The sequence below is a fragment of the Oncorhynchus gorbuscha genome, linkage group LG18 (genome assembly GCF_021184085.1).
Source record: "Oncorhynchus gorbuscha isolate QuinsamMale2020 ecotype Even-year linkage group LG18, OgorEven_v1.0, whole genome shotgun sequence".
Classification (NCBI taxonomy): domain Eukaryota; kingdom Metazoa; phylum Chordata; class Actinopteri; order Salmoniformes; family Salmonidae; genus Oncorhynchus; species Oncorhynchus gorbuscha.
The window spans coordinates 30,326,174-30,470,352 of NC_060190.1; the positions used below are offsets into that span (position 1 = coordinate 30,326,174).

General features: G+C 41.9%; 5 protein-coding genes and 1 pseudogene across 10 annotated transcripts in view; 4 read left to right on the forward strand and 2 right to left on the reverse strand.

Moving 5' to 3' along the window:
* LOC124003767 (solute carrier family 12 member 5-like) overlaps positions 1-1,900 on the reverse strand; it is a 328,893-nt gene extending 326,993 nt beyond the window's left edge. The window contains exon 1 of one of the 2 annotated variants that reach the window (XM_046312326.1): positions 1,434-1,900. In XM_046312326.1, the coding sequence (XP_046168282.1) occupies positions 1,434-1,584 (151 nt within the window). In that variant the 5' untranslated portion in view covers positions 1,585-1,900. The remainder of the gene's footprint in view (positions 1-1,433) is intronic. The other variant, XM_046312327.1, reaches the window with a different exon arrangement.
* An 11,936-nt stretch (positions 1,901-13,836) lies between these two features.
* On the reverse strand, positions 13,837-25,783 carry LOC124002353 (1,25-dihydroxyvitamin D(3) 24-hydroxylase, mitochondrial-like). Its single transcript, XM_046309726.1, has 12 exons — positions 25,377-25,783; positions 25,024-25,214; positions 24,812-24,905; positions 24,630-24,723; positions 24,266-24,357; positions 23,650-23,761; positions 21,170-21,321; positions 20,327-20,493; positions 19,261-19,339; positions 18,956-19,153; positions 17,474-17,585; positions 13,837-15,047 (listed from the first exon to the last, which is right to left on the reverse strand). The coding sequence occupies exons 1-11, from the start codon at positions 25,635-25,637 to the stop codon at positions 17,475-17,477; spliced, it is 1,551 nt and encodes a 516-aa protein (XP_046165682.1). The 5' UTR covers positions 25,638-25,783; the 3' UTR covers positions 13,837-15,047; position 17,474.
* A 16,580-nt stretch (positions 25,784-42,363) lies between these two features.
* Positions 42,364-46,063, forward strand: LOC124002999 (nuclear factor of activated T-cells, cytoplasmic 2-like). 2 transcript variants are annotated; one of them, XR_006833181.1, is made up of 4 exons: positions 42,364-42,521; positions 43,928-44,050; positions 44,582-45,698; positions 45,901-46,063. XR_006833181.1 is itself a non-coding variant. In XM_046310887.1 (3 exons), the coding sequence occupies exons 1-3, from the start codon at positions 42,455-42,457 to the stop codon at positions 45,454-45,456; spliced, it is 1,065 nt and encodes a 354-aa protein (XP_046166843.1). In that variant the 5' UTR covers positions 42,364-42,454; the 3' UTR covers positions 45,457-46,063. The 2 variants fall into 2 exon arrangements, 1 of the variants encoding a protein (XP_046166843.1); XM_046310887.1 differs by having other exon boundaries at positions 44,582-46,063.
* On the forward strand, positions 45,607-53,382 carry LOC124004136 (annotated as a pseudogene).
* A 445-nt stretch (positions 53,383-53,827) lies between these two features.
* Positions 53,828-67,596, forward strand: manbal (mannosidase beta like). 2 transcript variants are annotated; one of them, XM_046310890.1, is made up of 3 exons: positions 53,828-53,962; positions 66,670-66,839; positions 67,106-67,596. In XM_046310890.1, the coding sequence occupies exons 2-3, from the start codon at positions 66,690-66,692 to the stop codon at positions 67,214-67,216; spliced, it is 261 nt and encodes an 86-aa protein (XP_046166846.1). In that variant the 5' UTR covers positions 53,828-53,962; positions 66,670-66,689; the 3' UTR covers positions 67,217-67,596. The 2 variants fall into 2 exon arrangements, with proteins under 2 accessions (XP_046166846.1, XP_046166845.1); XM_046310889.1 differs by lacking the exon at positions 53,828-53,962 and adding an exon at positions 66,246-66,407.
* Positions 67,597-73,160: 5,564 nt separating this feature from the next.
* LOC124003729 (proto-oncogene tyrosine-protein kinase Src-like) lies at positions 73,161-113,344 on the forward strand. Of its 3 annotated transcripts, XM_046312274.1 has the most exons (14): positions 73,161-73,544; positions 74,616-74,954; positions 84,518-84,790; positions 86,315-86,414; positions 87,499-87,516; positions 90,749-90,847; positions 91,551-91,654; positions 95,926-96,075; positions 96,524-96,679; positions 100,000-100,179; positions 100,530-100,606; positions 100,834-100,987; positions 111,638-111,769; positions 112,144-113,344. In XM_046312274.1, the coding sequence occupies exons 3-14, from the start codon at positions 84,526-84,528 to the stop codon at positions 112,350-112,352; spliced, it is 1,644 nt and encodes a 547-aa protein (XP_046168230.1). In that variant the 5' UTR covers positions 73,161-73,544; positions 74,616-74,954; positions 84,518-84,525; the 3' UTR covers positions 112,353-113,344. The 3 variants fall into 3 exon arrangements, with proteins under 3 accessions (XP_046168230.1, XP_046168232.1, XP_046168231.1); XM_046312276.1 differs by lacking the exon at positions 87,499-87,516; XM_046312275.1 differs by lacking the exons at positions 73,161-73,544; positions 74,616-74,954 and adding an exon at positions 82,344-82,853.
* The last annotated feature ends 30,835 nt before the right edge of the window (positions 113,345-144,179 follow it).

Genomic DNA, 144,179 nt, shown 5'->3' on the forward strand with positions numbered 1-144,179 from the left:
ATACTGACCATCTCATGTTATAGACAGAAGCGTTCTACATGGCAGACCAATCTGAACTCATCTCTCGGCATGTCCAGCCCACTCATTATCTCAGCCAATCATGGCTAGCGGGAAGGTTGCTGCCTTTTTCCGTGGCTAAACCAACTAGGCTGGTAATTTAACAATTGTATTCATATTTTATTATTAAGGCACATGAAAGTTCACATGTTCAGGAAGGAATTTTTTTAAATTAAGATTATGTTCACGTCATCACTCCTGTGAAGTAGTGACGTGCGACATACGCCTAGTTTCCTGAAACGAGCCACAAATGGCAGCATGATTCAATAATAATTTTTATGCAGTAAGCAGACCTATATTTGTTTGTCTACTGCCTGGATACAGGAGGTTTTTATTATTAAAACTGGAAGAATAAATCGGTAGGGGACATTCTACCTACCACTTGTAGAGTACTCAAAACCATTCTAAACCATGTTAAGATTCATTAAGTACAGGAAAAAGGTATGCACACACACACACACTGCATTCATACTGCAATGCAGATCTGATTGAATTCACCCTTGGGAAGTGATGAATGAGCAATCAAAATCGAATTTGAAAATCGAATTTGAAAAAGTGCAATCTATGTGTATCTTTAGTGTTTACCCTGAACCAGCCCTTAAAGTATATATTGGTCTGTTCGGAAAGAATTTATATGAACTGAACTGTACAGGACCTGAAAACAACTGTAATCTATAGCATGTTGCCTCTGGTAATGGTGAACTGCTAGAATCCTTAATGGACAATGTTCTAAATTATGTTGTAAAATTGACTACCATCAACAGATATTTGAAAACAAAGGGTTTTCTCATTTCAATTTGAGGGAATGGGTTTGTATGGTAATGGAAGGAGATCATTGCAATGCTTGGAATTACCATCCACCTGTCATGCACCCAGACAATCTCAGTAAGATTAACGCACACTCATGGAGTCTCAGCAAGTAAGATACCATGCTTGTCTAGCTGCATGGCTTAGCTGCTGTGACTCAACATTCTAAGACACCATAGTTTTAAACCAAAAGCACAATATTGCAACTAATCATTAATGTGCAACAAACAGTTCCATAATAATGCATGTAAATTATGTTATTGGGGCAGTTATTTGCTATAAAAAAACATTTGTCTGTTTTCTCTGTCATTTCAATTAATTTAAAAACAAAAATATGTATATAGAAAATGCCATTAGGTTGACATTTTGCGCAATGCACCTGTGGCTTTATACCCTATTGCAATAATGGCTGCAAATAGGACATTGTTGACCGTGTGCCCCTGCGGTCATTTAAAATTCAAGTCACACACAGACAATCTGTTCACAGACACTATGGTGGCACCCAGCAAACCACCAAGAGTCCAGGCAATACCATGTAGCATACAATACAGTAGCAGCGTGCATCCTACCTTCCACGACCACCACCTCCGTATTGAAAGACACCTCTTTATTTGAATAGCTCGGCGTGGGTTCATCTCCCTCGAACAGTTGGTTCACCTCGCCCTGGATGTCTGACATGTCGCTCTTGGAAAAGGCTGTCACTGTAAACCTCTGGCTCATGGTGTCGTCGGCAGTACCTCACAACGTTGAGACAAGCGGCGGGTCTCCTGCCTTGGCGGCGACACGGTGGAGGAATTCACCAAGGATGCAGATGCAGACAGACACTCCTGTCAGCTATTAAGAGGGCTGTTCACCGACTCAAGTGATTGTCCTTGGTATTATTGACCAGCAACAACAAGTTTTCCTCTGTCTTGTATTTGGAAACTGCGGCTTTTTGTTCGTTGATATATGAGATATTGAATGATGAGAATTCTATCACGTCAACCGGTGTCTGGAAACGGTTACGCATATGGATCCTAGAGGCGGTGGATCATCAGCAAAGATGTAGGATAGACAGTAGCCTAAAGCCCGACAGATGGCGATATTGAGTCGTTCCAAAGGCATCCTATGCAGCCGGCAATACACTCGCCCTCTGAGCACCGGGCCAAACCAAAACCATAATTGGAGGCGGGGGGATCCAATCATACAACTAGGCTAGAGTAGTACTACATATTATAAAGTCAGTAGCTACGGTGGGAAAATAATTTCCAATCCATCAATTTCATCCTGATATATTATTCAGGAAGTTGGTCTCTCTAAATGGAAATGATGTTCCGGAACTGGTCCACGGGGGCCTTGGATTGTGAAGGGGAAAAACAATTGCGCAAGGCGTGTAAGGGGAACTGAGCAATTGCTCATCTCTCTCTCTCTCTCTCTCTCTCTCTCTATTCTTAACAAACCCTTAATTCTGTGAGCTAACGTGTAACAAATAAAGAAGAACAGGGACATTTAACATGGTAAATTCAAAAGCACATAAGAATTGTATAGAAAATTATATTTTTCAAATAGAGAAAGTTGTTGTGAAGTGACAATCTGTGCATCTTGAGTGTGTGTAATTTCTTAAAACAAGTGATAATTGGTAATGGTTATATTGGGCTCATTCTTGAGAGTTCAAGAGTTCAAAGACAACTTTGGTAGTATTAGAAACTTGAAATACCAAGCGTTGTTCCTTTCTGAACTGTTAGATTTAGACCAACAGTTTAAAGTAATACAACAATTATTGGTATTTCAGTTATCTGGAAAGTTTGGGATGTATTTTCCATTCAAAATTCCCCAGAAACCACATATAAATTTCCTATATTAAAAAAAATGTTATCTTCTGAAGTCCTGGGGAGGGTGTTGACCCCGGAACCCATTGAACCTGGCCCCACAATGTGCAACGCAAAGTTACGTCCTTGGGTTCGTACATAAAACATTCTTCATTCCGCCTGCAAAGGTGTTAATTGTGCCCCACGTTCAGCCACGGGTAACTTACTGTAGCATGAGAGAAACTAGATCCCACACATTGTGGTCTTGACGAGAATTAAAAAAAATGTTGGGGGAGGTTCTCTTCTTCCATTTCCTCTGAAAACCGGAACACCCGTTTGTTGACGACCCTGCTTAGGCTAAGCCAGGGAGAAACAAGACTGCTGCAACCTGATTGGTTGAACGCAACACCTGGGACGAACATTCTTAGATATTAGACATTAGGGCCAAAGCCACATATGAGGACACTGAGGTCGGGACATCTGTCATTTTTTTGTTATTTTGTTATATTTTGGGGGTACTCAGGCAGGATCTCAACTTGTTAGAATACACAGGGTTGCAATTTCGAAACTTGGTTGTGCATCAGTAGTTTTCCTTTTGTTATACGCCACTCCATCACTGACAGTCACTAAAATTAGCCCATGTCAGTAAAAAAAAAAAAATTGGTAAATTATTCTAGTTAGTCTAGCTAGCTGTCTAAACTTGCAGTAATCATGGCCGAATTAACGACACACACCCAGGGGCCCTGACCTCCAGGGGGCTCTCACTAAGATATCATATTAATATGGCATAAGTCATGGCAAAATGTGTAGAATTGCAGGAAATTAGCTTTTAAAACTGCAAAAACATCACCCCACCCCATGGCAAAATGTTTAAATTACAGGAAATGTACTGTACAACTGCAACAACAACAAAAAGTTCCTTTTATTACATTTTATTAATAAGATACTTAATCTGCTAACAGATCCCTCTATACTTATTACCCTAACTCTTTTCACACACCAATACGTACTCTCCTGAATGGATGACAATAATATCCCGAGTTACCATTCTGAAGATCGAAAAAGTCATAAATTCAGCAAAAAAAGTAACGACTCTGGGGGTGAAAACATGTGCACGCATCACTTTTCGGTTTTACATTTTTTTTAAATTGAAACAAGTTTTTTTTTCTCCATTTCACTTCAACAATTTGGACTATATGTGCATGTCCATTACATGAAATAAAAATAAAAATCAATTTAAATTACAGGTTGTATTGCAACAAAATAGGCAAAATAATAGGCAATGTATGTACTATATACATACAGCAAAAGGTGGCGCTACAAAGCATTAACTTAAGGGGGCTGAATAATTTTGCACGCCCAATTTTTCCGTTTTTGATTTGTTAAAAAAGTTTGAAATATTCAATAAATGTCGTTCCACTTCATGATTGTGTCCCACTTGTTGTTGATTCTTCACAAAAAATACAGTTTTATATCTTTATGTTTGAAGCCTGAAATGTGGCAAAAGGTCGCAAAGTTCAAGGGGGCCGAATACTTTCGCAAGGCACTGTACTATTCACACACACTACATTGACTCACACACACACACTACATTGACACTCCCACACAAAACCCACACACATTCAAATATACACACACACATACATAGGGGAGAGCCGGGATGGAAGTAACACTTCGTGTTATTCCTATTTGCTCAGAGTTTGATAGAGCTAGAGCCACCAAATTTTATGACAAACAAAATATGTACCGTATACTATATACAGTGCCTTGAGAAATGATTTGTACCCCTTGACTTATTCCACATTTTGTTGTGTTGCAGCTTGAATTAAAAAATATATTAAATAAAGAAATTATAATGACTGTCACGCCTTGGTCATTGTATTTTGTGTTTTTGGTATATGTTTGGGTAGGCCAGGGTGTGACATGGGATTATATGTTGTGTTTCGTATTGGGGTTTGTATTTATTGGGATTGTGTATGATTAGGGGTGTGTCTAGTTAGGCTTGGCTGCCTGAGGCGATTCTCAATTGGAGTCAGGTGATTCTCGTTGTCTCGGATTGGGAACCGTATTTAGGTAGCCTGAGTTCGCGTTGTATTTTGTGGGTGTTTGTTCCTGTCTCTGTGTTGTAGTTCACCAGATAGGCTGTAATAGGTTTCACGTTCCGTTTGTTGTTTTTGTATTTTTGAGTTATTTCATGTACCGCAATTCCTTCATTAAAGTCATGAATAACCTACACGCTGCATTTCGGTCTGACTCTCTTCATACAACAGACGAACGTCGTTACAATGACAAAGTGCAACATGTTTTTGCAAATTGTAGCAAATTTATTGAAAATGAAATACACCTGAGTTAATACATGTTAGAATCGACTTTGGCAGTTGAAGTCTTTCAGGGTACGTATCTAAGGCTTTTGCAGACCTGGATTGTACAATATTGGAATATGTTTTATTTTTCATTCTTTATGATCTGTCTATTTGGTTGTTGATCATTGCTAGACAGCCATTTTTCAGTCTTGCCATAGATTTTCAAACCAATTTAAGTTAAAACTGTAACTAGGCAACTCAGGAATAATCAATGTCGTCTTGGTAAGCAATTGCAGTGTATATTTGTCCTTATGTTTTAGGTTATTGTCCTGCTGAAAGGTGAATTTGTGTCTGTTGGAAAGCAAACTGAACCAGGTTTTTTCTTAAGGATTTGCCTGTGCTTAGCAATGTTTTATCCTATACCCATAACATGATGCAGCCACCACCATGAAAATTGAAACTATGAAGAATGGTACTCAGTGATGTGTTGTGTTAGATTTGCCCCAAACATAACACTCTGTACTCAAGACAAAGTGTCATGCAGGTGAAAGAGGACCCAAAAGCGACTTAACAGAAACAGAGTTTATTTAAGTCCAAACAGGGAATAACAGAAATCCTCTAGTCTGTAGAGGGGAATAACTGGAGAAGCGGCCACAGACTGCAGGTCGCCCGGGTTTGCTCACACGCAGCATCTGATGAAGGCAAAAACACGACAGGACAGGGCGATACACAATCACAGCAAAAACACGACAGGACAGGGCGAAACGCAATCACAGCATGGTGAATACTAAACAAGGAACCGACGGGACAGGAACGGAACACAAAGGAATAAATAGGGACTCTAATCAGGGGAAAGGATCGGGAACAGGTGTGGGAAGACTAAATGATGATTAGGGGAATAGGAACAGCTGGGAGCAGGAACGGAACGATAGAGAGAAGAGAGCGAGAGAGTGAGAGGGGGAGGGGGAGAGAGAGGGATAGAAAGAGGGAAAGAACCCAATAAGACCAGCAGAGGGAAACGAACAGAATGGGGAGCACAGGGACAAGACATGATAATAAATGACAAACATGACACAAAGTTAATTTCTTTGCCATATATTTTGCCATTTTACTTTAGTGCCTTATTGCAAACAGGATGCATGTTTTGGAATATCTGTATTCTCTACAGGCTTCCTCCTTTTCACTCTTTCATTTAGGTTAGTATTGTGGAGTCACTACAATGTTGTTGATGCATCCTCAATTTTATCTTGCCACAGCCATTAAACTCTGCAACTGTTTTAAAGTCAGTATTGGCCTCATGTGAAATCCCTGAATGGTTTCCTTCCTCTCCGGCAACTGAGAAGGAAGGACACCTGTATCTTTGTTGTGAATGGGTGTATTGATACACCATCCAAAGTGTAATTAATAACTTCACCATACTCAAAGGGACATTCAGTGTCTGCTTTTAATTTAAATTTTTACCATCTACCAATAGGAGCACTTTTGTTTGAAATTCACTGATCGATTGAGGGACCTTACAGATAATTCTATGTGTGGGGTACAGAGATGAGCTAGTCATTCAAAAATCATGCTAAACACTATTATTGCACACAGTGAGTCCATACAATTTATTATGTGACTTGTTAAGCACATTTCAACCCTGAAATTACTTAGGCTTGCCATAACAAAGGAGTTGAAATCAGGAAGCATTATGTCGCACGGCACTACTTCAAAGTAGAGGCATTTTTCCACTTAGTTTTTTATTTGTAACAAAATGCGTTTTGGGGCAGAAATGCATTCTGGGACACATTAACTTTCATGTGTCTTAATAATTTTAAAAAATGGGATGCCAGCAGTAAATACGAATAAAATGGTTAAATTACAAGCCTAGTTGGTTTAGCCACGGAAAAAGACAGGAAGTTTCCCGCTAGCTTGGCTGAGATAATGAATGGGTTGGACATGCCGAGAGATATGTTCCGATTGGTCTGCCATATATCAGGCTTCTGTCTATAACATGAGCTGCTCAGTATGTGTAGATTATCATTGCAACCACAACTTTTTTTATAGATATAACGTTAGCCATGGAAAACTGCAAAAACATTGTTGCCCTGAATTTAGCAGGTGCTATTGGCAAAGATCAGTTGGAAGAAGTTGTGATGGACTACTTTCTACACATGGTCAGTGGGAACCAGAGTGACTTGACACAATGCGGGCCAATCAAGCTGTACAAACAAAACTGAGTTACAGCGCAGCAGTGCTGCGTCTCCAACAGCACCCTGGAGAAGCACCCTGGGCATGGACAAGCTAAATATTTTGCATCCCTGCCTTTGGCAAAGTGGGCACTGCTTATCATGGGGCAGGGTGCTGTTGGAGACGCAGCACTGCTGCGCTGTAACTCAGTTTTGTTTGTACAGCTTGATTGGCCCGCATTGTACAATACAATACAATAATACAATAATAATAATACAAGCTTATTAGTCTCTTAGTCAAGAGCACATAACTCAAACTCGGTAGGTTCTGTGTGCATGGGTTTCCATAGGCTACAGCATGGGCTTGGGTCTCCAAATTTAAGCCCTGCAAATGATGAAGCCATAGGCCTAAAAATTGTATTCAGAATAATGACACAGCTATTTATACTTCACTGTGGAAAAGAGGCCGAAATATGTGCCATGTCAGCCTGGTCTCAGACTAGATGTAACATAGTAAATGTAAATCCAGACACTTAAATTAGTATATGTTAATTTGGTATGGTTACATTAGATATACGGTTACTTAAGGCAAAAATTAACATTGGTTGGGGTGTATGGGTTGGTGTATAATGTGAACATCGAGCAACCCAAAGGTTACGAGTTCAAATCTCATCTCGGACAACTTTATCATTTTAGATAATTAGCCACTTTTCAAATACTTATTACTTTTGATCTATTTTGCAAATACCTCAAACCCTAACCTTACCCCTTTTAAGCTAACCATTACCCTAATGTTAACCTTAACCCTTTTAGCTTTTAGACGAGATGGCCTACGGGGAGGAGGTGAGGGCCCTCGGAGTGTGGTGTCAGGAAAATAACCTCACACTCAACGCCAACAAAACAAAGGAGATGATCGTGGACTTCAGGAAACAGCAGAGGGAGCACCCCCCCTATCCACATCGACGGGACAGTAGTGGAGAGGGTAGTAAGTTTTAAGTTCCTCGGCATACACATCACGGACAAACTGAATTGGTCCACCCACACGGACAGCGTTGTGAAGAATGCGCAGCAGCGTCTCTTCAACCTCAGAAGGCATCCAATCGAGAGCATCCTGTCGGGCTGTAGCACTGCCTGGTATGGCAACTACGCCGCCCAAAACTATAAGGCTCTCCAGAGGGTAGTGAGGTCTGCACAATGCATCACCGGGGGCAAACTACCTGCCCTCAAGGACATCTACACCACCCGATGTCACAGGAAGGCCATAAAGATCATCAAGGACAACAACCACCTGAGCCACTGCCTGTTCACCCCGCTATCATCCAGAAGGCGAGGTCAGTACAGGTGCATCAAAGCAGGGACTGAGAGACTGAAAAACAGCTTCTATCTCAAGGCCATCAGACTGTTAAACAGCCACCACTATCATTGAGTGGCTGCTGCCAACATACTGACTCAACTCCAGCTCACTTTAATAATGGGAATTGATGTAAAAAATATATCACTAGTCACTTTAAACAATGCCACTTAATATAATGTTTACATACCCTACATTACTCATCTCATATGTATATGTATATACTGTACTCTATATCATCTACTGCATGTTGTCATCTTTATGTAATACATGTATCACTAGCCACTTTTATGTTAACATACCCTACATTACTCATCTCATATGTATATACTGTGCACGATACCATCTACTGCATCTTGCCTATAACGTTCTGTACCATCACTCATCCATATATCTTTATGTACATATTCTTTATCCCTTTACACGTGTATGTATAAGGTAGTAGTTGTGGAATTGTTAGGTTAGATTACTTGTTGGTTATTACTGCATTGTCGGAACTAGAAGCACAAGCATTTCGCTACACTCGCATTAAAATCTGCTAACCATGTGAATTTGACAAATAAAATGTTATTTGATTTGATTTGATCGAACCCTAACCTTAACCCTTTAACCTAACTCCTGAACTTAATCCTAACCCCTAGCCTAGCTAACATTAGCCGACTAGTTCAGATCTCATCATGGACAACTTTAGCATTTTAGCTAATTAGCAACTTTTCACCTACTTAGGTGTTAGCTAACACTAACCTTAACCTTAACCCTATTAGCTAACCATTCCCCTACCCTAACCTTAACCCTTTTAGCTAACCATTCCCCTAACCCTAACCTTAACCCTTTTAGCTAACCCTAACCCTTTAACCTAACTCCAAAACTTAATTCTAACCTTAACACTAACCCCTAACCCCTAACGTCTAGCCTACCTAACGTTAGCCAGCTAGATAACATTAGCCACCTAGCTAGAAATCGTATCATTGCATATGTTTAGAAAATTTGTAACATATACTATGATTGTCAAATTCGCAACATATTGTACGTTTTTAGAAAAATTGCAACATTTAATACGAACTGTAATTCGTAGCATATCATACGAAATGGGTGATGGACATCCACAAATTAATACACACCATACCAAATGTGATATATCATTCTAAATGGTGTGTACAGATTTACATACAGAATAAGTTCAAATGCTCTGAGACCAATTTGGTCATGTTGACATGCTATCAAATATGACTGGTTTCACACTTGTCTCCAGCAATAACAAGGTAAATTATCTAAAACAATTGGAATTTATATTTACAATCCCTTTATACAAACAGATTACTAGTTTACCTAGCTCTTATCAATAGCTCTTATCAATTTATAAATTACAGTGCATGGAGATTGGTGTTATTTAAATTGGAAAGAAATAAAGTATGTTTTTCCACTTGGGCAACCTTATTCATCATTTCCTCACGCATAAAGGTGATGGAACGGCATATTTGTATACACACCTATAGCCATGGGAAGTAGTTTCGGGGTGGAAGAGCTGCGATTACAAATCAGTGCAGTTTTGGGCAATGAATATCAGATAGACATTGCAAATGGTTTATTTGTGGTTATTATTTTTGCTTAAGTATTTTGAAGTACACTCTAGAGAAAAGGGTTCAAAAAGGGTTCTTCAGCTGTCCCCATAGGAGAAGACTTTTTGTTTCCAAACTCTTTTGGGTTCCATGTAGAATTCTCTATGGAAAAGGTTCTACATGGAACCCAAAAGGGTTCTACCTGGAACCAAAAGGTGTTCTTCAAAGGATTTTCCTATGGGGACAGGCAAAGAACCCTTTTTGGTTATAGATAGCACCTTTTTTTTCTAAGAGTGTACCGTGAAATTAAATATAATTTAATATAGTCATATTTTTCCACACTGGAAACTTCTCCCTATAGGATCCCAATGGGTTGAAAAACCATTGAATATAATTCATATTATTCTTATCAGTAACACTTTAAAACAGAAGTTGTATCAGTGTGTCAGATTCTGGTCTAGTGGTAGTGTTGTCAAACTTTTGATCACACATTGCCCCTTGTATTCCTCTACCTATCACTCTCCCCTCATTTTACAAGATGTTATATCAGTAAGATACATGCAAATGCTATAGTGGGCTCCCTCAAATACACTAATTGGATAGGTTAACGTTTATTGTCATGAATCTTGCCCTGGAGGCAGAACTGACCGATTTCCACTAGATGGGCCAGCTGCAAAGTCAAAATTGTCTACATCTTAATTAAAAATGTTTGAAAACAAAAATGAGATTTTTGGTCTTAATTTAAGGTTAAGTTTAGGATTTAGGGTTAGCAGTTTGGTTAAGGTTAGGGTTAAGGTTAGGTTTAAAATGTGATTTTCTGACTTTGTGGCTGTGCCAGCTACTGACCACTCTGCAGAGCTGCCTCCAGTACACGGGGCATGATAATAAATGCCAAACTGCTTCATAATGACAAGACCTGGGTTGAAATAGTATTCGAATTTTGCATGTTTGCTCGCGCCTGCCTGGAGTGTCAAATGGGCTTTACTTGCATTTTCGGAACTGTTCCTGTGCATTGTGCAAAGGCAAGCGCAGTTAATCTAGGCCTACATCTACATCACTTTCAGTTGCATACAGCATACTCTTATTATGCATAGCCTTGTACTTGCAAAGCAACAAATTATATTTGTTTTGAGTACAGCTCCAGACACATTTCAGGTGAATGACACTTGGCAGCTACTACACTGTGCAAAGCAAAGACCATGTTGAGAAACCAAGGTTAAAGATAATCTCACCTGTTTTATAACACTTGCCAATGTTTTTGTGTGCTTTCCGTCAAAGGCTTTGAGTTCGAAACTTTTGAAATACCAAAACATGAGGATCATATTGAGTCTGTCAATCACGTGGTGACAGGCAGTCCCTTTGGGAATACATATACTCTAAAGGCCTTGTTTGAAGGTAAACATGGTACATGTGTGCACAGTGTGATATTTTCAAAGGGGAAATCATGTTTTTTTGTCCTTAAACATGCCCTGATGGAGATCTGGTCCACTTAAAACTGGACTTTAGTTAAATATCATGATAAGGTGAATACACTTAACTTAAGAGGTCATCAATAAGGTACACAAATAGTGTAGAACAGTGTGATGCTTCAAATGCAGTATGTGTTTTTTTACAAATTAAAATACAAGACATTTTTCACTTGATGTGTTATGACTCAACTTAAAAAGACAGAATAAAAACATTATATGCTCTGTAATGGCATACAGTTGAAGTCGGAGGTTTACAAACACTTAGGTTGGAGTCATTAAAACTTGTTTTTCAACCACTCCACACATTTCCTGTTAACAAACTATAGTTTTGCCAAGTCGGTTAGGACATCTACTTTGTGCATGACACAAGTCATTTTTCCAACAATTGTTTACAGACAGATTATTTCACTTATAATTCACTGTATCACAATTCCAGTGGGTGAGAAGTTTACATACACTAAGTTGACTGTGCCTTTAAACAGCTTGGAAAATTCCAGACAATTATGTCATAGCTTTAGAAGCTTCTGATAGGCTAATTGACATAATTTCAGTCAATTGGGGGTGTACCTGTGGATATATTTCAAGGCCTAATTTCAAACTCGTGCCTCTTTGCTTGACATCCTGAGAAAATCTAAATAAATCAGCCAAGACCTCAGAAAAAAATTATAAACCACTGCAAGTCTGGTTCATCCTTGGGAGAAATTTCCAAACACCTGAAGGTACCAAGTTCATCTGTGCAAACAATAGTACGCACGTATAAACACATGAGACCACGCAGCTGTCATACAGCTTAGGAAGGAGACACATCCTGTCTCTTAGAGATGAATGTACTTTGGTGCGAAAAGTGCAAATCAATCCCAGAACAACAGCAAAGGACTTGTGAAGATGCTGGAGGAAACAGATACAAAAGTATCTATATCCACAGAAGAACGAGTCCTATATCGACATAAACTGAAAGGCCGCTCAGCAAGGAAGAAGCCACTGCTCCAAAATCGCCATAAAAAAGACAGATTACGGTTTGCAACTGCAAATGGGGACAAAGATCATACTTTTTGGAGAAATGTCCTCTGGTCTGATGAAACAAAAATAGAACTGTTTGGCCATAATGACCATGGTTATGTTTGGAGGAAAAGGGGGAGGCTTTCAAGCCGAAGAACACCATCCCAACTGTGAAGCACGGGGGTGGCAGCATCATGTTGTGGGGGTGCTTTGCTGCAGGAGGGACTGGTGCACTTCACAAAATAGATGGCATCATGAGGGAGGACAATTATGTGGATATATTGAAGCGACATCTCAAGACATCAGTCAAGATGTTAAAGCTTGGTCGCAAATGGTTCTTCCAATTGGAAAATGACCCCAAGCATACTTCCAAATTTGTGGCAAAATGGCTTAAGGACAACAAAGTCAAGGTATTGGAGTGGCCATCACAAATCCCTGACCTCAGTCATATAGAACATTTGTGGGCCGAACTGAAAAGGCGTGTGCGAGCAAGGAGGCCTACAAACTTGACTCAGTTACACCAGCTCTGTCAGGAGGAAAGGGCCAAAATTCACCAAACTTATTGTGGAAAGCTTGTAGAAGGCTACCCAAAACGGTTGACCCAAGTTAAACAATTTTCAAGGTAATACTACCAACTACTAATTGAGTGTATGTAAACTTCTGACCCACTGGGAATGTGATGAAAGAAATAAAAGCTGAAATAAATTGTTCGCTCTACTATTATTCTGACATTTCACATTGTTAAAATAAAGTGGTGATCCTAACTTACCTAAAACAGGGAATTTTTACTAGGATTAAATGTCAGGAATTGTGAAAAACTGAGTTTATATGTATTTGGCTGAAGTGTATGTAAACTTCCGACTTCAACTGTAACTAACTATATTATACTGATAATACTAATACATTGCTACAGAATTAATTTGACTATTTAATAATTACTAGATATATAGGACATCATTTTCTTTCCTGTATCACATTTATTGAATATGGCTGAATACAAACAGTGTAGTTCTTCCCTCTGTAATGCAATCAAACAAGCAAATCGTCAGTACAGAGGCAAAGTGAAGTCGCAATTCAACGGCTCAGACACGAGACACATGTGGCAGGTTCTACAGGCAATCACGGACTACAAAGAGAAAACCAGCCACGTCGTGGACACTTACGTCTTGATTCAGACACAGAGCCTCGAGCTTAATAAAGAGCTTGGAAGGTACTATGGTGTTGAATGCTGAGCTATAGTCAATGAATAGCATTCTTATATACAGTGAGGGAAAAAAGTATTGAATCCCCTGCTGATTTTATATGTTTGTCCACTGACAAAGAAATGATCAATCTGTAATTTTAATGGTAGGTTTATTTGAACAGGGAGAGACATCCTTAACATTTACAGTGAGATAGACATATGAAGTCTAATATAGTAAAAAAAAAACAACTCTCTAGTCCATGCCGATAGCAAGCATACTCATAACATGACGCAGTCACCACCATGCTTGAAAATATGAAGAGTGGTACTCAGTGGTGTTGGATTTATGCCAAACCTAATGCTTTGTATTCAGGACATAAAGTTAATGTCTTTGTCACGTTTTGCCGTTTTACTTTAGTGCCTTATTGCAAACAGGATGTGGTAGTCAGATGATGTAGTCATAAAATAAAATGGTTCATATTATACCCGTCTATTACCATACAGCTACTTGTAATATTAAAGACAACTGTAGAAGATCACTGAATGGCAGAGGGGGGCAGTGTACATGACCTTTTATCGCTATAATATGTTTTGTTGCAAGAATAGACGTACGTAGTACTACGTACTATGGTGTGTGGATAGTTTAAGTAGCTATTGCTAATGCAGGTTTCACTTGAATAGGAGCCCTGAGCTGAGCAAAGAGCTGGTAAGATTACCATGGAGCATTCCATGACATTTTCACATGCAAATAGCACTTGATTACTATGATATACCAAAGCCATAAATCATTAGGTCCTTAGCTTTGGTGTGTGGCTATGATACAGTTGTACTAATCTTAAACCATATTCCGCAGAGTAATTACAATTTCAAACATTGAAAATACTGCAACAAAAAGAAAAAGTGGATGAAATATATTCTCTCTAAGAATTACAATGTCTTAAATGTACATCATGTTGACACTATTATTGCACTTCATACACAATGGAAAAAAAATACACAAGTAGCCTTTATACATGTAATGTATATACTTTAACATACAAAGACAACATATACAAAAGTCATAATTTATTTAACATTTTCGACATAAGAACAGTTGTTTAAGATTAGTGGGCAGTAAAGTGCAGTTGTCTTACAACACAAGCTAAAAGTTATTGGTCAACAAGTAGGCTAACTCTCATAGTTAATAGTATAAATGAATTTATATTAGTTTGAGGTATATGTGACAGGATTACATACAAATATATTTAGATCTGATATTTTCTCTTTGTTATTTACAGAGCAGCAATAAAGGGAGTCTCTCTGGACATTCAGGTCTAGAACTATTATCTTTCTGTAGTGAGGTCCAAATGATCTGTATTTGAAGCCTGTTTTGGAGAAAATAACACATGGAATCAAATACAACATTTCACAACCTGCTAATATATGCTTTCTTATTTTTTTGGAGATGAATGTACCTTTTTATAGTTATACATTGTGTGTTTATACAACGGGTGTGCCTAATCCTGAATGCTGATTGTTTAAAACCGCATTCTAGCTGGTGTCTATTCCACAAGTGTGTGTGTGTTATATTAATTTGAGATATGAGATATATATCTATTTATACAATATACAGTACCAGTCAAAGGTTTGGACACACCTACTCATTAAAGGGTTTCTCTTTATTTTTCCTCTTCTCTACATTGTAGAATAATAGTGAAGACATCAAAACCGATGCTCATGTGTCTTGGCTGTTCTTGCCATTATATGGACTTGGTATTTTACCAAATAGGGCTATCGTCTGTATACCACCACTACGTTATCACACCACAACTGATTGGTTCAAACACATTAAGAAGGAAAGAAATTCCACAAATTCACTTTAACAAGGCACAGCTGTTAATTGAAATGCATTTCAGGTGACTACCTCATGAAGCTGATTGAGAGAATGTCAAGAGTTGGCAAAGCTGTCATCAAGGCAAAGGGGGCTACTATGAAGAATCTCAAATATAAAATATATTTTGATTTTATTAACATTTTTTTGGTTACTACATGATTCCATATGTGTTATTTCATAGTTTTGATCTCTTCACTATTGTTCTACAATGTAGAAAATAGTAAAAATAAAGAAAGTAGGTGTGTCCAAATTTTTGACTGGTACTGTATATATTGTCTTTACTCTGATTTACAGTGCATTCGGAAGGTATTCAGACCCTTGACTTTTCCCCCAAAAAATTGTTACAGCCTTGTTCTAAAATGGATTAAATATTTTTTTCCCCTCATCAATCTACTCACAATACCCCATAATGACAAAGCAAAAAACAGGTTTTTGGACATTTTTTTAAATATACAAAAAAACAACTCAAATATCACATTTACAAAAGTGTTCAAACCATTTACTCAATATTTTGTTGAAGCACCCTTGGCAGCGATTACAGCCTTGAGTTTTCTTGGGTATGACACTACAAGCTTGGCACATTAATATTTGGGGAGTTTCTCTCATTCCTCTCTGCAGATCCGCTCATCCTTTGTCAGGTTGGTTGAGGAGCGTTGCAGCACAGATATTTTCAGGTCTTTCCAGGTTCATGTCCGGGATCTGGCTGGGCCACTCAAGAACATTCAAAGACTTTTCCCGAAGCCACTCCTGTGTTCATGGCTGTGTGCTTATTGTTATTGTCCTGTTGAAATGTGAACCTTCACCCCAGTCTGAGGTCCTGAGCGCTCTGGAGCATGTTTTCATCAAGGATCTCACTATACTTTGCTCCGTTTATCTTTGTCTCGATCCTGACTAGTCTCCCAGTCTCCGCCGCTAATAAACATCCCCACAGCAAGATGCTGCTACCACCATGCTTCACCGTAGGGATGGTGCCAGGTGTCCTCCAGATGCGACGCTCGGCATTCGGGCCAAAGAGTTCAATCTTGGTTCCACCAGACCAGAGAATCTTGTTTCTCATGGTCTGAGAGTCTTTAGGTGCCTTTTTAGCAATTCCAAACGGGCTGTCATGTGCATTTTACTGAGGAGTGGCTTCCGTCTGGCCACTCTACCATAAAGGCCTGATTGGTGGAGTGCTACAGAGATGGTTGTACTTCTGGAAGTTTCTCCCAACTCCACAGAGGAACTCTAGAGCTCTGTCAGAGTGACCATCAGGTTCTTGGTCACCTCCCTGACCAAGGTTCTTCTCCCCCGATTGCTCAGTTTAGCCTGGCGGCCAGCTCTAGGAAGAGTCTTGGTCGTCCCAAACATCTTCCATTTAAGAATGATGTAGGCCAATGTGTTCTTGGGGATCTTCAATACTGCAGAAATATTTTGGTACCCTTCCACAGATCTGTGCCTCGAAACAATCCTGTATTGGAGCTCTACGGACAATTCCTTCAACCTCATGGCTTGGTTTTTGCTCTGACATGGACTGTCAACTGTGGAGCCGTATATAGACAGGTGTGTGCCTTTCAAATGATGTCCAATCAATTGAATTGACCGTAGAAACATCTTAAGGATGATCAATGGAAACACGAACACCTGAGCTTAATTTTGAGTCTCATAGCAAAATGTCTGAATACTTATGTAAATAAGGTATTTCTGTTTTTTATTTGGAATATATTTGCAAAAATGTATACAAACCTGTTTTTGCTTTGTCATTATGGGGTAGTGTGTGTTGATTTCTGATTATTATTAAAAACATGTATTCCATTTTAGAATAAGACTAAGGTAACAAAATGTGAAAAAGTCGAGGGGTCTGAATACTTTCCGAAGGCACTGTAAGTTTCAGTATATGTATGATTTTGAGGTATATTCAAGGGTGAATGTTATTCTTACCTCATCGTCTAATGAAAGCCACAGGGAGTTCACGGTTGGGAACAAGTGTCCCCGAATGGATCGTTTCAACTGGTTCACTATCTGTCGCCACAATTTCATAATCTCTGATGACCTGATAGAAAGACGGGAAAAATGAGCAATCATTAGATTATGAAGGGCATCTAAAAGGACAACCAGTATCAATTGAGGTAAGACTCACATGGTGACATAAAACAATTTTTCAAGGTTAACACACATTGCAGGACAAAGTCTTCTTGGAACCTAAAGTTATAACAGTGCCTTCAGAAAGTATTCATACCCCTTGACTTTTTTAACATTTTGTTGTGTTACAGCCTGAATTCAATATGAATATAATGACAAAGTGAAAACATGTTTTTAGAAATGTTTGCAAATATATTGAAAATTAAATACAGAAATATCTCATTTACATAAGTATTCACACCCCTAAGTCAATACATGTTTACATGTTAGAATCACCGTTGGCAGCAATTACAGCTGTGAGTCTTTCTGGGTAAGTCTCTACAAGTTTTGCACACCAGTATTGTACAATATTTGCACATTGTTATTTAGAAAATTATTCAAGCTCTGTCAAGTTGGTTGTTGATCATTGCTAGACAGCCATTTTCAAGTCTTGCCATAGATTTTCAAGCCGGTTTAACTCAAAACTGTCACTAGACCACTTAAGAACATTCAATGTCATAAGCATCTCCAGTGTATATTTGTCCTTATGTTTTAAGTTATTGTCCTGCTGAAAGGTGAATTTGTCTCCCTGTGTCTGTTAGAAAGAACACTGAACCAGGTTTTTCTCTAGGTTTTTACCTGCGCCTAGCTCTATTCTGTTTTATCCTAAAACAACTCTCTAGTCCATGCCGATAGCAAGCATACTCATAACATGACGCAGTCACCACCATGCTTGAAAATATGAAGAGTGGTACTCAGTGGTGTTGGATTTATGCCAAACCTAATGCTTTGTATTCAGGACATAAAGTTAATGTCTTTGTCATGTTTTGCCGTTTTACTTTAGTGCCTTATTGCAAACAGGATGTGGTAGTCAGATGATGTAGTCATAAAAAAATTATGTTCAACACTATGATTGCACACAGAGTGAGTCCATTCAACTTATTATGTTACTTGTTTAGCAGAGGTTTACTCCTGAACTTATTTAAGCTTGCCATAACAAAGGGGTTGAAAACTTATTGAGGCATTTCAGCTTTTTATTTTGAATGAATTTGTAACAATTTCTAAAAACATAATTATTGGGGTATTGTATATTGGCTAGTGACACAAAATATAAATTGAACCCATTTTCAATTCAGGCTAGAACACAACGTATGTGAAAAGGGACTGTACACATTGAAACCTGACGCAGGAAGACGGAGTAATATACTGTATATCGCCCACAGGTGTTAAGCCCAACCTGCGGTAATACTACAATGTTGGCAACTTGGTGGCCACTTTGGGGGCACAGGAGGTTGTTCTTACCCAGCAGAGTGCCAACTGCAGCTGTAGCTCTGCCAGACGCCGCCCAATACACATCCTCTTCCCAACACCAAACGGCACATGGGCAAAGGGGTTGATGGTACTGCTCTCTTTTAGCCAACGCTCTGGCTTAAACCGGCTGCTGTCGTGGAAGTATTCCTCATTGGCACCCTGAGCATGGCTGTTGATCATCAACACTGTCTGCAAATGAAAAATAAAAATCAATCAAATCAAATGTTAAATGAGCCGAGACTGTAATCGCCCCAACATGAGCTCTTAAATGATGGAAAACGAAGTAATCCATTTACCCCCTTGGGAATGGAGTAATCCCCCAACACAGTGTCTTTGTCTAAGGTCCGACTCGTGAAGGGAACTGACGGCGATAACCTGCAGGAATTTGAAAAAAGTGTTTGGAAATATAGTCTTGAAGCAGGAGGATACATGTACGTGTAAGCTATTTAGGATCAGTTAAACATACTCAAACCTTTTTTTAAAGACCATTTGAAAGGAAAATAGCTCATTTGTCAAAATTCATAGACATTATCTGTGTGAGTTTCTGCATTAAACAACAACAAAAAACACTTATAAATCGAAATGTCTGTATATTAAAAAGAAGACCGATTAACCCTAAAATATTTTTCTTTCAACTCGCCAAATTGAGCCCCGTTTCAAATTTTCACTCTTTGAGAATAACTTTTCTCAACGCGAGATGCGCATCACTTCACACTGCCAATTTTTGTTCATTCGAAAAAATATTCTGTTCTATTTTATTCTGATATATCACATAGTTTGTTTTACTATAAATTAGGTGTGTGTTGCTGACTGTGATAAGGGCTTGGGAAATAAAAGTGTATTGTCTGCTAAATTAACAAAACAAGGCTATGCCATTGCACAGTAATAGGCTTCTACAAGCAAGCTCCACTGCTGAGGTTACTGCCTTTTTGAAGATTGTGTTCCACAATATAATATAACTAGTTGACTTTGTTGTTTCAATAAATCAGTCTTAAATGGCACTTGTTTTTTTATTGACTGAATATATATTGTGCAATTTAGAAATTAGGATTTGTTATCTGTCATGGTTACGATAAAAAGTACTCAAGTTCAATATATTTAATATGGATTCCCCCTGTGAAGAAACAGTGTAGAATTGCAGGAAATGGTTTAAAAATTGCAACAACAAATATTTGATTTATTTTTGTGTTTCATTAAAAATTATTGTCATTTTTTTTGCGCACCCACTTTCAGACAAAGTCAAGCGCCCATGCCTCAACTAATTTGTTTTGGACTTGTGTACCGGTTTGAATGACATACAGTACACGATGACTGCAGTGTTATTGTTTTTGCGTCACATCCCAGTGGAATGTCTTACTGTACCTCATGGATTCCTTGAGGCAGGCCTTGATGTAGGGCATTCTCTGGAGGTGCTTGGCACTGGGAGTCTGACTAGCAGGCAGAACCTCTCTGATTTCTTGGAGCAGCTTCTTCTGAACGCAGGGGTTACGGGAGAGGTTGAAAATAGCCCACAGCATGCTGTTGGCAGTCTAGAAAACATCAACAGAGAGAGAGAGAGAGAAAGAGAGAGAGAGAGAGAGAGAGAGAGAGAGAGAGAGAGAGAGAGAGAGAGAGAGAGAGAGAGAGAGAGAGAGAGAGAGAGAGAGTCAGACTCATTCAGGGAGATACTATATACTGCATTCCATAGAGGGGGTCCTACAGTAGATGGAGCTGAGGAATGTGAGGGGTTCCTCAAGGGCTGTTTCTGTCACATCTGTCACATCTGGACTGCAGACCAGATGACCTCAGCCTTTGAACCACTACTATTACAGTTTGCACCGGTTTGTTTCTTCTCTCACAGGGAGGGAATACCACTTCAAGCGTAGAGTAAATTAGTTAAAACAATGTATGGGAGCAAGAAATGAAGTAAGGTGAAAGTCATCAACAATAAAGGAGTGTCGTGTTTTCCCCTCTTATTTTTCAGAGCAAAATAGGCGCTGGTGCAAGTGAATGATAAATCTGTCCCTGTTCTTGTTTGTAAAACCGAGATTCAAATCCGGGTCCCGCTAAGCTTAAACCTAGGCATTAAGCAAGTCTTCAGGTGACAAGCAATGTAACTCATCACAGTTCCCTGGAAAAATTTGAGGACTATCACAAGGAAGGATGCTCATCATGCAAGTGTGGTTCACCGAACCATCTCTGTTACATTTGTCAACTGATCCTTACCGTCTCCACTCCTCCGATCTGGAGCTCTGTGATGGCGGCGTACAGCTCTTTCTTGGACAGGTGACTGTGGCGGTAGATGTCACACAGGAAGTCGTCACTGGGCCCTGTTGCCCCTGCATGGCGCTTTATCTTCTTGTCAATGTAGACTTTGGCTGAGGACAACAACAAGAGACAAACGCGAAATAATTAACTGAAAGATATTTTTTTTAAAGCTAGGTAACAATGACTGCATATAGTCCATTTTTAAAGCCACTCGAAATGGTCAACTTTATTCACCAAAACATGGATTCTATTTGTGAAAAGCTGTAACCAGTCATAAACAATGATAATTGTAAACTTCTACAAACAAGTAAACAATATTTAACAAGCCATAAAATGCCCTCACTTCCATTCCCTATCGCAACTTTCAAAAGCCCTCAACCATCTTTTATCTACTGAACCTGGCCACGAGGATCATTTTTATTCATTTAACCTTTATTTAACTAGGCAAGTCACTTAAGAACAAATTCTTAATTACAATGACGTATAGGAGGGGAATGAGAGTTGAGCCCCCTTAAATGCAACACAAATCAAAATAATGCTAATTCTTTGAACTGCTACAATGGTAAAAGCGTTTTCAAAATCAGTGGAACCCAAGACTGTTCCCAGGGCAGGCCTGGTTGTAGCTAGATATGTTCGATTTGGCATCGGGGACAATTTTAGGATTTTACCAAACCCTAACTTGCTTCGTTAATTCGCCTAACCTGTCATGTTAACTAGTCTAACCTGCTGTGTAAGTACTCTTAACCTGCTATGAAAAGTCACTTCTGCAAGTCAAAACTGGCGGACCTGCCCTGAGAGCAGTGTGAGTATACACTAATGCGATACAGCCCACCTCTGTGGTTTAAAAAGACAAATCCCATTGTGACTGCACTTGTCATCCCGTGACAGTCCTGTATTTTAGTCCCTTTTCATGTGTCCCGACTTTTATTTTTACAAGAAGGTTGTTTTGTCACCAAGGAGTATCGATCAATCCAGGCTACAAGAGTGAAGTTCTAATGACAATCGCCAAATGTCATTACACTTTGTGTTTTTGATTTTATGCAGGAATTATTTGGGTGGACTGAATGTGTGTAGGTAGCCTACTTTTTTAAGTGATTTGTTTGACAATCAGATGAAAACATCAGGACAGGTTGTGTTTTTCCTTTTTTTCCAATGACATGTCTTGACAATTAGGCCTTAAAGCCACACACACACACACAAAAAAGAGCCCCCCCCCCCCCGCACCTGTGTATATACATATATGTGTGTGTAAGAGAGGGTGGACAGGTGCCTACAAGCCACCGGCAAAAGCAAGCAGCACAACAGACGATCCGTAGCAAGTCCCTGAGCCAACATTCCTCTCCCACGTATCCTCCTCCCCTCCATCCCTGTTCCCGCTACTACAAATATTTGGCAGTGTTCTCCCCCTTAGGTCATTCGGTTTACTACAACTCTGATTGTGTTGTGTAAGAGGGGGTGAGCCAAGTGCATGGATCGCAGACAGTGGTGTAAAGTACTTAAGTAAACATGCTCAAACACTACTAAAGTAATTGTTGGGGTATCGGTACTTTATCATTTATATTTGACAACTTTTACTTCAGTGTATTCATAAATAAAATAAAAATACCTTTTACTCCATACATTTTCCGTGACACCCAAAAGTACTGGTTACATTTCGAACACTTAGCAGGACAGGAAAATGGTCCAATTCATCCCTACTGCCTCTGATCTGGCAGACTCACTAAACACAAATGCATCATTTGTAAATTATCTCTGAGTGTTGGAGTGTGCCCTGGCTATTTGTACAAAGTAAAAACAAGAAAATGGTGCTGTCTGCTTTGCTTAATATAAGGAATTTGAAATGACTTTTACATTTTGATACTTAAGTATATTTTAGCAATTACATTTACTTTGATACTTAAGTATATTTAGAACCACATACTTTTAGACTTTTACTCAAGTAGTATTTTGCTGGGTGACTTTTACTTGAGTAGTTTTCTATTAAGGTATCAATACTTTTACTCAAATATCACAATTGAGTACTTTTTTCCACCACTCATTGCAGAGGCACCCGGTTCATATCTCTCTCTCTCTCCTATCACCTGACTGGAAATTTGCTCAAAGCGGTTCTTGGGTAATACGTCATCTGGACACGCTCCGGGTGGAAGGATTGGGGGGTGTCAAGAGAGGGGTTGGAAGTGAACGTGGCAGGCATTGAGGTTTCATCAGAGGGAGAGATGACATGGAGATGAGGTCACTTAGAGGGAGGGCAGTTGGAAGTGACTAGGGGGGGTGCTTTAGCGGTGGTTGGGTGCAATGTGGTTTCTTTAGTGGTGGTTGGCAGCGAGATCAGAGGGCATTGAGGTTTTAGGGTGAGAGAGTGTACATGGAGGGGAGGTTTCTTTAGAGGGATGGGGAGGGGACCGAGAGTCGGGGGGCATTGTAGGAGGAGTTTTTACCTGTACTGAATATACGGTCCCATGCCGTGGTGTGGTCCTGCCATGTTTTGGTGTTCAGTTTTTTGTGGAGCTCCACTGGCGTGACCATCATGGCGCCAAATGTGCTCATCATCTACACATCCACAGAGAGAGAGAGAGGGGAAGAGAGAGAGAGAGAGAGAGACTTTAAATGTAACAATCAAATAAAGACATACAGTACATGACAATGTAACAATTTCTAGTTGCAACCAGTCATTTTCAAAGTCTACCTCCAGTGTTTCAATATCAACTTATAGCACAGGACCATGGTTACTATAACAAAATGTTGTTTAAAAGATGTTGTAAATACATGCATGTCTCCTGGCTGCTGAAGATATTAGTTTGCCCCGGTAAATTCCTGCCTGCCCAGAGACCAGTTTCAGATAGTCTACTGATTCATCAGTAATTGTAGCAGTGGTGATTAGCCCACTCACTAAAGTGAACTGCACTCTATCTATAGGCTCAGAGCGATATCGCAGCTCTGTCACAAAAAGATCACTAAGATCATCCCCAAGCCAGGGGTTTTCAGCTGCACCCACAATAACTGTATCACTATATGCAGATAGTAACTGGATGTGTAAAATCAATGACCACTTACCGTCTTTATGGATGTGATAAAGGTCATAGCCTCCTCATTGACATTGTCATGCAGAAGTCCGAAGCGTTTGTCGTAGAGCACGAGGCAAATGGCTGTAATTAGATAATAAAACATTGAAAACATGAATTGAGCAACAACATGCATTAATGTGTTATTGATTAAACTTTTCCTCAGTAGCAAATCAATTATAATGTTCATTCATTCTAATAAGACTTTTACTTAATTAAAAAAAAATGCAATTATCATTAAAATAATTCAAAATGATTTAATACATCCACATTACATATAAGCAAAAATCTATATTGTAAATATGTATATCTAGCCACAAATATGTTATTTATATTATAAACAATAGGCTACTTACTCTCCATTGACCATTTATTCAATTCGAAGTACAAGTCCACAAATTGTCCATTGTCAGTCACTTGCCCAATTCTACTAACGAAATCGGCCAACACCTACATTTTGGAGACAATAAAAAAACATTATTTGATCAAATTCACCTTGAAATGTGCAGTTTTAACGCAGTTAAATTATCTTACAAACCTGGTTTATTTTTCCATCAAGTTTCGCGACTTCTGTGGGTTTCATAAATTTCTGCTGAAACGTGCTTCTCACCCTCTGCCAGTCTTCCCCTTCCCTGAAAATAATCAGGAAATATATTCATTAGTAGGCGACGTCTGTTAAAATAGATTACCTGTGTATTTCTGTTGAGCAAATATCATGATATCATAGGAATACTGAAAAGTGCCAATTACAGAATAAGAAGTCCATATGCCTCGTCTCTTAAGTCTCGGTATGCTTTCCAGGGTTTGATCTCCAGACGCTGTGGGTAAGCGCTCTCCTTTCTGTAGAGTGCCTCCACTAAGCAAGGTGCGCCAATATGGACCGATTCAAAGGCGCCGAGTTTCATGCGGAAAATCTTTCCGAATTTCTTATGGTAATCAATCTAAAAGGAAGAAATATCAGACACAAAACATTTAATCCACAAATAAAACAACTTAATTATTTATTAAAATGTAATAAAATAAAACATCTGTCGAATTGTTTTTAGTTATTATTCTTCATCGTATTATTCTTCTCGTTATAATATATTTTTGTTATAATTTACCAATGCATTGTGTTGTCTTTGCAGCCCTCCTTTGAGTAGCAGTTCTATCAAACTGCCAAATAAGGGCCAGTTGGTGGGTCCAGGTATCGAGTCCAGGCTCTGAGTCTGCGAGGGAAGACTGTGTCGACAAGGCGCAACCAATGTAGCATCCTTCGGGTTCAGGACGCACACTGAAGATGTTGGCTTGAAGTGCTGCAAACCAACCGTTTTCTTTTTTAACAATTCTACTATCTGTGGTACCTTTTGGATTTGTGCCCTCATTCTCGTGCTGTGATGGGCTAATAAAGAATAAATACTGGGACACGAATGAATGTATTTGCTTTGTTGGAAACTTGGAAGTTTCAGTGTTCTCGTTTCTTGGAACTGTGACGCCTATCACAATATATATACTCTAACAATGTTTATCCATAACCAATCAGGGATCGGGCTTGCATGGTGTGGCGGGCGAGCCCACACCATTCATTTATGGATCCAAACTGTGAGGATCGCATGACCCCAGACAGACGCAGAAAGTGCGCTTGCCTCATCACTTATAAATAAACATATCGGCCTAAACTGAAGGTGACGCAGTTCGCTTGAACCATCAGCAGTCACACTATGAGGGCATGTCAGCGATGAGGATGGCATGTTTTTGGTACCATGTTGTTGCCCTATAAAAGTGCTTACTCACTGAGTGTCAGTTGCCATCGTAATAACCTTGAACCTTGAGAAATGTTTGCTGGAGTGCTTAGGGGGAGCATGTGGGTTTTGTAATCCCCTAACACAGGAGCACACACATGGGTACAATCATAGTGCACACAAAACACAAACACACATGCATGACACTGACCAGTGGCGATTTTAGCATGTCAATTTTGGTGGGGCCAGCACAAAAAAGTGGGATGCATGCCAGCACTGCTACACCTGGTTATCAGCAGAGCCCTGTCTGACAGCGAAACAGTTCATTCAGCCTCGTTTCCCGCTTTAAAAAAACATAGCTGATATGGCTGACTTGCTTAAATACATGTGGTTTCTAATGACAATTAAGATGTACTTGCTATGCGTAGTCAATATAACTATTTTTTCAGCACTTTTGAAATGTACAGCAACAGAATTCAGATCATGGGCCGTTCTTACAGTGTTCTCCCTGTACACCAAGTCAGAACCATAGGATAAATAAAGGGGGCAAATAAGCAGCCAATGAAAGCTCTTACAATATTGGATGACTACATCCAACATACTACATATCTCTAAAACAGGTTATAGGCTACATGTGCACCACCAAGTTGGAACAGTAGGTGAACTTAAGAGGTGAAAAAATACCAAATGATTCGGGGCGGGTACATTGAACGCTGTTTGGGTATTTGGATGTCAGAAAATGTAAACGTCAAATAACACTATTTGACTAATTAAATAAGCTTTTATTTTGACACGTCAAATAACACAATTCCATTATAGAATGTTGTGTGTGCTGAATTTGCACAAGCAAGCCAAGCGCCACCACTACTATCAGTAGGACTGTTAAAGCTGTACAAAAGAAAGTCTGCAAACAATCACACACTGGCCATGAACGATGTGTTTACAATACCGCATTGGTGAAAATAGACCAAATTATTAGTGTGAGGCACATGGCTACTAACAGCATACAACACAACATACACTTAGTATTACTTTCTTATACATATCGTATACATATCGAATACATATCGCCCTGGCATATTACATCATTTAAGCAGCAGCATACAATACATTTTTTAAGGATCGTAACATTTCTTTAATTTTTGCCTAAAATGACATGCCCAAATCTAACTGCCTGTAGCTCAGGAACTGAAGCAAGGATATGCATATTCTTGATTCCATTTGAAAGGAAACACTTTGAAGTTTGTGGAAATGTGAAATTCATGTAGGAGAATATAACACATTAGATCTGGTAAAAGATAATACAAACATAAAAACCTGCATTTTTTTCTCCATCATCTTTGAAATGCAAGAGAAAGGCCATAATATAATATTGCAGTTTAGGTGCAGTTTAGATTTGGGCCACTAGATGACAGCAGTGTGCGCGCAAAGTTTCAGATTGATCCAGTGAAGCATTGTAATACTGGACAATATTTTGTGTCAAGTCTGCCCAAATGTGCCAAATTGGTCAATATACATTTTCTCCTGAGCCTTGACATATACACTCACTTTCACACATCTAGATGGCCGGGCGGGGTCGGTGTGGAGCCAGAAACAGCAGCGGTTCAAACTGTAGAACCCAGTTCCTACATTTGAATAAAAAATGGATTTTATCAAACAAAACTATGCTACATTTTATCTCTGGGACCCTCATGATGACAAATCAGAGCAAGATTACTGAATGTACGTACATGATTTACCTTCGGAGGTGAATGTAACAAACCAGTTGTTTTTTGTTGTTGTGCACTCTCCTCAAACAATAGTATGGTTTTCCCCCTGTAATAGCTACTGTGAATTGGACAGTGCAGTTAGATTCACAAAAAAATATAAACTTTCTGCCCATATAAGACATGACTATGTCCTGGAAAGTTGGCTGTTACTTACAACTGTCATGCTAATCACATTAGTGCACGTTAACTCAACCGTCCCGTAATAGGGACATCGATCCCGTAGAGGTTTTAAATTTGTGGGCAAATTTTGTCATCAAACTTTGTCATCAAAGTCTGGCATTCTCTGTATTTATGGTGGGAACTCAGGGGGAAAAACACAGCCACTCCACTGAATAGCAGGCTAGTGATTGCTTTGCAGTGCTTGCAGTTAGCCACTGATTCCTTGTTGAATTAGTGATTTCCACCTTGTTGTGTAATGGGTCCATGTCCAATGGCCGATGAGCACTGATACGTTTTTGCACCTGTTTCCAAATCCTCGTGACAATTATAGACAGAAATACTCCTCGGTTTCACCAGCTGTCCAGGTAGCTGGTCCGCAGACGAAGAAGCCGGATGTGGAGGTCCTGGGCTCACGTGGTTACACATGGTGTCACGACTTCCGCCGATGTTGGCTCCCCTGCCTGTTCGGGCGGTGCTCGGCGGTCATCGTCACCGTCCTACTAGCCACTACTGATCCCTTTTTCATTTGTCTGTTGGTTTTGTCTTATTAGTTTCACCTGTGTGTATTTTAGTTTAATTAGCGTCCTTATATATAGTAGGTTGTCCCGCCCTTGTTTTGTGCGGGATTGTTTTTGTTATCCTGTTATATGGTGTTTTTTCGTGTGTTTTATTCTCCGGACTATTTTGGTCCTGTGTTTGGGCTGGGTATTTTATTTGCCCTGTGTGTTGGCGTGACCGTCGTTTGTGCGCCGGAGAATAAACTGACAAATAACTGAAACCTGCTCTCTACGCCTGATTCCACCCACCTTCGTAATTCGTGACACATGGTCTGTGGTTGTGAAGCTGGTTGGACGTACTGCCAAATTCTTTAAAACAATGTTGGAAGCGTCTTATGGTAGAGAAATGAACATTCAAATCTCTGGCAACAGCTCTGGTGGAGATTCCTGCAGTCAGCATGCCAATTGCACGCTCCCTCAACTTGAGACGTCTGTTGCATTGTGTTGTGACAAAACGGCACATTTTAGTCCCAAGCGCAAGGTGCACCTGTGTAATGATCATGCTGTTTAATCAGCTTTTTGATATGCCACACCTCTCAAGTGGGTGGATTATCTTAGAAAAGGATAAATGCTCACTGACAGGGATGTAAACAAATTGGGCACAACATTTGAGAGAAGTAAGCCTTTTGTGAGTATGGAATATTTCCGGGATTTTATTTTATTTTAGCGCATGAAACTTGGGACCAACACTACATGTGTTTATATTTTTGTTCAGTTAAATTACCATTGGGGTACAATTAGGACTACAATAATGGTGTATCAGTTTATCTAATCTGCAGTCCCAGTCTACCAAATGCAAACTGAAAATATGTACACAAATGGGTGTGTCATGCCTCCTGTGAATATGATATCAAACATTTGTTTTTTGTGTGTGTGATTAGGAAACATCTTAAGGATTTCAGAAACGTTTCATGTGTTGAGATACTATTTTGGATAGATGTCGAAAGAGGTCACAGAAGACAGAAATGCAAAAGATGTCCCACTTATTCCGATATCATCAAACATCATCGGAGGTCGTTCAACACACTATTAATAGGCGTTTTGCCACCTGACTGAGGAAACAAAATAGATCTCTGTCACCTGTTTTTCCGCAAGGATCATTAACCTTTTGTAGGGTGGCAAGCTTTGACGCTGCATGTTGTCTCGGCTGTTTTGGAAGCACTCCCAGTTTCCCACTCTGTTTTTCTACACGGTCAATGACCCATCGAGTAGGTGTGCTTTCTTTCTCACTTTGAAGAGGTTATGTGACAATGAGGAGAAGAGATACACAGTTACTGACATGGACTGGGGTCTTCTCGAGGGAGTCGTAGAGAATTGACAGAAGAGGCCCATTGAAAGTCACATGCCTAATTTACTGAAGTTAATTCTTAATGTAGCACCAGTGCAGAACGTCATCTGACATGACACACACAAACACAGTATTACCCTGAGAGTGACAGTGCCCACCTCTGTCAGATGTCCTTCTTTCTCTCTTTATGACCGCCTCATTAAAAGATGAAAGCACTTAGGAGCTTCATGTTGCATGCTGGAAAGTGAGGGTTGTTTACCTCATTGTGACAGACAAGTTCAGATAACAGTGTTATGACAACTGGTGTACTGTGTAACATAGCTTACACTTCACATTTAAGCTTTGTTGAGATTCTTCTGTATCTCACATGCTCAGGAACTCACATGCTCAGGAACGCACATGCTCAGGAACTCACATGCTCAGGAACTCACATACTCAGGAATGCACATGCTCAGGAACGCACATGCTCAGGAACGCACATGCTCAGGAACTCACATGCTCAGGAACTCACATGCTCAGGAACTCACATGCTCAGGAACGCACATGCTCAGGAACGCACATGCTCGGGAACTCACATGCTCAGAAAGTGAGATTTACAGACAAAAGAAGACAAACATGTTGGGACAGTACAATAACCCAGCCATGCATATTCCCCACTCAGAGACCCACCATGGAAGCATGTGTGTACATGTGCACCGAAGTGTGTTCCATGTAAGTATAAACACATATACACGTGGGGCATTGTCCCCAAACCATTTTTCTTTCATCATTCATGTGTGTTTACAATCTCCTCTCTGGCAACCAAAAAAACTCCCCACCACTCACAGCACAGGTTAGTTACAACACCTGTCTGACTTTGGTGCTAGAAAGCAGGCAATGCCAAGGCTGTGTTGATATGAGAGGCACAGAAAGTCCTTAGGTCATTCTGTTGATCATATAAAAATGTGTTTCATGCTTTTTTAACTAGCAGTGACATAGCGAGTTGTTTTTAAAGTGCAGGCTGCATCTGCTCAACTCTTCCCACGCAGTTAAGCTTGGGGAGGGTGATGGGGGTGGGGGTGAGGGGGGTAATGGAGACACTACTTTGTTATGAGGCCCTGTGTGTGCGCTTGCGAAGCACCGGGTTCAGGAGGGTGCTTGTGTTCCCTGCTCTGAACTCCTGCACCCTTTAGCGAACGAGAGCGAGAGGGAGGGAGAGAAAGAGGGTGAGTGAGTGAGTAAGATAACATGCACCGTTTGACCTTGCTGCCAACGGAGTGGAAAACTGTGGTGGTGTGCCCCTCCATCTGTGATACGTTCCACACCGGGCCTCTAGCCTAATTTGCATTGATGTGACAACAACACCCATATCCCCTCCCACATTGAAACCCCCTCACCTGTGATAAGGGAGAGCTGGTGCCAGGTGTAACTCCAGAGTAGGAGAAGTCATCCTCTGTGCTCCCCAATAGGAAAGTGTTATTATGCTTTGTGTGCCTATCGCTACGATTACAACATGCTTCCCGCAATATCAAACCAGAACAGGGTTCACTTTGAGAAATACCACCCACCTCTAAGGGAACTATGCAGGCAGTGGGCGGCATTTACTAAGACAAGCATTTGGCCCGCAGGCCGGGAGTTTGAGACCCCTTGATCTACGGCTAAGGATTGCTAACTCTGGCTCTCGTGTCTCCAGGTTGGTGAAGTCATAACTATAACATGAGTGCCGTTGTATTCGGCACAACTCTTCAACCAATGAGATTTTAGTTAGCAGGCTAAGCAAGCTGGCGTTGCTAATAATACGTTATTTGTGATGCTTACAGTTGAAGTCAGAAGTTTACATACACCTTAGCCAAATACATTTAAACTCAGTTTTTCACATTTCCTGACATTTAATCCTAGTAAAAAATTAGGATTACCACTTTATTTTAACAATGTGAAATGTCAGAATAATAGTAGAGAGCATTATATATTTCAGCTTTTATTTATTTCATCACATTCCCAGTGGGTCAAAAATGTACATACACTCAATAAGTATTTGGTAGCATTGCCTTTAAAATTGTTTGACTTGGGTCAAATGTTTCGGGTAGCCTTCCACAAGCTTCCCACAATAAGTTGGGTGAACTTTGGCCCATTCTTCCTGACAGAGCTGGTGTAACTGAGGCAGGTTTGTAGGCCTCCTTGCTCGCACACACTTTTTCAGTTCTGCCCACAAACTTTCTATAGGAATGAGGTTAGGGCTTTGTGATGGCCACTCCAATACCTTGACTTTGTTGTCCTTAAGCCATTTTGCCACAACTTTGGAAGTATGCTTGGGGTCATTGTCCATTTGGAAGACCCATTTGCGACCAAGCTTTAACTTCCTGACTGATGTCTTGAGATGTTGCTCCAATATATCCACGTGATTTTCCTACCTCATGACGCCATCTAGTTTGTGAAGTGCACCAGTCCCTCCTGCAGCAAAGCACCCACACAACATGATGCTGCCACCCCCGTGCTTCACGGTTGTGATGGTGTTCTTTGGCTTGCCAAAGAGTTCTCTGGTCTGATGAAACAAAAATAGGACATTTATCCAAAAAGTACGATCTTTGTCTGCATGTGCAATTGCAAACCGTAGTCTGGCTTTTTATGGTGATTTTGGAGCAGTGACTTCTTCCTTGCTGAGCGGCCTTTCAGGTTATGTCGATATAGGACTTGTTTTACTGTGGATATAGATACTTTTATACCCGTTTCCTCGAGCATCTTCAAAGTCCTTTGCTGTTGTTCTAGGATTGATTTGTACTTTTTGCACCAAAGTACGTTCATCTCTAGGAGACAGAACACAACTTCTTCCTGAGCAGTATGATGGCTGCGTGGTCCCGTGGTGTTTATACTTACGTACTATCGTTGGAAAGATGAATGTGGTACCTTCAGGTGTTTGAAAATTGCTCCCAAGGATGAACCAGACTTGTGGAGTTCGCCATTTTGCTTTCTGTGGTCTTTGCTGACTTATTTTGATTTTCCCATGATGTCAAGCAAAGAGGCACTGAGTTTGAAGGTAGGCCTTGAAATACATCTACAGGTACACCTCCAATTGACTCAAATGATGTCAATTAGCCTATCAGAAGAATCTAAAGCCATGACATCAATTTCTGGAATTTTCCAAGCTGTTTAAAGGCACACTAAACTTAGTGTATGTAAACTTCTGACCCACTGAAATTGTGATTAAGTGTAAAAAATTGTTGGAAAAATGACTTGTGTCATGCACAAAGTAGATGTCCTAACCGACTTGCCAAACTGTAATTTGTTAACAAGCAATGTGTGGAGTGGTTGAAAAACGAGTTTTAAAGACTCCAACCTAAGTGTATGTAAACTTCGGTGCTCATCGGCCATTGGTAAAATATTACACAACAAGTTGGAAATCAGAAATGGTCACGTACTTTCAAAATTGAACCCAGAAGCAGACCAGGACAAGGAGAGTAGGAAGAAGGTGAGTATTTATTTACAAGTGAATGTGAATGGGTAGATTATATCCAGGTGGCGTAGCGGGCAGCGGTGGTGAGTTGATGGGAGTAAATAGGTGACTTCAATGGGGTAGCGGAATCCTCCGATGACCAGGCGGGAATGGGGTAAATGATCCAGGTGAGTAACTGAAGACAGAACCAACGGAGGTAAGTTTAAGGCAAGCAATACGTTAAAAAATATATATTTAAAAAATCTATCCAACTTGAGGCTGATACTATGGCACAACATACTGTTCATGGCTAACGATCCGGCAGGGAATGGATGTCAGGTCCGGGCTTATGAAGAGGAGAGATGATCAGAACCAGGTGTGCAGATAGCTGATGGGATACAGGTGCGGGTAATCAGAACTCCCAACTGGCTTCATTGCCAGGCAACCAGACAGGGTGCGTTCCAGGACGCCGGAAAAAAACACTCCAGGACAGAACACAGGCAAAAAACAGACTCAGGAAACGGGATTCGTGACAGTACCCCCCCCTCCAACGTAGGCCACCGGGCGGACTACCCGGACCGCCAGGGTGGAGGCGGTAAAAGTCACGAAGCAGGACATCGTCAAGGATCTGACGCCAAGGAATCCAACTCCTCTCCTCAGGACCATATCCCTCCCAATCCACTAAATATTGGAACCCTCGACCCCGCCGTCTGGAGTCCATGATGCGGCGTACCGTGTAGACAGGACCACCTCCGATCATCCGAGGAGGAGGGGGCAACAGAGGACTGAGGAGAACCGGCTTGAGGCAGGAGACATGAAAGGTGGGATGTACTCTTAGTGTAGCAGGCAACTTGAGTCGGACCACAACAGGATTAATGATCTTCTCGACTACAAACGGACCAATGAACTTCGGTGACAGTTTCCTCGACTCAGTCCGTAGAGGAAGATCCCGTGTAGCCAACCAAACCCTATCTCCGATGGTATTAGCAGGAATACGGCGACGATTCGCCTGGATCTGATACCGGTCAGAAACCTTAAGGAGGGCCTTCCTGGCCCGATGCCAGGTGCGGTGGCAACGTCGAATGTGGGTCTGGACAGAAGGAACCGAGAGATCCCGCTCCTGAGAAGGAAACAAGGGAGGTTGGTAACCATACAGGCACTGGAAGGGAGACATCCCAGTGGCAGATGAAGGGAGAATATTATGAGCATACTCGACCCAGGGTAATTGAGAGGACCAAGAGGTGGGATCAGAGGAAACAAGACAGCGCAGCGTGGACTCCATCTTCTGGTTGGCTCTCTCCGCCTGACCATTAGATTGGGGGTGAAATCCAGATGTGAGACTGACTGTAGCTCCAATGGCCAAACAGAAGGATTTCCAGACAGCAGAGGTAAACTGAGGACCACGGTCAGAAACAATGTCACAGGGCAACCCGTGGACCCTGAACACCTCCCTAACCAGGATCTCGGACGTCTCAGTGGCAGAAGGCAGCTTGGAGAGGGGAACAAAGTGGGCAAACTTGCTGAATCTATCCACAATGGTCAGAATAACCGTGTTACCAACAGAAGAGGGCAACCCCATGACAAAATCCAGGGCCAGATGCGACCAAGGTCGCCGGGGAATAGGTAGGGGGTGAAGAAGCCCAGAGCTGGCCCGATTGGTACTCTTATTCTGCGCACAAACAGGACAAGCGGCAACAAACCTCCGGGTATCTTCTCCCATGGCAGGCCACCAAAATCGTCTGCGCAGTAGCGCCATAGTCCGAGCAACACCAGGGTGACAAGCTATCTTGCTGGTGTGGGACCACTGAAGGACAGCAGAACAAACAGACTCAGGCATGAACAACTGACCGGGTGGACCGTTACCGGGCCCGGGCTGTGTCCGAAGAGCCGCCATCAACTCCTCCTCAATCCTCCATGTAACGGCTCCCACGACAACGTTCTGGGGAAGAATCGTCTCAGTCTTGGCCCCACTCTCCTCCGTCTTGGAGAACATCCGGGACAGGGCGTCCGCCTTCCCGTTCTTCAACCCAGGTCAGAATGTCAGGGAAAAATTGAAGCGTCCAAAAAACAAAGCCCACCGGGCCTGACGGGAGTTGAGACGTTTAGCCGATTGCACGTAAGCCAGATTCTTGTGGTCAGTCCAGACCACAAACGGTTGCTCCGCTCCCTCAAACCAGTGACGCCACTCCTCCAAGGCAAGCTTCACAGCGAGAAGCTCCCGGTTACCCACATCATAGTTTCTTTCAGCTGGAGAAAGACAACAAGAGTAGAAGGCGCAGGGATGGAGTTTACCGTCAGTGGAGCTACGCTGGGACAGGATGGCGCCCACCCCCACATCAGACGCATCCACCTCCACAAGGAACTGACGGGAAGTGTCAGGTTGAGAGAGAATCGGGGCGTTGGTGAATCGGCTCTTCAAATCTAGAAATGCTCGGTCTGCCTCAGGAGACAAACAGAACTTTCTGGTGCAAGACGTCAGTACAGTTAAAGGGGCGGCCACCCGGCTGTAATCACGGATAAACCTCCGATAATAATTTGCAAACCCCAGGAATCTCTGGAGCTGCAATCTCGTACCGGGCTGGACCCAATCCCGAACCGCCCGAACCTTCTCTTGGTCCATCTTTATCTCTCCCCTGGAGATGATGTACCCGAGGAAGGACGTCGTGTGGGCGTGAAAATCACACTTCTCAGCCTTCGTGAACAGACGGTTCTCCAATAACCGCTGAAGGACCCGCTTGACATGCTGAACGTGGCTAGAAAGCTCCTTCGAGAAGATGAGGATATCATCCAGGTAAACGAACACAAAAATACCAATCATATCTCTCAGAACGTCATTCACCATACTTTTAACACAGGAGGAGCGTTGGTCAGTCCAAACGACATCACCAGGTACTCAAAATGTCCCATCGGAGTATTGAACCCAGTCAACCACTCGTCCCCCTCTTTGATCCGAACCAAATGATAAGCATTACGTAAATCAAGCTTCGTAAAAACCGTAGCACCCTGTAAAGAATCGAAAGCCGAGCTCATCAAGGGCAGGGGATACTTGTTCTTGACCGTAATATCATTCAAACCCTGATAATCAATACACGGTCAAAGAGAGCCATCCTTCTTGCTCACAAAAAAAACCTGCTCCCAGAGGTGATGACGAGGGCCGAATGAGACCTGCAGATAGAGACTCCTTGATGTAGGTCTCCAATGCCTCACGTTCAGGTCGAGAGATACTGTATAACCGTCCCTTGGGAAAGGCAGCTCCAGGAAACAGATTCATCGCACAGTCATAAGGTCGGTGGGGAGGAAGGGACAGAGCCTTCTGTTTACTGAATACTTCACCCAACTCGTGATATGTTTCTGGAACCAGGGACAAATCAGGAGGAGCAGAGTCACTGACTTGACTGGAAACGGCAGGAGAACAGGCAGTCCTAAGGCAGTTAGCATGACAATCAATGCTCCAACTAGTTACCTTACCCGTCTTCCAATCAAATGAGGGATTGTGTTCATTCAGCCAGGGGTAACCAAGAACCAGAGGAACATGGGGCGAGGACAGAATGAAGAAGGAGATAAACTCTGAATGATTCCCCGACAACAACATCTTAACCGGTTCAGTCCTCATAGTGATCCGTGCCAGACTACTGCCGTTCAGAGTGGTTGCTTCAATGGCTTCCGGCAATTGCTCCTTGGAAACCCCCAGCTGTTCCACCAAGTCGGCATCAATAAAGCTGCCATCGGCACCTGAATCGATAAAAGCGTTCATCTCTAAGCGCTGATCCTTATTCACAAGGGTCGCAGGAAAACGGGGTCTGACAGGATCTTTGAGAGGTTGAAACTGGCTCGCTAAAATTCCTCCCAAAACTAGCGAGCAAGGCAGTTTAACGTGCGCTGTGGACAAGCGGAGATGTAATGTCCCGAGCTACCAGAGTAGAGACAGCTGTTGGTCTCACGTCTACGTTGGCGCTCCTCCTTAGTTAGCCCGTGTCTCCCCACTTGCATTGGTTCAGGATCTGGTGGCAAGACCCCTCCACAAATCCCGTGTGGGGAATAACGATCAGTACGTTCTGGTTCACTTCCTGAACCGAATGGTAACCGAGTTGCTGATTGATTGGATGGGCCCCACTGCTTCTCCCTCCTTCTCCCTCGGACTCTATTATCTACCCGAATAGATAAAGTGACCAAGCTGTCTAGGTCACTAGGCTCTGGATAGGATATCAGCTCGTCCTTGAGTTGCTCTGACAACCCCTGGTAAAAGGCCGCTTGTAGTGACTCCTCATTCCAACCACTCTCCACAGACAATGTCCTGAACTCGATCATAAAGTCTGCCACACTGCGAGCTCCTTGGCGAAGAGTGAACAAACGTTTAGCTGCGTCCTTACCTCGGACTGGATGGTCAAAAAGCTTTCTCATCTCTCCCGTGTACTCCTGGTATGAAGCCAGGCAGGTCTCCTGTCGTTCCCAAACGGCTGAAGCCCATTCCAGAGCTCTTCCACGCAGCAGTTCAATAACAAAGGCTATGCTAGCCTTGTCAGTGGCGTAAGAATGGGGCTGCAGATCAAACACTAACCCACACTGCATAAGAAACGAACGGCATCTTCCCAAATCCCCTTCATATTTATCAGGCGTCGGTACCTTGGGTTCACGGAAGGAAACCGCACCAGACACGGCAGGTGAGATGGGTGAAACAGGTGGTGAATGAATCGCCGGCAAACTGAGCTGATCCTGGATTTGTGTCAAGCTAGCAGATAAGTTCTGGATTGAACCCGCTATCTCCTGTAGCGCAGTCTTGTGTTGTTCCAATGTCTTCCCCTGCTGGGTAATGGCATGACAAACGGAGTCCAGGTCCGCTGGGTTCATCCTTGGCCGGATCGTTCTGTCACGTTCTTTCAAAATCAAACCCAGAAGCAGACCAGGACAAGGAGAGTAGGAAGAAGGTGAGTATTTATTTACAAGTGAATGTGAATGGGTAGATATATCCAGGTGGTGTAGCGGGCAGTGGTGGTGAGTTGATGGGAGTAAATAGGTGGATCCAATGGGGAAGCGGAATCCTCCGACGACCAGGCGGGAATGGGGTAAATGATCCGGGTGAGTAACTGAAGACAGAACAAACGGAGGTAAGTTTAAGGCAAGCAATACGTAAAAAAATATGTAAAAAATTATATCCAACTTGAGGTTGATACTATGGCACAACATACTGTTCATGGCTAACGATCCGGCAGGGAATGGATGTCAGGTCCGGGCTTATGAAGAGGAGAGATGATGATCAGGACCAGGTGTGCAGATAGCTGATGGGATACAGGTGCGGGTAATCAGAACTCCTAACTGGCTACATTGCCCGGCAACCAGACAGGGTACGTTCCAGGATGCCGGAAAAAAACACTCCAGGACACAACACAGGCAAAAAACAGACTCAGGAAACGGGATTCGTGACAGAAATTCACTAATGAGTGGTTAGGAAAGAATCAGTGGCAAACTGCAAGCATTGCAAAGCAATCACTAGCCTTCCGGCGCCAACAGAGATGGCCGCCTCGCTTCGCGTTCCTAGGAAACTTTGCAGTTTTTTTTTTTTTTTTACGTGTTATTTCTTACATTGGTACCCCAGGTCATCTTAGGTTTCATTACATACAGTCGAGAAGAACTACTGAACATAAGAGCAGCGTCAACTCACCATCAGTACGACCAAGAATATGACTTTCGCGAAGCGGATCCTGTGTTCTGCCTTTCACCCAGGACAACGGAATGGATCCCAGCCGGCGAACCCAAAAAAACGACTTCGAAAAAGGGGAAAACGAAGCGGTCTTCTGGTCAGACTCCGGAGACGGGCACATCGTGCACCACTCCCTAGCATTCTCCTCGCCAATGTCCAGTCTCTTGACAACAAGGTTGATGAAATCCGAGCAAGGGTAGCATTCCAGAGGGACATCAGAGACTGTAACGTTCTTTGCTTCACGGAAATATGGCTCACTGGAGAGACACTATCGGAGACGGTGCAGCCAGCTGGTTTCTCCACGCATCGCGCCGACAGAAACAAACATCTCTCTGGTAAGAAGAGGGGCGGGGGCGTATGCTTTATGGTTAACGTGACGTGGTGTGGCCAAAACAACATACAGGAACTCAAGTCCTTCTGTTCACCTGATTTAGAATTCCTCACAATCAAATGTAGACCGCATTATCTACCAAGGGAATTCTCTTCGATTATAATCACAGCCATATATATTCCCCCCCAAGCAGACACATCGATGGCTCTGAACGAACTTTATTTGACTCTTTGCAAACCGGAATCCATATATCCTGAGGCTGCATTCATTTTAGCTGGGGATTTTAACAAGGCTAATCTGAAAACAAGACTCCCTAAATTTTATCAGCATATCGATTGCGCAACCAGGGCTGGAAAAACCTTAGATCATTGCTATTCCAACTTCTGCGACGCATATAAGGCCCTGCCCCGCCCTCCTTTCGGAAAAGCTGACCACGACTCCATTTTGTTGATCCCTGTCTACAGACAGAAACTAAAACTAGAAGCTCCCGCGCTGGTCCGACCAATCCGATTCCACACTCCAAGACTGCTTCCATCACGTGGACTGGGATATGTTCCGTATTGCGTCAGACGACAACATTGACGAATACGCTGATTCGGTGTGCGAGTTCATTAGAACGTGCGTTGAAGATGTCGTTCCCATAGCAACGATTAAAACATTTCCAAACCAGAAACCGTGGATTGATGGCAGCATTCGCGTGAAACTGAAAGTGCGAACCACTGCTTTTAATCAGGGCAAGGTGACTGGAAACATGACCGAATACAAATTCCCTCCGCAAGGCAATCAAACAAGCTAAGCGTCAGTATAGAGACAAAGTAGAATCTCAATTCAACGGCTCAGACACAAGCGGTATGTGGCAGGGTCTACAGTCAATCACGGATTACAAAAAGAAAACCAGCCCCGTCACAGACCAGGATGTCTTGCTCCCAGGCAGACTAAATAACTTTTTTGCCCGCTTTGAGGTCAATACAGTGCCACTGACATGGCCCGCAACTAAAACATACGGACTCTCCTTCACTGCAGCCGACGTGAGGAAAACATTTAAACGTGTCAACCCTCGCAAGGCTGCAGGCCCAGACGGCATCCCCAGCCGCGCCCTCAGAGCATGCGCAGACCAGCTGGCTGGTGTGTTTACGGACATATTCAATCAATCCCTATCCCAGTCTGTTGTTCCCACATGCTTCAAGAGGGCCACCATTGTTCCTGTTCCCAAGAAAGCTAAGGTAACTGAGCTAAACGACTACCACCCCATAGCACTCACTTCCGTCATCATGAAGTGCTTTGAGAGACTAGTCAAGGACCATATCACCTCCACCCTACCTGACACCCTAGACTCACTCCAATTTGCTTACCGCCCAAATAGGTCCACAGACGATGCAATCTCAACCACACTACATACTGCCCTTATCCATCTGGACAAGAGGAATACCTATGTGAGAATGCTGTTCATCGACTACAGCTCGGCATTTAACACCATAGTGCCCTCCAAGCTCGTCATCAAGCTCGAGACCCTGGGTCTCGACCCCGCCCTGTGCAACTGGGTACTGAACTTCCTGACGGGCCGCCCCCAGGTGGTGAGGGTAGGCAACAACATCTCCACCCCGCTGATCCTCAACACAAGGGTGCGTTCTGAGCCCTCTCCTGTACTCCCTGTTCACCCACGACTGCGTGGCCACGCATGCCTCCAACTCAATCATCAAGTTTGCGGACGACACAACATTGGTAGGCTTGATTACCAACAACGACGAGATGGCCTACAGGGAGGAGGTGAGGGCCCTCGGAGTGTGGTGTCAGGACAATAACCTCACACTCAACGTCAACAAAACTAAGGAGATGATTGTGGACTTCAGGAAACAGCAGAGGGAACACCCCCCCTATCCACATCGATGGAACAGTAGTGGAGAGGGTAGTAAGTTTTAAGTTCCTCGGCGTACACATCACAGACAAACTGAATTGGTCCGCCCACACAGACAGCATCGTGAAGAAGGCGCAGCAGCGCCTCTTCAACCTCAGGAGGCTGAAGAAATTTGTCTTGTCACCAAAAGCACTCACAAACTTCTACAGATGCACAATCGAGAGCATCCTGTCGGGCTGTATCACCGCCTGGTACGGCAACTGCTCCGCCCACAACCGTAAGGCTCTCCAGAGGGTAGTGAGGTCTGCACAACGCATCACCGGGGGCGAACTACCTGCCCTCCAGGACACCTACACCACCCGATGTCACAGGAAGGCCATAAAGATCATCAAGGACAGCAACCACCCGAGCCACTGCCTGTTCACCCCGCTATCATCCAGAAGGCGAGGTCAGTACAGGTGCATCAAAGCTGGGACCGAGAGACTGAAAAACAGCTTCTATCTCAAGGCCATCAGACTGTTAAACAGCCACCACTAACATTGAGTGGCTGCTGCCAACACACTGACTCAACTCCAGCCACTTTAATAATGGGAATTGATGGGAAATGATGTAAAATATATCACTAGCCACTTTAAACCATGCTACCTAATATAATGTTTACATACCCTACATTATTCATCGTATATACTGTACTCTATATAATCTACTGCATCCTTATGTAATACATGTATTACTAGCCACTTTTACTATGCCACTTTGTTTACATACTCATCTCATATGTATATCCTGCACTCAATACCATCTACTGTATCTTGCCTATGCCGCTCTATACCATCACTCATTCATATATCTTTATGTACATATTCTTTATCCCCTTACACTTGTGTCTATGAGGTAGTAGTTTTGGAATTGTTAGCTAGATTACTTGTTGGTTATTACTGCATTGTCGGAACTAGAAGCACAAGCATTTCGCTACACTCGCACTAACATCTGCTAACCATGTGTATGTGACAAATAAACATTTGATTTGATTTGAGTGGGTGTGTGGTCCAAGTCTGGGTTTACGGGCCTATTTTCCAAGTTTAAAAGGATAAACATTCAACATTGGTCATGCTGTCAATCCAGCATCACTTCTGCTGCACTCAAAACAACTGGAAACTCAGAACTGGGAAATCTCAGACTTAAGTGAGTTCATGACAACTGGGAACTCTGAAAAAGTTAGACTGTAAAAATACGTTTTGAATGGTCATCCAACTTGGAATTCTAAGTTGGGAACTCGGGCCTCTTTCTAGAGCTCCGACCTGAAGATTACTGACGTCATGGATCAACCTTGTTTTTTTCCAAGTTCCCAGTTGTCTTGAAAGCACCATAAATCCAGAGAATGACAGACTTTGATGACAACATTTCCCCACGAAGGACCACCGCTCCAACTTCCTGTTCAAGTGAGCACAGCACAACAAGGTGAGTAAAAACTGTATTGCATGCTGCTGCATAAATGATGTAATATGCCAGGGAGATATGTATAATGTAGCTAAGAAAGTAATGCGAAGAGTATGTTTCTGTAGTAAGCTGTTAGTAGTCCATGTGCCTCACCCTTATTATTTTGTCCCTTTTCCCCTCTTAACTTAACCTACTGTTCTGACTTGGTGGTGCACATGTAGCCTATAGCCTGTTTTAGAGAAATGTCATTGTTTGCTTATATGCCCCCTTTATTTATCATTTGTATCTGACTTGGTGTACAGGGAGAATGCTGTAAGAACGGCCCATGTTCTGAATTCTGTTGCTGTACATTTCAAAAGTGCTGAACAAATAGTTATAATGACTATGTATATATATTTTCACACGCTCATTAATGTCTTAATCGAAATGACAGATTGCCTTTAATCCCCCTTATGCCATAGTTTGTAGGTCTCAATTGACAACAGAAACCACATTTGTTTAAGCAAGTCAGCCGAATCAGCTATGTTTTTTTAAAGGCAATAAATTAAGCTGAACTAATTGTTTCTCTGTCAGACAAGGATCTACTGATAACCAGGTGTAGCAGTGGTAAAGTTTTGGGACTGCTGTTGGGCCTCTGCTGTTGGGACAGCTTTATGTAGGCCCTAACAGTTTGTGGGTACTGTATGTCACCATTATAGTGCAATTATTGTATTGTTTAGTGTTGTGTTTGTTGTATAGTGTCTTTGCTGGCATGCATCTAAACTCTTTTTTTGAGTTATCCCCATCAAGATGTACATGCTAAAATCGCCAATGTGAACAGTAGCACCACCCACTGGATTAGTAACTTGTTGTATGTCATGAATGAAATAGGCCAACAGCTTTCCATATACTGCAAGTTTATCAATTCCACTTGTGACAGAAAGCAGCCAAGTCAGTTATATTATTTTAATGCTTCCAAAATGGAACATGTTTTCAGGCTCAGTCAATCATATCATGTCGCATCTAAAACATAAAGGTAACTGTGTCAAATGATTCTGAAATAATAGGTCTATTAATAGTGAAGTAGTTCTAGAGTTTTGTTACACCTGAAATGCAAAACGCAGTAGCCATTTCAGTGTCTTTTATTTTATTCAGCAACATTCCAAAACATTTGATACAAAGTTGCATCACCACTGAATCATCTGCCTCAATTAGTCTATGCAACAGCTTAAAAGCAGGAAGCCATATCGACAGATTTTGAAAAAATTGTCGCTGTCAAATTTCATTGGAACCATTAGCCTTGACTTTTGATGTTGCAATTTGGTTGAGAGAATGTGCAGTTTATATCATTGGGAAAGTAAACACATTTAATGTAACTATTGGTGTTTTGTCATTCTTTTCATTTTGATAAACAATTTACATGCGTGGGATGACTTCCATCTACGAAGAGAATGATCCAAATTCTTTGGAGCTTGTGGAAGGTCTTGGTCAAGATAACAGTGAAGAGGAGTTGGACTTTTCCTACCTGTTTTTGTACAACCCATCTGAGGATGACTTTCGCGGGAATGAAGGTAAGGCTGCAAGCATTTTCCAGAAGTGCAGTCAATCATGTGTTCCAACGACTCTTTTGGGGTTAAAATAATTAAAGGTTTAAATTGGAGTTTATAACGTGGATTTTTATTCAGGATTTACAAAACAAAAGTAGCCTTATCATAAGTCATATTTTGTACGCTACTCAGAAAAGGCTACAGTCACAAAACAAAATGTAAAATAATATATTTCGATTAGCTTTTTCTTGCTTGTTCAAATCCATGGTTTTGTGACTGAGTTTATATTAAGCCAGGTTGAACCAGTGGTGAATGATGGAGTCACTCCATCAATTAGACATGCTTGCTATTTTAGGAACATGTTTCCTATTATTACGTGTAATTGCTTGATGTCCATAAAAAAAATTGTAAGAACAAAAAATATTGTCACTAAAATGGAAAGCGTATGGTAATTAGTAAAACTAATAAAAATCTCCATTCTGATCGTGAAATGGTGCAATCCACGATGCACTCGCCTAAATGAGTAATCCCTTCATACTTCCATATTCTTGACAGACAACTCAGGGGTTCCCCCTCACGATGATCACAACCCTCCATCTATGGTGCCCTACTCTTGTGAGGACAGTTCCAGTTGTGCCCATATAACCTCCAGTCAGTCCTACTACCATGGGCTTGTCACTGACTGCCTGTCTGGGCCTGGGTATAACTCGCTGGATCTCCCCTCCAGGCCAGAGGGTGCTCCCTCCCCCAGCCCCAGGATTGAGATCACCCCATCTGGGGACCCTCACCGGACTCAGCTCCTGGATGCCAGCCCCAGATCGACGGCCCTGTCTGTGTCTGGCTATGAGAATACAGCCTATCGAGAGCCTCAGTGCCCAAGCCCTGCCAGCAGCAACTCCTCCACGGGCTGGCTGTCCGAGTCTTGTTCTCCCTGTGTACCTCCCAATGGTGATGGGGGGGCGGTAGGCTTGACCACCTTGGACCACCTCCAAGGCATCCACATGTCCATGGCTCACTCCTCCCCAGGGACGTCCCCGTGCACCAGCATCACAGAGGAGACATTCCTGGTACTGCAGAGTCAGCGGTCATCCTCCCAGCACTCCCATACCCACCCGCGCTCTCGCTCCGCCTCTCCTCAGGGCAAACGCACCTACGACCAGTACAGCGGCCCCAGCCTTGGGACCACCAGCCAGCAGCAGCGCTCCCGGAGCCTCAGCCCCTCGCCCCACCACCTCCAAGGACCCCAGGCCCAGGCTGACCCACAGGCCAATGCCCATGAGCAGACTCCCAGCCTTGAAGAGGTGTTGAGCAGCCCCAGTTCGGGCCTGCCCAGGGCGGTGCCCTCCAAGATGGTGCAGCCCAATATGGAGTGCTACACGTACAGAGAGAGCCAGGGGGATGGCTATGTGCACCTCATGGTCCTTCTGTAGCTCAGTTGGTAGAGCATGGCGCTTGTAACGCCAGGGTAGTGGGTTCGATTCCCGGGACCACCCATATGTAGAATGTATGCACACATGACTGTAAGTCGCTTTGGATAAAAGCGTCCGCTAAATGGCATATATTATTATTATTATATTATCATGGAGCAGGGGAGGAGAGGCAAAGCTGGGGCTGAGACCTACATCCTCCCTACATCTGCCTGGCCAGTTCCACTAGCCCACGGAGCAATCAGGTATAATGTGCTATGGGAATGATGATCCCTCATAAGAATGAATATTTAATGACAGGCTATGTAAAGAAGCAGTATTAGGAAAATCCTATTGCATTTGAAATTGTGATTTCATGTTCTGATATGTGTTTTGTAATTCTTGTAATGTTACTAATGATCTTACTCCGCTATAACCAGTGAAATCTCTCTCTTCCCTCTTCTGTAGCATTCCTGTGCCATCTCTGCCCCCTCTAGATTTGCAATTGCCCAGTCACTCAGACCAATATGAGCCCTGTCTGGAGCAGCAGCCTTAACAGCACCGCCGTGCCCACTCTGAGACATAGGGCAGCAGGGGAGCAGTCAAAGCACCTGGTGGAGGACACACTGTGGTTCAGGTACTGGGTGTGGGGAGGGGAGGTGTGTGTTTAATCTAGGTATGTATGTTTGTGGGGATGGGTGTTGACAATGTGCCTGTGTGGATGTTTGAGTGTGTAAATGTATAGTGAAGCTTGATCTCCCGTGTGTATAAATATGTGTCTGTGGAGGTGTTTCCTTGTCATTGTGTCTGTTTGTCTCAGGTGCCCAGCTGCAATATGTATATGAACATCCTTGTATCAGCCTGCGTTATTATGACTACACCCATTCAACCACAAAACCAGCACAGCACAGTTAAACCAACATAGGGTGTTTTCACATATGAAATCGGTTTCCTGGAGTGTTTGTGAGAATTATACAAAATAAGTTTAGCTTTTACAAGACCTAACAATAATTGTTTCGGGGTAGGATTTGCAAGATGCTCATTCTACATGACGTTAGCAAGCTAGCTTGTTTGTAACGAGCAAAAAGTTACACGCGATTCGCACTGCCCCTCACAATACCTAGAACTCTGGTCTTGGATCTTGGACTCACTACTCACGTATGCTTTATAGCACAGATCAGGGTACCAAACACTCGTGGATCCAGATCATACAGGGGATAAGTGAAAACGCCCATACTCTCATGCACTCATCTTTACAATAAGTTATTTACTACAATGTTCTATTCAAGTAGTTTGAGAGGAAGAGTACATGAGTCTTAAGTAAAGGAGACTCCCAGTTTAGTAAGTTGATTTGTGATCTAGCATCTCACACTCAAATCCTGCTGGAATCATCCTTTACTGATGTCAAGGTGAACCCTTTCAACTTATCTCATCCCCAGCAGGCTCTCGAGCAATTGAGCCTTGGATCGAGGTTAACTTTCATCTGATGGGAAATCCAGTAGAAGATATTTCAGGGACATATTGACTAAGCCATGTTGGTTTTGATGTATAGTTACTAAATTAATGAACGGTCTTCTCATTCCATGATGTGAAAGCCAAGGCATTTCTGGGTCCAGGGCAACAGTAGCAACGCTAACCATCCGCTAATCATCAGCCATCCGCTACATATGCAAATAATTATGTCAGAGTTGGCCTTTCGTAACCTAATGAAGTAATTTTCCTTCATGATGTAATGGATAAGAACTGTGATATTGTTGAGTATTTATCCCTCGATGTTCCCTAAGTAATTATAGATGTCTCTGATTTCAACAGTTTCATATTTTGATGTGTAGATGTCTAGAATTAATTGTGCTACTGTAGATTACACATTAGAATGTGGTGCACAGTTCATAATGGGAAAGAAATGGTCAGAGATATGATTATTTACCCTCGTGTATAAAAGCCTAATGAATGCCAAAGCTGTGTAGTAAAGAGGACACAGTACATATTCTGCTGTTCTATCGCACGTGCAATGATGTCGGCGGGGGGAAGAACCGTGTTCGTTGTTTGCGGTAACATCTTTTGTTTTAATAAATAAAATTGTATTTGTCACATTTGCCGAATACAGCAGGGGTAGACCATACAGTGAAATGCTTACTTACAAGCCCTTAACCAACAATGCAGTTTTAAGAAAAATACCACCCCAAAAAAGAAAGAAATTTAAATAAATAAAGAGCAGCAGTAAAATAACAATAGTGAGGCTATATACAGAGGGTACCAGTACAGAGTCAATGTGCGGAGGCAGGAAGCTTGTGGATGGCAGGAAGCTTGGCCCCAGTGATGAACTGGGCCGTACGCACTACCCTCTGTAGTGCCTTGTGGTCGAAGGCTGAGCAGTTGCAATACCAGGCAGTGATGCAACCAGTCAGGATGCTCTTGATGGTGCAGCTGTGGAAACTTTTGAGGATCTGAGGACCCATGCCAAATCCTTTCATGCCCTCTTCACTACTGTCTTGGTGTGCTTGGACCATGTTAGTTTGTTGGTGATGTGGACATCAAGGAACTTGAAGCTCTCAACTGCTCCACTACAGCCCCGTCGATGAGAATGGGGGCGTGCTCGGTCCTCCTATGCTTGTAGTCTACATTCATCTCCTTAGTCTTGATCACATTGAGGGAGAGGTTGTTGTCCTGGATCTACACTGCCAGGTGTCTGACCTCTTCCCTATAGGCTGTCTCGTCATTGTTGGTGATCAGGCCTACCACTGTTGTGTAATCGGCAAACTTAATGATGGTGTTGGAGTCGTGCCTAGCCGTGCAGTCATGAGTGAACAGGGCGTACAGGAGGGGACTGAGCACGCACCCCTGAGGGGCCCCGGGTTAAGGATCAGCATGGCAGATGTGTTGTTACCTATCCTTACCACCTGGGGGTGGCCCATCAGGAAGTCCATGATCCAGTTGCAGAGGGAGGGGTTTAGTCCCAGGATCCTTAGCTTAGTGATGAGCTTTGAGGGAACTATGGTGTTGAACACTGAGCTGTAGTCAATGAATAGCATTCTCACATACAGTAGGTGTTCCTTTTGTCCAGGTGGGAAAGAGCAGTGTGGAGTGCAATAGAGATTCCATCATCTGTGGATCTGTTTGGTCGGTATGTAAATTGAGTGTGGGCCTACAGTTTCTGGGATAATGGTGTTGATGTGAGCCATGACCAGCCTTTCAAAGCACTTCATGGATATAGACATGAGTGCTACTGGTCTGTAGTTAATTAGGCAGGTTACCTTAGTGTTCTTGGGCACAGGGACTATGGTGGTCTGCTTGAAATATGTTGGTATTACAGACTCAAAGGGAAAGGCTGAAAATATCAATGAAGACACTTGACAGTTGGTCAGCGCATGCTTGGAGTACAAGTCCTGGTAATCCATCTGGCCCTGCAGCCTTGTGAATGTTGACCTGTTTAAAGGTCTTACTCACATCAGCTGCGGGGAGTGTGATCACACAGTTGTCCGTTATAGCTGGCGCTCTCATGCATGTTTCAGTATTACTTGCCTCGAAGCGAGCATAAAAGTAATTTAGCTCGTCTGGAAGGCTTGTGTCACTGGGCAGCTCTCGCCTGTGCTTCCCTTTATAGTCTGTAATAGTTTGCAAGCCCTGCCACATCCAACGAGCGTCGGAGCCGCTGTAGTATGATTCGATCTTAGTCCTGTATTGACACTTTGCCTGTTTGATGGTTCGTCGGAGGGCATAGCGGGATTTCTTATAAGCTTCCGGGTTAGAGTAAGGAAACTTTTAAGATATCCCGCTATGCTCTCTGTCGAACCAATCCCAAACGGATGTGGCAGATTCCAGTATTAATGGTTAAACTGTTTGTTTGTTGTTGACAGCTTCATGGGTACAGAGGCAAAGCTCCACTGGGTCTGCTGGTGTTCATCGGAACAGCTGACAAGAGGCTCCTCAAGCCCCATGCCTTCTACCATGTGCACCGCATCATGGGGAAAACCGTCACCACCCCTAGCAACGAGATAATGGTCAATAGCACCAACATCCTGGAGATCCATCTGGAGCCCAAGAACAACATGAGAGCAGTGTAAGGAGAGCTGCCACATTAGAGACAGTGCAGTACACACACAGATGTTTTCAGAGCTAGGTTATAAAATAATTAATCAAATAAATGTTCACTTCCCATGTAAAGGATTGACTGTGCTGAGATCCTAAAGCTGAGAAACGCTGACATTGAGCTGAGGACAGGAGAGACAGACATCGGACGGAAGAATACCTGTGTCCGTCTGGTATTCCGGGTCCATATTCCCCATCCAGGAGGACAGTATGTCTCTCTTCAAGTGGCCTCCCTTCCCATTGAATGTTGTAAGTTAACTTTTGTTCCAGCAACCTGATTTATAACTACTGCAAATAATAATAATAATAAACTGCAGAGCAATTTAATCCAAACCTTTTCTTCAGTAATGTAATGTTATATAAGGATTATATGACTGGAATTTAGTAAACTGCCTTCCTGTCTATGTCTTCCTGTCTTTTTGAAATATTAGTTATTTTGCTCACAGTGATTTGCTTGTGCAAAATGTCACCCCCGGATTGTAAATAATATACTCCTATGGTTCTTCTAATGTTCTCCTAATGATATTCTACTGTGGTTCCACAGCCCAGAGGTTGGCCCACCAGCTTCCCACTGTAGAGAGTCAGGACGTAGATCGCTGCTCGGTTTTAGGGGGACAGCAGATGATACTGACCGGACAGAACTTCACCTCTTATTCCAAGGTGGTGTTCACGAAGAATACACCTGGTGAGGAATTTCCAATCAATCAATTAAATATACAAAGCTCTTTTTACATCAGCAGTTGGGCTTTACATGAACCTGGTCTAGACTCCAAAGAGCAAGCAAAAGCAAGTCATTGTATCTAGTAATGGCATCTTTAGTATGACTCTGCCAGGAATCAAATCCCAACCTTCTGATCTCTGACTCTCAAACCACAAGGCCACTGACTTTGTACAGCAGTAGTTGATAACTATTGTGTAATAGTTGTCCTATTGAGAAGTCAATTCCCAGAACATTTGCTCTAGATAACAGGTTTACAGTGACGCACTACTCCCAAGTTCAAACAGTCACAAAATAGGGATGCACTGCACATGCTCAAATAACAGCAGAAATTAAAATAATGACTAGATCAAAATGTTCTGTAATATTCAATCATATGCCATTTAGGAGACCACTTTTTCAAAAGCAACCTTACAGTACAGTGTATGTATGTGATCCCTGTAGGGATTGAAGCCATGATCTTATGATGGCCAGCTCTATGCTCTTACTAACTGAGCCACATAGGGCCTACATATTGCAATGATTCTTTTCCATCATTGTATTGTCACTACAGGATTATGATGCCTCTGTAGTGTCACGTAACAAGGTGTGGGTGCAGAATATAAGTACCATTATTAGTTTGTAAACTGCTCTCTTGTTTACCATGTGGTTTAGTGCGAGAGGATGTGGTTAGACAAACCACAGATATCATCTTCAAGCAAAGTTTTTTTTTGTCTCACTTTACTCAAAACATGGGCTGTGAGCAGTAGGTAAAAGTTGAGATGGGAATATACTAGAGCAGAGATGACAGAGAATCTTTACTGATACTGCCTTCGTGCCAGTTACTGAGAAGAAACTGGGGGTGGATAGGGGGTTTTCATAAAACCTCACGACCTTGATAGATTTACAAAGGCTTTCTTAACATCCTGAGTATGAAACATGTAATTGCTAAGTTTGTTGCTACCACCACATTACTTTGTTTGTGCCATTTGTGTTTTGGTCGGATCCAAAAGGTTCCATTTGATTATAAATACACTCGTTAGCTCCTGTTTAAGATAATATTTATTAAATAAATACAAGAATGTTACTCCAGTTTTACTACTCTAGCTGCCTTCACATCCCTCCCTGCTAATTTTTAGACTTTGTTCATATCAATCTCTTCTCCACTCCTATTATTTAATTCAATTTATTCCATTTATGCTAATGGAACACTGCATTGCATTATGTTTCTTTCAGATGGGCTGCAGATTTGGGACGTGGAAGCATCAGTAGACCGAGACAAAAGCCAATCAGTGAGTTATTGTCCTAACACATTTATGAACAGTGACATTAAACTACTACTGGCTTTATAAAGTACTACCTAACTCCTCTTCTTCTACATATATACAAAAGTATGTGGACACCCCTTGAAATTAGTACATTTGGCTATTTCAGCCACACCCATTGCTGACAGGTGTATAAAATCGAGCACACTGCCATGCAATCTACATAGACAAACATTGGCAGTAGAATGGCCTTGCTGAAAAGCTCAGTGACTTTCAACATAGCACCGTCATAGGTTGCCACCTCTCCAACAAGTACATTTGTCAAATTTCTGTGCTGCTAGAGTTGCCCTGATCAACTGTAAGTGGAAGTGGAAAGTGGAAATGTGTAAGAGCAACAACGGTTCAGCCACGAAGTGGTAGGCCACACAAGCTCACAGAACGGGACCACCGAGTGCTGAAGCAACGTCAGCACAAGAACAGCACAAGAACAGGTCGTCAGGAGCTTCATGAAATGGGTTTCCATGGCCGAGCAGCCGCACACAAGCCTAAGCCATTGGACCCTGGAGCAGTGGAAACACGTTCTCTGGAATGATGATTCACGCTTCACCATCTGGAGAATCTAGGTTTGGCGGATGAAGTGTAAGCTTAACGCTACAGCATACAATGACATTCTAGACAATTCTGTGCTTCTAACTTTGTGGCAACAGTTTGGGGAAGGCCCTTTCATGTTTCAGCATGACAATGCCCCTGTGCGCAAAGCGAGGTTTATACAGAAATTGTTCGTCGAGATTGGTGTGGAAGATCTTGACTGGCCTGCAGAGAACCATGGGCCTTAACCCCATCAAACACCTTTGGGATGAATTGGAACACCGACTGCGAGCCAGGACTGGAAGCAAGTCCCTGCAGCAATGTTCAAACATATATTAGAAAACCTTCCCAGAAGAGTGGAGGCTTTCATAGCAGCAAAGGGGGGAACCAACTCCATATTAATACCCATGATTTTCGAATACCACATACTTTTGATATTGTAGTGCATCTCACACAGCCTCACGCGACATGGCATATCCACAGTTCACACTGTCGCCCAGTGATACTCTATGACAAATGACTGATGTTCTACTGTACCATATTATATCAAGAGCATGCTGTTTGTTGAGATCCCTCCATATCGAGATCACACCATTTATCACGCGGCTAAAGTTAACTTCTATGTGATCAACGGGAGGAGGAAACGCAGTCAGGCGCAGCACCTACACTCCTTTAACAGGTGAGTCCATCCATACGCCTTATATATTTTTGACGTTCTTAGAACCGGATACGGCCACACCTTAAATTTAAGTAACTTTATCACTATCCCATTGCTTACTATTTAAAGGGATAGTTCCCCCAAATTACAAAATTACATATTGGCAATCGGTGCCGCATCTGCCTAAACACAGAGTAAGCAGCGTGCTGTGTGTAGGAAGTCAGTCAGGGTCTGAACTTACTGTTGAGAGACAGCATAGTACAATACACAACGTGCAATTTAGAAATGTGGTTGTGCATCAGCAGTTTTCATCTCGTTATGTCAGTCAATCAATTAGCCCATGTCAAGGCAAGGCACGTGCCCAGAGGCAACCTAAACCTAAAAGGCTAGAGGGCTTTCTGTGGACAATATATCATTTTGTAATTTGTGTGAACTATCCATTTAACTTGTTTTTAGCGCCAACTGTCATTTAAAACTCAGATCATCCAAAGTCTAATTCTGATTTACTGTTATTTTCAGCTCCCGCCATTAAAACGGAACCCATAGATGACTTCCAGTTTGGCCGGCTGGGTTGTACTGTGTCCAAGGTCCTAGGAGTTTCACCCAAGTCCTACCACAACACCCCCAGTAGCCACCTTACCACTAATAGCCACGAGGCTGGCTTGACAACCTTAGCAGCCTGCCAGCAGGCGAGCCACCACGACTCCATTGTCAGATTGTCAGCCTATCAACAACAAGACCCATCTGTCTATTACCCCAGTAAAATCAGAAGCCTGGGCAGCAGCCCTGTTCTGTTTCAAGATATGAACCACCACCACCTGGTGATGATCCACTATGGCTCCCCATCTGAGATGTCCTATATCGGTAGCCAGCACTACTCTACCCTAGTCTCCCAGCCTTTCAACCACTCTCACTCTGCCACCAATCAGCGAGTTGTCAACATTGCGGACCCATTGGCCCAACACCAGCATGTCACCATGGTGGGTGATGGGTACCGGGCTGCACCTTCATCATGGAAGGTTGATGCCTCACCAGAGGCCTGTTCATCAGAAGGCCAGTACCAGAACTTTATGCAGATGGTGGTGCCACCAGTCTTGGGCACGTCTCCACGACTACCACCACGAAATAGCCCTACCCTGGCCCAGAGGGGTCCAATAACGGGGATCCAGAGTGGGCCAGTCCTGGAGAAGGTGATCAAGCAAGAAAACCTGAACCAAGTCTATCTGGATGATGGTGAGTGAAAAACATAGTGGATACTGCAGAAATGTACTGTACCCCATTTAGTCTTGAGCGATATACCGTTTATACTGTATACTGGGGTATTTTGAAACGGTATGATTCAGACAGTATGATTTTCAATAGAGTTTAATTTAAAATTAAATAAATACAAATTAATTTGTTGAGGGCAGGGGTGCGTGCCACTGCTTATAACTATAGAAATCTAAGATGTGTGAAATAATTTATATCCAGCTCAGGGCTCCAGCTATGCATTTGGTTTGCTAACTTGCTAGCTAAGTGGTCAAGATCAAACGTCTTGGTTACAGCAGAGACATTCAATCCCCTCCTGGATCAAGATCCCTGTTGCCGAAATGGTTTTGAAATAGTGCCCCTTGTGTGCACATTCGGTAATACCGTATACTCCATCCGGTGTGGTGGAAACGGTATGACGCTATGAAAGTCTGTATACCGCCCAACCCTAACTCTATGCTCCTCTCACTTGTTGTTTTGAATTGGTGAGAATGACTATGGTTAAATGGTTATTGTTATTTTGGTGGGGATGCTGGAAATTTAGATGCTCAACAATGTTATACAGTACCCAGCAACATCTTTAAAGAAACTCTCATGTGTTTGAGAGAGGAAATGCATTTATTCTTGTCCCTAAGCTTGTTCAAAGGAGATACAGATGATAAACAGGAAATATAGAGCACATGTAAATAATGTATGTGTGTATGTATATGTATATATGTATGTGTGGATGTATGCATGTATTCATTACGTGAATGTCTGTCAGCAGTAGCCTGCCAGAATAAGCTGCTGGCCCCTTGACTTTGGGCCAGACAGAGGAGTGATATGGACTTCTACTCTGACACTCCGTATGAGTTGGTCTCTTATCTCTGAATCCTAAATCAACCCCTAGCCCCAACACTAGATCCACTTTTTGAGATCTTACAAGATAGAATAGGAATAAGCAATATGGTGACAATTCCACTTTGTATCAGAGGGCAAGATGGCGTTGCCACAGTGTTGCTTACACTTAACCTATCAAATCAACAAGTATAGTGGAGTCCAAAATGATTGGATCCCTTGATAAAAGAATAGCAAAAATTATTGTATAAAATAACACAAATACTGAGCTATATTGTATGCTAAAAATATATATATGCAGTTCAAGTCGGAAGTTTACATGTTGGATTCATTAAAACTTGTTTTTCAACCACTCCACAAAAACTATAGTTTTGGCAAGTCGGTTAGGACATCTACTTTGTGCATGACACAAGTCATTTTTCCAACAATTGTTTACAGGCAGGTTATTTCACTTATAATTCACTGAATCACAATTCAAGTGGGTCAGAAGTTTACATACACTAAGTTGACTGTGCCTTGGTGGCATGCCTTTAGAAGCTTCTGATAGGCTTATTGACATAATTTGAGTCAATTGGAGGTGTACCTGTGGATGTATTTCAAGGCCTACCTTCAAACTCAGTGCCTCTTTGCTTGACATCATGAGAAAATCTAAATTAATCAGCCAAAATTGTAGACCTCCAAGTCTGGTTCATCCTTGGGAGCAATTTCCAAACACCTGAAGGTACCACGTTCATCTGTACGAACAATAGTATGCAAGTATAAACACCATGAGACCACACAGCCATCATATAACTCAGGAAGGAGACATGTTCTGTCTCCTAGAGATGAACGTACTTTGGTGCGAAAAGTGCAAATCAATCACAGAACAGCAAAGGACCTTGTGAAGATGCTGGAGGAAACATGTACAAAACTATCTATATCCACTGTAAAACAAGTCCTATATTGACATAACCTGAAAGGCCGCTCAGCAAGGAAGAAGCCACTGCTCCAAAACCGCCATAAAAAAAGACAGACTAAGGTTTGCAACTGTACATGGGGACAAAGATCGTACTTTTTAGAGAAATGTCCTCTGGTCTGTTGAAACAAAAATAGAACTGTTTGGACATAATGACCATTATGTTTGGAAGAAAAAGGGGAAGGCTTGCAAGCCGAAGAACACCATCCCAACCGTGAAGCACGGGGGTGGCAGCATCATGTTGTGGGGTGCTTTGCTGCAGGAGGGACTGGTGCACTTCACAAAATAGATGGCAACATGAGGTACGAAAATCACGTGGATATATTGAAGCAACATCTCAAGACATCAGTCAGGAAGTTAAAGCCTGGTCGCAAATGGGTCTTCCAAATGGACAATGACCCCAAGCAATACTTCCAAAGTTGTGGCAAAATGGCTTAAGGACAACAAAGTCAAGGTATTGGAGTGGCCATCACAAAGCCCTGATCTCAATCCTACAGAGAAGTTGTGGGCAGAACTGAAATAGCCTGTGCGGGCAAGGATGCCTACAAACCTGCCTCAGTTACACCAGCTCTGTCAGGAGGAATGGGCCTAAATTCACCCAACTTATTGTGGGAAGCTTGTAGAAGGCTACCCGCAACGTTTGTCTCAAGTTAAACAATTTAAAGGCAATGCTACCAAATACTAATTGAGTGTATGTAAACTTCTGACCCACTGGGAATGTGATGAAAGAAATAAAAGCTGAAATAAATCATTCTATCTAACTATTATTCTGACATTTCACATTCTTAAAATAAGGTGGTGATCTTAACTGACCTAATATGGGGCATTTTTACTGGGATTAAATGTCAGGAATTGTGAAAAACTGAGTTTAAATGTATTTGGCCAAGGTGTATTGAATCTTCCGATTCAACTGTATACAGTACCAGTCAAAAGTTTGGACAGACCTACTCATTCAAGGGCTTTTCTTTATGTTTGCTATTTTATATAATAATAATAATAGTGAAGTCAAAACTATGAAATAACACATATAGAATCATGTAGTAACCAAAAAAAGTTTTAAACATCTAAATATATTTGAGATTCTTCAAAGTAGCCACACTTTGCCTTGATAACAGCTTTGCACACTCTTGGCATTCTCTCAACCAGACAAGGTAGGGTTGGTATACAGACGATAGCCCTATTTGGTAAAAGACCAAGTCCATATAATGGCAAGAACAGCTCAAAAAAGCAGAGAAACGACAGTTCATTGTTACTTTAAAACGTGAAGGTCAGTCAATACGGAAAAGTTGAAGAACTTTGAAAGTTTGTTCAAGTGCAGTCGCAAAAAACATCAAGCGCTATGATGAAACTGGCTCTCATATGGACTGCCACAGGATTGGAAGACCCAGAGTTACCTATGCTGTAGAGGATATGTTCATTCGAGATACCAGCCTCAGAAATTGCAGTGCAAATAAATGCTAGAGTTCAAGACACATTACAACATCAACTGTTCAGAGGAGACTGTGTGAATCAGGCCTTCATGGTCGAAATGTTGCAAAGGAATGACTACTAAAGGACACCAAGAAGAAGAAAATACTTGCTTAGGCCAAGAAACATGAGCAATGGACATCAGACCAGTGGAAATCTGTCCTTTGGTCTGATGAGTCCAAATTAGAGATTTTTGTTCCAACTGCTGTCTTTGTGAGACGCAGGGTAGGTGAACAAATTATCTCCGCATGTGCGGTTCCCACATGAAGCATGGAGGAGGAGGTGTTGGGGTGCTTTGCTGGTGACACTGTCAGTGATTTATTTAGAATTCAAGGCACACTTAACCAGCATGGCTACCACAGGATTCTGCAGCGATACGCCATCCCATCTGGTTTGCGCTTCGTGGGACTGTCAATTGTTTTTCAACAAGACAATGAGCCAAAACATACCTCCAGGCTGTGTAAGGACTATTTGACCAAGAAGGAGAGTGATGGAATGCTGCATCAGATGACCTGGCCACCACAATCACCTGACATACTTTGAAGAATCTCAAATATGGTTATTACATGATTCCATATGTTATTTCATAGTTTTGATGTCTTCACTATTATTCTACAATGTAGACAATAGTAAAAATAAAGAAACTCTTGAATGAGTAGGTGTGTCAACTTTTGACTCGTACTCTATATACTCTATATATTATGCTAATGTGATTGCTCAGATAAATAGATTTTGTTTATCAAGTATTCTCAAAAATTTAAGTCAAAATGATTGGATTCTCTGTTTTCAATACTCCAGCACTCTTCCCATTTGAGGATAACGACACAGCCTTTAAAACATTTTTTTATAAGAGTGGAGGACACATTGAGAGGGAACTCAGCTCATTCCTCCATACATAACCTTCCCAGATTCTTGACATCCTATGTCTGCGCTGGAGTATTAAAAACAGGGGGTCCAATAATGTTGGACACCTTGCTCTTTCTGAGCAATTGAGACAGTATAAAATTATCAAATTAAAATGTGGAGCATAAAATATAGCTCACTATGTATTTATTGTATAGTTTTTTTTGCTCTTCTTCATCAAGGGATCTAATCATTTTGGACTCCACTGTACCTAGAAGGTAGGGTGAAAGGGTATAGGGATTGACTTGAGATTGAGAGTAACTCTTTTTAGTGAATTCTCCCATTCCCATGCTTATCCAGCGACAGTATGTGGGTCAAAGCTTTACATAGTCACCAACCAAGCCAATTGATATTGTGTTCTCTGTGTTTGAACCAACACTAAGACTTGAAAGGTCAGTGAGAGTACACACTATTGATCATGTCATAATGGGTACAATTAGATCCCCCTAATCGCAAAATGTGCTTTGGCATTCAGATAATGATGATTCAGCAAGCTTCCATCATGGCTATACACTCCATTACGTCTAGTAATTTGAGTGTTATATGTGTGTTGTGTTATTGAATCCTGATGCCTGTTACCTTGTGTGTTCATTTATGGTTCATTGCTTTTCAGAGGTAAATAAAATTAAGTCGAGCATGTGATCTGGACAAAATTGACATACAGTATTTAGCATAAAGAAAAAGAGGCAAGGCCATATATTATGGTATAATTGATTCAGCCTGTTTTAAATACACATCAACCCATATACTTTACAAATGTTTACATTTTAGTCATTTAGCAGACACTCTTATCCAGAGTGACTTACAGGAGCAATTTGGGTTAAGTGCCTTGCTCAATGACAGTAGATGAAACATGGACGGTATTTCAAAGAAACCAAGAAAAAAACAAAATTCTGTGAAGCGGTGCGGATAATGTCATAATACATTGATAGTGAGTTTGCTACAGAATGTGGTTCATTAACAAGGACACAATGCCCTTGGTAAGCTTATAATGTAGGTGTCAGAAAACACAAACCTCTGTGCATTCTATCCTATTTACAAAATGATCCAGGAGAAAAGCTTCCATTTAATCTTATGTATAGTGAAAAAATATATAAACGTGACATGTTGGTCCAATGTTTCATGAGCTGAAATAAAGGATCCCAGAAATGTTGTGTGCAAATGTTTACATCCCTGTTAGTAAGCATTTCTCCTTTACCAAAATAATATTTCTACCTGACAGGTGTGGCATATCAAGAAGCTGATTAAATGACACGATCATTACACAGGTGCACCTTGTGCTGGGGGAAATAAAAGCCCATTCTAAAATGTGTAGTTTTGTCACACAACACAATGCCACAAATGTCTCTAGTTGAGGGAGCGTGCAAATGGCATGTTGACTGCAGGAATGTCCACCAGAGCTGTTGCCAGAGAATGTAATGTTAACTTCTCTACCATAAGCCGCCTCCAACATCATCACTTTACCTCTACCTACATGTACATATTACCTCAATTACCTCGACCAACATGTGCCCCCTCACCTTGTGCCGGTCGGTACCCCTTGTATATAGCCATGCTACTGTTATTTTATTGCTGCTCCTTCATTTTGTTATTATTCCATTTTTTACTTGAGTTTATTTGAGTAAATAAATACTTTAACGATTATTTTTCTTAAAACTGCATTGTTGGTTAAGGGCTTGTAAGTAAGCATTTCACTGTAAGGTACCTGTTGTATTCAGCACATGTGACATAATTTGATTTGATCAACACATTGCCTGCACTACTCGTGCTCAACAACCACTTAGTTAAATTAGGAAGTTTTCCATCTTTATGACTGTCATGACCGTGAGGAGAGACTGACTAAGGCGCAGCATGCTCTGAGTTCCACATATTTTATTTTGTGAAACTTGGAACAAAACAAATTAAGACATAACAAAACGTAACATAGGTGGTCCAAACTAGCACACACACAAACAATATCCCACAAAACACAGATGGGGAAAAAGGCTACTGTCGCTCTGGATAAGAGCGTCTGCTAAATGACTTAAATGTACATGTAAATATGATCCCCAATTAGAGGCAACGATTACCAGCTGCCTCTAATTGGGAACCATACCAAGCACACCAACATAGAAATATGAAAACTAGAACACCCCTCTAGTCACGCTCTGACCTATACACCATAGTGAACCAAGGGCTCTCTATGGTCAGGGTGTGACAACGACCGGCCCTAGTAAAAGTAACTTAAGAACATAAGTCTTTTTCTTAATTTTGGGGGGGTAATGTAACTGAAAATAAAAAAATACAGCCCTAGCAGAGCCCAGAGTCCCATGGGGACGTCCTCTAGGGTGTGGATGTTCTTCCCATAAAAGGCCAGCGTGATTTCACTCTCATGGTGAAATGGATCTCCGCCGATGTGCAGTAAAGGAGTGGGGAGCGATGAAATCTGTGTTAACAAAAGTAAGAGAAGATTAATACACATACAATTAACAAAGAACATCACAAATGTTCAGCTGTAGTTTAATATAAGCATGCACACTTATGTTTATGAAATAAAACAGATTATTTGTGCATAGGCATACCTTGTCATGGACATAAAGGCCACTCGGGTCCTCATTGAAGAGGTAGGGCAAGAGCAGGATCGCTGCTGTGGTCTTGAGTCCTAGTAAAGTAAAGCAATGATCTTATTACAATTGCTAATTTTATTACAAAATACATTTTTTATGTACTATGTATTGGCTACATTAGAGGAAGGGAAGGAAAAAGAGCAAATACCCATGTGTGTCTCTTCTGTATTGTCCTTCAGGGATTGCCAAAATAGCTGGATGATGTCCTCACCCCTGCCTCGCCTCTCTACCTCTGCTATAATCTTGCCGACTAGCCTTGCGGAGTCCTTGAATGGTCTTTTCATCTATGTCCATTCCATGGCCTTGATTCATTTCTGAGAAGATCATTTGCACACATTTGTATGTTAATAGATTTCAGTTTGTATTGCCTGCTGTGTAGGTTAAATGTACACTTCAAATGCAGCTGTCCAACAACATATCCTTACCTTCTTCTTGATCCCAATTGCATTGTGTCCATGTTCTGTCCTATAAGAATTTCAAAGGAAGAGAAAATGTGACAAAAAAGTCTTACAAGCATTTAATTTGTTATTTTATTTAATAGTGAAAGATAAAGGGCATCGACATACAATTGAATGCAAAATAGACAAACATATTGGAGAAAGCGCTAGCCAATACAGTAATGCCATACAGGCCTAATATCAAATTTCAAGCTATCTTTGTACACAAATTGTTCAATATTTTATCAGGTTGACTTGAAAGATTATACGCAACATTTTGCTGCGTGGCAATACTGTGTTCGGATTCTGAAGGGCATGCATTTACACAAAATAGGTAGTCTAGTCACTGTATTAATATCATTATGCATTTCAATCCCATGTATTGTACATGTAATGTTATGCCCCCTTGTGAGTTCCTAATAGTATTACATGCTATATAAAGGCGAAACCCTCCATTCACCGATTCAGTTCATTGTAACATCTCGATTGGACAGGTCACCGTCGTTAGTATTTTGGCTGTTTTGTTGGTTAGCTAGCTAATGTCAACGAAGCAACGAAGCTAACGTTCATTCTCACAAATGTGAGAAATGCTTTAGATTGGAAACGTATGTTAATGAGTGTAAAGCCATGTTGGCTTTATTGAAAAGATATACAATATATGGGACAGAATATAGTTGAGGAAATCATACAAACCTAGTTCTGCCTAGTTTGGACATAACGTTAGCTATTTACGTTAATTATTCTGAACTATAGCTAACTAACGCGACAGCTAACGTAATGGAAGCTATTCACAAAATACCATAATTGTGTTCGTTATTCATTAGTATTGTATATTATTAGATCAATTATTTCGATACATATTCAGAGCCAAACATCAACCCAACTTACCTTTTTAACTGTTGTCGCATTCAAACTTGGCAAGAGTGTTTTCAATTGCAATTGCAAATTCCCCGGAAATTCATAGGTGGGTGGGCCTGCAGGTATTTGGGTTGCCCCCCCAGAAAATATAATAATAATAATGTTTTTTGTTTTGTTTTTGGGAAACTAGCTAACAATTTTACACATTTTGCTATGGGGCAAAGAGAAAATGTGCAGTTTTATTGCTCATCTCATGCTACACATTTTGCTATGAGGCTCAGACAAAATGTAGCATTTTTTAAAGCTAAATATCTAGGTGTTTTGACTGTGATTAAGGCACTGGATTAGCTGTCTTGTTTGCTAAATGAACAAATAAAATAGACTGGAATGCTATATATAGCCATAGAAGCACAGTAAAATATGCCTCAATGCAGTCATATTCGTGGCTTGTTGGGGATTTAGCTTTAAGTTAGTTATTTTGGCAACCCATCTCATGAGAGTGAATGTCATTTCAGTTCATCAATTCTGTTATATTTAATCAAATCTGACTAACTCAGTTCACTGATCCTATGGAGTGATTTCTGATAACAGTGAACATTCCCTCTTAATGGCGAAGGTGCATATAGATGGAGGAATTAAAATATAACGTCTTCATTTGAGCACTATCCACACCATTTAAAGTATGGTGCGCAATGTGGTTCAATGTGCCTATAAGTAACAGAGAGCACTCTACAATACGGCAAAATAAGCAAATAATGTGTTTGTGTTAAGTACATGGGGGCCACCATCTTTGCATCTTCACCATTTTGGGGCTGCATGTTTTCAACTTCAGGGTAATTGAAACAGGCTGAGCAGCAAGCTTTTTATGTCAGTAAATATAGAGCTAGTAAGCTAGCTACAGTATAAGCTACAATGATACCAGCAACTGCCACACTTCCTGCCAGGTACTCCGCATTCTATTGTCCCTCTAATCATCCATGCAAATCTAATCAAATACTTAATGAGAGCCCATGAGCTGGTGTTGTGCAACATTTCTATAGGCTTTGCAATTGTGTGAGAGAACAAAGTTTTGATGGCCTTTATTAAAAAGAGGTGGATCCCATCAGCTTTCTATAGGCTAGGCATACTATATTTATTTATTAACGTTGCTAATATTAAGCACATATGTGTTAATATTGCTTCAGTCCCTCATGAAATAATCCCCTATATAGATTCTACAGACCCTACTGAGTATTCCCAACCCCACTTTTACATTGGCACATAGAATAGTTCTCTCTTTTAGCCAATATGTCATTTATGCAAGTAGAATAGTACTCTCAATAAGACAATGTCATTTATAGGCCTACAGTGTATTTCATTGGGACCAATGGAATGGGTGGAGTAGCAAGTGGCCCTTGCTTCATACTCGTCGCCAAACTCACTGGCTCCAGTTCATCTACAAGTCTCTGCTAGGTAAAGCCCTGCCTTATCTCAGCTCACTGGTCACCATAGCAGCACCCACCCATAGCACGCATTCCAGCAGGTATATCTCACTGGTCACCCCCAAAGCCAATTCTTCCTTTGGTCACCTCTCCTTCCAGTTCTCTGCTGCCAATGACTGGAACAAACTGCAAAAATCACTAAAGCTGGAAACTCTTCTCTCCCTCACTAGCTATAAGCACCAGCTGTCAGAGCAGCTCACATATCTCTGCACCTGTACATAGCTCATCTGTAAATTAGCCCATGCAATCTACTTCATCCCCATACTGTATTTATTTATCTTGCTCCTTTGCACCCCAGTATCTGTACTTGCACATACATCTTCTGCACATTCTACCATTCCAGTGTTTAATTGCTATATTGTAATTACTTCGCCACCATGGCCTACTTATTGCCTTACCTCTTATCTTACCTCATTTGCACATGCTGTATATATATTTTTATACTGTATTATTGATTGTATATTTGTTTATTCCACGTGTAACTCTGTGTTGTTGTATGTGTCGAACTGATTTGCTTTATCTTGGCCAGGTCGCAGTTGCAAATGAGAACTTGTTCTCAACTAGCCTACCTGGTTAAATAAAGGTGAAAAAAATAAAGTGCTGCTGGAAATTTAGACCACAGTCACAAAATAAATAACACCATATAGAGACTCTAGTGCTAATTCAGTAGGGTCTGTAGAATATTATGCTGTTGACATGTATTTACTTAAGCTCCAAACATTTAATGTTCTTTACATTTATTTACTTAAGATCTAACCAATTCTCAATGTGCTCCACCTTCTAATTTTATTTGATATAAAGTACTAATTCTCTTTGGTTTAGATTTTTCCCGATGTAGTTATAATTTTGTAACATAATTGTAAGATTATGCACTATGCAAAACTGCAAAATTATTGATTTCGTATCATTCACATAGCATTTTACTGTAAACTTTAATTTTGAAGTCAAAATCGGAAAACCGGAAGTCCTCATTTTGCTGCCAGGACGCTAATGTTACTGCCATGACACTAATACAGTTGATCAAGTCACTACCACCGGCAGTGGCGACCAACGTCTTTGCACATAACTTTTGCAGGAGGAAGCCATTTTGCTTTGTTTGTATCTTCTCACCATTGCAAATTATTAACTCACTGCCACAACGTTTGTAACAGTTTAGCTAGTTATTCTGCCTATTTCATGGAAAGTAATGCAAGAGTGCAGTGATATCATAAATTAAGAAATATATTTTCATTTTTGAATGATCGGATGCTCGGGGATATATATATATTTTATATGAGTCCCACATCCTACAGATGGCCCATGCTATCTGGAATCCTTGGGACATCCCTACCCCCCAAGACAGAATCTGTCAGTGCTATCCAGAATCCTTGGGACCCCTACCCTTAAAGGAGTAGTTCACTATTTTACAACTTGACGTTAGATTGTTCCTCACCCTGAAAGTGGTCTATGGGCCAATATGTAACCTAAAGCCAACACCTCATTTGGCCGCCTTTCGTTCCAGTTCTCTGCTGCCTGTGACTGGAACGAATTGCAAAATTAGCTGAAGTTGGAGACTTTTATCTCCCTCACCAACTTCAAACATCTGCTATCTGAGCAGCTAACCGATCGCTGCAGCTGTACATAGTCTATCGGTAAATAGCCCACCCATTTTTACCTACCTCATCCCCATACTGTTTTTATGTATTTACTTTTCTGCTCTTTTGCACACCAATATCTCTACCTGTTCACGACCATCTGATCATTTATCACTCCAGTGTTAATCTGCAAAATTGTAATTATTCGCCTACCTCCTCATGCCTTTTGCACACAATGTATATAGACTCTCTTTTTTTCTACTGTGTTATTGACTTGTTAATTGTTTACTCCATGTGTAACTCTGTGTTGTCTGTTCACACTGTTATGCTTTATCTTGGCCAGGTCGCAGTTGCAAATGAGAACTTGTTCTCAACTAGCCTACCTGGTTAAATAAAGGTGAAATAAAAAATAAAAATAAATCCAGGTTTCAGTTTTCAACGGGGTACTTTTATTTTGAAGGTGAAACGCAAATTCCACTATTGTGGCTAATCGTTTTAAACAGTCATTACAAATTTAAACTAACTTTAGGCACCACTAGTTAACAATTAATAGAAGTGATGGGGGCATGTAAGTATGTTTTTTTTTTAAATGCTCAAATCACCTGAAATCAATTAAAATCAACACAATATTTGGTTTCATGTTATTTAAAGGTGATTTTAGTTTTTGTTTTTTGCTCACATGCCCCAATCACTCCCATTGAACGTTAGCTTGTGGTGGCTAAAGTTAGCTGACGTTTGTAGTGGCTGTTAAAGAGAACTGAATCATGGATTGCAGTTTCTCGTGGCCCATAGACTACTTTTAGGGTGGGGAACCATCTAACATCAAATTGTACAATATTTAATTACTCCTTTAACCATTTTAAATTAAAACTTAAATGGGGTAGGACCATCCCAAAGATCCCGGATAGCACGAACCAAGATGGTTTGGTAGAAGGAGGTGCGTCACATATGAGTAATGTAATTTGAAGTAAAACAATGGTCCAAATATGGCATTATTCCCATTATAATTCGGAATTAGTGATTTATTAGGATTATTCCGTTAGTTGTATCTGTTTGCATTATAGTTTCAATGGGGACCTTTATTTTGAAGGCGAACCGCAAATTCCACTTTGTGGCTAATCGTTATTGTGGCTAGATTCACATAGCTACGAAAATAAGCGGATATCACAGTGACTTCACTTCCGATGCAAATTTTACTACTGTAAAATATTTTTTTTGTGCTGATACGAATTACATTAAACTCACAATTTTACACTCAGGATCGTGTTTGGTGCTATAAAAAGAACGAAGGACGAGTTCACGTAGGGCCCTGGTAAGCTTTTGTTGGAAATTGTAGCTTATGATTAGATTTGCCGAACAGAAAATTGGTGTTATTGTATCGAGGCCGACAGACTCAATTTCAGAAGCGTGGAAACATTGTTGCAGCCACTGTTACATTGTAGTTTCTGTAAACAGCAACGCGGGTAACAGTAATGCGCGTATTACAATATGGCCTTCAATGATTTGAAAAATATATTGAGCATTGCAGAGCAGACTTATCTTTGTTTACATACATTTCGTGTTCTTGCACACAGGGACCTGAAAGTAGGCTACTATGTCCGCGGAACTGGACCTTTCGCCCCCAGAGGTACCTGAACCCACTTTGCTTGAGAGTCTCCTGCGCTATGGACTCTTTCTGGGAGCTATTTTCCAACTCATCTGCATCTTGGCTGTCATAATACCGACCTCCAAGGGGCATGAACAGGTATGGTAAACAGTCCTGTTGGCAGTTGAAAGAATGCGGTATGATATTGTAATAATATTGTCATTATTTACCATAGGTTTACTTATAGCATTATGTGTTAAATCCATATAAGCCTGATGCGTTGTATCTTTTCCCTTCTGTCTTATTGTAGTCTTATTTTGAACTTGGCTTGAGCAAGCAAACTGCCCATTACTATTCAGCAACCCACTGTTACTGTTCCATATGTGTCAAGTGTCACTGGGACTCACATTCTGTTTTATCTTTAGGAGGAGACTGAGCCAAGTGACATGAAGGCTGGTGACCAGAATAAGAAGTCAAAAGGACCTGCGCCTCAGATTCGCCAGAAACTAAAGAAAGAGAGCAAGAAGAAGCGATAGGTGTGTCGGATTTTGTGCACCCAAAATTATTGTTACATTTCAAATTATGTAAACTGAATCAATTTTGTTCTATCAAATTCAACGATGTCTCTACCATGATTTATGAAAGAACAGAAGTGTATTTGAATAACTTTTATTCAACTAGTCTGCTATCAAATGTCATTTGTCAATCTAAAACTTGTAAAGGCCTAAACACAACCAAAAACTTTGGGGACGTACTGTGCATTCAGAAAGTATTCACATTCCTTGACTTTTCTCAAAACATTGTGTTACAAAGTGTAAGTTCTTGTCAATGATATACACACATACTCTGTAATGTCAAAGTCGATGTATGATTTGTTTAATTAATAAAAAATAAATGCTAGTATATCTTGATTATATATGTATTGACTCAGGGGTTTGAATAATTGTTAGTCACCTTTGGTAGCTATTACAGCTGTGAGTCTTTCTGGGTATGTCTCAAAGCTTTGCACACCTGGATTGTACAATATTCGAACATTATTCTTTTTAAAATTCTTCAAGCTCTGTCAAGTTGGTTGTTTGATCATTGCTAAATGGCAATTTTCAAGTTTTGCCATAGATTTTCAAGCCAATTTAAGTCAAAACTGTAACTAGGCCATTCAGGAACATTCAATGTCATCTTGGTAAGCAACTCCAGTGTATATTTGGCCTGTTGAAAGGTGAATTTGTCTTACAATTTATGTTGGAAAGCCGACTGAACCAGGTTTTCCTCTAGGAATGTGCCTGTGCTTAGCTCTTCGGTTTATGTGTATCCCTAGACAAGCATACCCATAACATGATGCCGTCAACACCATGCTTGAAAATCAGCTGAGTTAGGAAGGATTCCTGTATATTTGTAGTGACTGGTTGGGTTGATACACCATCCAAAGCATAATTGCTAACTTCAGTATGCTTTTCTATGTCCCGATAGGTGCCTTTATTTCTGAGGCATTAAAAAACGTCCCTGGTCTTTGTGGTTGAATCACTGCTTGACAGAGGGACCTTACAGATAATTAATTATATGTGTGGGGTACAGAAATTGGGTGTAGTCATTCAAAAATCATGTTAGCCACTATTATTGTGCACAGAGTGAGTCCATGCAACTTATTATGTAACTTTTACTCGAACTTATTTAGGTTTGTCTTAACAAAAAGGTTGAATACTTAATGACATTTCAGCTTTTCATTTGTAATTCATTTGTAAAACAAAATGTCTGACATTATGGGGTATTTTGTGTGATTAGTGACACAATCTCGATTTAATAAATGTTTAAGGCTGGAAAAATATGAGGGGTGTGAATACTTTTAGAAAGTACTACTACTACATATTACTAACATTTCTGTGAAAACCCAGAATAAGCACCCTCTTTCTCTGTTAAATCAATAAGAGGTTGAAAAAAAATAATACAGCTACCCTTCATCTTAAAAAGTCTCATTCAGCCTTATAACCCTCACACTGTGCATATATTCTCAATGTTGTAACAACCCATTTTATGGGAAATACATTATTTGAAATATTTCTCAGATAAGATTAAAAACACTTTTTTTATGAAATTGACCTTGCTAATAAGGATGAATAGCATTTTCTGAGAATAAAAACGTAAGGACTTCCGTGAATCCGGATGGTAGCCTGCCTGGATTGTAACCCGCAACCTTGTGTCAGTCCAACACCTTCGCTTTTACAACAAGAAGAGGTCCATTGATGAGAGAGTTGGTGTTGTACTAAGGACTTACCTCCTGTGCACCAGCCCATTCCTTCCCTCTGCACCTCAAGTCCCTCATGCTCTGGCACATCTCATGGTAGCGCTATCCCACTTTTTCCACCATTGTAGCGAAATTTGTGGGTAGCCCAACTAGGACTTGAACGTGTGATCCCAGGTCTGTCAGTTTCACTCCTCACCAACAGATTGCTGGTGTTGTGCTTGTGCAAAGTATGTACTGGTAAACTATTCAGATTCCTGTTCAAATGACTGACTCACTTTTCACTATATAGGTTATGCAATCTCTGTTCTCTGTTAGTTACTAAATTCAATTTCACAGATACATTACAGTACAGTTATATCAGTTATATCAGATGCGTGTAGGATGCATTGTGTTCCAAGGCCCTTGTTTTTCACATTCCTAAAGTAATATCTATTCCAAAGTGTAATAATTAATTTGTAATAACTCATTAATTTGCTAGCTATCATACAGTAGGCATATATTAATAATTATATTTTTAATATGAGTATATATGCACTCATAATTGACTGTAGTGCATATAAAGCACCCACAACCTACCTGTAGCTGAAAGCACAATCATCGCGGGATGAATGAGTGATGAATTTCCGTCCAAGAGTGGTCCATTTAAAAATCATTCCTTCCTTTTGGCTTTTAACCAAATGTATTGATAGTGAGTGTGTTACTACAAATATGTGTACTCCTCCCCTCACAGACCATAGGGCCATTTACATTGATATCAAAATATTTACCCCTGATACTAACCTTGGTAGAGTATGCGGGCGGCAGTGTAGCCTAGTGGTTAGAGCATTGGAGTATTAACCAAAAGGTTGCAAGATCGAATCCCTTAGCTGACAAGGCAGTTAACCCCTGAATCCCTGAACAAGGTAGTTACCCTCTGTTCCTAGGCTGTCATTGAAAATAAGAATTTGTTCTTAACTGACTTGCCTAGTTAAATAAAGATAAAATAAAAAATCCTACTGGAAGCTAAATAGCTTGTGATGAAATAATGATATAGTTAAGTTTGAGGTTAAAGATTGGCTTTCACACTTTTGGGAAAGGACTTGTGAAGACAAATCTTTAAATTTGAGGTGTCTAAATACCTTAGGAAATGTGGTAGTAATCTTGCTAAGACCAGAAGAGCTGAGGAGGAAACGGTGATCATTAAGATAACTTCCCTTTCTCAGAGATCCCCAGCCAGCCTCTCAGGGGAGGAGAAGATGGAACTGATTGTGTTATAAAATAAACTGGATAATATATATATTAAAAGCAGAAGGAGCCTTTATTAGATCTAGGAAAAAATTGATTGAGGAGGGAGAACAGAATTCAACCTATTTCTTTAGACATGAGAAATTTCACTCAACAAATAACACTATCCATAAGTTAAACATTGATGGTGTTATTACAGATGACCAAAAATGAATTGCCAAATACTGTAGCAATCTTTACAGAAAATTGGATAGCTCTACGTATTGTCAGGAATCCACAGATATGTTTTTTTGACTCACTGAAAAATGTTCACTCTATTAGTGATATAGAATCTAAACAGTGTGATGAACCCATCAAAGTTGAAGAGATTATATATAGAGTCTATCAAACATCTAAAGAACAATAAATCACCAGGTGTTGATGGAATTACATCAGAATTTTACAAATGATTTTCTGAACAAGTAGCTCCCTTCCTATTTGAAGTCTTTTTAGAGAGTATTAAAAACAATGTTCTCCCCCCTACAATGAGTCAGGGGTTAATATCACTGATACCTAAGCCTAAAAAAATAAGTGCTGCTCATCGATAACTGGCGTCCAATTTCTCTTTTTAATAATGACTATAAGATAGTAGCCTTACTACTTGCAAAAATAATTAAAGATGTCCTGGATGTAATCATTGATGAAACACAGTCTGGCTTTATGAGGAACAGACATATTTCTAACAATATCAGACTAGTATTAGATATACTTGATTACTCAGTCCTAATAACCGAGGATATAAAGCATTTGACACAGTAGAGCATCAGTTCCTCTTCCACTCCCTTGAGAGACTTGGCTTTGGGGATTTTTTCTGTAAGGCTATTAAGACTTTATAAAAAATGGTAACAGCTCTATCAAATTGAAATATGGCACCTCACCTAGATTTGAGTTAAAGAGAGGAATTATTCAAGGTTATGCAAACTTCTTACCAATGATTTTAAATAATAGTCCTGTACAAGGTATTTCCATAGCTGGTAAAGAAATGATTATAAACCAGCTGGCTGACGATACTACACTTTCTGAAAGAAGCTAAACAAATTCCCATATCGATCAATGTGATAACAATCCTTTTCCAAAGCGTCTGGTGTATATCTTAACATTAATAAATGTGAACTCATGGCTGTCAAAGATTGTGTGACACCCTCATATTATGGTATTCCAGTGAAAGAAGAACTTACATATTTAGGCATAACCATTACAAAGGATCAGAAGTCTAGAGGCTTGCTAAATTTGAACCCTCTTATTAAAACCCCCCAGAAGAAGCTAAATCAATGGCTACAGTGGGACTTGTCTTTAAAAGGAAGAGTCCTAATAACCAAGGCTGAAGGTATCTCTAGACTAACATATGGCGCTCTATCTTTATATCTTGATGGTAAAATAAGCAAGGACATAGACCAGATGCTTTTCAACTTTCTATGGAGAAACCATACCCATTACATTAGGACAACTGTTGTAATGAACACTTATGAGAATGGTGGGCTTATTTTTCTGGACTTTACTACCTTAAATAATACTTTTAAAATCAATTGGATAAAACAATTCCTAAGAAGACCCACTTCTATGTGGAATTTTATTCCTCATCATGTCTTCTCTACTTTTAGTGGCCTTAACTTCATATTGGTTTGCAATTATAATATTGACAAAGTTCAAGTGAAACGTTCTGCTTTTCATCGGCAGGTTTTCTTGTCATGGTCCTTAATTTATAAGCATAATTTTTCTCCACACAGATATTATATAGGGACTAATTGGGATATATTGTTTTTAGAATATTGGTTCCAAAATAGTATCTTATTGGTGAGCCAACTGGTAAATGCAGAGGGTCTTTTACTTAGTTATAAGGAATTCTTATCACTTTACAAGGTCCCTGTGACACCTACAAAATGTGCAATTGTTTTAGATGCCATTCCCTCAGGTGTTGCTTTATTATTCAGGAATGTGTCAAGACCTGACCCTCAGAGCCTACCTTCCGTTGACCCTGTTGACCCATCAGTAGGACAGATTTGTTTCTCTTTTGGTCCATTCAACAACGGAGCGATACGAACCTTGTTTCAGCAGGATTATGTCATGCCTTATTGGAATGGATTTATTGATAATATCTGTTGTAAAAAAAAGTTTGGATGTTCCAACACACATACCTACTTGTTAAAAAAATTAAGGAAGTTTTCTTTAAAATTATTCATAAATATTATCCTGCCAACCACTATATGAAGAAGTTTAAGGAAAACGTCAACTCAAATAGTTCATTTTGTCATGACCACCCAGAAACAGTGTTGCATCTTTTTTTTGGCATTGTATTCATGTAAGAAAACTGTGGCAAGACATCAGTAGATTTATAATTGAACACATTTATGAAGATCTTACACTGTTGCGGAGAGATGTACTGTACTGCTTGGATTCTTTACCTATGATAGAAATAAGCTGAAACATTTTTATGTAATTAATTTCATTATTCTTTTGGACAAAGTTCATATTCACAAATGTACATTTACAAACAAAACACCACATTTTCTTACCTTACAAAATACATTTAACTGTATTTTAAGACAATTAAATACTCTACTAACGAAAAAGCTGTTAATAATTATAGTATGTATGAGTTTGTAAGAGTATGTATGTCCCTTAATTAAGGTCATTGTGTAATGTGATATTGTACCCTTATCCCAATTGTCCTTTGTATATTATGTATATATATAATTGTGTTCTCACATGTACTTCCTGCATTGATTTGTTGTTAATAAAAAAAAATATATATAAAAAATATTTTCAAAATCCTTCCTCCCTCGCCCTGCAAGTGTATAATCGTCAGACGTCATGGTACGTCATCAGAAGTGTCCACTTAATTTGAAGGGATAGGGTGTGTCTTTTAAGTGTTTGGACGGTAAATGTGTTATTCCTGACTCCATCTGGTTGCGTAAAAAACGTAATACGCTCCATTCTCCCCTATCATATTTGTGCTGTCTTGTTTCGTCACTGATGCACATGATCTTGCCTTTTTTCAATACAAGGAAGGTTTTCACCATATCCCTCGTATATGGCACAAGGATTAATTTCATAGCCCTAATTTATCACTGCGCCTACTTAATTTTACTCATATTAATTTCCATAGCCTACTTGCGTTTATTTTAGCAAAGTGGATCGCTACCGCAATCTAAATTGTGCCCTCTGCTCTTCATGACCTCGCAACACTTAAACACCTAAATTCTCTAAATGGGATTTTCTTTCACTACTAGTTTCTTCAAATAAGTTCGATATCTTTCGTTTTCGAATCCTTTTCATGAAATGAAGACGACTGTGAAGATTTGATTTGGTTCTTTACTCACTCTTCTGTGCCTTGCGTGAATCTCAAGACGCTTGCTTCAAAGGTGAGTGTTGACTAGCTTACAATACTAGTTTATCTGAGGCCAAGTGAAGGAATGTCCAGACATTTTAGTATAATACATTTGCTTGACATTACACAAAGGATTCGTAATCAGCTTTTCTCTTGTTGGTTCACATTGCTCGCATCCCCACCACCCCACAGTGTTCTGAATTGACAGTATAATTTTTTGGCAATTTCACCCTAGGATTTATATCCTACGTCATTCATTGAGTATGTTGTTGACAGATTTCACCCCCATCGCATAGCCAACATAGGCTACTATACAATAATGCATGCTCGACCCCTCCTCGATTGAAATGAAGTTGTAACAGCACCTGCTCTGATTCCTACAGCCCAATTATAACCTACCAATTAAAGCGGGTTATGATCAGTATGTATGTGCGTGATCTGCACTTAAATATATACCCTAGCTAATAACCTTTATAATAACACATCTTTCACCAATGGGGTTACAATACGTTAACTTGCGTAAATAGTGACCGTCTGGTGCGCAACATTTTTTTCCGGCATTTTGGTTATACAAATATTATGATTTGGGCAGGGGCACAGTTGTGTACATCATATACAGTTTATGCTTGACCCCAATCGCTTGATATATATATTTTTGCTACAGCCCATATTTACTGGTTTGAATGAAACAGGTGTGCATCCCTGGGAATTTTGGCATGGGATGTTGCCAAGTGTCAGCATAGCTAAATGGAGGCTATTGTTCAAGTGTGGCTTAAATACACCATTGCATTATTATAGAATAACACAGCCTCAAATGCTCCCATACACCGGTTCATAACATCCGTACCAATATAAGGACAGCTTTAGTCAATCGGATATTTTTAATATCAGATGTACTGTATGTGCTGTTGAGTCTTTCTATGTCGATAGGATCTTGTTGATGTGCTTCCCCTAAGGATTTCTCCAAGGACTGATATGGGTTCAAAAGAGCCTATATAATGTGCCTCATTAAAGGGAACAGAAGCCCAGTTCCTATCTAAGTCTGTTTACATGGCTCATTGTCTGCTAATGGTTGATACTGTGTATCTACTTCCCCTTCTTACAGTGTGGAACATGGCTTAACGATGCCTCCTTTCGTTGCTTCAGGGAGAGTACCGCATTAAGTGACGGACAGAGGAAGTGGATCCAGCGTCGAGTTTATCTGCTGGGTTCTCCCCTGGCTGCACTCCTCTGCTCCGCTCCCCCTCTTCCCCCTCTCCATTCATTCTCTGTGCACTGCCATGGAGGAGAGAAGATTAGATGGGACAGGCCGATAAAACCTGGTTTTCTGGAGAGTTGGGGTGAGACAAGGACTCCAGGACTGCGGAGACACTGCCGTCTCCTGTGAAGTTCTTTTATCAAAGCTTTTGACGTCCTTTTACAGGGACCACGAGACAACATCAAGGTGATTCTTCGTCCAATCTTGGGCTACGTCTCTCATGGCACCCTATTCCTAATATATAGTGCACTACTTTGGACCAGAGACCTATAACCTTATTCTCAAAAGTAGTGCACTATATAGGGAATAGGGTGCCATTTGACACACCCATGTTCCACCTATCTGGCAAGTCCAAGCAATGAAAATGTATATCACTTCCATTTTGTATGTTCTTCTGTGAACCAAGCCTCAATTCAGTGGCCAGGCTATATTTAGCAGAATTGTGGATTGTTCTGAGGATTATGGATATTTTCTAAGTCGAAAATATCTGAATATTTTCCTATTTAACCATGTTTGTATTTGCTCCGAGGAACAGGGTAGACCTAAGCCAGAATGAGGTGCACACACTCCTTTTTTTGTTCACTTTTGATCTTGATAAACATGCTTGTTTCCCCTCCAGGGAAAAAACAAGATGAGTCTTTCGATTGTCCCATCAGCCTCAAGCAAAGTCTCAACTAATTTCATCAATGGAGCAGTAACACATGTAGGAACTATAACCATAATTTGTTGAATGTGGGGATTACAATTTTTGTATTTGCCTTGCTTGGTATGTGGAACATGCCATCAAACTGTGTTTTCCCTCATGTTGTACGCACACACATACATACAGTGCATTCGGAAAGTTTTCAGACCCCTTGACTTTTTCCTAATTTGGTTACATTACAGCATTATTCTAAAATTGCTGAAATTGTTTTTTCCCTCAATCTACACACAAATTACCACATAATGACTAAGCAAAAAAATAAACTGAAATATCACATTTACATAAGTATTGACCTTTTACTCAGTACTTTGTAGAAGCACCTTTGGCAGTGGTTACAGCTGCTCTTCTTTGGTATGACGCTACAAGTTTGGCACATCTGTATTTGGGAAGTTTCTCCCATTCTTGTCTGCAGATCCTCTCAAGCTGTCTGGTTGGATGGGAGGCGTTGCTGCACAGCTATTTTCAGGTCTCTCCAGAGATGTTCGATTAGGGTCCAGGTTCTGGCTGGGCCACTCAAGGACATTCAGAGACTTGTCCCGAAGCCACTCCTGCGTTGTCTTGGCTGTGTGCTTAGGGTCGTTGTCCTGTTGGAAGGTGAACCTTCGCCCCAGTTGGAGTTCCTGAGCTCTCTGGAGCAGGTCTATGTCAAGGATCTCTCTCTGTACTTTGCTCTGTTCATCTTTCCCTCGATCCAGTCTCTGCCACTGAAAAACATCCCCAAAGCATGATGCTGCCACCCATGCTTCACCATAGGGATGGTGCAAGGTTTCCTCCAGACGTGACGATTTGGATTCAGTTCAATCTTGGTTTCATCAGACCAGAGAATCTTGCTTCTCATGGTCCAAGAGTCTTTAGGTGTCTTTTGGTAAACTCCCTAACAGGCTGTCATGTGACTTTTATTGAGGAGTGGCTTCCGTCTGGCCACTACCATAAAGGCCTGATTGATGAAGTGCTTCCGAGATGGTTGTCCTTCTGGAAGGTTCTCCCATCTCCACTGAGGGACTCTGGAGCTCTGTCAGAGTGACCATCGGGTTCTTGGTCACCTCCCTGACCATACCCTTCTCCCCTATTGCTTAGTTTGGCCAGGTGGCCAGCTCTAGGAAGTCTTGGTGGTTCCAAACCTCTTCCATTTAAGAATGATGGAACCTACTGTGTACTTGGAGACCTTCAATACTGGAGAAATGTTTTGGTATCCCTTCCCCAGACCTGTGCCTCGACACAATCCTGTCTCGGAGCTCTACGGACAATTCCTTCAACCTCGTGACTTGCTTTATGCTCTGCCATCCACTGTCAACTGTGGGACCTTAAATTGAAAGGTGTGTGTGCCTTTCCAAATCAATTTAAATACCACAGGTGGACTCCAATCAAGTTGTAGAAACATCTCAAGAATGATCAATGGAAACAGGATGCACATGAGCTAAATTTTCAAGTCTCATAGGAAAAGGTCTGAATACTTATATAAATAAGGCATCTGGGGTTTTTTTGTGCTAAAATTTCTAAAATCCTGTTGTCACGTTGTTATTATGAGGTATTGTGTGTAGATTGCAGAGGAATTTTTTACATTTAGAATAAGGCTGTAACGTAACAAAATGTTGAAAAGGTCAAGGGGTCTGAATACTTTCCGAAGGCACTGTACATGCATGCACACAGTACATTCACATACTCTACAGTACACATGGCTATGGATGCCTAGCTATGGCTTTTCTCACACTGCATATGCGCACCCCCATTGTCATTTTTGTGTTTTAGGACTTTGAACTCGAATGAGTTTGGTTTCCCCTGTATGGAACTCAAAGGAACTGCCCCTAAACCTATATTTTGATTCCTAATACAAAACTCCTTACAATTCCCCTCACTAGCACCACATATTTAAACACCTCCATTCATTCAAACATTTTGTATTTCTTCCATTGTTTGCTACCAGCAACATGAATTGGAACTACACGCTAGACCTCCTATGGAATGGAGAACCTGCATTTTTTTTATGGAACAAAAAAAGGTGTTGATCTGTCTTCATCCTCAGGTGCCTGTTAACATTGGTTGGCAGTGAGAGGAGTGGTTGGTTGGTTGATTCTGGTTTTCAACCAACCACCAAATCAGTCCCTCTCCTCTTCCTCAGTCCACCTTTCCATCTCCCTCGCTCTCTTCCTATCCATCACTCTTTCGCTCGCTCTCTTCCTATCAATGTCTCTCTCGCTCGCTGTCTTCCTATCTCTGAGTATTGTAACTGGGAACAAATCACATCATCACAGATCCTGTTGTTCAAGCTTTCTTGCTCCATATTAGGGGATGTGCTACTAGTTGTGCAGCTGCAGCATTAGTTCCGTTGTTTACACACTTTAACTTTTAGGCTACTATGGGAGTGCTGGTCACATTGTCCTCCTGTCAAAGAGCAGTCACAGTCCCTTGAGAGGTTTCGAAACTCCTAAATTGCTTCCTTCCCTCTTCTCCTGAAAAGCCTCATTGATACTGATTGGTGACAGCAGGGCACAATATTGTGGAACATTCAAATAGAAATGCAGTATGTAGAACAAACATGTACATGTAGATTATGGACTCAAGTCAGCTCTGTTCCTGACATTTCTATGGGCAAGTTGTGTACTAAAGGTGGCCCAGGTGATATCACTGAACAGGTGCATGGTTGCATTTCAATTCTCTACCCTTCTGCTTAATGCACAATCCTCCCTCATTGATGTGTAGGACCAATGGTGGGAAATAGCCAGCCAATGCTTGCACCAACCCAAAGCTTTTAAATCGATGACAAGGAGTGTGGAAGTGCACACCTCGGGAGAAAGATCGAGAATCGAGAGACAACCTCTGTATGGTCGTGGAGGAAAGACGTCTGTGATGGCTGTTATGAAGTGATTTAGTGCATCCTGTACAGCAGACAGCTCTAGCGATTAAGCTTTACCTCCAGTTGAAGGCAAAAGGGTTTGGGATGTATCTCATCCTTGTTCCGTCACTATGGTCTCTCTTCCTATAGTTTTTCAATCGATTTGTATGGCACTCTGCTTATCTTTTGTCACAGTTCACTGAGCAATACACTCATTTTTCAAATGCAAGCTTAGGGGCAAGAAAAATGGCCATGTGTTGTTCATATAGAGAGAAACCTTGTGATGAACCAAACCCGTAACCATGGACACCCATCTTTCTATGACCAGTAGCCTGGGTCACAGGTTCATTGGGATGTTCTTTAAATCAGGTAATGAAAAATTAATTAGGGATGTAGGATTTTCTACAATAAGTTGCATGCTGTTTTAATGTAGCATGTGCTAGTTTAGCAACCACATCGGTATTCTGCACAACACTGCCTTCCATCAGAACTCTGCACTCTGTAATGCTGCTGCCAGTAGTAGGCTTACTGGTATACCACTAAAACCAAAGCTTTTCTTTTTTTTACTACTAAAACCAAAGCTTTTTGGGGAAAAAAGAAAATAAAGAAATTGGGCATTCTCAGTAGATAGAAACTGGATGTACTACCCAAACTTATGTTTCAATTAGCTTTCTCCATTTTGTAGCCTACTGAACATAATGAACCAGTTCTCAGGGAAGGTGATGTCACTTCAACCAGCTAAACTTCCACCATACTAGGACATCGGTACAGGCTTTTGGCCCTTGATGCTGGTGTTTTGTCACAATCTAGACATGTGCACATGATAGCTAAGCTAGCTTCAACTATATAGTTAATGCTACAACATTGGTATGGCTTTTGGCCTGGATGCTGTTTGGTCCAGGGCCCAGCTTATGCGCAAGCTAGCATAACTAGCTAGTCACCACTATGCTAAGCTAATACGTTGGTACAGACTTTAGACCCCAGCTGATGGTATTTTGTCCAGGGCCAGGCTTGTGTATGTTATTTTGTCCTTTGGTTCCACAATTCCAGTGACCTGCAGTCTCATCAAACGCCCACTAACATTGAGCTGTCATCTACCCCCCGGCTGTCTCTCTGTGTGACTAAGCAGCATGACACTGAGGAAAACGTTATTCCCCCCCACTGGGCTGGCCTTCATTCTGACTACAGATAAATCAGAGCCATGCATTCTCACACACATTCCCATCTGTATTTATAGATGCACACAGCAGGATGTTTTTCCTTTTCCTCTGAAGGTGTGCATGCATGAACTAGGGCTGGGCGGTACACCGAATGTTATGATATACCGGTATTGATGCAGGGACCAGTTTGTTTTTTAAAAACTTTACTTTCTATACCGGTGTTTGGTTTGTTAAATGTGATACGCCATGTGTAATGTCAATATTTATAGTTTACTTCGCTACTTGAGTCCTCTCTCTCCATCCACTCTTTCCTCCGTGCCACTTTCCACACAGATCTAGCCACGCCCCCTGTCACTCAAGGAGCGCATTTGATGTTCCTCAACCACAAGCAGTGTTGCCAACTTAGTGACTTCGTCACTATATTTAGCGTGTATTCAGACCCCTCTAGCGGCACATTTTCAAAAAAGCGACTAACAACAAATCTAGCGACTTTTTCTGGTGTTATTGGAGACTTTTGGAGACTCTGACGTGAAAGCACGTATCGTTCTTACTCTTCTCAACGAGCAGCGGGTGCTGCCGTGGGCCCCACCCCAGTCCCAAAGCACTCACAGGCGGCCCAGTCCTCATGCAGCAGTCCCTCCCAGCTGCAGTGAGAGCAGGAGATGTTCACCCCTCCACGTCCACACTGCAAAATAATCGCGCATAAAAAAAACAATTAACCTGAATTAGGACCAGACTAGTTACCATACATTTCTCACATTGCCATTGACAGTTTTTTTTCTATTGTCTCTTGGTCCATTTAGATTGTATGCAAAAAAAATGTTATGGTTAAAAATGTTCATGTTTTACTGTTTTACTTGTTGTAGGCTCCTAAGTGGACCATAGGGTTAAAACCAAACCAAATTAAGAAAACTAAACTACATAAATAAATAAAAAACAAAGTAACTCTTTTGTCTCTTTTGGGTCACTTTTGCTGGTCCCAAGCCCGGATAAAGGAGGAGTGTTGGAATTGTGACATTTAAAAAAACAAGAATCGACAGAAGAAAGTTCATTTGAAGTTCTAAACATATTTAGGGTGTGTTTTACTCACTGTTTGTCTCTCCCACAACGTTATTTCTTTCTCCTACAACGTCACAATTACATGCACTCACCCAATTATGCAAATTAGGTGATGTTATTTAGCGACTTTTAGGACAGCCAATAGCTACTTTCCTTACTGAGGAGTTTGCAACACTGACCACGAGACGCATTCAGTCTGCCAGGTCAATGCAGCACAGGCAACAATGTTGTTGACAACAATGCTGTTTTCACTTTGCTTCATAATATAAATCCACTAGCGTTCTATAATGACACTATTAGTTTGTGTTTCTTACACCAGCAAACCGCTAGCTTCTTTTCTTAGCAAGTTGTCCTAAATCTTGTGAGACGCTAATACAAATAGCTAGCTAGCTAATACATGTATTTAGTAAGAGCAAATGTAGCTCGCTAATACAAGCCTGATAATAACAGTGATGGTGTAGACCTAAATCAGCATGTTGTTTGTGCAACAGTATCTTCTAAATCAAAGAGGAATATGCAAGCAAGAATATGTTAGCTACATGAAGTAGCTAAGAGAAAGCATGCAATGTTGCCAAAGTTTATAGGAAACACTTATTGTTCCTACCCTGTCCCAATAACTCCTCCTTGGCATTTTAATTTGTTGTCATGTCAAACAACACTGTATTCAAAGTTCTAATTATAGAATTAAAATGGTCATTCTATTTCCATGATTCCAACAGTTTTGCTCAAAATCGCAAATAAAATCGCAATTGCAACATTTGGCTAAAAATAAGTCCTAGGTTATTTGCCCATATCGTGCAGCCCTACGTGGTGGCAGTGTGGAAATTATCTCAATTGAGCAGTGGTGTAAAGTACTTTAAGATAACATATTTTTGGGGGTATCTGTACTTTACTTTACTATTTATTTATTTTTTTGACAACTTTTACTTTAACTTGGTCCAATTCATACACTTGTCAAGAGAACATCCCTAGTCATCTACTGCCTCTGATCTGGAGGACTCACTAAACACAAATGCTTTGTTTGTAAATTATGAGTGTTGGAGTGTGCCCCTGGCTATCCGCAAATGTCAAAAATTAAATGGTGCCATCTAGTTTGCTTAATATAAGGAATTTGAAATGATTTCTACTTTTACTTTTGATACTTAAGTACATTTTATCATTTACATTGTCTTTTGATAATTAAGTATATTTAAATCCAAATACTTTTAGACTATTACTCAAGTAGTATTTTACTGGGTGGCTTTCACTTTTCCTTTTTCCACCACTGCAATTTTTCCACCACTGCAATTGAGTACAGGAAATGCAGAAATGATAAAAGTGCTGAAATTTGTTTTAGTCGAATTTGAACAGTATAAAACAATCAGAATGGAGAAAGACTTATTGAAATCACTTAGAATGTATGTGTTGCCACCCTAGGATCACTCACTACTCATAAAGCACCCTAGGATCACTCACTACTCATAAAGCACCATAGGATCACTCACTACTCATAAAGCAAATGTAGTAATTTTATAATTCAAAAACTTTTAAAATTTTTAAATACCGTGATATATTATTTTGGCCATATCGCCCAGCCCTAGCATGAATGCACACGCATGAACGCACACACACAGCATGTTCCTTACCTTTTCATCTGAGTACACACACACACACACACACACACACACACACACACACACACACACACACACACACACACACACACACACACACACACACACACACACACACACACACACACACACACACAACAATGTCTTAAAAACCCCAAAACAGAGAAGAAATCTCCACACCTGCGCTCGAATGTGTCTAAAAATCCATTCACACTCATGGACAAATGCAGCAACACAGACACAACCACAACCTCATATGCTGCAGCAGCACCCCCCCCCCCATTCCTTTTTTTAGCTCTTCCCAGTTAATCTGCTCCTCCCCCACCCTCTGTTAGTCACACTCAACCCTATCTGTGTTCACACGGCCGTAACACATCTCGACAACAGGAACACATATGTGTAAATGCTGTTCATTGACTACAGTTCAGCATTCAACACTATTGTTCCCTTCAAGCTCGACACCAAGTTCAGAGCACTGGGTCTGGACACCACCCTCTGCAACTGAACCCTGGACTTCCTGACGGGCAGACCACATGCTGTGAGGATTGGCAACAGCACCTCTTAGCACTGGGGTGCCCCAGGGGTGTCCTCAGTCCTCTGCTGTTCGTCCACGACTGTGTGGCTTTGCACGTCACCAACTCCATCATAAAGTTTGCTGACGACACCACAGTTGTAGGCCTGATAACCAACAGCGCCGAGTCAGCCTTTCGGGAGGAGGTAAGTGAAATGGTGTTGCGGGGTCATGACGAAAACATGAGCAAAACAAAGGAGTTGATTGTTGACTTCAGATATCAGATGAGGGATAATGTCCCAATCTACATCAATGGGACTGTAGTAGAGAGAGTCACAAGTTTTAAATTCCTTGGAGTCCACATCACCAAGGACTTACTTGTCCTGGACCAACAACACCATCACTCTTGTCAAGAGGGCACAACAGCATCTCTACTTCCTAATACGGCTGAATAAATTCTGCAAATTCTGTTCTCTCCAAATAATACCACAGCACTATCGAGAGCGTACTAACTAGTTGCACCATGGCCTGGTAAGGAAATTTCTCCGTCCACAACCGCCAGGCCCTCCAGTGGGTGGTGAAGACGGCCCAGTACATCACTGGGACCGTTCTTCCACCCATCCAGGACATCTACGAAACGAAGGCTGAGGAAGGCACGCAGCATTATTAAGGATCCCACATACCCCAGCCACAAGCTGTTCTCTCCCTTACCGCCGGGCAGACGGTATCGGTGAATGAGACTGCTGAATAAGCCATCAGACTGCTGAACACTTGAACTGGACTGGCCAGCTGCTCTGATTCTCCCAACCATTGCACAACTGACTGCTACCAGACTCTTATTATACTGCTCAATTTATACACTTGCCCCCCATCCCCCTTTCCCCAATACACCAGTAAATATTGTACTATAAATTGCCTTCCTGAATTTTACTTATGCCATTTGCTTTGTTCATATTCTTGTTTTTGACTATTTCTTATTGCTGTTGCATTTTCGAGAAGGAACCTGTAGGTAAGCATTTCATTGGACGATGCATACAATGCTTATCCCGTACGACAAATAAAGATTGAAACTTGTCTGTACACACACACAGTCAGTGAGTATGTTGGAAACTGGATTTGAGAGACGTGTGTGTGTGTGTGTGTGTCAGAGCTTCTGTTCTCAGGGACAGATCATAACAGCTGCTAACACACACTAACTGTCTGGAACTGAGAGGCCTGCTGCTCACAACGGAACAAGCTGTGTGCATGTGTATCATCTAGCCTGTAATAGGCTTCCTCACTGTGACTCATTCTGTTGTGCAGAGAGAAGAATTGAACTGGTGTTTGTGTCCATGTTTGTAACTGAGAGTACGTAAGAACAGGATTCAACTTGAAATGCAGCGGTTTTGAACTAACACTAGAATTACAGATGATGACGACAAGCGTTGTTGCCAACTTCGACCAAGTCCGATATTTCCGTTCATCGCAATTATACACTGTCTTATTGTGTAAATCTGTATTTATTTATAGTTGGTGTTCACCAGGTTGGTTTTCATTATTTTAAAATGTTTTGCAATAGAAAACAAAATAAGTGTGCCGTGCTGGACAAGTCCAGGTAGTCCCCTCCTTGTTTCAGCCTGTTTTATTTTGTTTGGGTCCTAATGAACCCCACCCTGCTGAAGGATTATACCGTTGCACGGAAAGGGGTTAGTTAGAACCAATCAGGAAGAGTGGTGTCTCTCCATCCAATCACGAGTTCTGGCTTGAGGGAATTGAATTCAGTGTATAGAATTGAATTGAGAGATTGCATTGAATCAAACAGGTCTAATCTGCATTGAGAAAGATTGAAATGGATCAACTTGAGATTTGAATCATTGTTTCTTTTACTCAGGCCTGCTGATGGGAGTCGGCAAGAGCAAGCCTAAGGAGCCGGGTCAGCGCTCACTGAGTCTGGATGGAACCATTGGAACAGGCTTGGACAGCATGCACCACCACCTCAGCCCAGCCCAGCAGACTCAGACCCCCAACAGAAGTCCCGCCGTAGGGGGCATGAGGCGCGGCCACCACCCCGGGCATGCCCCCACCAACACCCCTGAGCTGGCACTGTTCGGCGGGGTGGACCACACGGGCAGCATCATCTCTCCTCACAGAGGACCACTGGCAGGTAAGTGTAGCAGGTGGAATGTTCAGATGGAATGATTTCAGATCTTACAATGACAGCCTTGTCAGGTCATATTCATTAGGCACCAAATGAAAGAAAACAAACTAAAACAGTGAGGCACTGCCTGTCCCATAAGAAACACACATTTTTGTTTTTCTGTTGAAAAAGGGTAAAAAAAAGTTTTCTGTTGCTTGCTCTAATAAACATAACCCTGATTCTAGCCCTTCTAGTGTTGATTGGCTCTGATAGTTGAGGCTTTTTTATTTAATTTAAAAGTTTATGGCCTTTCCAAAGCATCATCTCTCCTCACAGGTAGGTGGAGCAGGTAGGTGGAGCAGGACGTTCCAATGCTGCCTGAGCTGCATGAAGCAGGGAAAAACATTATGGAACAGTCAAATGGAAATATGTTACATGTCCCTTTGGAATGTAAATGTCACCCAATTCTTTTAAATAATTATTTCTCAATAATAATTTTGGGTACAGATTAAGTGTAAAGCAAACATCCTTCCCCGAAGGATCTTTCTATGGATTTTGTTTGAGGAAGATCCAAAATGTCATCATTCACACGAATTCCCCTTTTTTATCAACTAGACTAAACTGGATTTGATGTCCTTAGGCCCTAAAGCGTAGTTCAGAGTTTGGGCACCGTCGCTCTAAAGCAGCGCTTAGAAAAACACCCTGATTCACAATGAAGGCAAAGGAACAATTTGCTTATTTTTTACCTCATGTTCATGATATCCAGCACCTACCAGTGTCTTATCTTTTTGACTTACAAAACATAGAAACACACCATTTTCACATATATAGGAAGTAAAACATATTTGAAGTGTTCCCTTAAGGCTGCAACTGCTTAGAGTGCAACACCATCTTCAGTTTGACTTTGAAGACTCACAGACCAGACAACGTTAAAATATCCAAGTTCAGCGCCAGGCATCTAACTATGTGTCTAGACAGGTCAGTAATTATTTTGCATTTCCTGTAAAGAGATTGGTTGTCCTTTCATATTGGGAATTTTCTGCAGGCTCAGGTTATCCCCCCCAGCAACTAATTAACCAATCAATGTAGGCCCGAGATTCCACGTTCTAAATCAGGTGGTTTTTGTAAGCTATATATGTTGTTACCTTCAAGGACTATTGGGCAGCCCTAATGTAAATGCCCGATATCTCTTTTCAGGAGATGCTAAATTGTAATATACAGCTCAGTGTTTCCTCTTTTTTTTTCCTGATGGTGAAGTGCAAATACCTCCAGTGTAATGTTTTAAGATGCGAATGCCAAAATATTAAATTGAGACAACATATGTAAGCGGGGGCAACAGAGCTAGTAATCCTCCTGCCTGAGTAATGATTACGGAAAAAATAATACCCAGTTCTATGAATCTATGTTAATATTCAGGTTTATATCAATATGAGCTGTATATTGCAGGAAGAGGATACTGTAAATTTTTGCCTTTTGCTGTTACTCAGATGTGTGTTATTCCAAATCTCCCATGTCTAAGATACAGTGTTTGTGTGTGTGTCTGTCCCACAGGAGGTGTCACTACATTTGTGGCGCTCTACGACTATGAGTCACGGACTGCCTCGGACCTGACGTTCAAGAAAGGCGAGCGGCTGCAGATCGTCAACAACACGTAAGGAGATGCCCACACCATCATCTTCCTGTTTAGATCCAACTTATCCACGCTGTACTTCCACCTAGACACACACACTCATCCAGACATAGACAAACTCAAACACACACGTTGTTCTGTAAACACAGACACTTGCATGCAAGCACTCTGTATAAACACACACCCATGAGCTCGCTCGCTTGTTTGCTCACTCACTCACTCACTCACTCGTGTGTGTGTGTGTGTGTGTGTGTGTGTGTGTGTGTGTGTGTGTGTGTGTGTGTGTGTGTGTGTGTGTGTGTGTGTGTGTGTGTGTGTGTGTGTGTGTGTGTGTGTGTGCGTGTGCGTGTGCGTGTGTGTGTGTGCGCACACAGTCACAGAGTGCCCACTTATTCATAATTCCTTGTTAGCCAGACAACGTCTGTCCCCTTTCTCTCGACCCCAATCACCTCGGTACAACTTGACTACTAATGCTTTCAGATCTTACATTGACAGCCTTGTCAAGTCATGTTCATTCGGCGCCAAATTAAAGAAAACAAACTAACAGCACTGCCTGTTCTATAAAATCACACATTTTCATTTTTCTGTTGAAAACCGTAACAGAACGTTTTATGTTGTGTGCTCTAATAAACACAACCCAGATTGTAGCCCTTCTAGTGTTGATTGGGTCTAATTGTTAAAAATGTTTTTTTCTTTAGTTTTTTTCCCCCCAAGTCTATGACCTTTCCAAAGCATCTCTTTAAAGGACGCAAGCCAGTTTGTTTCCAAAATCTTTATTTGTTCCTTCACTGGGTATTTTGTTTGGAGCAGGAAAAAATACAAAATACACAAGTACAACAGAGCTGCGTGAAAGACATAACTCATAAGACACTATAGGAAGACATTTAAAATGCATGGTTCAAATACAACCACTTCAGGTCAAGCCATTTTGGAGTTAGGTGCAGATTGGATTTTTTAAATTTTATTGTTCAATGGTCTGAAATGCTTGAAGTCTTGTCTTGTCTTGTGTGCTGTGCAGTGCTGTTTGCTGCATTTCTCTCCATGTTTTTCATGTTCTTTGCTGTTTCTGTTATTTCCTTCTCTCACGCTTCATGGTTTCTCTTAGGAGAAAGTACAGCTTCAGGTCAGTGAACTAGTCCTTTCTGAGCCCCCCTGTCTTAACTTATCTCGCCACCGTTCCTCTTTCCATTGAACCTGTTTTTCCTCAAAATGTGCACTGAGGTAATATTTGTTAACCCAAGCTACAGCATGTGGAGTAACCAGTCTTATTTTGTTGTTGAGAGAATTACTGGTCGCTACAAGCAAACCAAACAATTGTGCTTATGAAGGCAAAGGTGAAAAAGCACAGAATATGGTATAATCAGTGTTCACTTGATATCCCTGTTTTATTAATTCTTATTGTAACGATGTTCGTCTGTTGTATGAAGAGAGTCAGACCGAAATGCAGCATGTAGGTTATTCATGACTTTAATGAAGAATGTCGCGGTACATGAAATAACTGATAAAGAAAACAACAAACGGAACGTGAACTAATTACAGCCTATCTGGTGACTAACACAGAGACAGGTACAATCACCCACAAAATACAACGCGCAATCAGGCTACCTAAATACGGTTCCCAATCCGAGACAACGAGAAACAGCTGACTCCAATTGAGAATCACCTCAGGCAGCCAAGCCTAACTAGACACACCCCTAATCATACACAATCCCAATTACTACAAACCCCAATACGAAACGCAACATATAAACCCATGTCACACTCTGGCTTACCCAAACATATACCAAAAACACAAAATATAATGACCAAGGCGTGACAGAACCCCCCCCCCCTAAGGTGCGGACTCCGGGACGCACCTCAAGAGCATAGGGAGGGTCCGGGTGGGCGTCTGTCCATGGTGGCGGTTCTGGCTCGGGACGTGGACCCCACTCCTTAAATGTCCTAGTTCCTCCCCTTCGCGTCCTGGGATAATCCACCTTCTCCGCCGACCATGGCCTAATAGTCCTCACCCTGATCCCCGCATAACCGAGGGGCAGCTCGGGACCGAGGGGCAGCTCGGGACCGAGGGGCATCTCGGGACCGAGGGGCATCTCGGGACCGAGGGGCATCTCGGGACCGAGGGGCATCTCGGGACAGAGGGGCATCTCGGGACAGAGGGGCATCTCGGGACAGAGGGGCATCTCGGGACAGAGGGGCATCTCGGGACAGAGGGGCAGCCCAGTACTGAGAGGAAGCCTAGGACTGAGAGGAAGCTCAGTACTGGGAGGAAGCTCAGGCAGGTAGTAGGCTCCGGTAAATCCTGGCTGGCTGGTGGAACTGGATGATTCAGGTTGTCTGGCCGATCTAGAAGATCTTGGCAGACTGGCACTTCTGGCGGATCCTGGCAGACTGGCGACGCTGGGCCGACTGGCGGCGCTGGGCAGACTGGGAGCACTGGGCAAACTGGGAGCACTGGGCAGACTGGGAGCACTGGGCAGACTGGGAGCACTGGGCAGACTGGGAGCACTGGGCAGACTGGGAGCACTGGCGGCGCTGGACAGACAGGAGACTCCGGCAGCGCAGGAGAGGAGAAAGGCTCTGGCTGCGCTAAACAGGCGGGAGACTCCAACAGCGCAGGAGAGGAGAAAAGCTCTGGCTGCGCTAAACAGGCGAGGCGCACTGGACGCGCTGGACCGACTGGGAGCACTGGTGGCGCTGGACAGACAGGAGACTCCGGCAGCGCAGGAGAGGAGAAAGGCTCTGGCTGCGCTAAACAGGTGGGAGACTCCGATAGCGCAGGAGAGGAGAACAGCTCTGGCTGCGCTAAACAGGCGAGGCGCACTGGAGGCCTGGTGCGTGGTGCTGGAACTGGTGGTACTGGCGCGAGGACACGCACAGGAAGCCTGGTGCGGGGAGCTGCTACCGGAGGACTGGTGTGTAGAGGTGGCTCTGGATAGACCGGACCGTGCAGGCGCACAGGAGCTCTTGAGCACCGAGCCTGCCCAAGCTTACCTGGCTCGATGCCCACTCTAGCCCGGCCAATAGGAAGAGCTGGTATGTGTCGCAGCTGGCTCTGCACCCGCACTGGAAACACCGTGCGCTCCATAGCATAACATGGTGCCTGCCCGGTCTCTCTAGCCCAACGGTGAGCACAGGGAGTATGCGCAGGTCTCCTACCTGGCATAACTACTCTCCCCTCTATCCCCCCCCCCAATAAATTGTTTAGGGTGACTTTCCGGTTTCCAACCGCGTCGCCGTGCTGCTTCCTCATACCTGCGCCTCTCCGCTTTAGCTGCTTCTATTTCCTCCTTGGGACGGCGATATTCTCCCGGCTGCGCCCAGGGTCCTTTACCGTCTAATTCCTCCTCCCATGTCCAAATCTCCAAATGGTGCAGTCTTTCCCACTGCAACTGTTCTTCACGATTAACAGGGAGAGTAGGCTCAGGTCTGACTCCTGACTCAGCCACTCTCTCTCTGCGCTTTCCCCCGTTACTTTCCGTTTTCGCTCTGTATAGCCGTGCTTTCCTTCTCGAATCCATACGTCTATAGCCCTCCTTGCATTGCTGTAGGGAATCCCAGGCGGGCTCCTGCACTCGCTCTGGGTCGGCCGCCCACCTGTCGATTTCTTCCCACGTCGTATAATCCATGCTTCTGCTGTCCATAACGTCCTCCTTCAGATCCTGCCAGTTCACACGCTGCTCGGTCTGTGAATGGTGGGTGATTCTGTAACGACGTTCGTCTGTTGTATGAAGAGAGTCAGACCGAAATGCAGCGTGTAAGTTATTCATGACTTTAATGAAGAATGTTGCGGTACATGAAATAACTGATAAAGAAAACAACAAACGGAACGTGATCTAATTACAGCCTATCTGGTGACTAACACAGAGACAGGTACAATCACCCACAAAATACAACGCGCAATCAGGCTACCTAAATACGGTTCCCAATCCGAGACAACGAGAAACAGCTGACTCCAATTGAGAATCGCCTCAGGCAGCCAAGCCTAACTAGACACACCCCTAATCCTACACAATCCCAATTACTACAAACCCCAATACGAAACACAACATATAAACCCATGTCACACCCTGGCTTACCCAAACATATACCAAAAACACAAAATATAATGACCAAGGCGTGACACTTATTTAGTCAAGATAGTTAATTTTATTATCCTGTGAGTTTCATGATATGAGCACAGAAATCAGTGTACTACACTTGTTTGCTCACGGTGGTGTTTTTAGGCTTCAACCACTGTCAAATAGTCTGTATCTGATGTGAATAACCAGTTAGTACCCTGAATGAACCCAGGGAAGGGTTCTCATTGTCCCAGTCAATAACCATGTCGTCTCCTCCTCTCCTCTGTCGTGCTACAGGGAAGGGGACTGGTGGCTCGCTCGGTCTCTGACCACCGGAGAAAGCGGTTATATCCCCAGCAACTACGTGGCCCCCTCTGACTCCATCCAGGCAGAAGAGTACCTCAACTTTTATTTCTTCCTGTTTTCTCGCAGATTGCCGTTTATTGTCATGAATCTTGTCCTGGAGGCAGAACTGAGGGATTTCCAATAGATGGGCCAGCTGTATTCAAAATTGGCTAAACTGTAAAAATGTGTGATTTTTGTTGTTGTTGCTTTTTGTTCTTAATGTAAGGTTAGGCATTAGGTGTAGCAGTGTGGTTAACGTTAGGTTTAAAATCAGATTTTATGACTTTGTGGCTGTGCCAGCTAGTGGTTTACAAAATTCTCCAAATGGGCAAAAGTAGTGCTTCATAGGGACATTAAAGGGATATTTACCCTCCCTTCAAAATCAAAGTTTGTCAGGTGTTTTCAGAGCTGAAAAGTGGTTTTCTGTTGAGAGTACTCCACGTCCGAGGCCATCTATTTTGTAGATCCAGCTATATGTCACAATCCAAAATGAATGAAAAAGATATGCACCATATTTAAGAACCATATAACATCTTGTTTTTTTCTGCGCTTATTATTATTATTATTTCAATTTATTTGGTTGAGGCATGTAACTGGATCTACACAATCAATAGCACGAAATGGAAACTCTTCTTAACATTACGCTGTTTTTGATGTCTGAAAACATGACCACAACTATGACGACGTTCCTTTAAAGCTGCTTAGTGGCAGGTTCTCACTGTTCTTTCTCACTCACTCTGGCCCACATTCGCAGGTGGTATTTTGGGAAGATAACTCGGCGCAACTCGGAGAGGCTCCTTCTGAGTTTACAGAACCGACGAGGAACCTTTCTGGTCCGAGAGAGCGAAACCACTAAAGGTGAGAAGAACCTCTGAGAGAGCGACAGCCATTTTAGACATGGATTAGAAGCACTTTGATTATTGTCAAATTCCTTGTTGACGTTCTCCTTTCTTTTGTGAAGTAGTCCACTCTAACACAGAATGTATTGACCAAATGCGTGAATAGATACTTTTTGTTTTTTTTGTCCCGGGGCCTCTAGCTGTGGATCGGTGGCGTAGGGGGGGGGGTTATTTTGGAGGAATTGGGGGAGTGGAGCACCTGTGAATGGATGGGGGTGGGGGGGTGAATGAATCACACGAGCTGAGCTAAGTCACCGTGCGAGGGTGCTGGATTTCCTCTGGCTATAAAATCTCACGCACACAGTCACACACACACTGTCTCTCGCATACACACACACAAACACACACAGGGGGAGGGTCAAGGGAAAGGATTTACAGCGTAGGGTGCTTTAGATTCCATTCTGCAGGGCATAGAGCTCATGTTCTAGGGTATAGAGTTCATATGGTGTAGCTTGTAGTTTGGTCTGTAGGCATGGTGTATGCTTGTGTGTGTGTGTGTGTGTGTGTGTGTGTGTGTGTGTGTGTGTGTGTGTGTGTGTGTGTGTGTGTGTGTGTGTGTGTGTGTGTGTGTGTGTGTGTGTAGGGCTTGTGTTGTAGTGGGGATGATCTATGCCATAGTGTTGAGGGTGCAAGTATACTAATGTGCACTAATATTTTAGAGAGAAAGGCTTGTTTTGTAGTATTTATGCCATCGGGTGTATGGTGCATGCAGAAGTGTGCAGGGTTCATGCTTTTAGAGCACTTGTTAAACTCCAGTCCTCGAAGGCCGATTGTCTGCAGGTTTTCACTCCTTCATTGTACTTGCTTTTAATATTTACAGTCATTGATTAGTGACCTCCCCTCATCTGGTTGTCTAGGTCTTAATTGGAAACAAATTGAAGACCGGATTGGAATTGAGTTTGACTCCCCTGCTTTAGAGGGTAGAGTAGGGTTGCATGCTCTAAGTAGTGTGCTTCATTCCTTCAGTCCTGGCTCAGGGGGTACTGTTAGAGCATGGTGCTGGCAACATTAGTCTTGCCGCCGGTTTGATCTAAAGTCCGGAGAGCATGATGATACTTAATTTCATTACTGGTTTGATTCCCACATGGGCCACATACATGGAGTGCACAAAACAGTAGGAATACCTTCTCTTTCCACCACATAGACTGACCAGGTGAAAGCTATGATCCTTTTTGATGTCACCTGTTAAATACTCTTCAATCAGTGCAGATGAAGGGGGAGATACAGGTTAAAGAAGGATTTTTAAAGCGTTGAGACATGGATGTGTGTGTGTGAGTGCCATTCAGAGGGTGAATTGGCAAGACAACATATTAAAGTGCCTTTAAATGGGGTATGGTATTAGGTGCCAGGCGCACTGGTTTGAGTGTGAAGAACTGCAACGCTGCTGTGTTTTTCCCGCTCAACAGTTTCCCGTGTGTATAAGAAATGGTCCAAACCCAAAGGACATCCAGCCAACTTGACACAACTGTGGGGAAGCATTTGAGTCAACATGGGCCAGCATCCTTTGTGGAACGCTTTTGACACCTTGTAGAGTCCATGCCCCGATGAATTGAGGAGCACGTAGATGCGAGAAGGAATTATACAACGATCAAAGGGATCATGCTGTTTGTATGTGGCTGCAAACATAACAATACAGGGTGAAAAACATACATGAATTTGCCCAATAGAAACTCTTGTTTTCAACTGTTGGACTAATGATTACACCCTAGATCAGCTAGATGCAGGCAAGAGTGTGCAAGGCGGTATCGAATGTGTCAATGTCTGTCCCCTTGATTACTCAAATCTCTCTAAACCAGTGCACTTACATTGTAAACTTTAATTCATAGGCTAGGTTGTAGCAACCTCATGATGTGTATATGGAAAGTATTATGCAGAAGCCTAAACCTGTCGATGTTACATTGAGCTGGGTGAATGGAATATGAATGACAGTCATCCAATATACATTAATAGAAATAAGGCCGTGTTCATAAAAAAATATTGTATACATAGTACCAGTCAAAAGTTTGTACACACCTACTCATTCAAGGATTTTTCTTTATTTGTACTATTTTCTACATTGTAGAATAGTAGTGAAGACATCAAAACTATGAAATAACACATATGGAATCATGTAGTAACCAAAGAAGTGTTAAACAAATTATTCAAAATAGTCACCCTTTGCGTTGAGGACAGCATTGCACACTCTTGGCATTCTCACAACCAGCTTCGTGAGGAATGCTTTTCCAACGGTCTTGAAGGAGATCCCACATATGCTGAGCACCTGTTGGCTGCTTTTCCTTCACTCTGCGGTCCAACTCATCCCAAACCATATCAATTGGGTTGAGGTCGGGTGATTGTGGAGGCCAGGTCATCTGATGCAGCATCATCATTCTCCTTCTTGGTCAAATAGCCCTTACACAGCCCGGAGGTGTGTTTTTGGTCATTGTCCTGTTGTAAATCAAATGGTAGTCCCACTAAGTGCAAACAGATGGCATGGTGTATCGCTACAGAATGCTGTGATAGCTATGCTGGTTAGTGTGCCTTGAATTCTAAATAAATCACAGATGGTGTCACCAGCAAAGCACCCGGTGGGAACCACACGTGCGGATATCATCCGTTCACCTATTCTGCGCCTCGCAAAGACACTGTAGTTGGAACTAAAAATCTCAAATTTGGATTAGTTTCCGGATTGACTGACCTTCATGTCTTAAAGTAATGATGGGCTATTGTTTCTCTTTGCTTATTTGATCTGTTCTTTCCATAATATGGACTTAGTCTTTTACCAAACTAATTAAGAAGGAAATAAATTCCACAAATTAACTGAAATGCTTTCCAGGTGACGACCTCATGAAGCTGGTTGAGAAAATGCCAAGAGTGTGCAAAGCTGTCATCAACGCAAAGGGTGGCTACTTTGAAGAATCTCAAATGGAAAATATATTTGTTTTCACACTTTTTTTGTTTACTACATGATTCCATATGTGTTATTTCACAGTTTTGATCTCTTCACTATTATTCTACAATGTAGAAAATAGTAGTAATAAAGAAAAACCCTTGAATGAGTAGGTGTGTCCAAACTTTTGACTGGTACTGTATATTAAATGCCAACGACCGCCACTGAATCGACAGTGCCAGACTCGCCGGTTTCAGTATCTCTGAAACGGCTGGCCTCTTGGGACTCTTGGATGCACGACAGTGTCTATGATTTACTGAGAATGGTTACAAAACAACATCCAGTCAGCTGTAGTCCTGCGGTTGAAGGAGAATGTCAGGAATTGTGCAAGCTAACAGGCGGGCCACAAACAGGCAAATAACGGTGCAGTACAACAGTGGTGTGTAGGACAGCATCTCGGAATGTACAACTCGTTGGGCCTTGTTATGAATGGGCTATTGCAGTAGACTACCACACCGGGTTCCACTCTATCAGCTAAAAACAAAAAGAAGTAGCTCCAGTGGGCACGTGATCACCAACACTGGACAATTGAGCAGTGGAAAAACATTGCCTGGTCTGCAGAGTCCCATTTCCTGTGGCATCGTTCTGATGGCAGAGTAAGGATTTGGCGTAAGTAGCATCCATGGCCCCATCCTGCCTGGCACACGTTAGGGCCCTCGATACCAATTGAGCAATATTTCCGTGCCCCAAAATTGTTTAGCTATTCCAGGGGCAAAGGGTGGTCCAACCCGGTAATAGATGGGTGTAACTAATACACTTGATCCCAGGAAGAGCTAATGGGGATCCATAATAAATACAAAACTGGCCACTGTATATGTCATTGTTAAAGTTGACAGTTCTTTAAGTGGCTTTGGATAAAAGTCTCTTTTTATAATGACTATTTTACATTATAACATGCAAGTGTCTCACAATTGAAGTGTATGGGAAGTGCGTAATCAGAATTTGCTCTTCGTATGCACTCACCATGGATTCTACAGGTAGTGGTACAGCTGTGAGTGCTGACTGTTGATTGTGTTTTAGTGATTTATAAAGGCGTAGGGAGTGGAGTTTCACAGTTGCATGTTGTTAGAAATAACGATAGAGCACAGTGCTATTGAGGCTTACCCTCTGTACTGGTTGTAGTGTACAAGTTGTTTTTAGCATCAGCCGTTCCAAATTCATGTTGTTCTATTATTGTTTCTTGTGTACTTGTGGCTGTGCAATGAATTTCTCTGCTGGGACAATATCGTTTCAATTCAATTGAATTGGTTGTGACCCATCCCTCGTTACACACACACACTTGAATTATTTTTTATGAACAGGAGCCTATTGCCTGTCCGTGTTGGACTATGACAACACTAAAGGCCTCAACGTCAAACACTACAAGATACGCAAGCTAGACAGCGGCGGTTTCTATATCACCTCACGCACCCAGTTCAGCAGTCTGCAGCAGCTGGTCTTCCACTATCGCAGTAAGTAACACATTATAATCACATTTGTGACACCTTTGCCACTTACTTACAAAAATTCCTATTATACAGAGAGTAACACCAAACTTGAATTGAATGTTTTTGTATTTATTTGTCCATGGACTATAATATGCATGTCAAGGTCATGATTGGGGCAATTGTCATTCTGTTTTCCAACTAGTGTAAACGTATATGTAAATATATACTTTTTCTTACATGGTATGCAGTGTCTTTGTCAAGCATATTGATCATGCGTCAAAGTGAAACAGACATTGCTCAATAACTCAATAAGAATATCCAACAGATTGGCACATCTGACTATTATCAGAAATGTCTCGCAGAAAACTCTGCTTCTACTGCCTACTGTGGATAGTGCTAGCAAGGGTGGACAGTGCTAAATGTCTAGGTGGTAACAGTATGCCTCTTTCTATCATTCCCTACCTAACCCCAGAGCATGCAGACGGGCTGTGCCACTGTCTGACGGAGGTGTGTCCCGTGCTGAAGCCTCAGACCCAGGGCCTGGCCCGCGATGCCTGGGAAATCCCACGGGAATCGCTCCACCTCGACCTCAAACTGGGCCAGGGCTGTTTTGGAGAGGTCTGGATGGGTAAGATGCGCGTGCACACATTAGCTCTTTACGGATGTATTTGTATCTGCATTTAATCCACCAAAAAGGATTGATTTTATCAAATGCAGAGAACACGCTTGGGAAGAAACACCCATTCTAATCCTATCTTGCCTTGGCGCTGTCGTGTCTTTACTATCATTAACTGAAGACTGATAGTTTTTAGTTATTACGCGATTAGACTGATTAATCATGTAACCGTAATTACTAGGAAGTCGGCGCACCAAGGAAAAATATTCAGATTACAAAGTTATAATTTCCTAAAATAACTTTCAGATATTTTATCTGATCAATTAGTCTTCGAATTAATTAATTATTTACTTTACCTCACATTAGTCTCATTCCAAATGTCTGCACGAACCGTCTTCACTATGAGTCATCCGTACATCAATGGTCTTAAATAATTTATTTTTTACTAAGTAATTCACAGAAATGCTTAAAAAAAATTTTTTTTAAAGGTAAATGTGGTTACACGAAATGAGAATATGCCCTAGTGGGCTAAACCGGCATGGCGGCTTGTTAGACAAAAGGGGAAGTGGGGGTCGACTAAGAAGTCACTACAAAATGATAATTATAAAAATTGAAATGCTAATCCTTTGCACATGAACGCTCACTCATTCGGGAACAACTGAAATCAATATATATATTTAAGCTCAGTGTGTCATCTTGATCGTTCGTGAAAAGTTCATTTATTTTGTAGAATTGTCCGTCTCTCCCTCTCTGTCTCTGTCGTGGTTATAGTGGATAGTTCAGAGTGACATTCATTTTGTTATAGAATGGATGTTTCGGCGGTTGTCGTTCTTTGCGTTCAATGATACCAAATTCCTAGCTGCAGACTAGTAATTCATATCAAAGACTTGTTCTTATTCTGTCAGTATCGATAGTCTGAGAGTTTAACCACGTGGTATGGTTAAAAGATTCAGCAATGGTCTACAACCTTTGTCCCCTCATAATGGAGAAAAACATGGTCTCCAACCTTTAGCGATCACGTAATTGAGGTAAGCTCGGTCTGCTGATCGAAAACCTGAGTGGGGTTTTATTCGGAATGGCAAAAAAGGGCTGTCCCATGATGTCTGACCCTAACTGGGCTCGGGGGCGGTCCTCTGATTTAGTTAACTCCAATCCCCTTTTTGAGTTTTCCTTCATTAAACAGTCCAAAATCATATTACACACTTTAACAAACAGTATCATACTCAATCATTCATCTTATATAACAATTACATGTAAATCTCATATCTGAGGCTATTATATAAACAGCGTTATGGTAATGTGGCCACACTGTCTCCCATGAGCTTCCCCAAGTTGTGACAAACAGACCAGTTCGTAGCTGGATTCTTCACTGATCTTTTATACTTTCTCCGGAACATGAAATTTGTTCGTACCTCAAGTTCTGTGAGGTGGAAGGATTTCCTTTGTTCTCCATGAAAACCTACTCTCTCTATACTGTGTGGCCATGTGGCAGGGTCTTCTCAGGAATTCATGACCTCTCTGACCACAGCAACCTAGTTGAAGGAGGCAAGGGGGAGGCAGGGAGATGGGGATGGGGCTTGATATACCCAAAGAGGCCAACGTCATGACAGCGCACTACAGCAATGCTGGACACTGTTTAAAAATCGATTTATGCTTGATCCGGCAATGCGGTCGGAAGGCCTAGGATGGATGTGGTGACACAATTGCGGAACCTCCGGCTTGTCTTTGTAACAATGCGGAGGGCTCCGTGTAAATCCGCATTGACATTAAGGAAGTTGTCAAGGAAGTGAGTTTGTGTTTGTACAGGACATACTGCCCCCACCTACCATCAACCATTCATGTCAATGTGGAGCTATTATGGAGCCCTTTGCATTGTTACACAATTTGGCAGGCTCATGGCAATGAGGTACAGAGCTTGATTTGGCCGCCAGAGGCTCCGCAATTTCTGCCCAACCTCCATACGGAGCCTCCGGACCGCATAAATGGGCTTTTATTGTTCCTGCTTTTACAGTAAGTTCTGAGTGGGTAGAAGCTTGCCAGCTCAATAAAGTGCCCACAAATGCACACTGGCCATATACTGTTACATGGAGTGTCATGGTATCGTGTTGGGTGTCGTGACAACTATGAATGCTATGCCCAAATATAAAGCAAGTGCCGTGCTAAGAATGTTCAACTCTGTGGTACAGAGTTACAGCCCTTTAGTAAAGCCTGTGAAATCTAGGGTGTAATATTTCCCCTTTGCGAAGGGTATAACTCAAGCTCCGTCATTCAGTTTTCAGAGACGTTAAAAAAACATAGCAGGTTACAACGTAGCGCTCTGTAGCTACGTTTTGATGTTTGGGTTGTTTCTTGTCAGGGACTGGTCCAAATTCATGTTTTGCCATCCCCATCGAGCCAGCTAACTAGCTGTGTGAGAGTACTTGACTCCGTTCACTGAGGGTTAGTGCTATCCTGGATCCTTGGGATGTCCCTTCGCTAAACCCTTAACCCATACCCTAACAATAACCCTTACCTTACCTAACCCAAACCTTAACCCTTACTGTAACCATTTTTTATTTCTACTTCAATGGGGTAGGGACGTCCCAAGGAACCCGGATAGCAAGGATCATTCACTGAAGCAACATTTGGGGCGAGAGGCAGCGCTGTGCCAGCGGCAAATGTTATGATTGATGCTTTTCCTTTTAAATGTTGTGATTTAATGTTTTTCCTTTTAAGTGACAACTACCAGAATTCAGTGGCTTACAGCCCTACAATCGATGAAAACATGGCTAAATACCAATACATTGAAAATGTGTCCTATGTCGTTGTTTTCCAGCTTGCTAGCATGAGGCAGCTCAGTCTTCAGATACAATTTTTTGTTGTTGTTGCTGGAATCAGTGCAGTTTATCCTCCTTTCACAAGAGTAACACAGTTTTTCCTTTAAAAAAACGTGTCTTTCTTGTGCTCTTACATTAATGCTCTTTCCTCAAATAACAAAAATCTGCTTTCTGAGTACCTTTTTGAAGGGCTGTTTTAAGCACAATCATACAGATTTGTAAAAAAAATTAAAATCCAACTATAGTAATAAAAATATCGGCAGATATATCGGTTATTGTGAATATTTTAAGTCTAAAAACAATCGGTGTCGGATCCAAAAATAGCATATCTGTCAGGCTCTACTTTTCATTCCAATTTCATGTATTTCACCTATAACTTCATATAAGAACTGTGTAGTTGCTTGTGGCAGAAACGTGCGCCTGTCCCTCGGGTTGTCTGGGTCGCCAAGAGAAATAATGTACTCCTTTAGCTACGTTGGCTATGGTTTCTAACCTATAGCTTTTGTGTTTCCACAGGGAAGTGGAACGGTACAACGCGGGTGGCCATCAAGACCCTGAAGACAGGCACCATGTCCCCAGAGGCCTTCCTCCAGGAAGCGCAGGTCATGAAGAAGCTGAGACACGAGAAACTGGTGCAGCTCTACGCTGTGGTGTCTGAGGAACCCATCTACATCGTCACTGAATACATGACCCAAGGTAACTGTAGACCACACACATCATCATTATTATCAGTATGGCTGTCCATCGTTTCCAAAAATAACGTTGCTTCCAGGGATGGGTAGTAGAACAGATGTGGCTACCACTATTGTTACAAACACACACATTATCACGTAGGTATTGCACTATGTAGGGAATAGGGTGCCACGTAAACATAATCATCACTTACTTAGTACATGAGACACACAATCACACACACTTCATCATCACTGACTACAATGGACTATGGTTCAAGCTGGCATGTGCATGCTCACACACATCATGTTCTTGTGTTCCCTCCCTCCTGCCTTCTCTCTCTCATTAAGCTGATAACACTGTCGCTCCCACAGGTAGCCTGTTGGACTTCCTCAAAGGTGACACGGGCAAGCTGCTACGTCTACCCCAGCTAGTGGATATGGCATCTCAGGTGGGACATTCAGTGCAATGTTGATTATACCTTTTCATGTAATTCTATTATTTAAGTCAATTTAAGTTATTTTGCAATCTTCTTTTGTTCCCCTCCTTATCCCCCCCGATTGTCCCTCTTTCTGCTGTATCTATTCTTCCTCTCACTTTTCTATCCTTTTCCGTCTATCCATTCTCATCCTCTAACTCTCTCTCTCATTTCATCTCATTTCCCCTCTACTCTTCCAGATTGCAGCAGGGATGGCATACGTAGAGAGGATGAACTACGTCCACAGAGACCTCAGGGCTGCCAACATCCTCGTAGGAGACAACCTGGTGTGTAAAGTGGCTGACTTCGGCCTGGCCCGCCTCATAGAGGACAACGAGTACACTGCCAGACAAGGTAAGGCTTCAGTCCATGTCAAATCTGTAGTTGTGTGTTCTAAACCTGGTTTTGGAGGACCCGTGTTTAGTTTAGTTTATTTTATTTTATTTTTACAGGGACAGTGCACATTAATCAACGTTTCAGTAAAAGTGCCGGTTTTAGCCAGCCGGCTAATTTTCAACCGCAGTCCCTGGGCAGGTTATTAAAAACAATTACAATATAGACAATAGCACCATAGAACAAGCAAGACATAGCAACATAGGACAAGCAAGACATAGCATACAGACAGAGCAACATAGAACAAAAAGCAGCAAAACAAAATTCATAAAAGCAACAAAGTGTTTCCACACCTCACAAGCTACAGACAACAGACAACATGGAAAGCGGCAACACACAGCTAGGGACCATGTTCACAAATCTGATTGACCTTTAGCCAGGTCTTCAAGCATTTTGTGAAAGTGTGATATGTGGTGCAGTTATGTGTGTCTGATGGCAGTGTATTCCAGACATGGGAAGCTCCCACAGAGAATGCAGATTTACTAAAGGTGTTTTTCCTTAGGGGAACTATACAGTAACCTCTCATGGCAGACCTTGTGGATCTGCTGCCATATGTCTGGGTTTTCTGTTTAACAAAAATATTGAGTGGAGGGGGAGCCAGGCCATTAAGGATCTTGAATACAAGACATGCGTCGGTGTATTGCACAAGATTTTCCCAACTCAAGAGCTCATGCTTTCTAAGGATGTGACAATGATGATGGCTATTGGGCTTCCTATCAAGCACTTTGAGAGCCTGTTTGCAGACAGACTGAATAGGTTTTAATGTTGTACAGCAAGCTTGGGCCCAACTAGTCAAGCAGTATGTTAAGTGGGGGAGTATCATAGAATTGAAGTACAGTTTTGCTACCTCTGTAGTCAAACAATTTCGTATAAATCGGAAATTAGCTAGGTTGAATTTGGTTATTTGAATGACCTTTTTCACATGCTTTTTAAAAGAGAGGTTGGAATCAAGTATGATGCCAAGGTACTTAAAATCGGATACCACCTGGAGCTTCTCCCCTGACACATAGACATCTGGCTCAGTAGCATCTGTTGCCCTCTTTGTGAAGAACATGCAAACATTTTTTTTGACATTGAGATGCAAACACAAGTCACTGAGCCACTTTGTAACCTGGACCATTACAGTAATGAGTTATTGTGCAGCTTGTTGTTTGCTCTTTGCGTGCACATATATCACTGTATCATCTGCATACATTTGAACTTCAGACCCAGTACAGACAGAAGGCAGATCATTAATGTACAGGCTGAACAGGAGGGGCCCCAGTATTGACCCTTGGGGCACGCCCACATCATAGCTATGAGTGGGCGACAGCTCATTGCTCACTCTGACACACTGAGTTCTGCCTTCAAGGTATGATTTCATCCATCTCAAGGCATCACGGGAAAAGTTGAACTTGGACAATTTTGTGATGAGAATCTCATGGTTAACAGTATCAAAAGCCTTTCTTAGGTCCAGAAACACAGCCCCAACAGCACCCCCCTTGTCCATCTTGGACTTCACATTTTCCAGAAGAAAGCAGTTGGCCGTTTCTGTGGAGTGTTTCGCTCTGAAGCCAAACTGCATGGGGTGTAATGTGAAGGGGCTGTTGTTGAGGTGGGCAATCAGTTGTTCTGCTACACACTTTTCAACAACCTTTGACACCACAGGTCGTATACTAATGGGCCTGTAGTTACTCACGTCAGCAGGGTCGCCTGATTTAAAGATGGCCGTTATTATGGCCGACTTCCATACCCTTGGAAACACACCGAGACCAATAGATGTGTTGGTGACCTTAGTAATGGGGCCAATGAGTGACTCTTTGTAGTTTTTAAGAAGGGTAGAGTCCATCCCAAACACATCTTTGGCTTTAGAGTTCTTTAGTGAGCTAATCACCTTGTTCACCTTTGACTCAGAAACCTCCCTTATGATGAAGACAGGTTGAGTGTCATTCACTAGCACTGAGCCCAAGAAATCAGTGGAGGGGTTCTGTGTCAGTAACCTGACAGAGTCAATAAAGTAGGAATTCAAGGCTGTTGCTATTTCAACTGCATCCTGTGTTAGATTGTTATTCACCATGATTTCTAGTCTTTTTGCAGTGTTACTATGGTCTTTCCCTGTTAACTTTTTTAGATTCTCCCATATCAATTTAGAATTTCCCTTTGCTTCACCAATTATGTTAATAAAAAAGTTTGCCTTGGCCTGTCTGATTTCTTTTATCACCTTATTTCTCAACATGGTAAACCTACGTCTGTCATGCTCTAATTTAGATTTTAGGGCTATTTTTAGAGCATAATCTTGTTCTTTCATCAATTTCCAGATTTCTCCATTTAGCCAAGGAAGAGTGCTCTTTTGGCCAGGTTTGGATTTGATTTTCTTTAGGAAGCCATTTATTGTAGTCTGGATTGTGGATAGAAAAATCTGACTATCAGCTTCCACGTCTGTATAGGACAAGAGATCATTCCAGTTTATTCCCTTAATTGCTTTTTCAAAATAGTTTAACCTGGTTTTCCTTCCAACTGGTCTCTATGTATAAAGTGGCCAATTTCCCCTCCTCTTAGAGGATAATGTTTACACTGCCAGACAGAGTAAGGCTCTGGTCCGGGTCCAATATCTCTAGGTACGTGAACTGACATTGTGATGCCAGGACAACCTCTCCCTCAATGTCAGCAAAACAAAGGAGTTGATTGATCAATGAGACTGGAGTAGAGACTACAGTTTTAAGTTCCTCTGCTTCCACATCACCAAGAACTTGACATGGACCAACAACATCACCACTCTTATCAAGAGGGCACAACGGTGCTTCTACTTCCTAAGGCAGCTGGAAAAATGTGTCATGCCACCCCCGGGTACTCTCCTAATACTACCGCTGCACCATCGAAAGTGTCCTGACCGGTTGCATCACGGCCTGGTGCGGAAATTGCTCCGTCCACGAATACAAGGTCCTCCAGCAGGTGGTGAAGACGGCCCAGTGTGGCCGTGTTCCCACCCATCCAGGACATCTACTTGAAACAGTGCCTGAGGAAGTCCTGCAGCATCATCAAGGACTCCACACACCCCAGCCACGAGCTGTTCACTCCCTTACTTTTAGGCAGACGGTATCGGAGAATGAGATCTTATACCAACAGGCTCAGAGAGTTTATCTACAAGCCGTCAGACTGCTTGTAGCGGATTTCGAATAGCCGTGGGAAAAGCAGTTGCAAGATTGAGACACACATCCACAATTCAATTAGAAACCCTAGAATTCAAATGAAACCGAAGACTTCATGAATAAAACAATTTATTTGTAGAATCCATAATGATAAGTGCAAGGTAAACAAATGTTCTAATATTCCAGGTAAACTAAAAAGATCAAGTTAAAACATGTGTGGTTCAAATGTATGCCAACTCGGTATCCCAAACATTTTTCACCCCTGGTAGGCCTTCCTTCTGAAATGACTGCAACACTTAACATTGAGCTGCAGTTATTTTAACGTGGGTGGCAAGGAATAAGTTAGTCCTAAATATTTCTAAAACTAAACGCATTGTATTTGGGACAAATCATTCACTAAATCTTGTAATAAATCATGTGGAAATTGAGCAAGTTGAGGTGACTAAACTGCTTGGAGTTACCCTGGATTGTAAAACTGTCATGGTCAAAACATATTGATACAACAGTAGCTAAGATGGGGAGAAGTATGTCCATTACCTGGACTACTGTTCAGTCGTATGGTCATGTGTCACAAAAAAGGACTTGGTTCAGAACAGGACAGTACGGCTGGCCCTTGGATGTACTCAGAGAGCTAATATTAATAATATGCATGTGTGCTAGTAGCATTAGTCTGGTTTGAACCTGCTCTTTGAGTTGCTTGGACATTAGCACCATCTATGAGTATTAGTGGCTGCTGCTGTGGCTGCTGTGCTTGTCGGCAGAGGTGGGACCTAGGAATTCAAGTCCCAAGTCAAGACGGGCAAATCCGAGTCAAGTCTCAAGTCAAGACTGCCAAGTATCAATTCAAATCCTCAACTTTGAGTTTCGAGTCCTAAACAAGTCATAATGTGCTCTTCACCAAATGTAATACCATTTCATATTTAACAAGAGTAATAGTATATACAATTTATGTAAATCATGAAGGCTTTTAAAAATATATATTTATTACTTTCCAAATAAACTTTATATTTCCATGGAAATAGATGGGTAGCCATGAGAAAGACCCATCAAAATGACAACAAAAACAAAATATTGTAGTGCTCTCTATCTCTCTCTTTCTCCAGATGTACTCTAGACACCTAAAACAATCCTGCCATACAATCAGTTATTAAAAGGCACATCAAAACAACTGGCACTGAACTTCAAGTAGGCCTTCAATTTCAACACTGGCCTGAATGTCTGAGAAGAAAATACAGATCCCAAAGATGGGAGATAAAACGTGAACATGGAGACTACGTGTGTGTATAATGCATAAACAGTTTCATTTTTCCCCTCTTTATCTAAGGGCCCGCAAAAGACCAAATTCGATGAAAGTCTGTCAGTCATTTGTGCACGATGAGGCCGCGGTATGATTCCACCATGGCTGAAGACATGCTCCACCGGAGCACTGGAGGCAGTCACTGCCAAGACCCTGATGGCCACTCGGGACAGTGAAGGAAGAGCCTTCCTGTTCATTGCCCAAAACAACAGGGCATTCTGTCCTTCGCATATGTCAAGGTAGTGACTTAGCTATAGTGCTGGAGTGGTCCCAACAGCTTTCTTCTGCCTCTTACAGTATGCTGCAAACAGCCCTTCTTCTTGTCCAAGACGATGGTCCTCTCGCTCTTCCTCATCAACAAGAGGCACAGCTTGCTCAGTCCCTGTAGCATCTTGCAGAATCAGTTCTGGCAAAACATGTAAAAGCATAGCAGAAACCAAAAGGCCGGTATTAGAGTATTGATGATGCAGTGGGTTCAACTGAAAAATTATTATTGTTGCAGTCAATTGGATTAAATTATGAGAAAAGGTTACATTAAACTCAATATTTACCTTTAACTCTTTGTGCCACCTCCTCCTTGACCTCCTCCTTGACCAGCACATGGTGCTCCACCCACATCAGAGAAAAAGCCGGATCCAAGGCAGCTGCATTGAGGTAGACTGGATCTGAAAAGGGGGCAGTGATTCCGTCTTGTGTCCTGGCCATTTTCACATTGATGAAGATTCCAAGAAATCTTTTGTTCAGCGATGCCTGGATACTTCTGACCAGGCCCCTCAGGAAATGGACTTGAGGCATCCGCTGCTCCAGGTGGTGATTCAGGGACAGGACCGAGGGAACAACAGAACTGCTTGTGACAATCTTCTCCCACTGTGTCATATCTGTTGCTTCTCCAAATGGCTTCAGGATGTCCACCAACTCCTTCAACTTATTCCACTCCCGTACTGTGAACAACAACTCCTTGTGCCCAGCCTTTTTCACAGCAGCAGGGATGCCTCTTTCCCCAAATTAAGCCTCAAACACCTCTTTGAATGTTGTGCTTGTATGTAGCAGTGAGCTGATTTTTGATAACTTTGAAAGAGAAGGAGTCATCACTTTTTGTTTCTTTCAAGCCATCTCCCACCACCAGCTGGAGAGTGTGGGCAAAACACCCCAAGCGCTGTTTTTTTGCAATAGCAGCATCCACTGTTTGCTGGCCTTCCAGGGTTAGGTCATTCCAGAGCTCTGGGTCATCAAGGTGATCTTGGTCATGTACTTCATCTTCTTGTTAAATGGGGAAGCGCACGGTGAATGCTTTTCTCATGTTGGCAGCATTGTCGCTAATGATATAGTCCAATTTATCTTTAATGCTGTACTCACCACATATGGCCTCAAATTGCTCACAGATTCTTTCAGCCGTGTTTGCGCCTTTGAAGCGGACACAGGCCAAGAGATTGGACTTGCGCTGTATCCTCTCTCCATCTTTTTCCGTACAGTGCACAGTGACACCAAGGAACCCCCCCCATCGTTCGGTCGGAACCAAATGTCCACTGTGACTGAAACATGGTCTGTGTTGCTCAACTGAGTTTTCAGTTTTGAACATCTCTCTGTAGCGAGGTTCTCTACTTTTGATGTCAATGTTCTGTGATACACTGGGCTGTACTTACTGTCAACCACTGACAGAAAGTGCCGAAAACTCTTGTTTTCTACAATAGACAGAGGCAAGTTGCAATTGATAACCAAGTCGGACAGTATTGCATTGTTGATAGCTTTCTGCTGTGGATGATTCATGCTGTACTGCCCTACACGGGTCTCCATGAACTGTGAGATTGGAGACTGTTGTGGTTCACTTGTGACACTTTTGTTCATCTGTAATTGTTCAAAAAGCATATAAAAAATATAATTGAGCGGGGCAGTAGCACAATCTTGGAAGATGGAAGTTGTTGCGCCTCCATCTGTAACTTTCTTCCCACACGTTTTGCAAATTACAATACGTTTTTTGTTGACTTCAGCGTAGTCTGTATATCAGAAAATTATCATTTTGGGTATAATTTTTCCAGTTAGCTCAATCTGAATTCACCCGCCGACTTTCCTCTGCACTGCCATGCGCAAATTCTTCTCTGCTGGCACAATTTGATTGTGCAATTCAAACTTTAATCCGTTAAATGAAGAGTTGATGCGCAGTTTTATTCTAAAACTGTTGAGAAGCCTTTTTGTCCTAGACTTGGCACTCCGGTACCCCTTGCCATGCGGTAGTAGAGAGAACAGTCTATGACTGTGGTGGCTGGGGTCTTTGACAATTTTTAGGGCCTTTCTCTGACACTGCCTGGTGTAGAGGTCCTGGATGGCAGGCAGCTTAGCCCCAGTGATGTACTGGGCCGTACGCACTACCCTCTGTACGCACTACCCTCAGAGGCCGAGCAATTGCCGTACCAGGCAGTGATGCAACCAGTCAGGATGCTCTCGATGTTGCAGCTGTAGAACTTTTTGTGGATCTCAGGACCCATGTCAAATCATTTTAGTTTCCTGAGGGGGAATAGGCTTTGTCGTGCCCTCTTCACGACTGTCTTGGTGTGTTTGGACCATTCTAGTTTGTTGTTGATGTGGACACCAAGGAACTTGAAGCTCTCAACCTGCTCCACTACAGCCCCATCGATGAGAATGGGGGCGTGCTCGGTCCTCCTTTTCCTATAGTCCACAATCATCTCCTGAGCCACAATCAACAATCTCCACCATCAAGCTGCAGCCAGCTCAGCTTCCATTTCCACAAATTCCTTTTTTGCCTTGTTGTGTTTCTTCCATATAAAGGGCATGTTTTATTTTTTTTTAAACTGCAGCTTTAGCTTTCAAAGCGGCGTGCTCAGCCTGTGCTTTCATTCCAGCATTGGATGCCCTTGACGTTGAGGTGGATGCATCTGACTTTTTTGATACAGCAGATACTCTCATGTGGACCAATGGCAAACAAAGGTTCCAATATTCCAGGTAAATGGAAAAAGATCAAGATAAAAAAAAATGTATGCCAACCCGGTTTCCCAAACGTCAATTATACCAGTATGTGGCCATCTGGGCGGGCCCACCTGTAGCACCAACTAATTGTGGCTAGAGGGCGTAGTTGACCTATTTCTAATTCAAATCATACGACCATAATAAGACCACGAAACCAAATAATGCATACACCATACCTCTATATAGAAATGCAATATGATATTCTAAATGAGTGATATCATCAAATAAACAAATATTTTGATAAATGAAAAATGAAATGAAAACGGACAAAAATGAACTGGCTCCAACACTACTGAACACTTGAACTGGAATGACCACCCGGACTGACTTGCCACACACAAACACAAATACATTCAAGTTACACACATATCACAATTGCTGCTACCAGACTCTTATTTACTACTACTCATACTGCTCAATATAAAACACCCGCCAATCCCCCCTTTCTCTGATAAATGTGTAAATATTGTACTATAAATTGTGCCTCCCTGTATTATACTAACATATTTATTCTATTCTACTGAGCCATTTACTTCATTCGTATACTGATCTTTTATTATTGTTGCATTGTCGAGAAAGAGCTTGAAACAATGAAACTCTGCATGTTGTCTTGCCTGACTCACGCCTCTCCCTTGAGATGAATGATCTAGCCTAGGTTACCCCTGCTTCAGGCCTAGTACCTACGGCTGTTGCCCTCCCAGCCCAGTTCCGATCCCAGCAACCCGCTGAAACCAGTCACAGCTGGAGTTTTATTAAAAACCACTCAGTGGGGCGTCCAGCTCTGAGGTAGGGCGACCCGTAGTTTGTCAGGCTCTCCTAAGGCTATAAGACCAGGGGAAATGGAGTGGTGAGTATGCTTTCTCCTCTCAACAACTTATCATTTTAATAAATACCTTAGTTTTACACCCACGGGTGCGCGTCACTAACCCTTCACCCGTGGACCTGGAGTTATGCACTATAATGGGACCGAGTGTCCCACGAGATGAACAAGGTAACGTCATCGTGTCATGCCTTAGACTAACGTCTTAAGACATTTCTCATGCACACCCCAAGCATGGACCCACACAGGTAACAAAGGGAGGAAACTCTCCGGGCTATTTCGGTCAGTGGCCTCTCAAGAGGAAACGTGTTTATTCAAGCAAAGCCCTTTACAGAGAGTCTACTTATCCTATGGATATCCTAGCTCCCAAACCGTGAGGAAACCCAATCCTGATCCTCCTAAAGGAAAATACAAATGATATGGTAATTTCCCTGTGGGTTAAAAGCAGAGGCTACAAACAGCAATTAATGCTAAGAGTAAAAAATGCCCCAAAAGGAGAGAGGTTTTCTAGAAAAAAAGGCTCTGCAGAAAAAGCAAAAATGCTGCCACTATCTTCGGTGACAATGGTGATGGTTTGGATTGGCTGGGGGCTGCTTCCTCCTTCCTCTGCTGGCTGCGATGTCTCTCGGCTCTCTCCCTCCTGTTCCTCTTCCCATCCTGTTGACTCTCCATCTTCTTGGACTCCTACTCTCTCCATCCCAGAGCCTGTTGTAGCTCTGCAGGCGTGAGAGTTACACCCTTCCCATGGTTCACGACGATGTTCCCTTTTAACCTGTCTCTCCACTCAGGCGAGTTTCCCAGTGCTTGGAAGGCAGCCACGGTGCATCCTTTATTTAAAGGGGGAGATCAAGCTGATCCAGGCCAATTTCTATCTTGCCCTGTTTATCAAATTTTGAAAAACCTGTCAATAATCAACTGACTGGCTTTCTTGATGTCTATAGTAATTCTCTCTGGTATGCAATCTGCTTTCCACTCAGGTAATGGATTTGTCACTGCAACCTTAAAGGTCCTACATTATTTCACCACTGGACTTGACTCTAAGCAATGTTGTGCTGCTGTTTTAATTGACTCGGACAAATCGTTTGATTACGGTAGACCATTCCATTCTTGTGGGTCGGCTAAGAAATATTGGTGTCTCTGAGGGGACTTTTGGCCTGGTTTGCTAACTACCTATCTCAGAGTCCAATGTGTAAAGTCAGAACATCTGCTGTCTCAGCCACTACCTGTCAGCAAGGGAGTACCCTAAGACTCGAATCTAAGCCCCACGCTCTTCGCAATTTACACCAACAACATAAATCAGGCAGTAGGAAGCTCTCTCATCCATTTATATGCAGATGATACAGTCTTATATTCCGCTGGCCCCACCCCGGGTTTTGTGTTAAACGCTCTACAAAAAAGCTTTGTTATAGTGTCCAGCAAGCTTTCTCTGCCCTTAACTTTGTCTGAACACCTCCAAAACACAAGCTGCAGGCGAAGGTTAAATCTAGGCTTTGTTTCCTTTATCTATTGTAATCGCTTGTCTTTCACCCTGGCTGCCAAACTAACCCTGATCCCAGGCTGTATCACAACCGGCCGTGATCGGGAGTCCCATAGGGCGGTGCACAATTGGCCCAGTGTCGTCCTTGTTAGAGTTAGGCTGTCATTGTAAAACACTCATCCCTGGGTTGCTCCTCTTTTCAGTTTGCTGCAGCTAGTGACTGGAACGAGCTGCAAAAAACACTCAAACTGCCCAGTTTTTATCTCCATCTAACTAACACTTGTGGCTGCTTCGAGTGATCTATTGTTGTCTACATTTTTGCACTTCATGCTATTGTCCGTGCCTAGCAGCGTTTGTACTATGTTTGTGCTGCGGTCATGTTGTGCTGCGGTCATGTTGTGCTGCGGCCATGTTGTGCTGCGGCCATGTTGTCTTAGGTCTCACTTTATGTAGTGTTGTGGTGTCTCTCTTGTCCTAAAGTTTGTTTTGTTATTTTTAATACCAGCTCCTGTCCCCACAGGAGGCCTTTTCCTCTTGGAAGGCCGTCATTGTAAATAAGAACGTGTTATTAATTGACTTGTCTAAAACATTAAAATACTAAACCTGGTTTTCATTCCAACTGGTCTCTTGATGACTCACTCTGTGACTTCAGTGGTTGTAATGAAGGGGCTAAATAACATGCAGTGAAAGGAAAAATGTATTTCGCGACCAGACAACTGGAAATGAGCAAAATACAACGACAAAAGTCTTCCATTTTCAGCAGACTGTAGAGGCTTAAACCTTGTTTTAGGAAAAAAATATTTTTATTGATTTCTTTGAGTTAAAAGCACGGATATTTTGGCTACCGTAGTCAAAGGTACATTGATAAAAGACGTTGAGTCATCAATTCAAATTTTTGTTTCCCCAGGAGCCAAGTTCCCCATTAAGTGGACGGCGCCAGAGGCTGCCCTCTACGGCCGCTTCACCATCAAGTCAGATGTCTGGTCATTTGGGGTCCTGCTCACTGAACTCGCCACCAAAGGCAGAGTACCATATCCAGGTACAATTTACTTTCCTTTATGAAACAATTCTAAAGGTAGTCCGACACTCTATAGGTATAAAACACCAATATTTCGACACACAATGCCTTCTTCAGGGTTCCATAGACTTTGACTAAACAATAGCGTAAGATTAGCCTTTACATACAATTGCACTGAGAAGTGAACGGAAAGGGCAGGGTTTGTATGTTCCGTGTGCTTATTATAGTATTCACAAAGGAAGGGTTTGCATTAAAATATATTGTTTTTAGCTATAATTAGATATTTTTTGGGGCTCGTTGCAGATTCAGAATATGCCCTAGAAAAGTTGTACAAATGGCTCTTTAAAACAATTCCGAAAATCTTGATAGACAAATCCCCCCCCCCCTCCCTTCAGGCATGGTGAACCGGGAGGTGCTGGAGCAGGTGGAGCGCGGATACCGGATGCCCTGTCCCGGCGAGTGCCCGAGCTCAATGCACGAGCTCATGCTCATCTGCTGGAGGAAGGATGCCGAGGAGAGGCCCACCTTCGAGTACCTCCAGGGCTTCCTGGAAGATTACTTTACCTCCACCGAGCCCCAGTACCAGCCTGGGGAGAACCTATAGGTCTCAGGGACATCGGTCCTACCACGGGACCACATGGGTGGACTTGCCCACTTTAAACACTGATCAAGGGACAGTTTTGCATTATTTCCTCCCTGTAATGGACAATGGTTAAGGATGGTTTAGGATTGGGGAAAGAGGATGAGCTGATCCTAGATCTTTGGTTATGAGTGGCTTCTAACCTGGAGCTTTTGGGGGAAGTGGGAAGCGGTGGTAATAACTGATCCCAAGACAGTATCATTTTCTCCACTAAAAGTTAAGGTTAGGATTGGGGGAGAGGAAGCTCGTTCTAAATCTGTAGCTAGGGGAAACTTCACCCCGGCGAACCCTAAGGGAGGACGGAGGATAATGAGATGGGGCATGACCATTGTTTTGACCCTCTCTCTCTGTCCAAGTACCCTTCTCAAATGCTCTGTCCGGATTCCTTCACGCTTCTCCCAAAGTGTGCACTACCTGTCAAGCATTGGCTAGACTAGAGGAAGTCTCCCCCATTGTTGAAATCGGTTTGGAGAATCTAGATGCAGCCATAGCGCCACAGCATCTGTCCTCTCCACCTCCTCTTTTTGCAGAGCACTGCCAACGTGGCATAAGTGCCATCTGTCTATTGTCCCACTCTCTTGTGTGAGCCAAATGGCACCCTATTCCTTATACAGTGCACTACTCTTGACCAGAGCCCTATAGACCCTCGTCAAAGGTAGTACACTAGGGCTCTGGTACACTAGTAGGTAATACGGTGCCATTTAGGACTCAGCCTATGTGTGTGTGTGTTTCGCTTCTCTTTGTTTATCTATCTCTATCTCTCTCTTCCTATTTCCTCCTCTCTATATCTCTCCAGTATTCTCAAGTGCTGCTTACTCCAGGTCATCAGGTGTCTCCAAAACAAATGTCACATTTTTAAAAAAGGTTTTTCTTTGTTTGTCTTATTTTCTGTTGTTTTTTTACGGATTCTACTTTCTTCCTGTGTCCATGTCAATAAAACTGTAAGTTGCAAAGCTCCCAGACAATTTCACGTGAAACCATTTGGAAGACAGCTTTATATTATACCCATAGAAGTGACTTGAAGGATACTCAGCGTTAATACAGACTCACACTAGTAAAAAATGTCCACATTGTCCCTGCCTGTTTCAGTCCATTTTATTCTGTTTGGTACCTTGAACACAGCCCTGTGCAATCACCCTGAGATTATTGAGGCTCGGTCGTACAATCATTTGAAACCTGTTGATAAGGATCCAAAACTTTAATTCTTAAATGGATTCCTATTTAGGGGTTTTATGGGAATGAACAATACATTTATGATAAAAACATGAAAATGAATATAAGCTTTGAGCCAATCGGATATGAAGGATAGCATTCATGCACAATTAGTTAAATCTTTGTGAACCAAATCTGGCACTACAATCTATGCATGTCTTAATCCCTTACAAATCTTAACATTACAACAATCCTTTATAGGCAATCCTTCAATTACTACAATCTTTCATAGTCAGAAAGACGGGTGGAGAATTTAAACACTTTTCACACTATTGTGCTGACCCAAACTGTACTGCTTCTAACTGAACTGTGCTGGCTTTGGATATTTTATTTTGACATTGTCCTTTCCAGCACGCTTCCAGCCACTATGGTGGATGTGGAACCAGTCCAGGGCAGTACTGCTCAGGTGATGGTCATAGGTTAGGTTTAAAGGTAGACTCAGTAGTGGGTCAATTTAATGGTTGGGGAGTAACTGATTACGTGTTATCAGTTACGGGTTTATGTAATCTGATTACAAAAAAAGGAACTAAACAGTTACATTACCAGCTACAGTTTTGTAATAACATTAGATACTTTTGAAAAACTAGATGATTACTTCTTGGAATACTTTTACATTCAGAAAGGATGTTTTGTGAAAAAATACACGTTGACATTCAGTTCAGCATTGAAAAAAGGCGCAGGTTTAAGTTTGTTCCATCTGACTGAGTCTGACCATAAGCCAGAGACCACTATGATGACACACCAAACGCATTTGGTGGATCCCTTTAGTTTTCTTCTAATGGCTCTTAAAGTAATCAGATTACATTACTGAGTTTGGGGTAATCCAAAAGTTACGTTACTGATTTTATCATTTTGGACAGGTAACTAACCTCAGCAAAAGAATAAGTGTTCCTTTTTCAGGACCCTGTATTTCAAAGATAATTAGTAAAAATCCAAATAACTTCACAAATCTTCATTGTAAAGGGTTTAAACACTGTTTCCCATGTTTGTTTAATGAACCATAAACAATTAATGAACATGCACCTGTGGAACGGTCGTTAAGACACTAACAACTTACAGACGGTAGGCGATTAAGGTCACAGTAATGAAAACTTTGGACACTAAAGAGGCCTTTCTACTGACTCTGAAAAACACAAACAAAGATAACCAGGGTCCCTGCTCATCTGTGTAAACGTGCCTTATGCATGCTGCAAGGAGGCATGAGGACTGCAGATGTGGCCAAGGCAATAAATTGCAATGTCCGTACTGTGAGATGCCTAAGACAGCGCTACAGGGAGACAGGACGGACAGCTGATGGTCCTCGCAGTGGCAGACCACGTGTTACAGCACCTGCACAGGATCGGTACATCCGAACATCACACCTGCGGGACAGGTAGAGGATGGCAACAACCACTGCCCGACTTACACCAGGGAACAATCCCTCCATCAGTGCTCAGACTTTCCGCAATAGACTGAGAGATGCTGGACTGAGGGCTTGTAGGCCTATTGTAAGGCAAGTCCTCACCAGACATCACCGGCAACAATGGGCACAAACCCACCGTTGCTGGACCAGACAGGACTGGCAAAAAGTGCTCTTCACTGATGAGTTGCGTTTTTGTCTCACCAGGGGTGTTGGTCGGATTCGCATTTATCGTCGAAGGAATGAGTGTTACAGTGAGGCCTGTACTCTGGAGTGGGATCGAGGTGGAGGGTCCATCATGGTCTGGGGTGGAGTGTCACAGCATCATCGGACTGAGCTTGTTGTCATTGCAGGAAATTTCAACGCTGTGCGTTACAGGGAAGACATCCTCCTTCCTCATGTGGTACCCTTCCTGCAGGCTTATCCTGACATCACCCTCCAGCATGACAATGCCACCACACACAGAAGCAGTATGACTGATTTCCTGGAAGACAGTGTTCTGCCATGGCCAGCGACGAGCTCGTATCTCAAATCCATTGAGCACGTCTGGGACCTGTTGGATCGGAGGGTGAGGGCTAGGACCATTCCCCCCAGGAATGTCCAGGAACTTGCAGGTGCCTTGGTGGAAGAGTGGGGTAACATCTCACAACAAGAACTGGCAAATCTGGTGCAGTCCATGAGTAGGAGATGCACTGCAGTACTTAATGCAGCTGGTGGCCACACCAGATACTGACTGTTACTTTTGATTTTGACCCCCCCTTGTTCAGGGGCACATTATTCTATTTCTGTTAGTCACATGTCTGTGGAACTTGTAAAGTCTGTTGTTGAATCTTGTTATGTTCATACAAATATTTACAAGTTAAGTTTGCGGAAAATAAACACAGTTGACAGTGAGAGGATGTTTCTTTTTTTTGCTGAGTTTAGTAACTGCAAGGATTACATTTAGAAAACAACCTACCCAACTCTGGCCAATTTCTGCAAAAACATGGAGCATTGAAGCTTGAGCCTAAACTTCTCAGCTGTTTGGGTCGAGTAGCTACCATGTAGCAGTGTGAAGTGCACCTGTGCACATGCGCAGATACTCTGTGTGACTGTGTGAAAGCAAGTCTTGCAACTTGCTCATCTCAAAGGGTACGTTCGAGCAGATACATTTTGTCAAGTCGGTGACTATCATTGGTCATGCACCTGCAGCCATCACCTGCATTGTGGCCATGCTCTATTGTTAACCAATCATTAGGGTGTTTTTGTTTGATACACACGAACGTCACCAAAGACATGACTGAAACAGGAACCAATTTGTTGTGATTTACAGTGGGGTCTGAAATTATTAACACCCTTGAAGATGATGAGCAAAGCTGAGAAAAAATTGACTGCATTAAATGAATAATTCAAATACTGAGCTTTATTGTATGCAACAACAACAAAAAAGGGATACTGTATTTATTCTTATACAGTTGCTCAGAGAAATATTTAGTTTAACAAGTAATAACCAATAATCCCCCCAAAAAGTTAGGGGTCAAAATGATTGACACTCATTTTCAATGCAACGATAATGCCTCTGAGCCTTTTTCTAAAATGTTTTATGAGTTGGAGAACAAAAAGGGAGGGATCTTAGACCATTCGATCTTACACCATTCCTCCATACAGAATTCTATTTAATGCCCTCTTCAATTCAAACCACAGGTTTTCAATGGGTTTCATGTCTAGAGGCTTTACATTGTAGTCATTTAGCAGATGCTTTTGTCCAATGTGTCTTACAGGAACAATTAGGGTTAAATGCCTTGCTCAAGGGCACATCAACATATTTTTCACCTAGTCTGCAGTCAGAGACATAAAAATGGAAGTAGATAATTGGCCTCAAATCCTGAAATATCCCTTTAACAAAGGCCCCAGGGCCAGTGGAATCAAAATAGCCCCGTAATATCAAAGATCCTCCACCATGTTTTACAGTAGGTATGGGGTTCTTTTCTGCTCCTACATTCTAATTTGGACGCCAAACCCACCACTGGTGTGTGTGTGGCCAAAGAGCTTTATTGTCATGTCAATTGAAGAGGGCAGTCCATTAGCAAGGATATAAAGGAATGATATAAAATAATATCACTTCAACTTTTTCTAATTTTTGCTCATCTTTATCAAAAGTGCCAATAATTTCAGAACCACTGTGTGATATTTGAGGCTCTCACTAATTGATTGTACAATTTGTACACACATACTATTATGATAATTGTATAGTTTTTCAGTGTGTGATATGGGGGTTAGATACATGTTTGTTTCGACAAAGAAAACCTTTTATAATCAATGGCAACACTGCCATGTTGATTTGAGCCTTGCTTTTGGAAAACCTCATTAGTGTCTGATTTTCGGCTGTTGCAGATGCAACTCCCCCGACTACACTCGTTAACTTCCATCTACAATAGGTTGCTTTTGACTTACCACTCAAACGCACCCAATATCTATGTCATCTCGCTGAGTCTAACTTTTAAATTATAATTTAAATCTCAATGAGACCTGCCATATTCAGAAGCTTGAAAACCCCATCAGAAGAAAAAGCTTGAAAACCCCATGAACTTTTTGCCCCCCAAAAAACTAAAATTGGACAACAATCATTATGGATTTTATTTGAGTTTGGTTTGGAGTCAAAGATAATAGTTTCAGTATAGATTGTTTTTCAAACGAGTTTGTTAATTATTTTATTTCAGTTTACTAAATAGTTTTAGTGTGTTGCAGTTTACTATAATAACCTTGCTCTGTATTTTGTACCAGTTTGTGTCATTTCCTTCTTTCCTTTGCTTGAATCCAATACCCTGTGTTTTCATGAAACATCTGGTTTGCAGTGAGTAGCTTCTGGTGTTTTCGAACATGTACATGATTTAACTGGAATGTTGTGCGACTTGGGCGACACAAAAAATACATTATTGGGAGACACGGTTGAAAAGTGTTATTTAGGCAGCTTGGTTGAGAATGGTCTATAACTTGAAAGATTAAAGTAGCAATACAACTGGCCTTCTTTAGGCTAGTTGAGTATCTGGAGCATCAGCATTTGTGGGTTTGATTACAGGCTCAAAATGGCCAGAAACAAATAACTTTCTTCTGAAACCCATCAGTTTATTCTTGTTCTGAGAAATGAAGGCTATTCCATGCAAGAAAATGCCAAGAAACTGAAGATATTGTACAATGCTGTGTACTACTCCCTTCACAGAACAGTGCGAACTGGCACTAACCAGAATAGAAAGAGTGGGAGGCCTCGGTGCACAACTGAGCAACAGAACAATTACATTAGAGTGTCTAGTTTGAGAAACAGACGCCTCAAGTCATCAACTGGCAGCTTCATTAAATAGTACCCGCAAAACACCAGTCTCATTTTGCAACTCATTTCATGTATGTTTTCATGGAAAACAAGAACATTTCTAAGTGACCCTAATCTTTTGAACGGTAGTGTAGGTATTAAAAAATTGGCAGTGATGTAGGTGTTAATATCTCTAACATGAATGACTGAATCTGACTATCATGTTTAAAAAAAAAAAAAATGTATTTTTTTTATCTCCTCTAAATTTGTCATTTTCTTAGACTCAACATGATGCGTAATAATGCATAGGCTTCTTTATACTTTCAATTGGACATATGAACCTGTTGGTGCATTGATAAATAGAACTTTAGGCCATTGTACCACATGTCCAGCATTGGAATGGATTCTAATCTTGCGATGGTGCCAGTCCCCAAATGGAATATGGACCACAATGTTTATTCTTCTTTCAAATCTATTGGATGAAAAAGTGGACAATAAACAAATTGTTTAATATCAAGCCAAGGACTACATTCTTGATTTGACTCACTGTCCAAATGTGTATGTTTCATAAACCTACGCAGTTTCTGGTTTACTATTCCTGAAATATTCCTGAAATATATATTCTCATTGTTTGAAACTGACAATTTCAGAACATTGAGGATTTTGTAAACAATATCTATTTGGTTTTCTCTTTTTTGTATGTGTATCAGGATTGGATTGAAATGGGTATTGTGCCACTTTATGTTATCTTTAAATGTGCAATAAATTATATTTCAAGAGTGTTTTCATATCTCTGTGTTCAAGTCTCTTAATAAGTGTACATTGAAGGCAACATTGAATGCACTGACCGTAAGTTGCTCTTGTTAAATTAATGACCAAAATGTACGTTATCCTGAATGCATTTCAATTAGCAGGTGTGCCTTCTTAAAGGTTAATTTGTTGAATTTCCTTCAAAACTGGAATCATGAGGATCGCCACAGGAAAAGAAGGCCCAGAGTTACATCTGCTGCAGAGGACAAGTTCATTAGTTACCAGCCTCAGAAATTGCAGCCCAAATAAATGCTTCACAGAATCACAGATACATCTCAACATCAATTATTCAGAGGAGACTGCGTGAATCAGGACTTCATGGTCGAATTGCTGCAAAGAAACCACTACTAAAGGACACCAATGATAAGAAGAGACTTGCTTGGGCAAAGAAACACAAGCAATAGACATTAGACCGGTGGAAATCTTTCCTTTGGTCTGATGAGTACAAATTTGAGATTTTTGGTTCCAACCGCCATGTCTTATTGAGACGAAGGGTAGGTGAAAGGATAATCTCTGCAAGTGTGGTTCCCACCGTAAAGCACGGAGGAGGAGGTATGATGGTGTCTGTGATTTATTTAGATTTCAAGGTACACTTAACCAGCATAGCTACAACAGCATTCTGCAGCAATACGCCAGCCCATCTGGTGTGCGCTTAGTGGGACTATAATTTGTTATTTCAACAGGACAATGACCAAAACAGTCTCCAGGCTGTGTAAGGGCTATTTGACCAAGAAGGAGAGTGATGGAGTGCTGCATCAGATGGCCTGGCCTCCACAATGAGTTGGACTGCAGAATGAAGGAAAAGCAGCCAAGTGCTCAGCATATGTGGGAACTCCTTCAAGACTATTGGAAAAGTAATCCAGGTGAATTGGGAGAGAATGCCAAGAGTGTGAAAAGCTGTCAAGGCAAAGAGTGACTACACTGTTTTGGTTACTACGTGATTCCACATGTGTTATTTTATAGTTTTGATGTCTTCACTATTATTCTACAATGTCGAAAATATATTTTTTTAATAGTAAAAGTAAAGAAATACTCTGAAACTTTTGACTGGTGTGTGTGTATCTATGTCTAAATACATGCAGTTGAAGTCGAAAGTTTACATACACCTTAGCCAAATACACTTAAACTCAGTTTTTCACAATTCCTTAAATGTAATCCTAGTAACAATTCCCTGTCTTAGGTCAGTTAGGATCACCACTTTATTTTAAGAATGTGAAATGTCAGAATAATAGTAGAGAGAATTATTTATTTCAGCTTCTATTTCTTTCATCACATTCCCAGTGGGTCAGAAGTTGACATACACTCAATTAGTATTTGATAGCATTGCCTTTAAATTGTTTAACTTGGGTCAAATGTTTTGGGTAATCTTTCACAAGCTTCCCACAATAAGTTGAGTGAATTTTGGCCCATTCCTCCTGACAGAGCTGGTGTAACTGAGTCAGGTATGTAGGCCTTCTTGCTCACACATGCTTTTTCAGCTCTGCCCACAAATGTTCTATAGGACTGAGGTCATGGCTTTGTGATGGCCGCTCCAATACCTTGACTTTGTTGTCCTTAAGCCATTTTGCCAAAACTTTGTAAGTATGCTTGGGGTCATTGTCCATTTGGAAGACCCATTTACGACCAAGCTTTAACTTCCTGACTGATGTCTTGAGATGTTGCTTCAATATATCCACATAATGTTCCTACCTCATGATGCCATCTTTTTTGTGAAGTGCACGAGTCCCTCTTGCAGCAAAGCACCCCCACAACATAATGCTGCCACCCCCGTGCTTCACGGTTGGGATGGTGTTCTTCGGCCTGCAAGCCTCCCCCTTTTTCCTCCTAACATAATGATGGTAATTATGGCCAAATAGTTCTATTTGTTTCATCAGACCAGAGGAAATTTCTCCAAAGAGTGTGATCTTTGTCCCCATATGCAGTTGCAAACCGTAGTCTGGCTTTTTTATGGCGGTTTTGGAGCAGTGGCTTCTTCCTTGCTGAGCGGTATAGGACTCGTTTTACTGTGGATATAGATACATTTTTACCAGTTTTTTCCAGCATCTTCACAAGGTCCTTTGCTGTTGTTCTGGGATTGATTTGCACTTTTCGCACCAAAGTACGTTCATCTGTACATGGCAGAATGCGTCTCCTTCCTGAGCGGTATGACGGCTGCTTGGTCCCATGGTGTTTTTACTTGTGTACTATTGTTTGTACAGATGAATGTGGTACCTTCAGGCATTTAGAAATTGCTCCCAGGGATGAACCAGACTTGTGAGGGTCTACAATTTTGTTCCCGAGGTCTTGGCTGATTTCTTTGGATTTTCCCATGATGTCAAGCAAAGAGGCGCTAAGTTTGAAGGTATAGGCCTAGTACACCTCCAATTGTCTCAAAAGATGTCAAGATGTCTAAAGCCATGACAACATTTTCTGGAATTTTCCAAGCTGGTTAAAGGCACAGTCAACTTAGTGTATGTAAATTTCTGACCCACTGGAATTGTGATATAGTGAATTATAAGTGAAATAATCTGTCTGTAAACAATTGTTGGAAAAATTACTTGTGTCATACACTAAGGAGTCCTAACCGACTTGCCTAAACCATAGTTTGTTAACAAGACATTTGTGGAGTGGATGAAAAATGAGTTTTAATGACTCCAACGTAAGTGTATGTAAGCATCTGACTTCAACTGTATATACACACACACAGTACCAGCACAGTATCTTTATTTTACTATTTTCTACATTCGTCAGAGTATATGTATATATGTGTGTACATGAACTCAGCAAAAAAAGAAACGTCCTCTCACCCTCAACTGCGTTTATTTTCAGCAAAACCTAACATGTAAATATTTGTGTGAACATAACAAGACATAACCTGAACAAGTTCCACAGATATGAGACTAACAGAAATAAAATAATGTGTCCCTGAACAAAGCGGGGGGGGGTCAAAATCAATAGTAGCAGTCAGTATCTCGTGTGGCCACCAGCTGAATTAAGTACTGCAGTGCATCTCCTCCTCATGGACTGCACCAGATTTGCCAGTTCTTGCTGTGAGATGTTACCCCACTCTTCCACCAAGGCACCTGCAAGTTCCTGGACATTTCTGGGGGGGAATGGTCCTAGCCCTCACCCTCTGATCCAACAGGTCCAATGTTCAATGGAATTGAGATCCGGGCTCTTCCTGGCCATGACATTCCTGTCTTGCAGGAAATCACGCACAGAACGAGCAGTATGGCTGGTGGCATTGTCATCCTGAAGGGTCATGTCAGGATGAGTCTGCAGGATGGGTACCACATGAGGGAGGAGAATGTCTTCCCTGTAAGTCCGATGATGCTGTGACACACCACCCCAGACCATGACGGACCCTCCACCTCCAAATCGATCCCGTTCCAGTGTACAGGCCTCGGTGTAACGCTGATTCCGTTGACAATAAGCGCGAATCCTACCATTGCCGCTGGGAGGAAAAAACTGTGACTCATCAGTGAAGAGCACTTTTTGCCAATCCTGTCTGGTCCAGCGGCAGTGGGTTTGTGCCAATAGGCAACGTAGTTGCCTGCCTTACAACAGGCCTATAAGCCTCTCTCCCTTTTTTGGGATAGGGGGCAGCATTTTCACTTTTGGATGAATAGTGTGCCCAGACTGAACTGCCTCCTACTCTGTCCCATATGCTAATATATGCATAATATTATTAGTATTGGATAGAAAACACTCTGAAGTTTCTCAAACTTTTTGAATGATGTCTGTGAGTATAACAGAACTCATATGGCAGGCGAAAACCTGAGAAAAATCTAACCAGGAAGTTGGACATCTGAGGTTTGCAGTTTTTCAAAACTTGGCCTAGCGAGTACACATTGAGATATGGAGGAGGTTGCACTTCCTATGGCTTCCACTAGATGTCAACCGTCTTTTGAAACTTGAAGACCTGCTTGAGACCTGTTTGAGTCAGTGGTCTGGCATAGTGCCTCGGTGTCATGACGTGCGCTCCTGACAGAGTTACCTCTCGTTCCAGTGCCTTTCTGAAGACAAAAGAATTCTCTGGTTGGAACATTATTGATGTTTTATGTTAAAAACATCCTAACTATTGATTCCATACATTGTTTGACATGTCTCTAAAGGACTGTAACGGAACTTTTTGAGTTTTTATCTGGATGAAATGCTCGCGCCTCATGAAGATGGATTACTGGGCTGAACACGCTAACAACAAGTGGCTATTTGGACATAAATTATGGAACTTTATGGAACAAATCAGTCATTTATTGTTGAACTGGAATTCCTGGGAGTGCCTTCTGATGAAGATCATCAAAGGTAAGTGAATATTTATGATGTTGTTTCTAACTTTGTTGATTCCAAAATGGTGGCTGTTTTGGGTTCTGAGCACCGTTCTCAGATTTAGCTTTTTCCGTAAAGTTAAAAAAAAAATCTGACACAGCGGTTGCATTAAGGAGAAGTCTATCTTTAATTCTGTGAATAACACTAGTATCTTTAATCAATGTTTATTATGAGTATTTCTGCAAAACCACTGGATGTTTTGGAATCAAAACATTACTGCACGTAAGGCGCCAATGTAAACTGAGATTTTTGGATACAAATATGCACAGTATCGAACAAAACATACATGTATTGTGTAACATGATGTCCTATGAGTGTCATCTAATGAAGATCATCAAAGGTTAGTGATTAATTTGATCTATATTTCTGCTTTTCGTGACTCCTATCTTTGGCTGGAAAAATGGCTGTGTTTTTTCGACTTGGCAGTGATCTAACAAAATCATATGTTGTGCTTTAGCTGTAAAGCCTTTTTGAAATTGGACATGATGGGTAGATTAACAAGGTGTTTATCTTCCATTTGCTGTATTGGACTTGTTAATGTGTGAAAGTTACATATTTCAAAAAAATATTTTTGAATTTCGCACGCTGCCTTTTCAGCCCTGCGCTAGAAAGGTTAACAACCGTTCCATGAGTGCATGTTCATTAATTGTTTATGATTCATTGAACAAGCATTGGAAACAGTGTTTAAACCCTTTACAATGAAGATCTGTGAAGTTATTTAGATTTTTACTAATTATCTTTGAAAGACAGTGTCTTGAAAAAGGGATGTTTCTTTTTTTGCAGAGTTCATATACCTACTCAGGAGTCCGACATTGCTCGTCCTAATATTTCTATATTTCTTAATTCCATTGTCTTTCTTTTACATTTGTGTATATTGTTAGATATTACTGCACTGTTGGAGCTGGGAACACAAGCATTTTGCTACAACCGCAACAACATCTGCTAAACATGTGTATGTGACCAATACAATTTGATTTGATTTGATCAGGCTTGATTGTGCTGTTTTGTCTTGTATTAATGTGGTGCATGCCTATATTTCCTTAAACTTTTATTTTAGCAAAACATGTATAATTTTTTTAAATAAAAACATCATTATTTGGCCAGTAGGTGCCAAACATAACAACAGGTGTGTTGGACACAGTAGCTCAGATTCATTCCTGACTTCTGTAACTGTTCATTTATCTTACCTGTGTATCATTGAATTATGCTCAGAACCACTTATGTTTAAACATGATCCTGTTTTATCAATTGCTGGGGTGAAAATATAATCCATCCACCTGACAAGTGTGGCATGTCAAGAAGCTGCTTTAAAAAGCATGGTTATTACACAGGTTCAGCTTGTGCTGGGGCAATAAAAGGTCACTAAAATGTGCAGTTTTGACACACAACACAACGCCATAGATGTCTCAAGTTTTGAGGGAGTGTGAAATTGGCATGCTGACGACAGGACTGTCCACCAGAGCTGTTGCCAGAGAATTTAATGTTAATTTCTCTACCATAAGCCGTCTCCAATGTCGTTTTAGAGAATTTGGCAGTACATCCAACCAGCTTCACAACGGCTATACATGTTAGCTAACATTACAATCTTATGTTGGCTAAGTTATTTAGCTAGCTAAAGACTTCAGTCTTATGTGAAAAACATTACTGTTACTTGGCTAAAAGTAGCTAGCTAGCTTTCCTTGCTTGTTGGTTAGTTACCTAGCTAATGTTAGCTCTCGTCTGACCAGTACTACGCTAGCTAGCTAGCTACCTAGCTAATCAAAACTACATTAATTTGCTAGCTACGGTTGCCTTTATTTTTGAGCTTTCTGGTGTAAGCTAGCTACAGAGCTAGCTAATTGGTTGCACCAGATCTTATTTAGGGGGATTCATAGCAAAGGGGGTGAATACATATGCATGCAACACTTTCCATTTTTGATTTGGGGAAAACATTTTTTTTTTGCATTTCACTTCACCAATTTAGACAATTTTGTGTATGTCCATAACATAAAATCCAAATAAAAATATTTTTAAATTACAGGTTGTAATGCAACAAAATAGGAAAAATGCCAAGGGGGATGAATACCTTTGCAAGTCAAAATATAAAATCAAAATATCTGTTTATATTTATTGAATACCACCATATAGCTCTCTACAAGTATTCAGCTACAGCCTTATTTAAAAAAAACATTAATTTTTTTCGCTCGTCAATCTACACACAATACCCCATAATGACAAAGTGAAAACAGGTTTTTAGAAATTGTAGCAAAATTATTAAAAATAAAAAAACAGAGACCTTATGCAAATATGTATTCAGACCCTTTGCTATGAGACTTGAAATTGAGCTCAGGTAAAAACCTGTTTCCATTGATCATCCCTGAGAAGTTTCTACAACTCCATTGGAGTCCTTGGACATGATTTGGAAAGGCACACTTACCTGTTTATACATATAATTCCCAGTTGGCAGTGCATGTCAAGGCAAAATAACAAGCCATGAGGTAGAAGGAATTGTCCGTAGAGGCACAGATCTGGGGAATTATATCAAAAAATATCTGCAGCAATGAAGGTCTCCTGGAACACAGTGGCCTCCATGAGTATTATATGGAAGAAGTTTGGAACCACCAAGACTCTTCCTAGAGCTGGCCGCCTGGCCAAACTAGGCAATCGGGAGAGAAGGGCCTTTGTCAGGGAGGTGACCAAGAACCCGATTGTCACTCTGACAGAGCTCCAGAGTTCCTCTGTGGAGATTGGAGAACCTTCCAGAAGTACAACCATCTCTGCAGCACTCCACCAATCAGCTTGCCGAAAATCATCTAAAGATTCACAGACCATGAGGAACACCGTCCATACGGTGAAGCATGGTGGTGGCAGCATCATGCTGTGGGGATGTTTTTCAGTAGCTGGGACTGGGAGCCCAGTCAGGTTCGAGGGAAAGATGAATCTCTGTCCGGCGCCGACAGAGATGGCCGCCTCGCTTCGCGTTCCTAGGAAACTATGCAGTTTTTTTTTTTTACGTGTTATTTCATTGGTACATTGGTTTCATTTCCCCAGGTCATCTTGAGGTTTCATTTCATACAGTCGAGGCAATCTCCCGAACTGCACTGAACATTAGAGCAGCGTCCACTCACCATCAGTATGACCAAGAATAGGACTTTCCAGGCTCTGATCAGGCCCTACACCCAAACAAGGGCACTGCGTCCTGCTCGCCTCCCTACCACTGAGGAAGTACAGCTCCCGCTCTGCCTTTCACCCAGGACAACGGAATGGATCCCAGCCTTTAAGGAATACCTAGGACCCCAAAAAGATGCACGTTAAGTGACTGTCCCACTGTAAAAGGGGAAAATGAAGCGGTCTTCTGGCACCTCAGTACCTCCAGGCTCTGAATGGGCGCTTCATCCAACGCTGCCGCTGCCCTCCCCCAATGGTGGAACAAACTCCTCACGACGCCAGGACAGCGGAGTCAATCACCACCTTCCGGAGACACCTGAAACCCCACCTCTTTAAGGAATACCTAGGATAGGTTAAGTAATCCCTCTCACCCCACCCCCCTAAGTTTTAGATGCACTAGACTCCGGAGACGGGCACATCGTGCACCACTCCCTAGCATTCTAATCGCCAATGTCCAGTCTCTTGACAACAAGGTTGATGAAATCCGAGCAAGGGTAGCATTCCACAGGGACATCAGAGACTGTAACGTTCTTTGTTTCACGGAAACATGGCTCACTGGAGAGACGCTATCGGAGTCGGTGCAGCCAGCTGGTTTCTCCACGCATCGTGCCAACAGAAACAAACATCTTTCTGGTAAGAAGAGGGGCGGGGGCGTATGCTTCATGGTTAACGTGACGTGGTGTGGCCACAACAACATACAGGAACTCAAGTCCTTCTGTTCACCTGATTTAGAATTCCTCACAATAAAATGTTGACCGCATTATCTACCAAGGGAATTCTCTTCGATTATAATAACAGCCGTATATATTCCCCCCCAAGGAGACACATCGATGGCTCTGAACAAACTTTATTTGACTCTTTGCAAACTGGAATCCATATATCCGGAGGCTGCATTCATTGGAGCTGGGGATTTTAACAGGGCTAATCTGAAAACAAGACTCCCTAAATTTTATCAGCATATCGATTGCGCAACCAGGGCTGTAAAAACCTTTGATCATTGCTATTCCAACTTCCGCGACACATATAAGGCCCTGCCCCGCTCTCCTTTCGGAAAAGCTGACCACGACTCCATTTTGTTGATCCCTGCCTACAGACAGAAACTAAAACAAGAAACTCCCGCGCTGAGGTCTGTCCAACGCTGGTCCGACCAATCTGATTCCACACTCCAAGACTGCCTCCATCACGTGGACTGGGATATGTTTCGTATTGCGTCAGACAACAACATTGACAAATACGCTGATTCGGTGAGCGAGTTCATTAGAACGTGCGTTGAAGATGTCGTTCCCATAGCAACGATTACAACATTCCCAAACCAGAAACCGTGGATTGATGGCAGCATTCGCGTGAAACTGAAAGCGCGAACCACTGCTTTTAATCAGGGCAAGGTGACCGGAAACATGACCGAATACAAACAGTGTAACTATTCCCTCCGCAGGCAATCAAACAAGCTAAGCGTCAGTATAGAGACAAAGTAGAATATCAATTCAACGGCTCAGAAACAAGAGGTATGTGGCAGGGTCTACAGTCAATCACGGATTACAAAAAGAAAACCAGCCCCGTCACGGACCAGGATGTCTTGCTCCCAGACAGACTAAATAACTTTTTTGCCCGCTTTGAGGACAATACAGTGCTACTGACACGGCCCGCAACTAAAACATGCGGACTCTCCTTCACTGCAGCCGACATCACAGACAAACTGAATTGGTCCACCCGCACAGACCGCATCGTGAAGAAGGCGCAGCAGCGCCTCTTCAACCTCAGGAGGCTGAGGAAATTTGGCTTGTCACCAAAAGCACTCACAAACTTCTACAGATGCCCAATCGAGAGCATCCTGTCGGGCTGTAGCACCGCCTGGTACGGCAACTGCTCCGCCCACAACCGTAAGGCTCTCCAGAGGGTAGTGAGGTCTGCACACGCATCACTGGGGGCAAACTACCTGCCCTCCAGGACACCTACACCACCTGATGTCACAGGAAGGCCATAAAGATCATCAAGGACAACAACCACCCGAGCCACTGCCTGTTCACCCCGCTTTCATCCAGAAGGCGAGGTCAGTACAGGTGCATCAAAGCTGGGACAGAGAGACTGAAAAACAGCTTCTATCTCAAGCCCATCAGACTGTTAAACAGCCACCACTAACATTGAGTGGCTGCTGCCAACACACTGACTCAACTCCAGCCACTTTAATAATGGGAATTGATGGGAAATGATGTAAAATATATCACTCGCCACTTTAAACAATGCTACCTAATATAATGTTTACATACCCTACATTGTTTACATACCCCACTTTGTTTACATACTCATCTCATCAGTATATACTGCACTCAATACCATCTACTGTATCTTGCCTATGCCGCTCTGTACCATCACTCATTCATAGATCTTTATGTACATATTCTTTATCCCCTTACACTTGTGTCTATAAGGTAATAGTTTTGGAATTGTTAACTAGACTACTTGTTGGTTATTACTGCATTGTCGGAACTAGAAGCACAAGCATTTCGCTACACTCGCATTAACATCTGCTAACCATGTGTATGTGACAAATACAATTTTATTTGATTTGATTTGGAGCAAAGTGCAGAGAGATCCTTGATGAAAACCTGCTCCATACCGCTCAGGTTCATCTTCCAACAGGACAACGACCCTAAGCACATAGCCAAGGCAACGCAGGAGTGGCTTCGGGACAAGTCTCTGAATGTCTTTGAGTGGCCCAGCTAGAGCACAGACTTGAACTTGATCGAACATCTCTGGAGAGACCTGGAAAAAAGAAAACCATTTGATGTTGCCAATTATTTTAATGATTATTTCATTGGCAAAGTGAGCAAACTTAGGCAGGAAATGCAACAACGAACAGTGAGCAGTTGTATTCATGCATAAAAAACTAATAACGAAAGAAAAGCATTGCAAGTTTGAATTTTGTAAAGTTAGTGTGGGAGCTGGAAATATTATTGTTATCGATCAATAATGACACACCTGGCATTGACAACTTAGATGGAAAGCTACTGAGGATGGTAGCTGTCATATATTTAATCTGAGCCTAGAGGAAAGTCTTTGTCCTCAGGTCTGGAGGGAACCCAAATTAATTTCGCTACCCAAGAGAGGTTAATCGGCCTGAATAAGCTTGCTGCCAGCTTTTAGAAAACTGTTGGAAAAAATTGTGTTTGACCAAATACAATGCTATTTTTCTGGAAACAAATTAACATCAGACTTTCAGCATGCTTATAGACAAGGGCACTCAACATGTACTGCACTGACACAAATGACTGATGATTGGTTGAAAGAAATTGATAATAACAAGATTGTGAGAGCTGTACTGTTAGATTTCAGTGCAGCCTTTGATATTATTGATCATAACCTGTTGTTGAAAAAAACGTATGTGTTATTGATTTTCAACCTCTGCCATATCATGGATTCAGAGCTATCTATCTAATAGAACTCAGAGGATTTTCTTTCATGGAAGCTTCTCTAATGTCAAATATGTCAAGTGTGGTGTGCCGCAGGGAAGGTCTCTCAAGGCCCTCTACTCTTTTCTATTTTTACCAATGACCTGCTACTGGCATTAAACAAAACATGTGTGTCCATGTATGCTGATGATTCAACCATGTACATATCAGCAACCATAGCTAATGAAGTCATTGCAACTTTTTGTTAAGGGTTTCAGTCTGTCTTAGAATGGGTGGCGAGTAATAAACTGGTCCTGAACATCTCTAAAACTAAGAGCATTATATTTGGTACAAATCATTCCTTAAGTTCTAGACCTCAGCTGAATCTGGTAATGAATGTGGCTCTGTAGCTCAGTTGGTAGAGCATGGCGCTTGTAACGCCAGGGTAGTGGGTTTGATCCCCGGGACCACCCATACGTAGAATGTATGCACACATGACTGTAAGTCGCTTTGGATAAAAGCATCTGCTAAATGGCATATATTGAATGGTGTGGTTGTTGAACAAGTTGAGGATATTAAATTACTTGGCATTACCTTCGATTGTAAACTGTCATGGTCAAAACATATAGATTCAATGGTTGTAAAGATGGGGAGAGGTCTGGCCATAATAAAGAGATGCTCTGCTTTTTTGACACCATACTCTAAAAAGCTAGTTCTGCAGGCTCTAGTTTTGTCTAATCTTGATTATTGCCCAGTTGTGTGGTCCACTGTTGCAATGAAAGACCTAGTTAAGCTGCAGCTGGCCCAGAACAGAGCGGCACATTATTGTATTTATATCAGACGTACATCAGCTGCACAAAGTGGTTGTGTCCCAAGTGGCACTCTAATCCCTATTTAATGCATTACTTTTGACTAAAGCCCCATGGGCCCTGGTCAAAATTAGTGCACTATATAGGGAACAGGGTGCCATTTAAGACATACCCAGAGTATTCTAGATGTTCCATTTAGTCAACCACAAGGAGGCAGTATTTTACTGTTGTAGCATGGCCACTAACTGTAAAGAGACACCCTCGTTAGCATACATACATGATAATCAAAGATTACAATCTTGTATATTGACCTAGATCTGATCTATTTTCCTCATGTTTTTGTCATATTTACTAATTTACAAACAAGAATGCAGATCTCAAAGGCATGGACAATACAGTATGACATGTTACAGGCCTACCAGTTGTTCATGAACCTTTTATCGACCCTATCCATGAACAATAACATTCCATTAGTAGATATATAGGTACTGGCTGTGGACTTCCTGTCTTTCACTGCAAAGTCCATACCCTTAACTAACACATGTATTCATGGGACTGTTAATTGACAACAGACGGCCTCTCCGCATTAATCAATGTACATATTGAATAAATCAGCAGCTGAAGTTACAGCACTAATGAGTAGCTAAGTTGTTCTGCGGTCTACTGTTGTACTGTAAATAGGAACAAAAAAATATCTGAGGAAATATAGGTAACTGTCTTTTAATTTGATGCCATCCGTTGCAGAATGAATACTAGTGTCGGTTTCTCTCTGATTCTTTGTGTGTGTGAGTTATGAATGTATTTGAACGGTAACCTTTTCTTCAATATAGTTTCCCCCCCTCGTGTGTGTGTGAGTGCTCATGCACTCATGTTTAAGTATGCATGTGGCAAATCAACATTTGTGCAACATCTGTGTGGTATGCACTATGCCTGTGTGTGCAGGGCCTTTTAGGGGCCCTCAGCAATATTTGGTTGGGTGGGCCCCCCACCTTGCAGGTGAACATTTTAGTACCCCCCCCCCCCCACACACACACACACTCTTGAAGGTGGAGAAAGAATTGAAGTTTTAAAGCAAGTTTTCTGCAATTCTACACATTTCATTGAGGGGAGGAGAGAAAATGTAGCAATTTTAAAACTATCTTCATGCAATTCTACTAATCAGCTAATTCCCTGCAATTTTACACATTTTGCCATGAGGTGGAGAGAAATGTTTGCAGTTTAAAAGTTAATTTCCTCAATTCTACACATTTTGCCATGACTTATGCCATGTTAATATGATATCTGAGTGAGAGTGACAACATCATTTGGGGTCCCCTGGAGGTCAACCACCTTGTGGTTTTTACTATACTAAGTTATGACCCCAACGACCACTTATGTTGCTTATGCCCAGGGCTGGCCCTGTGTGTGTATATATGATATGTATGTTCTTGTGTGTTCATGTCTGGCTGTGGGGCTGTTGTTTTTCCCATCTGCTGTGCTCGGCGCTAGTCATTTATCTCAGTTATCCTGACAGTGTCAGAGCTCCATCTGTGAAAACAGTAAACACACTGACTCACTCCTACACCGCTCTCTTAGTAACTGCCATCGATACCAGGCATGGGAGATAAGTGCATGGCTCACAGCCGCACACACACACACACACACATGAGCAGCACACACTCACACTTTCATACATGAGAGCAGCACAAATGTCCACACACACACAGTACACACACATGATAAACACACACACACGGCTACTATAGTTACCATTTGTTATCAAATCAAATCAAAATGGAAGAAGAATATATAAATATATGGATGAGCAATGACAGAGCGGCATAGGCTAAGATGCAAGAGATAGTATAGATGTCACGGTCGTCCTCCTCTTCATCTGAAGAGGAGAGAAGGATCGGAGGACCAAAATGCGGCGTGATATGTGTTCATGTTGAATGTTTAATTAAAGAAAGAACTGAACACTGAAACACTATACAAAAACAGTAAACAAAATAACAACCGTGAAGCTAATGCGAGCTGCGCTGAAACAAGCCATCAACATAGACAATCACCCACCAACAAACAGTGCAACCCAGGCTACCTAAGTATGATTCTCAATCAGAGACAACTAATGACACCTGCCTCTGATTGAGAACCATACTAGGCCGAAACATAGAAATACCCAAATCATAGAAAAACAAACATAGACTGCCCACCCAACTCACGCCCTGACCGTACTAAATAATGACAAAACAAAGGAAATAAAGGTCAGAACGTGACAATAGAATACAGTATATACATATGAGATGGATAACACAAGATATGTAAACATTATTAAAGTGGCATTATTAAAGTGACTAGTGTTCCATTTATTAAAGTGGCCAAGGATTTCAAGTCTGTATGTAGGCAGCTAGTGATGGCCTTTTTGGCCTTCCAGTGACATCGGGTGCTGTAGGAGGTGTCCTGAAAGGCAGATAGTTTGTCCCCGGTGATGTGTTGGATTGCCCTGCGGTTGTGGGCTGTGCAGTTGCCGTGCAAGGCAGTGATACAGCCCGACAGGATGCTCTCAATTGTGCACCTGTAAAAGTTTGTGAGGGTTTTAGGTGACAAGCCAAATTTCTTCATCTCCTGAGGTTGAAGAGACGCTGTTGAGCCTGTGTGGGTAAACCATTTCAGAATGTCATAGATCCCGAGGAACTTAAAACTTTATACCTTCTCTGTTGCTGTCCCGTCAATGTGGATAGGGGGTTGCTCTCTCTGCTGTTTCCTGAAGTCCACGATCATCTCCTTTGTTTTGTTGACGTTAAGTGTGAGGCTGTTTTCCTGACACCACACTCAGAGAGCCCTCACCTCCACCCTGTAGGCTGTCTCGTTGTTGTTGGTAATCAAGCCTACTCCTGTTGTGTCAACTGCAAAGTTGATGATTGAGTTGGAGGCTTGCATGGCCACGCAGTTATGGGTGAACAGGGAGTACAGAAGGGGGCTGAGCATGCACCCTTGTGGGGCACCAGTGTTGAGGATCAGCGGATTGGAGATGTTGTTTCCTACCTTCACAACCTGGAGGTTGGCCCGTCAGGAGGTCCAGGACCAAATTGCACATGGTGGGGTTAAGACCCAGAGTCTCAAGCTTAATTGTGAGCTTGGAGGGTACTGTGGTGTTGAATGCTGAGCTATAGTCAATGAACAGCATACTTACATAGATATTCCTCTTGTCCCGATGGGATAGGGCAATGTGCAGTGTTATGGCGATTGCATCGTCTGTGGACCTATTGGGGCGGTAAGCAAATTGAAGTCGGTCTTGGGTGATATGATCCTTGACTAGTCTCTCAAAGCACTTCATGATGACAGAAGTGAGTGCAAAGGGGCGATAGTGATTTAGTTAAGTTACCTTTGCATTCTTGGGTACAGGAACAATGGTGGCTATCTTGAAGCATGTGGGGATAGCAGACTGGGATAGGAAGAATTTGAATATGTCTGTAAACACACCAGCCAGCTGGTCTGCGCATGCTCTGAGGACGCGTCTAGGGATGCCGTCTGGGCCGGTAGCCTTGCTCGAGTTGACACGTTTAAATGTCTTACTCACGTCAACCACGGAGAAGGAGAGCCCACAGTCTTTGGTAGCGGGCTGCGTCAGTGGCACTGTATTATCCTTAAAGTGGGCAAAGAAGGTGTTTAGTTTGTCTGGAAGCAAGACATCGATGTCCGTGAAATGGCTAGTTTTCCTTTTGTAATCTGTGATTGTCTGTCGACCCTGCCACATAAGTCTCGTGTCTGAGCTGTTGAATTGCGACTCCACTTTTTCTCTATACTGACAGTTTGATTGCCTTGTGGAGGGAATAACTACACTGTTTGTATTCGGCCAAATTCACAGTCCCCTTTCCATGGTTAAAAGCGATGGTTCGCGCTTTCAGTTTTGCGCGAATGCCTCGCACCTATCCACGGTTTCTGGTTAGGGTAGGTTTTAATAGTCACAATGGGTAAAATATCTCCTATACACTTCCTTATAAATTCACTCACCGAATCAGCGTATTTGTCGATATTGTTCCCTGAGGCTACCCCGCAACATTTCCCAGTCCGTGTGATCAAAACAATCTTGTAGCATGGATTCCGATTGGTCAGACCAATGTTGAATAGTCCTTAGCACAGGTACTTCCTGTTTGAGTTTCTGCCTATAGGAAGGGAGGCGCAAAATGGAGTTGTGGTCAGATTTGCCGAAAGGAGGGTGGGGAAGGGCCTTGTATGCATCTCAGAAGTTAGAGTAACAATGGTCCAGTGTTTTGCCAGCGTGAGTGCTACAGTCGATATTCTGATAGAATTTAGGTAGCCTTGTTCTCAAATTTGCTTTGTTAAAATCCCCAGATACAATAATGCTGCTTCATGATATATGGTTTCCAGTGTGCATAAAGTCCAGTGAAGTTCCTTGAGGGCCGTCGTGGTATCGGCTTGAGGGGGGATATACACGGCTGTGACAATAACCGAAGAGAATTATCTTAGGAGATAATACGGTCAGCAATTGATTGTGAGGAATTCTAGGTCAGGTGAACAAAAGGACTTGAGTTCCTGTATGTTGTTACAATTACACCATGAGTCGTAAATCATGAAATGTACACCTCCGTCCTTCTTCCCAGAGAGATGTTTATTCCTGTCAGTGCAATGCACTGAGAATCCAGGTGGCTGTACCGACTCTGACAGCATATCCCAAGAGAACCATGTTTCCGTGAAACAGAGTATGTTACAATCCCTGGTGTCTCTCTGGAAAGCAACCCTTGCCCTGATTTTGTCGACCTTGTTATCTAGGAACTGGACATTAGCGAGTAATATACTCGAAAGCGGTAGGTGGTGTGCGCACCTCCGAAGTCTCATCAGAAGACCGCTCCATCTCCCTCTTCTCCGGCGGCCATGTTTTGGGTCGGCCTCTGGAATCAATTCAAATGCTCTGGGTGGTGCAGACAAAGGATCCGCTTCGGGAAAGTCGTATTCCTGGTCATAGTGCTGGTAAGTTGACGTCGCTCTTATATCCAATAGTTCTTCCCGGCTGTATGTAATGTAACATTGTCTGGGCTAACAATGTAAGAATAAATACATAAAAAACGAAATACTGCAAAGTTTCCTAGGGACTAGAACCAAGAGCCTTCTCTGTCGGCGCCATCTTGACAGAGGCATGGCAAGTCCAGAAAGAGTGCCCTTTGGCTCTAAAACGCCTTGACCTACTGTCACTGAGTTTTGATGGTCTGAGGGCAACTTTCCAAAGATGGCCTGAAGGCACAGGTGAATTTACAATGAAGAGATCGCAGTTAACATACAACCAGCCTTTCCTATAACTCCTATACATTTTTATTGCATATCCGAGAACACCCACTGCTGAAGTTTATAACATCAGCCCCAGGATACAAAGACCATGTAGTCTTGTATGTCTCTATTGTGATCTATGGCTAATACATGGGGGTGGGGGAGAGCGAGCGAGAGGGATGCCAGAGCCAAAATGAATGGCTGGATGACTAGGAATCAAGGAGGAAGAAGAAAGGTAGAGGGGGGCAATAAAGTACAGAGGGAAACAGGCACACTTGTTCCCGTCTGGACTGCAACAGGGGAGAGCAGATATGACCAAGAGTAACTAGCAGGTTATGTTTTTGCGAGTCTGTAACCCTAACCCTCCCCCTCACCCAAAACCTAACTCTTACTCCCTCCCCCCCTCAAACCATATAGTTTCCAAGACGGAAAAAAATCACATTCGACAATCAAGACCTTTCAACTTCTACTTTATGAATGAATGTTAAACCTTCAATCTTAAAGGGATAGTTCACCCAAATTAAAAAATGGCAACGTTTCCTTACTCTCTAAGCAGTCTATGGACATGGTAAGACAGCAATCCATGCTTTAGTTTTCTTTACCTTTCTTTACCTTACCTTATCCATAGACTGCCTACAGGGTAAGGAAATCAATACATAATTTTGTAATTTGGGTAAAAGGTCCCTTTAACTCAATTCAGTCTCTTTGATTGAATTGAATTTAATCTGGTGTTTAAGTTATCATGAGAGAAGAGGAGAATTTCAACCTTTTGACTGAGCAGGTGTGCTACAAACTAAAAGTGTAATCATATGCTCTTCGTGGTGAGTCATGGTGATTGTTGACAGAGAGGCTTGGATCCGTTGTTGTTTTTACCTGCATGTCTCAAAGGTTTCCTGCCTGGCTTGTGGTGTGTGAGCTCATTGCGACGTTGCTCCGCTCCACACCCGCTAGCTATTGTGTACATCAAAGCGTCACACTGGCAAGAGTTTTAAACCACAAGAAGTAAGTCCTGACTTGTCAGTGCGCTTGTATCAAGATTACTTTGATACACATGAAAAAGTGTGCAAGATGCCTGGAAATGTGTACCATGTTCTCAGCCGAACGTTGATGTTGTTGCAGCATGGGTACTGAGTGTTTCACCTCTGTCCAGTTCGGAGGTTCATGGAGCGTTTTGAATTGATCTCTCTCTCACTATAGCAAGCCATGTTGCTTAGATATGTGGATAATATAGAATTCATACATTCAACAATCATATTTCTATTAATGTAATGTCTCTTCTTCTGGTGATCTACAATGAGGAAATGTCAGTTTTATATTTTATTCAATAAACTGAGGTTTGAATGCAATACATTGTTGATAAGGCCTACTGACAAACGTTCTTAGTGCATACAATGTATGTCTGATTTTGTCTGCTGTATTTGAATAGAGTTTATTCAGTGTGGGTGGTACTCTGACTTGAGATTCACACACTTAACTCGCCCATTGACCCCAATGAATGATTAATGTTCAAGTCTGAACTGTGCACTCTTATCTCAACTCTTAATCGGGCCCTGTGTGCATACTGTATGTGTTATAGCTGGAATGGATATACAACCTTCTCGGTAACCTCACTGCCCCCATTTCCTCCCAATGCATTTTTACAACAAACACATCACACATTCTGAATTGTCCCTCTCTCCACACCCTACTCTGATTACAACCCTGCTCAACACATCAACCCTGTCCTCCTTTCCTCTCTTATTCCTCTCTCCACTTGCTCTCTGTCACACTCACTCTCTCTTCCCTTCCTTCACTCGCTCTCTGTCACACTCTTCTCTCTCACTCTGACTCTTTTCCTCAGCCATAGCAATACACCATCTCCCTCTCTCCTTCGCTCGCCTTGTTGATTTTCACATTTTCACATTTTACATTCACTTTTCGGGCCTCTCCTCGACCCCCACTTCCACAAATCCCACCCGTGGCATTCATCATCCACTATTGGCCCATTCATCACGGAGCATGAAAGGGCTCTGCAGACAGGGCTGGGGGGGCTAGCAAACATCCCCAGGAATGTAGTGTTGCAGTCACATTTATAATGCTTTGCAGCAGTTTACAGTATGTTTCCATGGGGGAAGAAGTCTCCCCAAAGTATGATGGAGCACAATGTGATGAAAACTTCCTGATAGTTCCTCTAATCTGAGAGGGAGACATTTTCAAAATGTATGTCTTACATTCAACAGAAATGCAGTTTCAGTTGATTTGGAATAATGTTGACCAGCATTTTGATATCCTTCCATGTTGAAACAATCTGTTTTGTTACAATTCTATTGTGGTAGAAAATTGGATTTTTTATTTGCACAGAAGATTCTATTTCATTTGGGGTCAAAAATAAGTTAAGTTTAAAAATAACTGTCCACTCTGACATAGTAGGGTGAGAAAAGGAAAACCTGGTCTCGGATTTAGGAGCCGCCTTACTAAGACAGACACAACCCCAAATATTTACTAGTGGTTAATGATTACAAACATACAAACTGGGCCCGGTTTCCAGAATTATGATGGAATTTAGGCTTAGTGTTTTAACGATCAGAGATATAACGATGCTCTTCCAATGGTTCTAAAAATTAAATTAGCCTTAAGATGCTTTTGGGAAACTGGGCCCCTGGTGATTGTATTTGAAATGAACGATTAGTCAGAACTTGTTCTGCATACTAGTGGATACCAATCTCCTCTCACACAGCCCAATAGTTGTGTAGCGAGAGAAGGAAAAAATATGGACTTAGAACGATAGCTCCAACAATGCAGAGGTGAAAGCCTAACAGACTGTACAACAAAAGCCCAGGGACCATATTTATCAATACTGCATAGAAACTATTCTAAAATAACTACTTACGAATTTAAATTTAGAATGTTCGTACGTATAAAGAAAGGGTGATTTATCAAACAATCTTCCGAGTGTCAAATGCACACCGGTAGAAGATTACCATGGATAAATACCAATTGTTCTCAGCCTCAGCGCTGGTGCATGACTGTGGCTATTTATATTTTGAAATGCCCCTAATTAACCATAAGGTAAAAATCATCTCTTTAAAGCCCGTTGTGAATATACATCGCCATAACATGAAATACAAAAGGTTTTCAGAGACTAAAATAGTGTCCTAGTGTCAGAGATTGATTGCAATTAAAATGTTTTATTTGGCTCTCTAGGTTGTGGTTTGACCAGTAAAAATAAAAACATAGCTACAAAGAGAGGACCATTGAGCACCACAGTATGAACCATAATAGCCATAAAACCTAGCATTAAAACCCAGAAATAGTTCCAATCCGGATTTTAGGACTACTTTATATAAGGTTTGTGTTTCGTGTAGACTTACCCTGGTGTGACGTTTTGATAACCGAACAAATCTCTCTTGGACAAGGTAAGCCATGTTTGCTAGCTGCTAATAAACTATTTTGGTTAGCACAAAGATCTGTGGTTAGCTAGCACCCTGTATTATCGGCATATTCAACAGCATTTAGAAATATAATACCTTCAACAGTGTTATCTTGTGATCAAGCCATCAATTGTTTGTGATTATTGGTGTCATAAAAATGTTAGCTAATGGGTTAACAATTAGCATGTTTGACATTTCAGTGGAAATACTACTACTATCAGCTTTTTGATAAGCGGTTGAGCAAAACAAATACTTTCCGTATTAACAGCGTGCGGTTCCAAGTTATTGGCCACCTTACTATTTTGTTCAATTATAAGATATACAGTTGAAGTCAGAAGTTTACATACACTTAGGTTGGAGTCATTAAAACTAATTTTTCAACCACTCCACAAATGTCCTGTTAACAAACTATAGTTTTGGCAAGTCGGTTAGGACATCTACTTTGTGCATGACAGAAGTAAATGTTCCAACAATTGTTTACATACAGTGAATTATAAGGGAAATAATCTGTATCACAATTCCAGTGGGTCAGAAGATTACATACACTAAGTTGACTGTGCCTTTAATTAAACAGCTTGGAAAATTCCAGAAATGGATGTCATGGCTTCTGATAGGCTAATTGTGTGGTCCTGTGTAGCTCAGTTGGTAGAGCATGGCGCTTCTAACGCCAGGGTAGTGGGTTCGATCCCCGGGACCACCCATACGTAGAATGTATGCACACATGACTGTAAGTTGCTTTGGATAAAAGCGTCTGCTAAATGGCATATATTATTATTATATATTATTATATTATATATTATTAATTGACATAATAAAAAAAAAAGTATTTTTATTTTATTTTATTTCACCTTTATTTAACCAGGTAGCCAAGTTGAGAACAAGTTCTCATTTACAATTGCGCCAAGATAAAGCAAAGCAGTTCGACACATACAACGACACAGAGTTACACATGGAGTAAAACAAACATACAGTCAATAATACAATATAAACAAGTCTATATACGATGTGAGCAAATGAGGTGAGATAAGGGAGGAAGTAAAGGCAAAAAAGGCCATGGTGGCAAAGTAAATACAATATAGCAAGTAAAACACTGGAATGGTAGATTTGCAATGGAAGAATGTGCAAAGTTGAAATAAAAATAATGGGGTGCAAAGGAGCAAAATAAATAAATAAACTAAATACAGTAGGGAAAGAGGTAGTTGTTTGGGCTAAATTATAGGTGGGCTATGTACAGGTGCAGTAATCTGTGAGCTGCTCTGACAGTTGGTGCTTAAAGCTAGTGAGGGAGATAAGTGTTTCCAGTTTCAGAGATGTTTGTAGATCGTTCCAGTCATTGGCAGCAGAGAACTGGAAGGAGAGGCGGCCAAAGAAAGAATTGGTTTTTGGGGGTGACCAGAGAGATATACCTGCTGGAGCGTGTGCTACAGGTGGGAGATGCTATGGTGACCAGCGAGCTGAAATAAGGGGGACTTTACCTAGCAGGGTCTTGTAGATGACATGGAGCCAGTGGGTTTGGCGACGAGTATGAAGCGAGGGCCAGCCAACGAGAGCGTACAGGTCGCAATGGTGGGTAGTATATGGGGCTTTGGTGACAAAACGGATTACACTGTGATAGACTGCATCCAATTTGTTGAGTAGGGTATTGGAGGCTATTTTGTAAATGACATCGCCAAAGTCGAGGATTGGTAGGATGGTCAGCTTTACAAGGGTATGCTTGGCAGCATGAGTGAAGGATGCTTTGTTGCGAAATAGGAAGCCAATTCTAGATTTAACTTTGGATTGGAGATGTTTGATATGGGTCTGGGAGGAGAGTTTACAGTCTAACCAGACACCTAAGTATTTGTAGTTGTCCACGTATTCTAAGTCAGAGCCGTCCAGAGTAGTGATGTTGGCGTGAACCAGGCGAGGCAATCATTTGAGAAACCAAGGAAACTATTTGAGTCATTTGGAGGTCTACCAGTGGATGTATTTCAAGGCTTACCTTCAAACTCAGTGCCTCTTTGATTGACATCATGGGAAAATCAAAAGAAATCAGCCAAGACCTCAGAATTTTTTTTGTAGACCTCCACAAGTCTGGTTCATTCTTGGGAGCAATTTCCAAATGCCTGAAGGTACAACATTCATCTGTACAAACAAAAGTAACTAAGTATAACCACCATGGGACCACGCAGCCGTCATAACTCTCAGGAAGGAGACACGTTCTGTCTCCTAGAGATGAACGTACTTTGGTGCGAAAAGTGCAAATCAATCCCAGAACAACGGCAAAGGACCTTGTGAAGATGCTGGAGGAAATAGGTACAAAATGATCTATATCCAAAGGAAAATTAGTCCTATATCAACATAACCTGAAAGGTCGCTCGGCAAGGAACAAGCCACTGCTCCAAAACCACCATAAAGAGCCAGACTACGGTTTGCAAACTGCACATGGGGACAAATATCACACTTTTTGGAGAAAGGTCCTCTGGTCTGATGAAAAAAAATAGAACTGTTTGGCCATAATGACCATCATTATGTTTGGAGGAAAAAGGGGGTTGCTTGCAAGCCGAAGAACACCATCCCAACCTTGAAGCACGAGGATGGCAGCATCATCTCGTGGGGAAGCTTTGCTGCAGGATGGACTGGTGCACTTCACAAAATAGATGGCAAAGGAACATTTTGTGGATATATATATATATATATATATATATATATATATATATATATATATATATACAGTGGGGCAAAAAAGTATTTAGTCAGCCACCAATTGTGCAAGTTCTCCAACTTAAAAAGATGAAAGAGGCCTGTAATTTTCATCAGAGGTACACTTCAACTATGACAGACAAAATGAGAAAAAAATCTGAAAATCACATTTTTAATTAATTTATTTGAAAATTGTGGTGGAAAATAAGTATTTGGTCACCTACAAACAAGCAAGACTTCTGGCTCTCACAGACGTGTATCTTCTTTAAGAGGCTCCTCTGTCCTCCACTCATTACCTGTATTAATGGCACCTGTTTGAACTTGTTATCAGTATAAAAGACACCTGTCCACTTTCAAACAGTCACACTCCAAACTCTACTATGGCCAAGACCAAAGAGCTGTCAAAGGACACCAGAAACAAAATTGTAGACCTGCACCAGGCTGGGAAGACTGAATCTCAATAGGTAAGCAGCTTGGTTTGAAGAAATCAACTGTGGGAGCAATTATTAGGAAATGGAAGACATACAAGACCACTGATAATCTCCCTCAATCTGGGGCTCCACGCAAGATCTCACCCCGTGGGGTCAAAATGATCACAAGAACGGTGAGCAAAATCCCAGAACCACATGGGGGGACCTAGTGAATGACCTGCAGAGAGCTGGGACCAAGGTAACAAAGCCTACACACTACGCCGCCAGGGACTCAAATCCTGCAGTGCCAGACGTGTCCGGGAGAGTAATCATCGCCTGACACTAATTAGCATAACGCAACGGACATAAATATCCCTAGAAAATATTCATATTCATGAAAATCACAAATGAAATATATTGAGACACAGCTTAGCCTTTTATTAATCACCCTGTCATCTCAGATTTTCAAAATATGCTTTACAGCCAAAGCTAGACAAGCATTTGTGTAAGTTTATCAATAGCCTAGCATAGCATTATGCCTTGCTAGCAGCAGGCAACCTTGTCACAAATCCGAAAAGCAATCAAATTAAATTGTTTACCTTTGATGAACTTCGGATATTTTCACTCATGACACTCCCAGGTAGATAGCCAATGTTCATTTTTTTCCCAAAATATTATTTTTGTAGGCGAAATAGCTCCGTTTGTTCTTCACGTTTGGCTGAGAAATTGCCCGGAAATTGCAGTCACGAAAACAGCGAAAAATATTCCAAATTAGCTCCATAATATTGACAGAAACATGGAAAACGTTGTTTATAATCAATCCTCAAGGTGTTTTTCAAATATCTATTCGATAATATATCCGTCGGGACAATTTGTTTTTCAGTAGGACCGATTGGAGTAATGGCTATCTCTGTATTTTACGGAGAGTCACCCTGGGAGCCATCACGTGACCACTTACGCAATGTAGCCGCCTACGGCTATTCTTCAACATAAATGCGTAAAACTACGTCACAATGCTGTTGACACCTTAGGGAATACGTAGAAAGTGTAAGCTGGTTGATAGCACATTCACAGCTCAATAGGGACTCATTGGAATGCAGCGCTTTCAAAATATGGGGCACTTCCGGATTGGATTTCTCTCAGGCTTTCACCTGCAACATCAGTTCTGTTATACTCACAGACAATATCTTTACAGTTTTGGAAAAGTGTGTTTTCTATCGAAAGCTGTCAATTATATGCATATTCTAGCATCTTGTCCTGACAAAATATCCTGTTTAAAACGGGAACGTTTTTTTTTCCAAAAATGAAAATACTGCCCCTAGAGTCGCAACAGGTTATTAATTAAGCCAGTACATGTCCAGGCCCGTCTGAAGTTTGATATAGAGCATTTGGATGATCCAGAAGAAGATTGGGAGAATGTCATATGGTCAGATGAAACCAAAATATAACTTTTTGGTAAAAACTCAACTCGTCGTGTTTGGAGGACAAAGAATGTGAGTTGCATCCAAAGAACACCATACCTACTGTGAAGCATGGGGGTGGAAACATCATGCTTTGGAGCTGCTGTTCTGCAAAGGGACCAGGACGACTGATCCGTGTAAAGGAAAGAATGAATGGGGCCATGTATCGTGAGATTTTGAGTGAAAACCTCTTTCAGCATGACA

Coding starts and splice junctions, on each gene's coding strand:
- LOC124002353 (XM_046309726.1), bottom strand. CDS start 25,637: ATGAGGGCACAAATCCAAAAGGTACCACAGATAGTAGAATTGTTAAAA. Junction 24,358..24,629: donor GAATAAATGGTCAATGGAGA/GTAAGTAGCCTA, acceptor ATCTAATTACAG/CCATTTGCCTCGTGCTCTAC. Junction 21,322..23,649: donor GGACCGTATATTCAGTACAG/GTAAAAACTCCT, acceptor TGTTGTCCTCAG/CCAAAGTCTACATTGACAAG.
- LOC124002999 (XM_046310887.1), top strand. CDS start 42,455: ATGACAACATTTCCCCACGAAGGACCACCGCTCCAACTTCCTGTTCAA. Junction 42,522..43,927: donor AGTGAGCACAGCACAACAAG/GTGAGTAAAAAC, acceptor CCATCTACGAAG/AGAATGATCCAAATTCTTTG. Junction 44,051..44,581: donor TGACTTTCGCGGGAATGAAG/GTAAGGCTGCAA, acceptor TATTCTTGACAG/ACAACTCAGGGGTTCCCCCT.
- manbal (XM_046310890.1), top strand. CDS start 66,690: ATGTCCGCGGAACTGGACCTTTCGCCCCCAGAGGTACCTGAACCCACT. Junction 66,840..67,105: donor CCTCCAAGGGGCATGAACAG/GTATGGTAAACA, acceptor TTTTATCTTTAG/GAGGAGACTGAGCCAAGTGA.
- LOC124003729 (XM_046312274.1), top strand. CDS start 84,526: ATGGGAGTCGGCAAGAGCAAGCCTAAGGAGCCGGGTCAGCGCTCACTG. Junction 90,848..91,550: donor GACTCCATCCAGGCAGAAGA/GTACCTCAACTT, acceptor CCACATTCGCAG/GTGGTATTTTGGGAAGATAA. Junction 100,607..100,833: donor TAGTGGATATGGCATCTCAG/GTGGGACATTCA, acceptor CTACTCTTCCAG/ATTGCAGCAGGGATGGCATA.